At 39.7% G+C, this 124265-nt stretch overlaps 4 protein-coding genes across 7 annotated transcripts; all 4 read left to right on the forward strand.

The window, feature by feature from the left end:
* Positions 1-11131: 11131 nt before the first annotated feature.
* Positions 11132-21045, forward strand: skor1a (SKI family transcriptional corepressor 1a). Of its 4 annotated transcripts, none has more exons than XM_084349825.1 (9): positions 11132-11299; positions 12416-14183; positions 14772-14838; positions 14928-14999; positions 15144-15206; positions 17758-17832; positions 18007-18081; positions 18703-18768; positions 20849-21045. In XM_084349825.1, exons 1-9 carry the CDS (start codon positions 11289-11291, stop codon positions 20944-20946), a joined length of 2295 nt encoding a protein of 764 aa, XP_084205951.1. In that variant the 5' UTR covers positions 11132-11288; the 3' UTR covers positions 20947-21045. The 4 variants fall into 4 exon arrangements, with proteins under 4 accessions (XP_084205951.1, XP_084205952.1, XP_084205953.1 ...); XM_084349826.1 differs by having other exon boundaries at positions 20852-21045; XM_084349827.1 differs by lacking the exon at positions 18703-18768.
* A 12578-nt stretch (positions 21046-33623) lies between these two features.
* Positions 33624-101303, forward strand: LOC311249286 (E3 SUMO-protein ligase PIAS1-like). Its single transcript, XM_084340209.1, has 13 exons — positions 33624-33662; positions 64026-64521; positions 83156-83240; positions 83342-83480; positions 83581-83715; positions 86248-86353; positions 87022-87095; positions 87397-87557; positions 89459-89595; positions 89995-90226; positions 92097-92236; positions 92709-92749; positions 94766-101303. Exons 1-13 carry the CDS (start codon positions 33639-33641, stop codon positions 95126-95128), a joined length of 2133 nt encoding a protein of 710 aa, XP_084196335.1. The 5' UTR covers positions 33624-33638; the 3' UTR covers positions 95129-101303.
* Positions 101304-101770: 467 nt separating this feature from the next.
* Positions 101771-103540, forward strand: LOC311255815 (relaxin-3 receptor 1-like). Its single transcript, XM_084350465.1, has one exon. The coding sequence runs from the start codon at positions 101846-101848 to the stop codon at positions 102830-102832; it is 987 nt and encodes a 328-aa protein (XP_084206591.1). The 5' UTR covers positions 101771-101845; the 3' UTR covers positions 102833-103540.
* A 5403-nt stretch (positions 103541-108943) lies between these two features.
* LOC311261368 (mortality factor 4-like protein 1) lies at positions 108944-121485 on the forward strand. The gene is made up of 12 exons (XM_084359928.1): positions 108944-109141; positions 109584-109630; positions 109733-109800; positions 109916-110002; positions 110976-111056; positions 111273-111298; positions 112588-112676; positions 113614-113715; positions 113838-113926; positions 116282-116454; positions 119178-119262; positions 120950-121485. The coding sequence occupies exons 1-12, from the start codon at positions 109102-109104 to the stop codon at positions 121032-121034; spliced, it is 972 nt and encodes a 323-aa protein (XP_084216054.1). The 5' UTR covers positions 108944-109101; the 3' UTR covers positions 121035-121485.
* Positions 121486-124265: the final 2780 nt, after the last annotated feature.

A 124265-nucleotide genomic window follows, 5' to 3' on the forward strand; every position in this document is an offset into this window, starting at 1 on the left:
TCCTGAACCACCATGTAGCACTTGATTAATAGTATTTATAATGCAAAATGATTCATATTTTTTATAAAAACTACCAAATTAAGTCATAATTTTAGAGTAAATACATTCACTCAAGTATTTTAATGTTAACTTGTCTCTGTAAAGACAGAAGATCTTTCTTAATTTGTCCAAAAATATGGTTTGAAATAGAAGAAAGCCAGTCATACAACCCAGAGATTAAATTTTATGTAGAAATACACAAGTTAAATGTGGCTGGATGATGAGCAGGTTGGATTTATGCAAAAACTCTTTGAGTTCCTTCTCATGTAAAACTTTATTTCATACCTTTCTATTTCAGATAAAAGCTCAACCCCAACAATCAACAAGTGACATCAGCGTCCTAAATTGTTGCTGTTTTTAGCCACCCGAGCAGCACGGCTGTAGGGATGGAGATGTCAGTCAGTGCACACTTCGAACAACTTGAGACTCGAGGATGGTGTTGTAGCTGAGAGATAATTCTCAATTTAGGTAAATATGAATGCACTTATTTTTTCTAAAAAGCTAAACTGTAGTCAGATGACAGCCGATGAGATTGCATTTTGACTGATGATGATCTTGCTCTCCGCACGGACTCTTAACCTGCATGCAACCAAAGCCTGCTCAAACATAATCGCTTAATAGTAATCGGACTACAAATGGAAACCAGAAGGCTTTAAATACCAAGATCTTGGTCCCTCACCTACAAATTCTGCATTCATAATGCAGCCATCTTTTTACAGCGATTACTGTAGTCCAGACTGAAATATGTCAACAACTGTTGGATGGATTACAGTTAACTCCCCAGAGGATGAATCCTACCAACTCCTCTGAGTTTTCCTCAAGTACAACAATGAGGTTGACATTTTATTGTTATTGTTGTACAAAATAACTCGACAGCTGTCAGATTGTTTGCCATATTCATTTTGTTAACGCATTCATGTTCCCCTCAGGATAAATCGCAAACATTTTGGTGATCCTCTGTCTTTTCATATGCTGCCATCGTCAAGTCAAAATTTAAATTGTTCCAATACTTTTTTTTTTTTGCATTTGTTTGGCAAATTGCAGGATAAAGGAAAATAACTGCGTGAATCAAGAACAAACTAGAATGGCACTCAGTAGAGTGCATACCTCCACCAAGGCCCAACAGTCCACTTAGTTACTCACTCATAGATACCAGCCGCCTCAATACACCTGATTTTTTTCATCAAGATCCATCCATGCCCTGAGAAACTAAAAGAAAAATGTCAATAAACGCTCTTTCCCAGTATGTTAAAGAAAGTGAGAAAAACATTCCTGGATCCATCCCTTTATCCGGACCTGCACCAGAAGTTAATGGGGTCTATTCTGGGTTGAGATTCATCCTCCATCCACGTTTCGGGGACGTCTGTTCAGTAGTTTTGTTTAATCCTGCAAACCAACCAACCAGCAAACGAACACAGGTGGAATACAAACAGGTCTTACAAAACATGACATAAATCCATGCTAAGAAGAACTCAACAAAATCATTGAATTGAAAGTTGCAGTAATGCTGTTGTGCTGCTAATGACAGACCTTTACTGTGATAGTCTGTCAGCCATTACAGGGTTTGATTTACTCAGGTAAAACAGTCGGACTGGAGAGGAAGGGATAAATTACTACATTTTCTCAGATAAATCTCTCTTTTGTCTTGGACATTTGATGTTGTCTATCTGAGGAAAAGACAATAATGTCGAGATCACAACATACTTGTCTTTCTGTCACCACAAACTTAAATAAACAAATCTCACATTAACCCATGTCCTCTGTGGGCTTCCATAGAGATTAGTGGCCTTCACAGCTGTATTGTGTGACACATAATTTTGTAAAACTTTGTTCTTTAATCTGAGACCTTGTACGGTGTTATTTATACAAGTTTCTGTCTGAATGCCGCCACACATGTATTGACATGTTGATAATTAGGCCATAAAGACATTCCTGGACCCTTGACACACACCTAAACAGTGCGTCAGTCAGTCGGCTCTGTGTTGAATTGGGTGTATTATCAACTTTTTTAAAGGAGCCTTAGAGAGCAGAAGTCCAAACGGCGTGCTCGGTAATACTTATACGATCGCGCAGAAATTCATTTTCATTCATTCATCGCTTTATTCTGTCTTTAAATGAAGGCCGGGGTTCAGCAAAATGATTTTATGATTGAGGTTACTTTCAATGGTGCTGCTGCTGTGACAGATACGTTACCTGCTATTTGACCCCTTTTACTCTGCAATGTAAGCATCAATTATTCCTCTGAGCTAATTCAACAAATACTCGCTATGAGCCAGAATACTGCTCGTCCTTGTATTTCTTTTTTTACGACAAAATTCTCCAGTGGGAAGGAGAACTCTGTGCTGTGTGAACCTTGTGCCTCCAATGTCCCAGAAAAAGTGTTTTGTGTTTGAGAGAGCTGATTAGAGGTTGAAAAGTGTGGGGTCCATTCTGTAGTGCACACTGCAGCATCTGCCCACAGCCAGGCAGGAAATCAGTTTGCTTTTGTCACATTTACTGTAGTATTCTTTAAAAAACTGAGTTGGACACCTGCAGCCGGATCAATGAGAGAGTTGTCTTCAAGTATCGACCTCAAAGCTGCCGCGTGCCGACAGTGAAAGGCTCTTCAGAAGTCTGGATAGCACTGCAAAGTTCCTCATGATGGTCTGTTCAAGAGGAAGGGACATCTGAATGTTTTTGTATCTTTCTGAAAATGACAACATGGCCGGGCCTCCTTATTCTGAAGTGAGCAAGATTGTCTTCTCTCATCCACTCTACTAACACTTCAGCTTCTACACTTTTGGCACTTTGCCAGTGAACAAGTGGCACACTTTGCGAACGAGTACAGTCATTTCATTTGCAACAAAAACCTTCTAAACTGCCTTATTGCTCTCCCTGGAAAAAGTAACGTTGATCCAAACGAGGAGCAAAAGGAACAAAGCTGTTTTCATTAAACTAATGAAATTAGTTATAAATAAAAAAGTTACCATGTTTACCATAGTGTGTTAGCATGCTAGCCAGGGCTGCAACTAACAGTTATTTTCATTATAGATCAATCTGCAAATTATTTTAGCTGTTAATTGAGTCTTCGCTTTGTCTGTAAAATGTCAAAAGATTTTGAAAAATGCTCATAACAAGTTCCCAGAGACCAAAGTGACGCCTTCAGAATGCGTGGCTGTAGCTCAGGAGGTAGAGTAGAGTCGTCCACTAATCAGAAGGTCGCATGTTTGATCCTCAGCTGCATATTGAAGTATCCTTGAGCAAGATACTGACCCCCAAATTGCTCCTGATGAGCAGGTCGGCGCTGTGCATGGCGGCCTCCGCCATCCCTGTGTGAATGGGTGAATGTGACAAGTGTTGTAAAGCGCTTTGAGGGGGATTTATCATTCAAAATGCATCTTTTGTCATACCAGGAGTCCAAAACCTTTAGCTAAATAACATCTTTTCAAATTCTTGGAATCTTGGAGTTTGCAGAGATTATGCCGGATGGAGCCATTTTATATATTTCTTAATATTCTATTTATGAAATGTTCCTTTTTTTACAACACAAACCTTTGTACAAGAGGAAACAAAAAACAACAAGGATCAAAAACAAGTAAATAGACATAATAGAGTATTACAAAACAAAAACGGCTCGCCAGATCATATAAAAAGTGAACATGTCACCTACGCTGACTGATGGTCAGAGTTGAGTCTGGGTGACAAAACCAGGTTGAAGGTCCAAGACAAAAGCCCGAGAGCTGAAATCCAGACAGGCTGAAGAACAGTAGAATAAAATAATGCACAGTAAAATGTAGTCTGATACAATCAGTTCCCTTTTCTTCAGTCATTTAAAATGAATTCAAAAGTCAGTTTTGTATTCCAGTTTTTGAGATTAAATGTAATGTCATGGAATGTGATTGACTATTTAAGGAGACCTATTATGCTTTTTTGTTCTTTTTCTTTCCTTCAGTGTGTTATTAAGGTTCTTGTGCATGTAAAAGGTCCTGTAAGTTAAAAAGCCTGAAGCCACACCAGCTGGAGCTCCTTTCTCCCACAGAAAACACTGCTCCTCAAACGCCTCGTCAGCAGCCCCACCTGTAATCCTGTGACTTTGTGACATCACACTACATCACCATTTTGCATAATTTATGCCTATATACATGGTAGAAGTGAAGCTGACTGGAAGCTGACAATATGACAGAGCTGACCAGAGTGGTGCTGGCTCACCTGTGTGAGCTGACCAATCAGAGCAGACTGAGTATTCAGGAGGGGGGGTCCTTAAAGAGACAGGAGCTAAAACAGACAGAGGAGGATACAGTGCTGAAGCACTGGACAGTCTGAGAGACAATGTGTTTTTTGTGCATTAAAGCATGTTCACATAAAACATATACAACATATATTCAGCTTCCAGCGTTAAGTCACGACGTTGTGTTGCATTATAACATTATCATGATCAGGTTTGAGTTATGTCCCATAAGAAGGGATCTGAGCTCCCATGAAAGCATTAAAATAATACATTTGTGGGTCATTAATACATGATAATTTCACTTCAGCAAAGGAGGACGATGTTATTGAAGCCCATTTCTACAAGTTAAAGAAAAAAACGTTGATGGAGATTTAGCTTTGATTAAAAATTTAAAAAAGGATTAGGCATAATTATGAGATTAAAAGTCAGAATCATGAGTTTCTGACTTTTTATCTCATTATTTTGACTTGTTATCTCATAATTTTAACTTTTTATTTTATAATTTGGACTTTTTATCTCATCATTCTAATTTTGTATCTCATAATTATGACTTTATCTCATTATTATAACTTAAAATGGAAATATTTTTTCATCAAGCTTAGTTTTATCTTTTTTTTTCTAACTGGCAGAAATGAGCTTCCATAAAATGTGGTGGGGGCTTCCACGAGTCTCTGTTCGCTTATTTGTTTATTTATTTATTTATTTATGTATCCCCAGCCCTAACCTTAGTTATTATAGAGACCCCAACAAACTTGAAATCATAACTCTGCCCATGATGACTGCTCACACACAGCGATCAGATGAGTTGATTGGACTGAACTGGGAGCAGCAGCGTTGTGTCAGCTCTGCCTGCCACCACTGTTTGTGCTGCTCCACATGATGTATGGCGCTGCTCCATGTGACCTATAGTGATAATATGTCTGGATGAAAATCTAGATGCTCCATGATCTCATCTGGCGGGCCCCTCTGCGGGATATTGACCGCGCTTTGTTTGGAGATGCGTCTTCATTTCTGCCTTCATATTCCCAAATTCCCACCGAGCTGCGTCTCCGCTTTGTGTCGGCCGGTGACCTTTCTGCAGAGCGGTCCGGCTCGATTAGCACATGAGGCGGGACAATGAGCGGTACACAGCCATCACCCACATCCCTTTATCAATGTCCTGTAATTAAAATGTCACCGTTTAATTTTCGAGCCATCGCTTTCCTCTCGGCGGAATCTTTCCTCCAATAAAAAAAAAAAAGTGCAATCGAAATGCTCTTTTCACTGGAAACACAAAAAGGACACGGAGAAAGCGTTTAGGTGAGGCGAGCAGGCAGAGAGGGATCAATAGGCCGTTTAGTCCGAGAGGAGGATTGATTGGTCTCTAAAATGGGATTTATAGGGGTCATGGTTTTATAGGCTGCTGATACAACTGTTAATTATAAAACATTTGGCCTCAATTGCTGCTGTTATTAAAGCTGTCCTGATTGAGGCGAGCCTGATTTATCTTTTTACATCAGGTGACAAAATGCAAGAGTTTGGAAATAAAATGGTAAATATGATCAAGTTCCAGACTTTAGACTCAAATCAGTGAAGATCAGAGGCATCAAACACACACTCCTGTTTTATTTACGCCTCAAAGTCCTTTTTAATTTTACATTTACAGTTTTTAGACACATTTTTTGCTGCAGGGGACAAAAACCTGCAAACACACATTCTCCATTATGTGCAGGCTCATTTTTGCATTGATTAACTCATTGAGGTGACAGCCAATTAGATCAACCTGATCCATGTCAAGGACCCTAAACTGACACAAATTAGACCCTCATGTGATAAGATTCTTGCTTTTACAAGACGCAACCAACGATTATTTTCATTGTCGGTTGATCGGTTGATTGTTTTCTCAATTAATCGATTAGTTGTTTGACTCAAATCAGTGAGATCAGCAGCATTAAAGCACACACTCCTGTTTTAATTTGCACCTTAAAGTCCTTTTTGTTTTACATTTATGCAGTTTTAAGACACCTTTGTTTGCTTCAGTGGATAAAAGACTATGGACAGATGTTTTCCATTATTTATAGGCTGCGTTTATGGATTGAGTAACACAGTCAGTGAGGTGACAGCTGATTAGATCAGTGTTTTTTAAAGTTATTCACGTCAAGGACCTTAAACTGACACAAATTAGACTGCAGGGACCCCCATATGATGAGAATTTAGATTTTATGAAATAAAATAGGGCTGCAGCTAAAGATTCTTGATTAATCGATTTGTTGTTTGGTCTTTAAAATGTCGAAAAATGGTTAAAAATGTCCAAGATGACGTCCTCAAATGTCTTGTTTTGTCCACAACCCAAAGATATACAGTTTACTGTTGTAGAGTAGGAAAGAAACCTGAAAATATTCATATTTAAGAAGCTGGAATCAGAGAATCATAATCAAAATGCATGACCAAAGTTATCATACATTCCGTTATTGTGCTACTTATAGTTAAAATGAGGTCAGCAAGATAGGCAGAGGTATTTTAGGCACGTACCGAGGAGTTTATGGCCACCAGGGGGCGCAGACATTAGAAAAGAACAATGTTTAACATACATTTTAAAATATTTTTAAAACATAAAAATCTAAAAGAATCTCCTGTCTGAAACTTTATTTCAATGTCTATATCTTTATTCATTTTTAAAGACAAACAACACTAGCTATAGGCTACTTTTGCATCTGAATACAGAAATATAGACAGACAAGCTAAAATATTGTGTTTGTTTGTTTACCAAATATGAAAATATGCGAGTAGAGGGGGCTCCAAAAAATGCAGTCTGCCAGGTGTACTCTGTCCATTTTGAAGATGAGAAGAAAAGATGAGATGATGAAATCAGACATTTTTTACATTTTTCTTAAAATAAAATTACTCAAACTGATTAATCGTTCATCAAAATAGTTGGCGAGTAATTAAATAGTTGACAGCTGCCCCAGCTGGGCAGGATAGGTGGAGATATTCTAGGCACATGCCGAGGTCTTTATTGCCACTAGGGGGCGGAGACAGAAAAGAAAAGTATAATGTTTAACATACATTTTTAATTTTTTTTAAAACATAAAAATCTAAAAGAATCTCAAGTCTCAAACCTAATTACAATGTTTATATATTCAATTATTCACTTTTAAACACAAACGTTAGCTGTACTTTTCTTACGAGCACACAACGAGCCAAATTAAAATAGATAAACTAAAATATACGTAGTATAATAATAATCATGTGGCATTTAAGTACATTTGTTTGCATACAAAATATCAAAATCTGCAAGTACGGGGGCCCCTGAAATATCTGCCCAGAGTATTCTGTCCATTTTGATCCGGCCCTGGTGTCAGGATCACTGGATTACTTAACAGGATTGAACTTGATCTCAGATTGCTTATCAGGCAATCAATCAATCAATAAGTCAACATGTGAAGGGAAAGCAGTTATGGATTCTCATCCTGAAAGCTCCAAACTACATCTGCCATGTCTGATCACTGTTATAATCACAAAACACTAAGTTGTTTGTGTAAAAGATAAAGCAAGGTGAGTGCATGTTTATGACTTCAGATGCACAAGAACAACCAAAACAATGAAAAAGGAAAATAAAATGTGAGAGACAGGGCGAATATTCAACTTTGAGGTTTTTAAACTAAATTTAAGGGTTTTGTCTTCTTTTACAATAACTTTCATTGAGGTGTTTGAAACTGTTTTGGTATATTTACTTATTTATATAGGCCTATGTATTTATTGCCCAGACAGTCTGTGCGATAAAATCTTCGTCATTTGTGAATCAAACGTTATTTCCAAAGCACATCGACTGTCGCCTTCAATAAGCCATCAGGTCTGGGTTCACCTGCTGAGTTTGGACTCTTAATGACTTAAAGCTGAGGCGCATTAATGTTTCAGGTTAAAGGTTTGTTTAAACAATTGAGCGCATATCAATGAGGCCGCGGGTAATTTGTATCCACACTAATAATAAAGCGCTCGCCTAAAATTACCGCTGAAATGTCTAATTAAAAACTCCTCTCTGCCGCTGAGCCCGGCGCGTCAGCTCACGTTTCCCCCGGAATCAGCAGCGACAATGGGCCGCATTCAAGTCGGCGGTGTAAATAATTAAAAAGAGAGGAATAATTACAGTATAAAATTGTAATTATTGGCGGGGGCTGCAGGGGAAGCCTCTCCACACTGAAAGAGGAGAGGATGCGTTCAGGATCGGGTTCAGCATCAATATTGCAGGGAGGTAAAACAGGCGAGCTCAGGCTGCGCACTGGCTGATGGTGCTTCACACACACTTCACACACTCCCCTCACACACACTCACGTCCGCACGAGTGTACGGAGTGTGTCCTGGTAGTTTATCTGCTGTTCTGTCACGTTTTTGAGGATAAACTGTCCAAAAACGACCTGGATCTGATGTTTGGTCTCTCTTGGCTGCCTTCTTTTAACACTCTACATAATATTTGTTTGTTTGTTTATGTATTTAAAGTATAATTTACTCCACAACAGCTCTGTATCAGTTTGAAAGCAGGGCCGGTCTGAGGCTTTTTGAGGTCCATGTTGACATTTTGCACACTGGCCCCCTTAAAACCCCCCCTCATTAAATACCCTTACTTAAACCACCCAATTGTTATTTTCTGCCACTTGAGGTCTCTCAATTAAAACAAAATGAAAGATATATGTAGCATGGGATCATGGGAGTTGTTGTCTTAATTGCTAAACAACCATCATTGCCGAGGTAAAATCTGTCTGACCTGACTCATGTAGAAACCTACATGGATGAGGTCATTATCAATGTTTTATTCAAGTTATCTTATAACATTAGGCAACATTAGGGACAGTCCTGAATTACAAGCAGTCATCCCAAATCCTGAATCTTGTACTTGTTCCGAAAACTAGAGTTTTCATGAGTTATAGTCGAATAAAACATTAAATACTGATCGCTGCTAAACACTGTTTTGGTGTCACCATGCAGCCAGTGCACCGTTACCTCGAACTGAATTAGGATCTCTCTTCATTTGAACATTGTCAGAAACATTTTAGATAATTTATGTGCACCGCTTAACAAAAAAATCTATCGAAGGTTGTAGTTTTTAGGTCTTTAAATGCAGAAATCTAACATATTCCATCTTTAAAAGTCTGGTGTTACTCTACATTTTTGTTTCTGCCAACAAAACCCATGAAAAGACCATAAACCAACACTGCTGTAGTCCATCTCTCAGTGCTAACCTCTATTTCCCTACCTTCTCTGTGCCACTCAGCTACAAGCTGGCTCCTTTGTAAGATGTACATCTTTAGAAACAGGCCAAACATATAAAGTTTAATATTAAAAAAGTCATAAATAATATTCAAAAACAGCTGGGCGCTGTCATTTTATGCAAATATCACCCAAACATGAGGAAATGGTGCGTTTGTTGGGGACTATTTTCAGCAGCGGATGAATACACAAACATAAACTACAGTCAGTATCAATAAATAAACATGTCAGTGTGATGGAGCCTCAGGATTAAAAGTCGTGAAAATATCATTTTGAAATATAAAACAGCCTCGTCCTCTCTTCAATGCTGCAGCTCCTCAGAGTGAACACTTCCCGTCTGTTCACACCTTGAACACAGGTGTGTCGGGGAATGAAGTCTTACAGGAGAGGGCTGTGAACTCCAGCTCACTTCCAGCAGCAGGTTAATGGCAAAGTCACGACAAAGAGGTTCCTCTAAAACTCAAATAATTCTGGAGTTTTAAAATCGATCATAATCCTTCTTGACTTCTGATCAGCTGACACGATAAATCTGCAGCGAGCTAACATCGAGAATCTTTACTGATGAGGAACTTCTCATCAGTTTGAACTTTGACGCAACCTCTAGAATAGAAAGGGCCATCAGGGGGAGAGCTGGGTGAGGGTGTACAGATTATTGAACATCCCTTCTCTCTCTTTTTCTGCTTGTGTGTGTGTGTGTGTGTGTGTGTGTGTGTGTGCGTGTGTGTGTGTGTGTGAGAGAGAGAGAGAGAGAGTATGGCCGGAGGCGTCATCACATCTCATCCCAGATTCTTCTTTCCTTTTACAATCTGAACATAAAGCGCCTCCAAATCATGTTACGCACGAGCAAAAATCCTCCTAATCCACTCCAATCTTTCCTTATTTTCCTTTTTTTCTGCCCTTCATTTCTTCCTCTCTTGCTTGTCTTTCATCGCTCGGGCCTCACATTGATTTGGTGGCCGGTGTGGAAGCCTAACAGATGGCGGTGTAACTTGATAAATGAGCCCGGGCCTTTTGTCATTCTTGCTGCCCTCCACAGTGCCAGTCGCCCGCCGCCGCCGCCTCTGTTTCGTCAGCTCGCTCCCGCTGCGGTGGAAATAATACAGGATGTGAATGATTACAACTGAGCTGATGCTTAAAAACACACTGATCAGTGAGGCCGGCGGCGGGGTGCTATATGGGGTCCGGGGGCCCCCTAGAGGGTCCTTGACTGGGTCTATCGGTCCCACAATCACCAGTGTTTTAATTTCACTATTTTTATGATCGTTTCCAAGATTGTGTTGTCTTATTGTTTCCTTAATTGTGTGTAATAAGTGTATTCATAAACATGGGCTAAAATGTGTCTCCATTTGGGGTCAGCAGGGGCCTAATTGCGCGTGATATTTTTCTGTTTCTGATCATGTTTGTGCGTCAGAGCTGCAAAAGTGTGAATTATTAAAACTGGTGCAAGTCTTCAAGAGCGGGGGGGAGAGAGGGAGGGAGAGAGAGGGAGAGGGAGAGGGAGAGAGAGAGAGGGAGGGGGGGGAGAGAGAAGGAGAGAGAGAGAGGTGCCATGTGCTTCCTGTCCTCACGCCATTCACCTCCCCGGGATCCAGCGGGATGGAGGTCCTGTCTGCTGCTGCTGCTTCCTGCGCGCAAACAAACTGAAATAAAGCCTCCAGCTCAGAGTTTCTGCTCTCACACCGTCCTGTCTGTGGCAGCTTCTCTCTCTGGACTCACCTGGCCTGCATCTCCATCTATTTATTCGAATTAATCATCACTTTTTTCCGTCCCGGACCCTGTTGGAGTGTGTCGTCTTTTAATGAGAGAAAGGTATGTTTTTAAATTAATATTCTATCAGGGAAAAAATCGTGATAATTGTGCAGCTTCACTTTTATTATTTTTGCTCTTTTATTTGGCGTGAATTTATTTAATATTCATTGGATTATAACACGTTAAGTGCCGGTGAATCGGGCGCTCTGAAATAGTTTTATTAATTAAAATCATTAAAGCCGCCGCGGCCTCCGTGAGGACAATGACGTGATGCGAAAAGTAAGTACACGCAGGTGAACGTGAGATAGGCCCGCTTCAACCTAATTTCAAGCCACTGGCTGAGGCTAATCCGCGCAGCAGCTTTAATTATATATAGGGCTGGTCTTTTATTAACAATGCGAAGACGCGCGCTTGGATCTGTGTAATTACCAGGAAAGCAGCTTACAGTTGTTCTTTTCCTCTTTGCTAAGCGCATTGGCGCGTTTTACCTTCTGTCCTTATCCGCGCGTAAGGATCTTATGTGGTTCTTAAACAGTTGGGCCATACGCGCAGAGCCGATTTGAAGATAAGAGGAGCAGCAGATCCACTTCCAGCGACCCGGTTAACCCGAGAGAGCAGGCCGAGCCGCGGAGGAGCGAGCCGGGACCAGAAATGAGTCAGGAGACGTCCGGTCGATTTCACTTTTAATATAAACTCAGCAAATCCTCAAGTTAGTCTTAATTTATTATTATTATTATTATTATTATTATTATTATTATTATTATTATTATCATTATTATCATCATCATCATTATTATTATAATTATTTTATTATGTCCGATAAATAAATAGAAATATCAACATTAACAGGCCTCTACATCTACTATCATTATACTAATACTTCTCCTACCACTAATAATAATAATAATAATAATAATAATAATAATAATAATAAAATACCAGTAATAAAAATAATAATAATCCCTTTATCTGCCAGATTTAATGTGTACAGAAACATCATATTCTCCTTCAAATGACACTATTTTGTCTATTTCTCGAACTTATTCTGAGGGTTACTGTTTGTTTTTAAGCACCATTTTGTTTTCTCATTTTGCATCATGACGCTCTGTAAATGTTGATGCTTCACATGCTGTCACAACCCCCCCAGGTCACTCCCGTCTCCTCTTTGATTGACAGGCTTCCAGGGATGGAGTCGATGCCCGGACAGCTTCGAGACGCGGGACGAGACGCCAGCTCCTCCCCGAGTTCAAAGCAGGACGCACCGAGCTTCTCCAGCCCGAGCTCCCTCAAACCGAACCAAGTGAGCGAGACCTCCCTGTACGGGGTGCCCATCGTGTGTCTGGTCATAGACGGGAAGGAGAGGCTCTGCCTGGCGCAGATCTCCAACACCCTCCTGAAGAACTATAGCTACAACGAGATCCACAACCGCCGGGTGGCTCTGGGCATCACCTGCGTGCAGTGCACCCCCGTCCAGCTGGAGCTCCTGCGGCGCGCCGGAGCCATGCCCATCTCCTCCAGGCGATGCGGCATGATCACCAAGCGGGAGGCCGAGCGGCTCTGCAAGTCGTTCCTGGGAGCGCACAGCCCGCCGAAGCTGCCGGAGAATTTCGCTTTTGACGTGTTTCACGAGTGTGCGTGGGGCAGCCGGGGCAGCTTCATCCCCGCCAGGTACAACAGCTCCAGAGCGAAGTGCATCAAGTGCAGCTTCTGCAACATGTACTTCTCCCCGAATAAATTCATTTTCCACTCCCACCGCACCACAGAGTCAAAGTACCTGCAGCCGGACGCGGCCAACTTCAACTCGTGGAGGCGCCACCTGAAGCTGACGGACAAAAAGGCTGAGGACATTAACCACGCGTGGGAGGATGTAAAGGCCATGTTCAACGGCGGGAGCAGAAAGAGGACTCTGCCCATGAACGGGTCGGGGATGTCCTCGTCCATGAAGTCTCAGGCCTCGTCCAGCCTGGCTCCAACCAGCTCCCCTGAGATCCCTCACAAAACTTTACGCTGCGACGAGGATCAGGGGAGTAACAACCTGAGTTTGGCGGGCGGCGCTCGGACCTACCCAGTCATCCCAGTGCCCAGCAAGAGCTTTGGCATGCTTCAGAAAATCCCTCCACCTCTGTTCCCACACCACCCCTATGGCTTCCCGAGCTACGGCCTGTGTCAGAAGAAGAGCGACGGGGTTCCTGACGTGAGCAAAACCAACGTGTCTGGTGTGTTTTGGCCCGGCGCGAAGGACACCCTCTACCCTGCCTTCCCCATGTTCTGGCCCACAGCTGGCGGCCTACCAATGCCCCCCTACCCGGGCTCTCCACCCAAACCTCCTCCGGAGCTGCCAGGCATCCGGCAGGGCGAGCTGGACTTATCGGACCAAAGCGACCGCGGCGCAAACACACCCAAAGACTCCAACCACCACCCTCACCACCAGCAGGACGGCGGAGAGCGCTGCTCCAGCTCCCAGTCCTCCTCCACTAGGAACGACGACGACAAGTCAGGGGACGAGACCCCTCAGAGGAAAATCAGCTACATCTCGGCCTTCAGACCTGTGGTCAAAGACGCGGAGACCATCGCCAAACTCTACGGCAACCGGGACGGCTACGGCGTGCGCCCTGGCTACCTGTCCCCGGATTTTATCAGCGAGAGCTCCAGTTACAGATCGGTATCACCGGACAGGGACAGCGTGGTGGACGACGACGACGACGACCCCGACGTGGACGTGGAGTCCAACCGCGGACAAGACGACAACGAGCCGATCCAGATCTCGCCAGGACGGGACCACCATGACTCCCCTGTCCCAGACCGGGTCTCCTCTGGTGCTGAGGAGAGTCAGGAGCAGCCTGAGGTCTCCAGCCCGGCAGCAGCTGCATCACCGGAGGACTCCGCGCACACTGGGTCATCAGATGAGGACAGACGGATGCGTAATGGCTCCCCTCTTCATGAAGTAAGATTAGATTAAATGAAAGTTTAATGATCCCCGTGGGGGGAGGCTGAACTGTCGCAGTAGTGAGCGGAGAGTATGATCAGAGTTTAGGCCCATAAAAATGTAATCAGGATCAATTGGTGTGGAATTTAAAAAGAATCAGATGGAGACATTTGATGGGCACATTTTCTAAGTCATTTCGGCCGAGTGTTTGGAGATAATACCATTGAATCGTGCTGCTGAAGTGCCTTTGAGCAACTCTTAAATTAAAGGAGGAATAATTTCCTCCAGAAATAAGGAGCCCCTTTAATTTTTATTTATCTGTGGCTGATGTTAATCAGGATTATTAAAGTGCAAACCCTCATTTATCCTCGTCTGTTTTTCATTTATTCATATTAAAATGTTTCTTCAATTATGAGACATTTTCCCCCCAAAATTGGTGCTTTTAAGTCTGTTTTCTTTCAGGGTTTATCACAAACGTCTCCGCGAACAAATTGCAGTGCTTTGAAGAAGAAAAAAAGGCCTCAATTACGTGAAGAATCGCAGTAAATGACGCGTAATTGGCGCGCTGTTGTTCAACACGAGTGTGTGCTTCGTTTTTTTTTACAGGTGTACGCTCACGAGAAGGACGGCCACGTGCTCCTCAACGAGCCCAAACAATCGGGCAGATCCAACGGTAATTACTGGAGCAATTTACGATTTGGTTATTTCTGCCAACTGGGGTCGTTTTCAGCTGAAAATGTGTTTTCCTTTTTGTTGTTTTAGGCGTCCATCACGTGTCCGAAATGCAGAATCAACGCAATGCAACGTCTCATCAGGAGCTGAAGGACAGACAAGGTTGTTAATTCAGCTTTTTTAAATTCAAAATCCACACTTTGAGCTGCTTCCCCGTGTCTCTGCCGACGCGTTGTCAAAAAATATCGCAGTTATCGAAGGGATTTGTTCGTGTGTTAAATTGTGTGTTTGATTGTTTTTGTGCAGCCGATGGAGCTTTGCGCATCGACATCAGCGTGCATGAAAGAGACCTGGAGAACATGGCCAAAGGTAAGGAACCAAAGGAGGGAGACAGGTGTAGCAGGTGATTTTAATTATCATCAGCAATTATTCCTGTTTTGATTGTAATCTGGGTTCATGTGTCTCCAGCCAGCGAATACATGTTGACACAGCAGCTGAGCGGCTGACAGAGCCTGGTCACTTCATCCACACGGATATTTATATTTTTAAATGAAAGAAATTAAATTAAACTATATACAGCCAACATTTTGTTGATTAAATTGCATCTTTAACCCTAAATGTAACTGTTTAATTATCAAACATTAAAAAAAAAAAAAAAGGGTGCGTGTGATATGAATATTAAACATTGATTTGCGCCTCATTTAAATGCAGCTCAGCGCCCCCGGCCTGCTAAAGATGACGTGCCAAAATCTGAATGTGAATTTACATTTTCGGGCCTAAAGTGTTCCCGTAGTTGTTAAACCACTTAATCACGAGATGTGGGAGTTTTTGACTTATTATTGTAAGAGGAAATCGTTTAGAGGCTATTAATATTTTAACGAACAGAGCCATAACCCCGAGGCACGCCAGCTAATTATTTTACAACGCTTGGAAAAACCCTGGGACTCCATTATTATCGTCTCCACCTCCGGGCGATGCATGGCAATTATACCGAGGCAGCAGCGACAGGCAGCAGCGCTCACATGGATCTGATCGAGGATGGAAACGCACCTGAAGTCGGTTTTACTGAGCTGACATCAGTCTCCATGAGAGGAAAGTCAGAATATATCAGATCAAGTGGGATCAGATTGATGGGCAGTAGAGGAGGATGCAGAAGAATTTTTGTTTTTTCAAGATATTTGTGTTGAGATTGGTTTTCATTTGCATTACGGTGCATGATTTCTGTACAACACAGCCCTGCTTGTTATTCAGATGCCGTGTGTCAGATGAGCTTTGTTTCAGTGTATAAAGTGCCCAAAAAAAACACTAGATTATTTTATTTACGTTTTAAAATGCACTGTTTTTAACATATATACATCATCAGTGTTGTAAAGAGTACCCAAAAGTACTACGTATATGAGTAAAAGTAAATATATTGTGTCAGAAAAAATTCTGTAAAAAATGAGTCATTCATGAATCATACTTGAGTAAAAGTCTTTAAGCATCTGATATTAAATGGACTTCAGTACCAAAAGTGCAAGTAAATCTTCCACTGGATGATAGTGTTACAGTTTAAAATGTTCCTTTTCTTATCATGTTTGAGTAAAAGTAAAGATATCGTGTTAAAATATTACTTTGGTAAAAGTGAAAGTCACCCATATTAATAGTACTTGAGTAAAAGTCTTAGAGTATCAGATATTATGTGTACTAAAGTATCAAAAGTATGAGTAATGTATACAATTGCATATATACTGTATACTATGCGTCAACTGTTGACCTGAGTGGCCAATAATCTCAGCATTTTTCCACTTATGGGAATCAGTGTAAAATACATTAATACATTAATTAACTTACAAATGAGCTATTTTGCCTCTGTAATCAAATGCAAAGTAACTACTAACTTAATTTATCAAATACATTTAGTGGAGTAAAAAGTGCAATATTTGCCTCTAAATTGTGTTGAGTTGAAGTGTAAAGGCTAAATACTCATAGTTGAGTAAATGTACTTAGTTACATTCCATCACTGTGTATCATCATACACTGCCTGTCAATATATATCCTGCTCTGTGTACAAGATTTGTCACTAATCTCAGCATTTTTCCATTTATGGTAATCTGTGTTAAATTAAAATAAATCGGTTAGTTAATTAGTTTACAAATGTGCTACTTTGGCTCTGATGCAGTAATCTGCAGAGTAACTAATAACTTAATGTATCAAATAAATGTAGTGGAGTAAAAAGTGCTGTATCTGTTTCTAAAATGGGCTGAAGTGAAAGTATAGAGTATCAAACTGGAAAATACTGAAGTAAAGTCGAAGTACCTCAATATTGTACTTGAGTAAATGTACTTAATTACATTCCATCACTGAGTATCATCATACACTGTCAGTCAATATATATCCTCCTCAGTGCACATAATATGTCAATAATCTGTCAGTTTACTACACACTATTTATTAACAGTATTTATTAACCATTTAAAGTCTGATAAACATGAGCTGCGACTTTACAATAAACAATTTCTTAATAAATGGTTTATGAAGCATTTCTTTGTTGTTAACAGTGAAACAACTGTCAACTGAAGTTTAATTTACTATAAATCTAAAATGTATTGATGATGGATATTCTAAATTTAAACATTCACCACTCTTTGTTTTTTTTGTTTTATATAATTTTTTACCTATTTGTCCAGTTTTTTGTTGTTGTTTGTTTGTTTGTTTGTTTGTTGTCCTTGCTCCTAACAGTATTCCATTTTTAAAAAAGAGTCAGTAACCATAACCTTAAAAAAATGTAATAAAAGATGAACTCATAAACAAAAGATGCACAATGTCAAACATCTTTGCTGGATTATTCAAATGATGTTATCATATGTGTATTATAACATTTTTTATTGTGTGTATTGCGATACTTCGACACTAACACAATTTGGCTTTTGTCTTGGCAGAGGAGTTGCAGAAGCAGCTTGTGGAACAAGTGGAGCTGAGGAAAAAGCTGGAGAGAGAATTTCAGCATTTAAAAGGTAGGACACAAAGTGAGTCTGATGATGATTCTCCATCTTTGTTTGGATCTTTCACCTCCCGTGTTTGCAGCCTAGATGTTAGACGTTATGTTGTCCTTTGAATCCAGGAATGTGTCTTTAAATGTGCTCAATGTCAGAGCGTCTCCAACTGATGTGGCCTTCGGTACTCTTCAGATAATTTTCAGGATCAAATGAAGCGTGAGCTGTCCTACAGAGAGGAAATGGTCCAGCAGCTGCAGATTGTTCGAGGTTGGTCTCTCTCTGTACGTCGTGCCTCCATAGATTATGACTGTAAAGCGGATGTAGATCAATGCTCTTTAAGTTTATGGGGAGAAAAAATTGAGCCACAAAAGAGTAACACAAGCCGTATCAATCAATCGGAAAGCAAGCAGCCTTTAAACTGAAACAGAAAGGAAAAGTGACACTTGCATATTGAAACCATGTCAATTTGTGTCCAGCCTTTTTCCTGTAAACTCCGTATTTTTTCTCCTGCAGTTGAGTAAATTATTAAATATCGTAAAGGTGAAACTGAAACCACACTGTTTTGTTTGCAAAGGTTATTTTCTCCTAAATCATGCTCTGGAAAATTGAATAGACAGGCCATTATGTAGTGCTGTATCAGTTACATGAAGTAGACAGCAACTAATGCCGCCCGTTAAAGGATTGGTGTAAGGTTACAGTAGTTTAAATACAGGGTTCAAGTACACAGAGGGGTCACTCTAAATACCATAGGGGGCAGATGGCATACATTACACTCCTGCACTTCAGATGCTACACTCACATTTTCTTTTCTTTTTTTTTCCTTTTCAATCCTTTTTTGACCAATTCTTTTTTTTTTTTTTTTTTTTTATTCATTTTATTTTTGGATAGACACTTTGTGCAACGAGTTGGACCAAGAGAGAAAGGCTCGTTATGCAATACAGCAGAAGCTAAAAGGTAATTTATCTGGTCCAGAACAGGAACATGAATACATGTCAGTTTTGTACAAACATAAATATGCAAGTGCTACTTTTTTATTTACATCTCCTGTGATCAGTGTGATAGATATTTACTGTAGGACAGCTTTAAAGGATAAGTTCATATTTTTTCAAATCAGACTTAAAACAACACTCACATGCCCAAATTTACGTAATTAGTCGCTTTAATTGTTCTTCCTGTCCATTCTGGCTGCAAAGAGATCCTTTCTTAAAGCAATTACAATGTAAGTGATGAGAAAATCCACAATTTCAGCTGCAAAAAAGCTAATTCAGCTATTTTACGGCTTCAGCAATTTTCTTGTTGCAAACCCTCCACCACAGCTCAGGGATGAAACCTTTGAAGAAATATCACCCAAAAAGTCTGAAGCTGATGTGTGAAAGTCGGAGTACTGTATAATAGAGAAAAAGTGCAACAGAAACAATTGTTTTGAACCCCAAGTCATTTTGTTTGTATGTTTCCATTGCTTTGACTATTGGATGAAATTCCATATTGTGCATTTAATACACAAACCAAACATTAATGACACCATGTTTTTCCACTGTTTGAGGTTAGACTGGCGCTCTTTTGATGACGTCATGTCGCTGCGCCCTCTTGCTCTGCACTGGTTTAATGAATTGTGACTGGAGAATCAGCACCACCAGCTGTTTATCTCGTTGTTAAAATATTCAGTACCAGATGGACTGCACATTCTCATTTTCTTTCACCAAATTTCTGAAAACTTGGTTGAAATTTTAACTAAATTTATGTGGGAATCTGGACATTTTGTATAAAAATATGTGTAACTCATACGACTGAAGCTTTTGCAACACAATCGCTAAAACAAAATGTTGCATGGTAAGTTTCTGCAAACCACAGATATGTTACATTTGTACGTTCTGTACCTATCATCTAAACATACTTGTCGTAGGGCTGGTTGTTCTTGTCTTAACTTGATAAGCTGATTTACTTTCTGGTACGGGGACAACTTCTCCTCAGTAACTCTGTCACTTTAATGTCCACTTATTTTGTCGGACAACTGAACACACAGCAAGGTGAGACATCACTTCACTGATCTTAACCATCCTTAACACTAAAGGCAAAGTGCAACACACTACTGTGTGTAGTCCCTGATTTTCACTTAAAGAAGGGAAACAATAAAACTGGTAAAATCACCATTAATGAAATTCGGCCAAATGTCAAAATAAACCAGAGAATAAAATAAGGCGATCTACAGTACATAATGAAATAAATCTCTTCTTACACTATCATATGGTAATGTTGAAACTTTACATTGCTTCACCTTATGTTGTGACAGCACTGTAGTTATGTTCTGGTTAGGTTGAGGCCCAAAAAACACTTGGTTAGGGTTAGGAAAAGATCATGTTTTGGCTTGAAATACAAGCTTTTGTTGACTTTAAGACGGCTGGAAAATGTCCTGACATCTTGTTATAAAATATCCAGTGGTTTGAATTTGGAAACGCGTCTCAAACAGAGGCCTGTTGTTGAAAATATCCAGTTGTGTTCCGATTACAAATAGTGAAACATGGCCTCAAATAGTGGTCCCCCAATTTTTAAGCCGTCTTTCTGGGCTGTCACACGGCCACCATCCCCTGCTGAAGTCAGCTCATACACATGGTGTGAACATGATATGAGACCTATGGTATAAATCTTGAATTTGATACATATGAAACACTTAATTTATCTTGTCCGTGGGTTGCATAAGTGTACAATGACAACATTGTACTCTGTGACTGGGCTGAGCCTCCAAACTTAGGAAGTCATTTTTACACAGATGACGACTGTGGATTTTGACCTCCAGCACTTGCATTGAAATCATGTTAAGAACACATTTCTTTATGGACAATAGGAACAACAATCAAAACCTGTCTAAATGTAAATGTGGACATGTGAGAATTGTTCTAAGACAAACATGAAAAATGTGAACCAGTCCTTTAACAACAACATTAGGCAAACAACCAACCTCACACCTGTAAAGTGAACAATACTGTGAGCGAGTGTTTGTCTTCATGTTCTCACTGATGGACTCGTTCCTCCCCAGAAGCTCATGACGCCCTTCACCATTTCTCCTGCAAGATGCTCACCCCTCGTCAGTGTACCGGAGCCTGCACCTTCAAGCCCCCGCTGCTGCCTCCCTAGTGCCCGGCACGACCCGCACCCGACCCCAGCACAGCCAAAAATAAAACACCACCCATACACAGGTCCGCCTCCACAGCTCTCACCTGTAACCTGAGGACTACCCACCTGCTGTACAGACACACCACTGATTTTAGCACTTGAGTGAATAGACCCGGAGAAGGTCCTCCCAAAAACTGAACTCTTGAGTAAAAGACAGTCAGACGTCGAGTTCATTTTATGTTGTGAATCAAAGGATTGTCGATCTGAAGCTGCAGAGGAGTCTCTCTGAATCAAAGGCGTCTGCTCTTTAGCTACTCCGAGAAGAAAAAACAACACTATACACATAAACATATATATATCACGTGACGATGTGCAATGGCTTGTATAATTGTGATATTAAGTTCAAGATGAATCTCATTATTTAGCTTTTGTTGCTTGTTTGAATATCTTGAGTTTTTACATCTTTTTGTTATTTATCATTTATTGTCATTGGTTTTATTTATTTATTGTTTAGATGATTTATTTGCGACACTGTACATGTTGTTAAGCACTTTAAATGGGCAACATTTCTGAATTTGACCATGCCGTCCGATACCAAATTCTTTTATCCAGAATATGTCTAAAATAGAGCACACTATCATGAGCACTTACTTCAACAGCCGTTCAATAAAAGATTTCCTTTCACCGAGCTCGAAGTGATGATTAAAAAACAGTCCTGAGCCATTTATAGATGTACAGTTTAGACTATTTTAACACAAATCCAACAACATAATCTTCTCTGTTTCAGGGTTTTTTCTATCATCACACACATCTGTGGGTCACAAGAGACGAAACCAAAACTTTTTCCTATCATCTGATGATCTGATTTTATAAGAAGAAGACACTGTATGAAATGAAATATGTGTAATCTGCCATCTGCGTTTCATTCTCTGTCATTTGTTGAATTTGGTTTGTAAAAAACACAAAGAGCCGTTCTAAAAGAAACAAATCCTGATTTCTGACACTACTCATGAGTTTCCCATTTATGTATGTACCCATGTCAATATTAATAAAATGTGAAAGCCACTATCTGCTTCACGTCTTCACTTTTTTGTGTCTTTCCTGCCACCTACTGGCCTCCACGCAGAACAGCTCCTCCTGAGATGTATCATATTTCCTCTTATTGTATTTGAGTTCAACATGATCTCTTTCATTAGCCGGCTACATCAGAGCATGACATGTCCAGTCGACTTATAATGTTTGACGTGGAGTCGGGGGAGCAGGCTGATCTAATAGTGAAATCTAATTCTTCTGATGGGAGGGCTAATAGATATTGATTACGCGGCTCTTGCTCCCTGGATGCTTCATACTGAGACAGATACTCACATAATGTCACTGACACACAATGAATGTTAATTTTCTGTGAACGTAATTGCCCTCCGTGGTGAAGCCAGTTCCCTTTGAATACTAACGAGGCCCGTGAAGCTGAGCAGAGCTGAACTACTGATAGAATGATCGGCTGATTTACTGTACTTTCATTGAGCTGTTTAACATTAAGAAAACCCTGATTAAAGTCGATATGTAGTGACAATCATGGATGGATTATGTGACAATGAGGCTCTGGGCACAGATATGTTAGAGACCTCTCACTCCTCACACATAACAGGAAGATCCACAGATACAAGGGAAGTTTTGTGTCTCTTTTCAGTCACTTTGCACCTTTTTGTAGTCCTTTTAGACACTTTCTCTCTGTAATAATTTCGTGTCTCTCTCTGGTCATTTTGTGTGTCTTTGTGCTCATTTTGTCTCTCCTTTTAGTTCTTTTGTGCTGCTTTTTAGTCCCTTTGCTTCTCTATAGATGTTTTGTGTCTCTTTGTAGTTGATTTGTGTCTCTTTGTAGTTGATTTGCACCACCCTCTAGTTGCTTTGTACCTCCCTATATGGTTTTCATCTCTTTGTGGTTGTTCTGTTTTAATTTGTGGTTGTTTGGCATCTGTCTGTAGAGGTTTGGCATCTCTTTGTAGTAATGTTGTGTGTCTTCAAGCCATTTTGTGCCTCGTTTTTGTAGGTTTTTTTGTCTCTTTGTTGGCTCAAGGGTCCCATAACCCTCTTGGGCTCCAGAGCCTGTACCTGGTAGGTCTGTTCAGTAAACCATCCATGCTGACAAGAGAGAAAAAGTCTTGTGAACAGGGTGATTTCAGGCTTTTCTAAACCCTCCAAAGTTGAATGTAAACTGAGAGCTGCTCACTATTGTCATGATAAATCATTTAATGATAATTTAATCATAATTATGCCACTTTAAAATTTAAAGTAGGACTTTCATTCAAATTTGCCCAATGTTTCTCTGAATGATTTACACATTAGCACAACTTAATGATGTATTGTTGTTGTTGTTGTTGTTGTTGTTTTGCTTGACGAACATGTGTGAACATTATGAACATGATTTCATTAATTTAAGGAAAACAAAGGTAATTAACAAGATAATTAAGCTCTTTGAAAATAACAACCAAAGGACATTTTAAAGAGAAGGTGTTCAGGAAAATAATATTCTAAACAAGAAACACAAAGTTACAAACACAGTAAATTACACCGCTTATCATACACATTACTGGAATAGCCAGTAGTTGATGTTTTTGTATGTACATGTACATGGAAGTAAAAGGAGATAAGTATTGCCAACAAAATATAGCAGTACCAGTAATATTTCATTATAATTTCTGTCTTGTTATTATGGATCAATTAAAATGTAACCAGCATCCAATGTCGAGGCTGGTGAAGGTGGAGCTATTCATTTAATTATTAATTATTTTGTGTAATTTAATCATGTGTTTTGAATGCAAAGCTGTGATATGAAACGTGATTTTTCCTGTAAAATAAATGTTGTAGTGTAAGATTTCTCTATGAAATCTTGGCATGTTGCCATATAAAGTAGAAGAAAATAGAATTACACAATTGAAGTACAAGTACAGGAAAATGTATACTTCAGATGTGTACTCTTGGTTCCTTTGCACCTCTAAATTTAGCCACTTTTTCATCCCTGTATTTTATCCATGAACAGTTTCTCAAATGTTGTTTTAGATCATGACATATCTATATTGATATATATTATAGTTATATACGTATAGATTGCTATCAGCAGCATAAAATGGCAGATACAGTACTATAATATAGGATTGTATCCATATTTCTCCCTCCTGGTGTTGTGTTACATGTTCAGCAGCTCAGTTTCAGCTCTCAGTTTTCCTGCTGTCACTTTGTCCACAGTGAGTGCGTTTACACGAGCCAACATTAAATCCATACACTGTAATATCAAACATTTTAAAGAAGAATCATGTTTTATCTTCCTGTTGTCTGACAGTATTTGCAGTCTGTTCCACTGATTCATTATTTGCTTGTATAAACACATGTGGTCAGTGAACACCTGTCCTATTAACAATACAACAGATGGCAGCGATACATAATGATATAATAAAACCTCTGCATGAAACAAGCTGCACAACTAGTTTGTCAATAGATTCTTTGTGTGAATCTCGAGGGACAGAGCATTTTCTGATAATGGATTTGGGCCTGAAGCCTAATGTGTTTGGTGTAAGAGTGAATTTGTGTTCAGTATGGAAGCATAAAACCATAATACTGACAAAGATGGGATTGCTCAGGAACAAACAGGCTGTACAGGCCGAAGAGGACCTGAGAATTCACTTCATGTTATTTCAGACTCATCTTCATTTGAAATGAAAGGGCTCCACCTACTGGCTCCAACAGCACCAAACACTTTACCTTTGAGTTCCTCCTGTCACAGTCATGTTCAGCTGTCTTGTTCCTGGTTTAGACCTTTAATAATAATAATAATAATAATGATAATAATATTATGTATTTGTTGAGCACCTTTCAAAAACAAAGTTACCAACACAATATAATCCAGAATTTAAGATTTGAACGAGGTTAAAAACTTAATTTAAGAATAATAAATGACATCAGTTAAGAAAAAGTCATACAACAAAATTGAGTTTTAAGAACAGATTTAAAGGAAGGCATTGAGTTTACCTGCTGATTTAGACCTTTGTTGTGACTAGCATCAAATACACTAAATGAATATACAGCCAGTAGTGAACTTCATGCTATTAAAATAGTTTAACTAGCAGTAGTTTGCTGCTAGTTCATCTACATTCATATCTGCAAAGTGTAGTTACTTAAAGTAGATTCTTTTTTCTGCCATTTTTTGTGTAGTTCACAACTGAGACTACAAACATTTGTGGGCCCTAAAAAGAACAGAATTATTTCTTCTTTTTCTTCCTGTTTTCATTTCACCAGTGCTTCTCTGCAGTAATTCAAAGCTGAATATTGAATAGTGGGATATTTTTTGCTGGCATTAGTTTTTTGTGTCATAGTTTTGTATCACATGTCCTTGTTTACTTTATGTGTTCTCAAAATAGCTTAAACCACTTTTTCTAAGAAGCTTTATATTAGTGTCGTAGGACGCGAGATTGGTCTCAAGGTCTCAAGAAAAAAAGATATTGGATTTTATTTCAAGACCACAACTGCAGGAATATCACTGAATTGTTTGATACACACTGTATTTGATGAGGGTTTCTATGGGAAGACAAAAAACACCCTGAAAAACTGAACTTTGCACAAAAGATTTTTTTTTGTAAGGTCAATTGTAAAACATTGGAGCATAAGGAGTGGTAGATAAAAATGGTTAGTCTCTCTTTGTATTTGTTTGTAAGTAAAATTCCCACACAAAAATTCAAGTCTGTGATTATTCTTTAAATTAATTTCTCACAGTTACACTTACACACACAGACACACAGGAAATATAAGAGAAGAATGAAGATGCATTTTCATTTGTCTTGTGGGTGTTTCTATAGCTTGCAGGTTCCACATTTTCTTGTGTTTCATGCATTGTGGGACTGGTTTTGGTCTTGACTTTGTCTCAACCCCTCAAAGTCTTGTCTCGGTCTCAATACACTCTGGTCTTGGTTATGACTTGGTCTCGGTTTAGGTGGTCTTAACTACAACACTGGCTTTACTTAACTGAACTACATTTCTTCTCGATGTAGCTCTGCTGTAGTTTAACTTTTGAAGTAGCTTTCCCAAAACTGGGGATACATTATAAAGTGACAAATATAAATTTTTAAGTGTTTTATTGCCAGAATTTTGCTGCAGCCTCAGTCCCAATTCCCCCAACACATCACATGATATTCTACCCTTCAACAACAAAAAGAAAGATTTCACAATTTCCTAATGATTTGGAGTTTTCAGTCAAACGTTGAGATAAAGATTTTTTTCTTTACAAAAAAACCTTTCTCCTTGAAACAGAAGAGGAAAAGAGCAACACTTGAGAAAATGTGAAAATTGTGTTTCCAAACATGTTCATGTTTGAGGGTCAAAGGAACTCTTACTATAAACACTTTAGATTAAGTGTGTTGTATCTTATAAAACCTAAAAAAAGGATTATTCATTATCATATTCCTCTTCATGTTGTCCTCTTCATCTCTGAATACTCCACAAGGTTTCATACCACTTTGACCACATACATATAAAATTACATAACTAATAGAGAGCATAAATAATCGCAGGGATTTGAAAAATGATCCACTTCAAATAAATGATGAAAATGCACTGATAGACATCTGCATTTATTATTTATTTTTGAGGCTTTGGCAGATTTATGAGACTATGTTACTCAATACAGCTTTCAGATTAGCAATAACTGGTCCTGGTCTTCTTTCATGGTTTATGTAAAAGAAAGGAATGATGGTCACAGAACACCTTGTTTGCTTAAATGCATTTTAAGTAAAGATATTGTTTTACCATGTCCTCTATCGCTGTATGGGAGAAAAAGGAAAATTCAATAAATGTATTGTTGTTTTACCAATGACTTTGGTTAAAGTAAAAGTTACCTGTATGAATAGTACAAAAGTAAAGACTTAAAGTAGAGTAGTAGGGCTATATAAATCAAATTGATTTGGTTTGAAAAGTACAGGTAAAAGTAAACTAAACATATATTTACATGTATGTACAGTAGATACTGTAAACTAGGGGTCCATTGATGACTGTCCTAGCTGATTATCAGAATGAGAATTACATTAATAATTTAAAAATGCTCTATTCTGGCTCTGATGCAGCATGTAATCTGTAAAGTTACTAGTAACTGAAGTTATTCAATAAATATAGTCTAGTAAAAAGTAAAATATTTGCCTCCAAAATGTGGTGGAGTGGACGTAAAAAGGAGCAGAAGATGGAAATACTCAAGTAAAGTACAAGTGCCTTAAAATTGTGCTTAAGTACACTACTTGAGTAAATGTACTTAGTTACATTCCACCACTGTTAAATACATTACATCTTTTCCCAGTCTTAAGAAGTGGAGGGCAGCCTGGTTGCAGTGTAACAGGACTCGTTCTCTGAGGACTTTACAACAGAGTCGTTCACATTCTTATTACAACAGAAACATACAGGAATGTGGTGGAGCCAGTCTATTAAAGGGTCAGTTCACCCGAATCACAGAAAAGGTACTTAGTTTTGCTCCAATGGGATTTAGCCATGCAGATCATTTTGGTATTATCTGTCCACTTTTTCAGATATCTAAGAAATCTGCCTTCATCCAATATAATAGAGGTGATTGAAAATGTATTTATCGAGATCACAGCGCTGATAAACACATTGACAGTGAGTCAAATGTTTTCTTGCACGTTTCCTTGAGTAGAAAATATACCAGAGTAATCCAGACACAGTTTCTAAACAGAGAGCAGTAACTCAGGTACAGTGAAGGTTGAAGCTACAGGTTAGTGTTTACATCTAATAAGAAAAGTGTGCACATTTTTAAGACCACCTTAGACAAACATATTATTTATATGAATTATTAATTAAGGGCTTTTCTATTGCAATATGTCAGATCTATTCTAATCTTACAAACAGTAATGACTTTAGCTCACCAGCCTGAATGGTAGAATAGATTTAAATCGCTGTTGGTGAAGAATGGTTTAACCCACATAGCAGACAGATCTGGTTCAGATGTGTCTCAGCCCTGGCAGAGGGAATCTGAGCCGAGCATGTCGAGGTGTGGCACTGATGGCACTGTTTTTGAGATGGCAAACAAGATGTGGGCTATTGTTTGATATTTAAGACCGAGATAAGATCAAACTATTTGGTCCACATTGTTACAGCCAGAGATGAGCTGCAAGTTTAGAGTGATAATGTTTTACATTATAAACCGAGTGTAATAGAATCATTTCAGTACTAATGAAATACTTTTTTTTTAATTTGATTTATTTAGTCTTTACTTAGACTGGTTAGTCCCATTGAGATCACAGATCTCTTTAAAAGTAAGGAGTTACAACTCTGAAATAATCAGATTAAACATTTGCACACACCTGGACTCAATATATTTCACCATAGTTTTGGAATTGTTCAGTGGTACACTCTAAAAACCCAACTTAAACAAAATTAAGGTAGCAATTTGCATGGATCTTCAACTCAACCATTATTGAGTAAATCCCACAAGCATAAGTCTAGTACAACCAACATGACATGTTTTGTCCTCAACAAGATTAATCAAGTTGAACCAACTTCATTAGAATTAAAAAGTGTTGATGTTATTTAGAAGTCAAATTAGTCAATTTAAGTTATTCCTACTCATTTATTTTGCTTCTATTTTACTCATAAATGTCCATGCAAATTGTTACCTCCATTTATTTGTAGTACACACATCATTATTTTATTAGTAAAAGTCAAAAAATAAATTACATAAAGAAATTATGTTTTTACAATCAAACTGTTTATCACAAAACCAGTATTAACAAATGTCTTTTTAAACTGTAAATGATTTTCATCATCTCTGCACGAAATAGACATGCCCAGATGAATAATAAAACCACACCCAAATGAATGTTAACCAAAATTGTGTACACAAGCTCCAAATAAACTCTTTAAGTTAAACACATGTAGGCTTTTACCAGGAGGTTGCCCTTAAACAAGATACAACAACAACAACATATTCTCATTATTGCTGTGGGTTTTGGAGGATTGCTCCCCTCAACTGAATCTAGTGCTTCATTTCACAGTGACAGTGACTGTCATTTTGACACTGTATAGATCACGCTTTGTGCATGTTGTAAAACTGTTTCACATTTTCTGTTGTGCTTCTGTTCCGCCATTTCATTTAGTAAGGGGAGACAAACAATACAGTTCAACATCACAAAAAGCGGCCTTCAAAATGTAAAACCAGCCCCCACCCCTGTAAAACTGTCTAACATTTTCACATTCAAACTGTTATATTAAACTGCAATATTTTTCAACTAGGTGTATCTCATTAACTGCCAGCTAAACACAGTGTTATACTACCCAAATGCTGTGTGTTGCTCCAGAAAACTTTACAAACATGAACAGTGCAACCTCCTCCTCTTGAATTTGAGGACAGCTAAATTGTCCACATTTTAAAAAAAAAAGCAGTTTCTTTTTGAGAGACATTACCTTCGGACTGCTTTTCAGACCATCCAACTCAAGGAATATCTTTTGAAAGACTTCAAACGTGTTTTTCAGTTATTTTGGGTAGCTGAGGTTGGCACATGCTCTGGGTACGTCCAGGGGCCAAATGTATAAAACTGTGTATATTCAGGTGTAGAAATCTGTGTACACACAAAACTGCTAACATGCATACGCAGTCTTTCGTCAGGTGTATAAAGCCCCATAGGCTACGTCTGTTCCCACGCGTCTTTTTACGCACCAGCACGAGCAAGAGCAGGAGCTGTCTGACCATCCCCACAATTTACTATAAATGGCTCTAATCACACCCCCAATTACCTGGTTTGCATATAAAGGCCAAGGGTTTGGTTTCGTGTTGAGGAGAAATGTTAGAAGCAAAGAAGCAGTTGAAGAACAGGCGCGTAATTTTGCGGACCTTGAACTTGGAGTAATGAGATTATTATTTGGGGGCTTCAGTTCTTCAACGAAATGAAGCAAGTGAAACGGCAGAAAGTGACAGAAGCGGTGAAGCGAGAGGCCAAGAGACGCACCTCTGCGCACAGTGAGAGTGTGCGAGCTACTGTAGGAGGAGAGGGGATCCCCGTGCACTCTCCGCTTGATGAGCAGTTATCATCGTGGGCCATAATATCAGTACGGTACCTGAAAACTCGCTCTACCCTAAATTACGCATTGGCAATGTCCTCTCTCAACACCAAGGCAGCTACTGTATCATGTGGCACAGCCATTACGCACGTCTACAGCCCTTAAGTGCTGGTTACACCTGAAGGATTCTTACTCCCCAATTATACAGGAAAATAATCCTTATTTACGTATATAAAGACCATGTATTTATTTGTCTATTTTATTTACATAAGGATCATTATCATTATAATTATCATAATGCATACTGACAAACATATTTACAGAAGGCAGTAAAAACAAGGGTAATGTAATGTCAACCTAATTCACACTTTTCATATCATTTTTACCACCAACCACTAATCAGCACAATAATCAGACTGAAAAGACCGCAAGGGTGGTACGCATGGTGTTAGAGATATGCACCAGTACGCACATTCTCACGCTCTGTAGATTTTTATACACTTAGAAAGTGCAGTACACAGTACATTTTTCGTGTTTACGCATGGTTTATACATTTGGCCCCAGGTCTGCACTGTCTGGGTCAGATGTTGTGGCACCTCTGGTAACAACAATCTTCTTCACGCCATTGGTAGTATTTCCACCACCATCCTGGCATTAGGAGGTCAGAAACAATGTCAGTATTTGAAGCCACCATACTTAAAAATGGCAGTAAAACAAAGACTATTGTGTCTGTAATTAAAGGGATAGTTCAGGTTTTTTGACGTGGGGTTGTATGAGGTACTTATCCCTATAGTCAGTGTATTACCTGCAGTAGTATTTTAAACATTTTTGCTTGCTTGCTTTACATTGCAGACTTGTGCATGGCTAGTCCAGCTGCGCTCATGCGTAGGAATACAGTCGTTGTATGGCTGAGAGAACGTATTGCCAAAGTAAAAGTAACTAACTCTCAAGCTCAAACACCAACATGCATCACTGCAGTGTTACAATTAGGTCAAGATGACGCACTCTTAACTCTGCAGGGCATGAACTCACATTAACACTACACACGTTTAGTGCTAATTAACATCATTATCTAAAACAAAAAACAGAAATAAAGACTTAGCTAACAAGCACGAACAAACTTAAATTAAACCTTACAATACCTTAATTTGCTGAAAACCTGCTTTTAGTATTGTGTGAAAAAGTTTCCTTGCACTGTGTCAAAACAGTCATTAGGAGCTGCAAATTAAACAAAGCAAAAATAGCACTCAGGCTGACTACAAGTTGCATTAGCTTAATACTTTCTCTTGTTGAGTGGAGACAGAGGTGTCCATTCAAAACTGATACATCACTGAGTTAAGACATATTTCTATATTTTAGGTTTGACAAACTTCTTAAAAGAAGTTATCAACACTGTATGTAACAAACTAACCTCTTTATTAAGAAAAGGCTCTTGATTTCAAGCTTTACAAACTAACCCCATGAATACTGTTTTTCAGTGTACAAGTTAAAGTACAGTCTGTCGATTGTTCCATCGAGTGGGTGCCCAAAATCTAAAACCTGAAATTTAAAAAAGCTACAGTAGAGCATATATTTTGCTTGTCATGGGTGCAAACAGAGAAACAGGTAACAGGAAAAGAATCACCTTGTCGAGTTGTGCTGAGGAAACGGATAAAAAGTAATTTTCAGGAAATAAATGTACTTTAAACACCACTCATATCTTTATCTGTATGTGTATGCTATACACTATGGCTCGACTGATTATCGTATCTGATATGCAGTATTTTTCAGATTATCAGGAGCTTTTTTTAAATCTGATTTCCGATAAAATTAATTAATCTAAGAATGTACCACTTTGGCTCTGATGCAGCATGTAACCTACAAAGCAGCTAGTAACTAAAGTTATAAATAAATGTAGTAGAGTAAAAAGTACAATATTTGCCTTCAAAATGTAGTGGACTGGATGTGTAAAGTAGCAGAAAATCGAGATATTCAAGTAAAGTACAAGTACCTAAGAGGATTTAAGTAAATGTACTTCACTGGTTGGCTTGGCATACCAAACTCTGTCTAGAGCTGGACTATATGGCCTGAAAACAACATTGTGATATTTTAGACTGTATTGCGATGCACAATATTTCACAATATTTTGTAATCTCCTCAAAAGTGCTTCATGAATGCTTGGAGTTAGAGATGCACGATATATATATCGAGATCATTTATCAACCTGATATTGGGAAATTCATATTACTGGCTTTGTATCGGTATCTGTGAAATTATAGCCAATAAATAAATACAAAAATACGAAGACAAATTGTTTTGCAAATTGCAGGTTTGCAATCTGCCAATAAACACAGACAGGAAGAAAGAGGAGTAGAACAAACGCAGTACACGTCATGTTCCACAAGTGTTTAGAGAGGAAGAAAAACTCAGTTTCAACACAACAAATCTTATTAGAGCTGTGTAATATTAAATCACCCATCTTTGCTCACTACATCTTAGCCCTTCTTACCCTCAGTTGTGCATAAACTACAGGTTCTAAACTTGTATTCTAAAATACAAAAATGTTAAACGGGCATTTGTAGTTTTGAACAAGAAATTCAAACTTAGAATTTTAATATTTGTAATATTAATGAGGTAACAATACAAACTCAGAGACATTTATTTTTCCATAACTGATTAAACAAGTTGTTCTCAGAGGAAAATTACTCCAGGACACTGTTTGAAGCGAAAAAGGTGGCAGGGTCCGCCACATAGAAACAAAGTAGGATTATGAAACTGTGTTGTCCTTTAAGGTCAGTTTGTTTATTCAGCTCATTCAGTCATGAAAACAAAGAGAGTTTGTTTATCTGGTTTGTTTAGGCATAAAAAGAAATCAGTCTATGGAGATCTTTCCCTTCTGATTAAAATGTTTTCCCCAAAATGACATTATTTATACGCACTTTAAAATTATTGGTTGTCTTATTGGTATTGGGTGAAAAAAAAATCCATATCGTCCTCCCTACAAGGAGTGGGAGACAAAATAATATGTTGCATTGTTTTTTACCAAAGACCTCGATATCAATATTGCAACAACATTGCGTGGGATGACTATTTGTACTTTCACCAAATATGAATACAATGAGATTTTTGATAAATGATCATCAGTAATGTGGATATAATGACTCAGTGGGTAGAGACAAGTACTAGAACAAGTAGAACAGTCTGTTAAGTTTACTCTAATCCAGCCTTTGAAGTGTTATTTATAAGAAAAATTGATTTCTCTCACACCCAACTCTTCAAACAGTGAAGCTGTGGGATAGCAGCCGACCTGTCCTACAATCCCACAGCATCATTATTTGACGAGCTGGGAAAGAAACTCAAAAATGAACCTTTCTTAAACACAGCACCTTTAAAACCAGGAAAATACACACTTATGACATATCATGATGTAATGACATTCAAAATGTAAGACAATGTAAAGTCTCAAATCACGATAACGATATAAAATCGATTTATTGCCCAGCCTCATTTGTTGTTTATCTATTTTATTCTCTCACTCTGTAACATTCTCCAACACCCCACATCCGTTTTTTCCTCTCATCTTTTGTACCCCTGAACGCACCCCTGTCGCTGTGCGCGCGTTCACGCGGTGCTCTGCGCGTCCCAGTCATGTGACAACCCCTCAGCACGCCTGCGCAAAGAAATACAAGATGGCGGAGAGTGCGGAACTGAAGGTAAGGCGCAGCCTGAAATCATTATAAATTTACTCGGTTAGCGAGCGTTTGATTGTGAAGTGACACATCGTGTGAGTGCTGTAAAGCCCCGGGGCTCCGCTGAGCTCACATTTGAGCTTTTTCGCTCAAACGCAGCAGGAACTTTATTGAATCCGCGAGCGCCAAAGCTTGCGCGAGCATGTTTATGTTGATATTGAGCCGCGCTGTTTGGCTGAACGGACCGTTTTCTCCAGAGCACCAGCAGCTCCCGGCTGGGCGGGTTTCACTTTAAAACCATCCTCTGGCTCTGCTTTTAACACGGAGACAGCGGCTCACTTCATGGCACCAGAAGCGTCTCTGTGAGAGACATTTTCTGGATAAAATCGTTCGCTCTCGGACGTTTTGTCGCTTCGTCCAGACTGTCAGACAGTTTGAATGTGACAGCGGCTTCGTGCGGGCTGCTTCATGCTTGAAAACATGGACAGATCATCCTGCACGTTCATCATCATAAAGTTGATGTGGACACTTGACATCGTGTCCGAGCAGAGACTGAGTCCGTCTGCTGCTGAAGTAACGTTACCTGCCTCGTCGTTACTGGCCGTGACTCACTTTACCTGTTGATACCTGCATGATAAACATGTAACGGTACACTGACAGCTCACGAGCCGTTCATCACAAACGTGTCCAGGTGCTGAATTCCCAGATATTCCTCCTCGTTGATACGTCTTCTCTTTGCATTACTGTTTTTTCTGGCAGCGCCACTGAAACTCTGTTAAATTTTAACTTTGTAAAGCAGAGTTGGAGCATATCTAGCAGTTATTGATCTGTGAGTCTTGGGCTATTTTTAGACGTTTCCCCCTGTGTGTTTCCACTGCCTGCCCGGGGTCTGTGGATCTATACATGCTCCTCTGCGCCAGCTGCTGCACAGCACACTGTAATGAACAGGTTTTCAGCTGCACCCCCGCCTCTGCTGAAAAGCCAGATGTGGTCTGACTCAATAGGCTCCGGTGCCTTCTTATGATGGGCTTTCACTGAGTAATGAATAAAATGCAGTGACAGCTTCTAAAACCTAAACATTTGCTTGTCTTTTCTCATTTTTATAATGTAGGTTGAACACTTGGGGGGAGGGCTACAGTAGGGCTGGGAAATGCATGTGATTGAAATTCTTACCACGCTATAATAATATATATCGTTTTATATAGATTTTGGATATTTTTTATTCACGGCTGATATTCAGCATTTTTCTGATCATCGGTATCAGTGATTTTTCTGTCAACCAATTTAAAAATGTGCTGCTTTGGCTCCATGCAGCATCCTCTCACACAGTGTCCCACCCACAGCAATGTCTGATTGGTAACAAGTCACAATTAATAGCCTATAAACACTGAATAATCTGAGTCTGCAAAGTAGCTTGTAACTCAAGTTATTAAATAAATGCAGTGGAGAGGAAGTATAAAGTAGCAGAAAATGGAAATATTCAAGTAAAGTATGTGAAAATTATACTCAAGAACAGGACTTGAGTAAATTGTACTTTGGTTTATTCCATCGCTTGTTGTTTGAAATTTTGACACGCAGAGTTTAATTTTTATTAGTTTGTTTAGGCATAAAAAATCAGTCAATGAATCTTTCTCCTCTGATTAAAATGTATTCCCTAAAACTACATAGTGCACCTTTAACAATAAACTTCACTGTCATACAATATGCTGAAACAGTAAATGGCAGTGGAAATAATTAGAGATTATTCCCAAGCAGAGTTTTCATATTGGACAACATATATGCAGATACTGATATATCTAATATTGATCAACTGATGTATGGCTTAGGCTCTAATGATTATTTTCATTGTCAATTAATTTTCCATACCTATAAAATGTCAAAATATAGTAGTAAATGTCTACAGATCGCTTGTCTAGTCTGACCACCAGTCAGAAGTAGGGCTGCAACTGATGATAAATCAGCGATTTTCTTCATGACTACTCGAGGAATTCAGAGCCCAGAGCCCAAAGTGACGACTTCAAATTGCTTCTTTTGTCCAACCAACAGCCCAAAACCCAAAGACTCTTCATTTACTGTCATAAGTGACAAAGAAAAGCAGCAAACACACATTTCACATCTAAGAAGCTGAAACCAGCAAATGCTTGACAACTGAAAAATGACGGAAAATATTAACTGATCATTAAAGTCGGTCGACTAATCATCGCGGCTTTAGTCAGAAAGCCAAAGAGAGATTCACTTTACAATCACATAAGGATAAGGAAAGCAGCACATCCTCACAGCTGAGAAGCTTGGACTCTGTTGTGCACATTTGTGATTGGCTTAAAAAAGATAGATTATCAAAAGTAATAGATTTTCTGTCAGTCCATTAATAAACTAATAGTTTATTGTCTTCTTGTCTTTGGATTGTAGGTCAAATTAAAAAGTATAGTGTTTTGAGCTCTAGCAAGTTGTGACAAGGATTTGTTGTTCTGATTTTTATAGTTTAATAGATAATTAAAAAATAAAAAATAATAATCAGTAGCTTCATCATCAGTTGATTGAAGGTGGGTGTGTTTTTGCTTCATGCTGCTCTTGTTTAAATGAAAAAAAGAGGGAAAAGGAAGGAAGTCATTGAGCCGGTCTGCTTTCATGTTGTGTGCATGATTGTTCACCTCTGGCCCTGCTGTTGACTCTTCAGCAGTGATGGACCACTGATGATACTTCACAAACTCCCACTGTGAGGAAGCTGTTATAGATGCATAGATAGTTATTTTAATGTTATGTTTGCAGCATCAGATAAACACACCTAGAGGTACCGGGGCAGGATCAAACTGGTCTGAGGGCTTTGTTTAAAAATCCAAATAAGTGAGGTTTGGTTTGCTGGTGACTAATTTGGCCTCTGTGTTAAGTGTTACCACAGAGGTCAATTACTTATGAATTTCTGTGGACAAAATAGTTCCACTGACGATAGCAGACAAACTGACTGAGTCATTATCTGAACACCTCTTCATTCAGAAATGCAATTTCAAAGTCTGGGAATGAATGAAATGAGTCGATGAAAAAGATGACATGCTCGACCTCGTTGTTAATTTATTTTCTCTAAAATGATTATTTACAATGTAAGGTTCTGCTTTCTGCTCCACTGAGTTTATGTGTTAAACCTCGGCTGTCAGATCTACATAAATGAAGATGGGAAACATGTTTGAAATGCTGATTTGGACTTTTCAAATGGTAACACCTCTGAAAAGACCTTTTTTTATCTCCAACCTGAGCTTGACGCAACTATTCAACCAAAATGCTCAGAGATGATTCCCCCTTTAACAAGCCTTTTCCGTATTTAATGTTTTATCTCTAAGTGAACATAATAAGCCTGTGAACATAAATAAGAACATTCTCGTATGTTTTTTATCAGTTTGTAAAACTTTTTGAATAAATGACTGAAGTACCACAAAATCATTAGTTTGTTTACACCACCACAGGACGGGTAGTTTTTGTCTTATCTCAAATGTATTATATTTGCCATGGATGCCACTTTTTGTTCAGCAGCAGAGACTCTCTGTAGTGGTGGTATTTTTATATATAATGCACCAATATTACCTCTCAAACCACTCGTGACTCCTTGTTGTCCATCCTGTCTGTGAGCGCATTTAATGACGTTTTAAGTGTAATTGTTGCAGGTTGCTGATGAAACAGTGCACACACTCAGACATCACACGGATGTGAGACAACACAAACTAACGATACTGATGAGGCACGATTGACCGTATGTTGGTATTTTTAAGACAACTGGAGAAAAGAAGTCTAACATATTTTATTTGTCAGACTTAAAGTATATAAAGTATATATTTTATACTTTATTTTTTCTTCTTTGGATGTAAATATGTAGAGATGTTCGGCTACAAATTTTTCCTCCCCCCATTATTATTATTTTTCAACAGCTCTGTATGGATGTTATGTTACCAATGAGCTTGAAGTAACACTACCAGCTTACCATGTATGGATATTGGTTACCTGTGCAGTAAGAAGTCTGTTTAGTTGCATACAGGTGTAGGGCTGGGTATAATTTCGATACCGGTACTGATACCAAGACATTGGTTCCTGAACGATTTTTTGAAATCCACTTTTACAAAAGATTACATTACACATACACACGTTGAGCCTCATCTCTGGGCACAACATAGTGCTTTACCTGCATGCCTCGAGACGACCATCACCAGCACTATTAGATCTCGGCACAACAAGCGTGCTGTGTGCTTATTAGCTCACTGACACTGCTGAGATTAATTCCTTTTGTATCGAAATTTAGTATAAAATGACATTTGTTGATACACAACAATATCGAGGCAAATCGGTCAGTACCATCAAAGTATGGAAGTTCAATACCCGCCCTATAACGGTGGGAAGCATGCTGGGTCCCTGTTTAACTATATAGTATATGTGTTATTGGGACAGTGCAGAGACTCGTGTACGCGCTGATACCAATTTGAGCATTTTAGACAGTATTGGAGGTATTTCTGACACTGATATTAGTATCAGAAAAATGCTAAAACTATGCAAAAACTTTGTAGTCAAGTTCTCATTTTTAAAAATAGTTCAATTTATAGATTTCAGTGAAAAATGCAAGAATGTGCTTTTACAAGCCGATCTTTATCTACATAAAACTAAATTGAAGAATAAATTCTGTCTCTTGTCAGTTAAAGAGCAAACGTCTGAAATCGGTTGAATTCAGGTTGCCACAAAACCCCAATTGAAACCCTCACACAAACTATTTTTAGATTTCGAGAGTAGGACAAGGACATTTTTTAAGACTGTGAGCTTGTCACCTTTTTCATGCTGCAGTAGAGACCTCTTGACACTTCACAGTGCTGACGGATCATCTTTAATTACTTCTTTTTTTTTGCACTTAATATATTCAAGCAAAAATGTCATAACAGATCAGATTTAGCTAATTTTCATTTCCATTTTCCAGCCCTAAGTCTCACTGTCAGATTTCTGTACTGTGATACATTGCACCATACATGGTTACACCAGTAATACTGATGCGACAACAAGGGATTACTGCTCATAAAAACAGATTGGTTCATGTTGTAATGTTACAGTAATCATCATGATTTATCCCCCCTATGGTCTCCTTTGTTATGTGAATATACTCATTAGGACCTGAAGCATTAAATAATTAAATATGAGCCCCAGTAACTCTGGTACATCATGGCATTTTACTGCTGTTTCACACCTGAGTTGAAAATGTGTGTTTTAATGACTGCACCATGTGGTGTTTTTGTCAGCCACCATCGGAGCAGAGAGCACTAAACTGGCTGTGATGTTGTGCACTGGCCTGGTCTTACTCTTGCAAATATAAAAAACCGTGACAGAAAGAGACATCGGACCAGCAGAAAGAGACAGCTCAGAAGATGTGGATGCAGAGAATGTTAATGAAAAGGGAAGTTAAAAAATAGAGGAATTTCCAAAACATGGCTGTATTTAAACATACTTTAGTCTATATTTGCTCTGTTACATATCGGGAGGTGACTAATTATTATTTGCATTATTGACGAATCTGCTGTTTATTTTCTCACTGAATGATTTAATCGTTTTTTCCATGAATTGGAAATTTATAGTGACTAGTCGAAGGCAATAATAATGCTTTTTAATCAGGATCTTAATAGTCCACACCTGTCAGGTGGATGGATTATAATGGCAAAGGAGAAGTACTCACACAGGTTTTAACACATTTGTGCTCAAAATCTGGCAGGAAAAAGAAAGTCTTAGATTATTTAATTCAACTCACGAAAAAGGGGAGCAAAAAAAGAAGTGCTGAATTTTTATATCTTGTTGAGTGCAGCACGTTTTATAAAGATACCTTTAACTTTGTAGTAGAGTGTCAGCTTTGCAGGGCTGAGAATTATTTCATTATCAAAATGATGAATCTGACAATAATTCTTTAGTATGTCAGAAAATAGTGAAAAATACCCATTACAGTTACCTAAAGTCCTGAAATTGCTTGTTTGATTCAACAAAAATTAAAAAAACTAAAGATAGTCAGTTTACTGAAGAAAAGCATCAAATCTTCACAGTTGGTAACTTGAAAATGTGAAAACTTGAAGCAAATGATCATTTCAGTTAAAATATCCAATATACAGCAACTAATATACTCCAATCAGCCACAACATTACAACCACTGACAGGTCAAGTGAATAACATTGATCATCTGGTTCCAATGCAATGTTCTGCTGGGAATTCTTGGGTTCTGGAACTCATATGGATGCCACTTGACATGATTCACCCAAGCACTAACTACACCCCCTCATGGCAGGACAACACAGCGAAAACTGCTCAGGAATGATCCGAGGAACCTGGCATGGGGCTCAAGTTGTCAACCTGGTCCCCAGATTCCCCACATCCCAATGCGATTGATCATCTCTGGGATGAGTTGGATCAAGTCTGATCCATAGAGGCCCCACTGTGGATAAGACTTGCTCTGACCCAGTGAGGCCTGGACACAGGACCTCTTGGGGTGTCCTGTTGTGTCTGGCACCAGGGTGTTCGAGTCGATCCTTTGAGTCTTGTGGGTTGCGAGGTGAGGCTTCCATGAATTGGACTTGTTCCGGCATGTCCAACAGATGCTCGACCTGATTTAGATCTGGGGAATTTGGTGGCCAAATCACCACCTTGAGCTTTTTGTTGCTGTCTTTGGGTCATTCCTGAATGGTTTTCCCTGTGTGGTAGGGTGCATTGTCCTGCTGCTGTCATCAGCGTCTGCCGTTACCATGTGGGGGTGTTCTTGGTCTGCAACAGTGTTTGGACTAGTTGTGTGCGTCACAGTGGCATCAACATGAATACCATGAATACCACGACCCAAGGTTTCCCAGCAGAACATTTGGTTGTAAAGAGACGATAAATGTTATTCACTTCACCTGTCATTAGTTGAAGCTTTGTGGCTGATCGGTGTATACAAGTTTGCACTTCTGCACGTTTTGTTCTCACTTGCCTGAGGCTGTATACTATGACTGCTTACACAGTGAAGTGGTGCATAAATCTTTGGCGCAGACATCTTCGGTAAAATCTGTGCTTGTGAAAGCCTCTGATGTTTCCAGGCCCCCAAATGTGTCCTGTTGCATTGCATTTTGTTTCACAGGAGTCCCGATCCGCCTCAGCTTCTTTGAACTGTCTTCTCTCTTCTGTGGAGCTGCTGCAGCAGCAACCTGGCAATACAAATAACTGTCTGTGCGCTGGCGGCTTATAGGTGGAGACAGTCTATTTGTAGAGCCTGTGGCTAGGTTAATCCCTAATGATACAGGTCCTCTTCTCTGCTCCCCTACCTCCTTTCAACACCTGCCTATTTCTCTTATTGTCAGTGTCATTATCGCTGCAGTTAATTGTCAGTTAAAAGAGAATTAGACGTCTACATGGAGATCACTGGAGTGAATGATAACTGTTCTCATCTGTTGGTGTATTTAAGTCTTTCATGCATGTGCAGATGGTCGTGTGTGTTTCAAGCTCGACCAGCTTAATCTCAGTCATAAAAGTACTGGAAATGTAAATTCAGATTGGTGGTAGGTGGATTTAAGATGCATGGCAGTGAACAGCAGAATGTATAAAGCTCACAGTGTGAAACAGATGTTGCATGTCTCATCTGTTACAGAGATGTCAGAGGTGTTTAGTGTTGAGCTGGCTGGAACAAACTGCTGTAGAGTTTATTGCCTTTTTCCTTCTTTCTCAGCATTTAGTGCAGTTTATCAGTTGGGCTGCAGATAAAGATAACAAATGTGCTTTGTCACTTGCAGACCGCAGGACACGAACATGCTTTGTCACTTGCAGACCGCAGGACACGTGTTCTGCATGTTCAGTCAAACCAGCATTTTAGCTCTGCTATTGTCCGATATTTTAACCCATGAGAGCAGCCTTCGACTTCTGTGAGGCTCTGGCAAGATGGAGCGGTTCTTAAACTCCTGTGGTGATTTTGTTGTACAGTCTTGTTGCCATGGAAACATGTCACATTTGAGATAGAAATGGTAGCAATGGTGGTTCTAAGGAGCACAAGTAGGGGCCAGTGTCCCTGTAATCATAAGCCTAGACTCCCCTCTGGACCCTTGACTGTGGTGAATATTTTAGTAAGATGGAACAAAAATTAAATAAATGCAGAACAAATGTTTTGGTTCATGCTGTGTAGTCAGACCATTTTAGGTGTTTTGTCCAGTGTGAAAGGTTATAACATTGATGACTTGGGACATGAATTACATCAGCTCAAATAAATTCTTAGCAAGCCAAGTAAAGAATGGACTGTAGAGGCCAAAAAAATGTTCATCAAACCATACAAAGAAGTCTTTTTTGAGCTATTCAAACTGTGCAAAATTGCATTTGCAACACCAATAAGCACATGTGAAACAGTTTTTATGCTCTAAAGTTGGTCAAAGCTCATCTGTGGTTTACTGCAGCAAATTAGAGGTTGAGGTAGCATGAACTACTACAGAAGAGGTTTTGAGTACTTTGTCCTTGAAATTGCGTCTCAATCTTGGAAGATGCAGTCAGGAGACTGAGTTAAAGGTGGGTGGGGTCTGAGCAAAGGTGTCCGACATGGGGGGTAGGGAGTAGGAAACAGGGCCATTGGACCCCTGTGATGCCTCTGGCCCACATCTGTTTAAAGTGGTGTACCATTGTGTCCGAGTTTCAATCATTGCCACCCACTCCATCATATCAGGTAAACGATACCATCTTATGATGGGATCACCAGTTAAGATGCCAAATCAGTGCATATGTTGCAATAGGTCACATAACATAAGACAACTGAGTTTGCTCAAAATTGTAACATGTTTAATGTTGTACAGTTTTTGTACGAGGGAACATTTCAGGGAAATCTCACCTCTCTCATGTCACATGCTCCACTGCACCATACATAACAATTAGGCATTGTGGATGGTGTCCCAGCACAAGGTCGGCTTTAGTAAGTGTACTTCCTACATTTGAAGATAAATTAAAATTACATTTAATATCCGCTTATAAAGACACTTATGCTCAGGTGTTTCCTCCATCATATCAGTTTAACATCATATCATGACACCTGCAGCCCCACAGCATTTTGTCTCAGGTGAAGGGATTGTAAATCTTCGGAGCGCATGAAGCCACCTGATAAAGATGTTTCTCTTGAATCCTGAACAGTCAGCTTGAAGGGTTAATGGCTAATAATAGAAGTGAGCGCTTGCCGTAGCCTCTCCAGTGACCTGTAACATGAGGGACGGCAGCTTAAGACACTGATTCTTCAAACACTTTTCATTCTTTAGGAAGTAGCCCGCTGTGAGCGGAAAGTCCCCCTGCATTTTAAAGAAAACAGCTCTGTGTGCTTTGCTTGAAGGATGTAATTAAATAAAAAATGTTGTGATGATCCACTTCCCTGTGGAATAATGGCCATGGTGGTTGATTGTGTATTCAGTGTATTGTGTTTATTATGCATTAAACCCATTTCTGAGAAGTTATCAGCTCTGTGTGATACCAGCATGTTTCTGTCAGGAACCAAACTAAAAATGCTCATCAAAATGAATCCAGTAATCTCTGAGAGCCAAGGCTTGTTTTTTTCCACATTACGGTTAATTGATTTTCTCAGATTGTCTTTTTGTTTTCTGTTGATTGACTAATTGATTAGTTCAGCCTGTACAGAGAAAGTGGAGTGATGTAGGACCACGCAGTAAACAAGATGGTAACAACACCCAGCCCTAACTGACAGTTTATTTTGTTAAACGTTGGGATAATCGTGACTTACTATATTCATGAATATCCTCACACAAGTGACTTGAAAAAGCTGTCTAGCTTGATAAACTACGGTTCTGAATTGATTTTTTTTTTTTTTTAAATGCCCCAAGATGTAGGATCCATCTGATAGAATAAAAAACATTTGTTTATATACAACATATGTTATAATGCCATTTTAGTAATTTTTAGAGTTTTGAGCACATTGTTATGATTGTTGGGAAATTGTTATAAATGCCTACACCCAATAATACAGTTTAATTTCTTAACACACATTAGTTATTGTAAAATGGAATAAAGGTGCAAATACATGTTTTTCTTCATTTAAATTACAGGACACACAACGAGAAACTGCTAAATTTTAGTCCCACTTGACAGATTTTTGGTTGCATGTGCAACTGAAATAGTTGCACCCTGGAGCCCTGATTTTTTAACCAACAGATGTCTTCATTCTCCACCAGACAAACCTCCGAAAGATTCGATAAGGGATTTGAAAGAACTCAGATTTGCTGAAAATGCAATCAAACCCATCCCTATTCAGATTTCTTTGCAGTTCTAAGCGTTATCCAGAATCAGCTTATCATGGTGAAAGTGTCGAACTGTCCATCAGTTTAGCTTCAGAGTAAAGGTATTTCTAGAAATGACTTTTGCAGTTTTCAATCGAGGTGGCAAAACTATTTCCGGCTCTGTAGCAGCCTGTCATCTACCATGCAGTTAACATGTGTAATAATCAAGCAACAACAAATAGGTAAAATTAAATATTAAGTTCATATTTATTACAATGATAAGACAATGACAACATGAATACACAATTCAATACAGCTGATATTTAATTGCGAATACCTACAAATAAATGAAAATGGGTTTTCATATCTTTAGATTTTCAAATGTGACTTAAACAGGGATTAAAATGTGTCAAATTTGACACATTTTGTGTACAGGCTTCTATTTTTTCATTAAACCATCCTAAATTCGGCTCAGAACCAGCCTAACCAAGTACCAGATTTGTTGTGTTTTTAGCCATCTTCGGTAAATCAACAACAGGCATCATAGGTAACAATGATAGGTTCTTTGCCAGAGGCTGTAATTTTAATTTAACATCTTGGGGAATGTCTCTTAACACAGTATTGAGCATCTTTTTTCCCCTCTTTTTTATGGTTAAATTTAGAAAAGAGAAATTATATTGATTTCAGCGAAAACAAATTACAGTAGTGAGACATGAGACGGAGTAGAAATGGAATTGGGAGACTTAATGTAGCACACACCAGCCTGGTTTCCCCACCTTGGCTTCCTTCTTTCTCTGAATGAAGCTCAGGACTTAACCACAATAATGCAATTGCAGTTCCCAGGTGGTCATGAGCCAAACATCAGATAGGACGCTAATGATAAAAAGTCATCTATGCTCTCTACCAGCAGTCTCAGGCTCTCCACAGATGCCCTTCATCTCGGCGTCTGCAGACCTCCGCCAACTCTGCAGGATTAAAAGGGTGCAGAGGGCGAGTGCAGCTCATTGGTCCTCCTACTCTTCTTCATTTTCTCGCCAAGCCAGTGCAATGAGATTTTGGCGTCTAATGCCTTTGTTTTATGCCTTTAAGCTTCCGTTCCTTCTTTCGCCAAAACGGGGTGAGGTCAGTGATGATCTAACAGGTGTCTTGCCCTCGCTCACTTTTCCATCTGCTTTTCATTCCAGTCGTCTTTGTCCACATAGATTGCCGCAAAACTGTAGTGTTTGGTTGCTACCGGCAGCATTTTTTTTTTTGATAAGGATTACAAACCTCCCTGTCATTACAGCTTTGTGCCGTTCACCTCTAAAGGGGACGGGTTTCAGATTCACTATCAGCCTGTGGCAAGCTGGGACTAGACCTCTAGCCTCAGGTGTGGTGGCACAGCATTTAACGTGCTAATGATTAAAAGAGAGATCGCTCTGAACTCAGTCCAGCGGGGCTCCATGAACTGATCCTGCTTGGCGTGATCCATATTTGAGTCCCAAACTCTTTTGTTTCATCCACAATGCGCACTGTGATTTCGATACCACAGACGCAGGAGGGAGAGAAAACAACAGGCGGAGAGTTAAGCCTGAGTCAGAGTAGCTGGAAGGCTAAGAGGTGGGGGGATGGGAGGACAGAGAGGGGAGGAGGATCGGGAGGGAGCTGGCACTCAGTACAGAGACCTCTAGCCGAGAGTGGGAGCTTTATATAATGGCCAGGTAGTGTGCAAGCTCCCCCTCCATCCGCCTACACAACCTCCGCACACCCACACACAAACACACACATCCTGCAGAACCTTTGCAGAAACTGCTTGGCACAACATTATTAGCCTCACCATCTCCAAATCTCCCGAGACTCCAAAGAACTGCATTACTGTTCACCTCCTCAAAACCAAGTAAAGTGCAGCAGATTTTTAAATTAATTTTTTTTGCTCTGCTTACAAACGCGGGGCTCAAAGGGAAATGATGCCAGTTGCTTAAAGCCGCTATTTTGGTCTGATTAGATGTAACAACCAGCTCTGCCTCTAGGGGGCACTAGCCTGGACCTGGACTTGGACTTTTACTTTTCCCCATGACACAGATAAAACCCACAAGGGCATTTGGTCTGAATGGGTCAGAACTTGTCGCAAAACCTTTGTTTGTGGCTCTTTTTCCAACCGGGTTTGAACTCAGGTCAGTCACTGTCAGCCCTCTGTGAACAGAGCGTCTCTGTTGAGGATGTAAATGTAATTCAATAACATTAACCTTTAAACGTCCATTAACCAAATGCATAATGAGGAGAGAGCAAGACAGAAACAAGGTGCTCATGTGAGTCTTCTGTTTGTTGTTTTTTTTTTCTTTGGTTTGTCAACAGGATTACACAAAAACTAAAAACAGGTCTCCCAAAAATTTGGATGGAGGTTGGGTCTTGGCCCAGAATAGACCCCATGAACTCTTGGTATGGATCTGGATAAAGTGACACATTCAGAATTTTTTTCTCACTTTCTTTAACATTGCGAGATTTTGCACTTCTTTTTGACATTTTTGTAAATTTCTGAGGGTATAAAGCATGGATCTCGTTAAAAAAGAATCAGGGGTATTCACGTGGCTTGTATCCGAGTGAGTACAATTTGCAGATCCTAGATCTGGTGTGCTTCACTTATGGTATTTTAAAATTTAGAGAGATGCTGGATTAGGCTTGATTGAATAAAAGGGGACTGTTGGGACTTAACAGAAGTATGCCATTCTCGTTTTTCCCTGTGCATCCATGTCCAAGTCACCTGTTTTCAATAGGGTTTTTTTTTCCAGGGTCCTGGGTCAGTCTGCTTCTGCCAAGCTGTAATGACGTGCGTATCAACTACAGCCTCACAGCAGGGGGTACCCACACTGAGCTGCTGTGGTCCTGCTAGGGAGCACGGTCGACCGTGTGGTGGTCTACTTCCTGTCTGATTAGCTATGTGGCTGTAGCTAGAGAGAATGTTTTTTTTTCAGCTCCTACCTGAATCTCTTTGGTCTTGAGTTTCACTCACACGTTCCAGTTTGTTCTTGCACATCTCAGCATTATTTTACAGTTTACTGATCACTCTCATTCATATCAGAGGCATCCTAAGTCGCTGCATACCCATTTCCTGCTGTTGCTGTTCACCCTGTAACACCCCATATAGCAACCCTATAACACAGACCTATAAAAAAAAGACATCATAAAAATGTAAAACAGGCAACATTGGTAGTGTTTTGGGTTTGACCAAAAAAACACTCAGTGTTCACTATAAAAGCTATGAATAGGGCTTCAAACCTCAGTATGTTTTGGTTATGGCGGCTGTGGCTCTGGAGGTAGAATGTGTTGTCCACTGATCACAGGGTTGGTGGTTCAGTTCTCAGCTCCTCCTGTTGTGATGGTAAAGTGTCCTTGGGCACTGATATACTATACTACACTACATAAATGCAGCCATATACAATGTGTACCATCAAAATGTTCGTACTAGCATTTACAGTAGTATTGAAAACTGTCAGATGCATGTGTAAAATCAGCCAATCCATTCCTGATTTCGGTTTAGACAAATTTATTCAGGTAAAGCTCTTGAACCACTTGAGTCATCACTTAATATTTGAGACATTTGGCTTCTTTTTAAATGAAGAAAAGTTTTTTGTTTTTTTTCACAAATTAAGGTACCTCACATTAGCCTGGTTACATGGATGATATTTCTTCAATCTGATTAAAATCATTCTGATGATGGTTTGAAGTGATCCGCTAAGATATTCGTTCAGAAAATTTTGACATGCACAAAGTCATTCATTCATTCCTGGGAGCAATATTTGCGTTTCGGTTAAGTAGTTTCTGGCTTCTTACGTCTTTTCAAACACTTTCTTTTGTGTCTCGCCTTTTGACTGTCGGAGTGTTCAACAATCCTTCAGTCGTTTCAAATCGTCGCCAATAAAAAGCTTAATTGGCCACAGACGAGTTCTGCTTTGCTACCGCCATATATCTGTCCCAACTTCACCTAATTTTACACCTATGTGAGGTGAATATATTTGTTCCGTTACACATTTGTCATATTTGTCACAACCAAAAAGAAAAGATCAGGTTAAGCATCTACGTGGTTATTAGGCAGTAATATTTTCTCACTAAACAAATTAACGAAGGTATACACCCCTCTCAATATGATTGAAAATTTCTTCAGATCGAGCCGGATTGGATCAGTCTCTTCGGATTAGGGTGTTAACATGAGACAGTTTTATTGTGATTGGGCAATTATTGTAATTACTAGTGGAATATTAAGGGCTATGTTAAATGCATCTATTGTTGTGGTACCGCTTCCTTAACACGGGTTTCGTATCTGTATAGTATCAGAATCTTTCACCCATCAACCATTTCTACCTACTATGACCTACAGCACATACTTAGTATCATGTCATCCTGTGCATTCAGAACATATCTTTTACAGACAAACAACTTATTTCTTTAATGGATGATCTGTATTGTGCCTTCATTGAATTCCACATACATGCTTACAATAGGAACCTCGACCAACACTACCATCAGAAATTGCTTGTTGAGGATTCTACTAGCTGGGAGCTCTTAATCCCTGGAGATTGTCTCATGTTAGAGTTGGACTGTTTTTATAGAGTTGAAGGAAGCAGTTTAAATCCTAAAAAAACATCAGCATCCTCAATCAATAAATACAGGCAATGCAGTGATGAAAACATGGAGGTTTCCGAGCACCTTCAGATGAATTTGTGAAGAATTTAAGTGTAAAATAATGATATTGCTTCAGGTTGCAAGTTGGAGTTAAAATCAAGGTGTGGTCTAGAGACTCCTGTTTCACAGCATTACCTCTCAGTGTCGTCATGAGGAGAGAAACATTTATGCTGTACTGTGGCACCTCAGGCAATGGAAAAAACGCCACCCTAAATGTGTCTTTCTCTGCAGGCTGAATTTGTAACAGGCCATTTCAATCAGACACCAAGGATTTTTTCTAAGTATAGGTGAGGTAATCATCATTATCAGCTAGTTGCAGGTTTTCAGCTAGTTGCAGGTTTATTCACACACACACACACACATACAGACATTGTCATTGTGTGCATCTCATAGGATGATCATGTGACTGAGCCGTGCATTTAAAGGTTTTACACACACACACCAGCCATTTGGCCTGCACATGCGATCACTGCAAGCTTAACGATCTCTCGTGTGGAGTGTGGGTCCTGATGCATTGTGTGTGTGTGAACACGTTCCCCCTCGCATGCTAACTCTTTGTGTGCCAGATCTGTGGCATGTATTCTCAGTCATTGTGACTGCACTCTGTGTGTGAGCTCGGTTGTACTGAAGCACCTCGCATGATAATTGTAGATATTTGATAACATATGTGTGTGTGTGTTATACATTTAGGTTTGCATTTGTTTGTGGTCTTTTTCCCTTTTAAAGTTTTTTTGTGTCTTTGTTGATTGTGTGTGACATCAGGGAGAAAAAAACTGATTTAAAAAATTGTTTTCATAGAGACACAGACATTTTGACATGTCAAAGTGGGAAAAGCAGAGGTGTAAATAATTATAAAATAATTATTGTAAATAATTAATGATGGCTGAATTCCATTATGATGACATGTCTTAAGTAGATACAGTTATGATTATTATGGAGCCTTGAAAAATAACAGCAAATGGAACAGTGCATTCAAACACTAAACATTACTGGAAAATAATGTACGTTCAATACCAACTTTAAATACAACAGAAAAAATATATTAAAGTCAAGGAAAGAAAAATATGACTCAAATACTAAAAAAATGGCATCTTTAAATCTTAAAAAGTCTGAATTATAATAAACTATACTGAGCATTGAGCATATTTATTTACAGATGAAATGCAAATGTCTTTAGCATGTTTGTATTACTGTTTTTTATTGGTAGACATATAGGCCAGTACTGATTAAAACTCCAGCAATGAGTCAATCAATCTCAGTCTGTTGGTTAACTAAACTAATCTGTAAACTGTAATAAATTAATTCGTTTATAGCCATTATTTGAGAAAAAAATGACCAAATCCTTTGATTCCATCTTGTCAAATAAGTTTTCATAACCTTCTATGATAGTAAACTTAAGCTTGATTTATGCTTCTGTGTTGAATCTAACCTCTGCGTGGATGCATGCTCTATGTCGTAGCCTAAGCTGTAGCCTGATGTGCACCTCTCGAGATATTTTAACTGCATGTTGCAGCATGGCAGACTGTAACAACTATGACTTGTCCACTTGGTAGAATTGCATTTTCCGGCTTCTCCTCCGTTGCTTAGCGGTGGTGCTCATACCGGGGATTGTGACCTGTATTTTCCCCAGTAAACACACCACCCTCTTCGGCCGTTGCAGCCTTGCCAAAACCGCTCCGCCTCTCCACTCTGCATTGACCGGAGACACAGTTATGGGCTGAAAAGGTCGATGTATTTACCATTGGAAAGTCTAGTTGGTAATCCGCTCAACATCGCCAGCGACACAGTCACACCAGCGCACATGTAGAAAGCACAACATTTTTCACTGTTGTCTGACATTTTCTAAAATTGACTGATTACTCGTTCATGAAAATAATTCATGGTTGCATTGTTTACTCTGTGTTAAGCTAAAATTACCTGATTACCTTTGCTGAGCTGGTGTATTGTTTGGGCTCAAGCCAGAGATCTTTTTCGGGTGAGTTAAAAAAATAGAAACGCTAATATCATCAACAACAAGATGAGAAACAAAGAAACAACTGCAACAGAAAACATAAAGTAGATGACAGCAGAAAGATAGTGAAACATTGCTACTGTCCCTAAAATAATAAGGGAAATACGAGTTGAGTACTGGAAAATACACCATAATAGAACTGAGAGAGTGTGTGGAGCTGGTAACCTGTACCAATCAGCACCTTCTGAGAAACCAGAGCTCACAACCAGCCAGTCTGCAGCTGTGCAGGTCAGTGTTTCTCCTGACAGATAAAACAGTCCATTCAGGGCGGCTCGGCCACTGGCCAGTACCAACCTGTCTGTTCTCATCAAACAGGCCTCTGAGCTGCCTCTGTCCTTTCATTATATAGAGCTTTCTTGGTGTCACTCATTTAAAATGTCTATATAGCCAATCTCAAGACACAGTGGCTGTCATTAACCAGTTTTTGTTCATTTTTTTTAGACTGTGTAGTGATGAAATAATGATTTATTCTGCAGTGCAATACCTTGGTAATGTCTGCAGGTAAATGTTTTATTTATCAGGTTTCACACTACTTCTGACATCTGACACCACAACATCCTGTTCCTCTTTCTCTTGGACTCTCTAATCACAAACATGACAAACTGATTCTACTGTATATGTTTTTAGACAAAGTCTGTAACAAATTGAACGCATAATTAATACTATGGACTTTGGTGAGCAAACATATGAAAAACGGAGATGCAGGGTTTTGGTAGATTGCACAGTGCAGGCGTCATTGGCAGCTGGAGAAGGGATCGTATACAGGCTGCTTTAAATTACGGAGCGGACTTGCGGTGGTTAACAGTGATCATCGTCACAGTGTTCTGAAAGGCACCTCCACCTGAAACATAACATGTAAATGCTCAGTAGGATGCTCATGATATGTTTTATTTTCTGAGAACAGTTGAGTCCTTAATATCAGCTGGGAAAAAAACAATCAGTGATTGTCTCTTCAGTCAGAGTCGATCTGATGGCCGATCGGCACAAGCCCACAGAGCATGCATGAGTTGTTTTGCATTTTTCATTAAGCTGTGAGTGTATACATTGTTTTAATAACATCTTAGCCTCTGACAGATGCAGCAATGTCACTGTGAACCTCTCTCTATCTGTCTCTGATAACACACAGGCATGGAAATAAGTTATCTTCAGTATAGCTCTGGGTTTTAAAATGTTACTGTGATAAAGTGGAGAAGTGGTAGGCTTTATTTCAGGCATTCTGGGAGTAAAATTACTGTTAATTTTCTGCATAGATAAAGACATATGGCATTTGGGGCACTTCCGAGGTTTGGACACGCATAAACTCTCCCTGTTGGATCATCAGTTCAAAATATAAGCAACTCTTTCTGAGTTTATATGGTTTCTTGATGTAAAAAGTAAAACGCTACAAGCCTCTGTGCGTAAGATGTTGAAGAGAGAAGTTAACTATTGCTCCCAAAGTGCATCAATGTAAGAAAATTCAGTCACAAGGCTTAAAAATGTTGTTGCAGGTGCTGCTAATAACAAGTGAAAGCTAAAGATTACGATTTGTAGAAGTTAGAGCCGCAGCAATTAGTCGATTAATCAAGTCGGATCAACAGAAAAATAAAATCATTTTCTGATTACAGCGTCTGAGAAGTCAGTATTTGTTGCTTTTTTCGTTTTTATATAATTTTGTACTGAATATCTTTGAGGTTTTAGGCATATCATCCAACAAAGATCTAACATGGAGCTCTAGGAAACAGTGATGGGCTTTTTTTTTTTATCTTCTAAAATCTCAGTTTGGTCAGTTTAGTTTTAGGTTCTGCATCAATTTTGGCTGATTTCGCTAATACAGTGTGGTGTTTTGGTCCAAACTACAGTGAGGAAGCATTCAGGATTTGCCACAGCTCCAGTTTGTGCCCCTGACTGGGTCATTGGAATCTTATTTACAGTAATGTCACCAGCATTACCATACTGATAGAAAAACTGTATTTCTCAGAAATCCAGGACTTAAAACTGTCCATTACATAAAAATCTAATATATCTAAATAATCTAGCAGGCTCTTGTGTTTTAGTGTTGATATTACATTATTAAAAGAAAAACCGTAATGAGAATTTAAAGGGCTAAAAACTATTACCCTCCCTCCCTCCTGTGCTTTCATTGGGAGCTGTGGAGAATTTTATTTGGTTTGGAGGCTCAGCTGTTCGCTCTCACTCTCTCTCTCTTTCTCTCTCTCTCTCTCCCCCCCCCCCCCTCCCCCTCCGCCTCCCCCTCCTTCCCCTTCCCTTTATCCCTCCATCAGTCATTCCCACCAGTTCTAGACACAGCAAATTATTACCCTACAGCCCTCTCTCCAGTCTGACAAGAATCTACCAAACATACAGAGAGAGATGAAACCGTAGTTACCATCAATCAGGTCAAGCTTCAAAGTAAATAGTTAAGACAGTGTCTACAGCAAACCAGCTCAATATATAAAAAGGAAAGCTGTTTATTAGTGCCTAAACTACAGTTTCTGTTCCTTTTTTAAAAGATCTTTGTCCGCACTGAAATGCAGCTAAATATCTTCCTCCTCCTGCACACATCGTCTGATGAGGGGTAGAATAGCCAAGTCCCAGTTACTCTGCTGAGTCTCAGCTCCTTAAACCTTCATTCTCTCCGCTCTCGATAAATAGGCAATGCTGTAACACAATCTTGATTCATATTTGATTAGCACTGCCTTGTTTGACAGGCAGTTTGACCTTTAAAATGACTACTAACTTTATTGCCATGCAGACCTGATCGCATTCAAACAAGCTTACAATTAGCCATCTTTTTTGAAAGCCCCACAGAGAATACGCACCTAGTTTATTCTTCACACAAGCGGAAAGAAGCCTGATCAAGCTGCACAAAGCAGATCGAGCCAGACCGGAAGTCATACACAGGAATGGCATTAGAGCATCTGGTCGGTTTTCAAAATTCACCCTTTGCAAACAAAGTTGGAAATAATGGTGATAAGCACAATTAAAGTGGACCAAAAAAGAAATGTAACAATGTAGCCTACTTGGTTCTACCCATGATAGAAGCACACAATCAAGGAAAAAAGACAAAATAAAGACAATCTGAGGAAGTCAACAGTATCAGGCAGGCATGACATTGATCATACAAAGTGTTGTAATGCAGAATTTGGAAAAACGAAGCAACATGTCTCAGCAAGCCCCAGAGAGAAACGGCATGAGACAAAAACATGACAGCATCCATAAAACTTTGAACGACTTAGTCCAAAAATCCGATCAGACATCAGAATTTGTTATGAATGACTAATCTGGCAGCTACATTTCAGCATCAAGTTGACCAGAGACACGAGGAAGTTAAGTTAATGTTCTGTTAATGTCTTCTTTAAGTGTGTCTTTTGTCTTTATGTAAATGACACTTTGCAAGGACCAACCGCATGTTTTATGTTTATTGCTCTGCCAATGGAGTTGAACAGGGCTTTTATTTCCGTCCTGTTCCATCTGTTCATCCATCTGTCTGTTAACAGGATTTTTTCTAAACTTTTTGGAAAGGTTAGTTGTGTTGACTTCTATTAAAAATCCAACATTTGGAGCTGTCATACCCTCACAGCTGCATGCCATCAGCAGACATACCTAACCACAATCAGCTCATTTACAGGAGGGGTGTAGTACCAGTGAGCTTCTCTCTCCCTGTCTGCAAAGCCTGTGTGATAGACAGTAAGCAGGAAGGTAAGAACAAGGGTAGATCGTTGACTAGTTCGTTGATTGCAGATGGTGTGGTTCTTTTGGACAAATAAAAATGTGTAAGTATATTTATAAATATATATAATATTTAAGAATAATAAGAATATGGATCAGACCTGCTCCAGCACATCTTACAGATGCTCAATCAGATTGGGATCTGGGGAATTTGGAGGCCCGGTCAACACCTTAGGCCCTTTGTTGTGTTCCTCGAGCTGTTCCTGAGCAGTGTTTGTGGTGTGTCAGGGCACATTGTCCTGCTGGGGGGCCACTGCCATCTGGTAGTGTTGGTGTGATGAGGGTGTGTTTGGATGGGTGGTGCGTGTCAAGTGGCATTCACATGAATGCCAGCACCCAAGGTTTTCCAACAGAACACTGCATTGTGATGAGATGATCAATGTTATTCACGTCACCTGTCAGTGTTTTTAATGTTGTGGCTGATCCGTGTATACATGTCTACATGAAAAAACAAATCTGAATCCTTTTGAAACCCCTCAGGGGTTTCTGCTTGGTTTGAATCAGGCCAGGGATCTTTGATACTGGCCTAATATTCAAACTGGTGATGACAAGTGCTCAATTGCAGTCTGACGGACTGCTGCACAGAGCTTGTAGCAGCCATGAGGATCTAATTGAACCAAGCAGCAACCTGTCAAACACCTGGATGGCACCTGAGCCAATAGAAACTACGACCTCAGGAGGGACTTTTTTGAGAGCAAATACCACGTCCCAGAAACCAAAAAACTGAAACTTTGTTCTTGTGGTGGACAAGCAGATAAAATTCCTGAGTTCCTTATAGGAAAAGAATATTTTCTCTCTTTCTCTTTTGTTTCATTTTTAATTCTGAATTGAACCTTAATTTGATGAACTTTTTAATTAGAAACAATGCTGCTGAAGCCCAATAGTTGCCATTATCCAAAAAACTATATCTGTGATCCAATGTTAATATGAATGCTGACTGTAGTGATAAATAAATGTGCATCTTCGAATTGATTTCTAATCATGCAACTGTATTTTGTTTAAGCCTTGATTGAGCCAGTGTTATAAGGTGAAGAGATGTCCAATTAGTGTTTTTCTGAGTACAGTGAAATGACAACAGTTAGTCTTTCTTTGGACAGATCTGTTCTTTTCCCTAAATGAATTTTGGTGCAGTTGTTTACTTGCCTGTGGAAATTTCATCACCCTGGGTTTTTGTGGGTTTCAGTTTTAGTTTGATGTGCTGGTAAAAATGTTGTTTTCTGGGCCTTTCTGTTCTGACGAGAATCACGCTGGTGGACACAGTGAATCTTATCTTTGGCCCCCGAAACTGTCACATTTAGATTTACCGTTTATTGCCACAAAATGTCACAGGCTGGTGAATTTAAGGCCAAACCTTCCTCTTTAAAAAGCCACACTGGTCAGCGTGCTGTGTGTGTTTGTGTGTGTGAGGACTCCCTTGTTACCACCAGCTATTCTCTTTGTGTTGCATCCTCTGCCTCTTTCACTCTCCTTCCTTTGTTGCAGCTTCCCTTTTGCACCTACATGTCAAGTTGTTTCAGGAAAACAATACAACAGAGCACGTTCGCTCTCACACAAACATGCTTTGTCCACTCCTGGCTCTTCAGTGCAGTAGAATAGGTGGTGATGATTTTTGTGTTTCAGGATCGAGCAAAAGGGGTAACGATTTTGCTTTTTATGTCTTCAGGAGATCAGTAAGCAACATCTGCCTCACTGGCTTTTAACATTGTGACGCTGTGATGTCAGAATACCTCTTTGATGTTACTTTGAAGCATTTCATTGTTTTTCACTGGCTTTGATCAGTGGCATGACTAAAGCAGCCATTGATTCAGGCACAGGTTATTTGTTTCATCAGGGCAGTGCTTCAGTATGAGGTAGAGCTGCAACAATCAGTTGATTAGTTGTCACCTATTCAATCAATCTCCAAATATTTTGATAAGCCATTAATCAGTTTAAGTGATTTTTTTAAAAAGAAAAACAGTTTCAAAAAAATTCTCTAAATAAATGTCAATTAGAGACATGTGCAGCTTTTGGAGCCGATACTTATATAAGGGAGTAAAAAATTCCGATAGTTATATATTGGCCGATATATGCACACTTTTGCAATGATCCCTTAAATGTGGTCATCGCACACTTTTTTTGTCTAAAATGACATCAGAGAACTGAAACAGTGAACTGAATCTGTGTTCTTTAAAACCAAAACCTTTTGTTATTGGTCGATATCAACAACATATACGCCGATATCGTTATATCTGTGATAGGCCAATATCAGGCAACTGATGTTTTGGTCGGGGTCTAATGTCAATACTTTGTTTCTTTTCCTCTTCTATGACAGTAAACTTAATATCTTTGGGTTGTGAACAAAATAAGACATTTGAGGATGTAATCTTCGAATCAACATTTTTATTAATTAAAATGATTAATCAAGAAAATAATCAACAGATTATTGTTGATTGTTCTTGAAAACTATCATTAGTTGCAGCTCTTGTATGAAGTGCAGGAGGATTGGCTGTAGTAGCACGATATTTTTGACCCACATTTACAAGCAAATATTTCCCTGTTTCTAGCTGTTTGAGGCAAATATTTTAGTAATTTTATTAAAGGATAAAAAAATTTAAAAAATAAATAAAACATTTCAGTCATTATCTACTCACCCTCATGCTGATGGAAAGTTGGGTGAAGTTTCGTAGTCCACCAAACATTTCTGGAGCTTCACAGCAAATCAGCGTTGCAGCAGAGGTAGATGAGGACTTGCTTTAAAATGTAAAAAAACAACAACCCAAAAAACATAAAATGGCTCCACACAGCTCGTCTGGTGTAATCCCAGTCTCTGGAAGCCCCAAGATCCCAAATTTATTTGAAAAGACATTATCTACACCCTTGACAGTCAAGCTTGTGCACCTTCTTCAGGGGTGCGTTCCAACTCGTCAGCTCCAGAAATGTTTTGTGGAATACAATAACTTCACCCAATTTTCCATCATGGGAGTGAGTAGATAATGACTGAATTTTCATTTCTGGGTGAACTGATCCTTTAATCCATTGAGTATTTTTTAAGCAAAATGTTCACATATTTAAAACAACATTCCACCTTCTTAAATGTGAGGATTCGCAGCTTTTATTTATCTTATCTGAAACACTGAACACCTCCTGGTTTTGAGTCGCGAGTCAGAACTGCTTGACTGATGGTTGAATATCATCAGAAACATCAGAAACCTCCTCCCCTGTACTGACCGGGAAGATGGAGGAGTTTAGGGGCCACCTGTCCTGGGAAGGAGAATGATTGACTGATGGAGAGGAGGACAGGAAAGCGAAAGAGGAGATGTGAGCTGTTCATCCATCTCTCCTCCAACACCACCACCATCATCACCCGCTCCACTGTTTTCTCTCCTCTATTTGTTTTCCCTCTTTTTTTTTTTGGGAAGCCAGAGGAATGTTACACATCCGCAGTGTGGTGGAAGACTGTGTGTGTGTGTGTGCGCGTGTGTGTGTGTGTGCGCGTCTGTCTGTGTGTGTGTTTATGTGAGCCAGTTTGTGTCTTTGATGTGTGTTTGCTCTGTAGAGGGAGTGGGCGGGCGGGGGGCTTGGCGTGTGTGTTTGTGTTAAGGTGTGTGTGTGTGTGTGTGTGTGTGTGTGTGTGTGTGTGTGTGTGTGTGTGTGTGTGTGTGTGTGTGTGTGTGATGGTGGGCAGCCAGTGTCTTCATTTTTTCACACAGCCCTCTCCTCCACCACATGCATATTTCATGGAACTGGTCATTTATGTCGCCAGCAGGAGAGTTTCTTGGCCGAACCAAAGTGCTGTGAGAGTGAGTGTGTGTGTGTGTGTGTGTGTGTGTGTGTGTGTGTGTGTTTCTCTGTGTCCTGTCCAAGTTTAGAATTTCCTAACAGAATATTATTGAATTATTAAAATGATTGTTCTGTTAAAAAATATCTCAAAATGTTAAACCTCGGAGACGTGACAGCTGCTGTCTTCCTGCAGCACCTGTGATTGATCTTCTCGTCCTGCTCTAAGAGCCGACTGTTTGACTGATGTGTTTTTAGAACTGCAGTGTGGTTCAGACTGAAGGCACTGGAATTACATTCACAAATGTGTGTCTGCCTCCTGAATTTTGTTTTCCTCCATGAATGTGTCGTTACTGCATGTCTGGAGGACAGGTCTGTGTCCTGACTGGTAATTGTGTCTGAATGTTGCGTACATCGGTACATCAGGCACTTTTTTAGCATCTGTGTGTGTGTGTGTTTGTATCTGTGTGTGCGTGTGTGTGTGCATGCGCGCCTCTGCATATGTGACAGCAGTACACAAAATGCAGTGTTTGGTCTGCAAACAGCAGACTTGGTTCTGTCACTTTGAGCAGCGTGAAGCCCAGATTGTCTGAAATTATTCTCTCGATGCAGGAGGTAAAAACTTCTACTAAACATCTGAAAAGCCTGAGGTATAATAGGCAACATGTATTCATGTAAATAGTTATTGCAGAATGTTTGCAGTAATTAGATTAGTAACAATTTTTATATATTTTCAAAAATTAATATATTCGCTTTCTTGCAGCCAAATTGTGTGTGTGTGTAGTATTAATATAAACTGATCAGCCACAACATTAACATTACCTGCTTTATATTGTGCAGGTTCTTGAGTGTAAGTATCGGCTCCTTGTGCTGCCAAAACAGCTCGGACCTGTCAAGACATGGACACAAGAGGGACCCTTTGGTTCCTGTGGGTTTGGGGGTGGGGCCTCCATAGATCGGACTTGTTATGGCACGCCCTACAGATGCTTGTCAGATTGAGATCTGGGAAATCTGGGGGTCAGGTCAACACCTTGGGCTCTGTGTCTCGTTGCTCAAGCCGTTCCTGAGCAGGTTGGCACTGCCATCGAGGGGTGCTGCTGCTGTGGTTAACTGGAATGGTTGGAGGAGGGGGCGCCGCACTGCCCACTGGCCTGACACAGCTGGCGTACGAGGGTCACGCCGGGCACGGTGGAGCCCCATCGCCCGCTGCCTTGCTGCCCCTCTCGCTGCTGAGGTTATTTACTTGGTCTACAGTGGTGTTTGGGTAGGAAGAGAACGATCTTCATTCAGTGATTTTTTTATGCCTGAATAAACTGAATAAACAAACTGACCTTAAAGGACAACACAATTTCATACTGTTTTACTCTGTTTATATGTGGTGGACCCTGCCACCTTTCTAGCTACAAACAGTGTTCTGGGGACCTTATTTTCCTCCGAGAACAGCTTGTTTATTCAGTTATGAAAAAAATAAATATTTCTGAGTTTGTATTTCCTCTCAAAAACTACATAGTGGTTTTATTTCATAGGTAGATATTTGCAGTGTTGACTTCAAGGTTTTCTATCTTTTGCCCCTTTCATACTGGTCAAAAAACAACTAACAGTGTAACATCTGGCTTTTGTCTTTAATATTAGTGGGTACACGATCAGTTGCGATGGAAACACATGCCTGGGTGGACGCGCTAATTTTGCTATGACATGGATTGGAGTTAAGGATGCTAGCTTGGTAATACTCATCATTCAGTCAGCACAGTTTAAAAGAGAGACTAAAGTAAAAAGATATTAAGAAAAAGTAACCGTTTAAAGTCGTCTAAATGTAGTCTGATGAGGTATGTGATCTGCTACTTTCTACTGTTCCTTATTTTTCTGGTGCCTTTGTGTTGATGAATGTAACTCAAGAAAGAAAAACAGAAAGGCAAACTCATCTCCTGGCAATGGGAAAGGAGTAGATTGCCGCTTACCGGTTTTGCCGGTTAACCACGGTTCTAAAGAAAACACATGTATAGTACATGCTAATTTTGCTGTAAAAGTTGTATTTGTGTGATACTTATTGAGTCTGTTGCAAGTTACAGCTTGTAATAGCTTGGTTTGATTCATACCAGATGATATCATGTCGTTCCCATAATAACAATCTCTGTTCCTTAGCTCATTACACGTGTTATTTCACAATTTCCGACTTTTCCAAACTGATTTCTGACATGGAGTTGAATTGAATGACTCATAAGTCATAACCAAAACAAAAGCATTTGGAGTAGAGTTATGGGATTTTGCAAAGTCCCAATTAATTAATAGAAGTTTTCTCAAGAATTTCTCAAGAAAATCGATGACATGAGCAGGGAAGTCCAAAGTGACCTGGGATAGAATGACTCAATAGCTTCATGTTACATTAGCTGCACTGGGAAAGGGCGAAAAGACTAACAAGACTGTCACGTTTTTTTCCTCTGTTTTTCCATCTTTTATCACCACAGAACAGCATCTACCGCCTGAAATGTGCCTTCATTGTTTATGAAGCTCAAGACATTTGGTTGATGAAATGTTAGTAATGGTTCATCCCCAGAAAGAGAAACGATTATGATTTCTTTTGATCACGCCTGTTGGTTATTCCTCTCTCCCAGCCTCCACTTATGGATCTCTGAATTCACTATTTTATTTATGAAAAGGAATAAATATCGCCCAACATTTTACCAGAAAATGTTGTAGGTGGCTTTAAAATGTGACCCATGTTGGTTCGCTGCACTTGCAAGCACTGAAAGCCAAACATGCAAAAGTGGAGTCAGATTTACAGTAAACTGCAGCACTTTGAGGGTTTCAGTTCCTTTCAAAACTACCCTTAATACGTCGGTAATGTTGCAGTTCTGTGGTTGGACCAGAGTCAGAGGTGTTATCACACCTGGGCCACTGCTGTTGAAAATGAAAGTAGTTCATCCTGTGAGATGTTTTGGTTATTTGTTACTTTTCGATGGCAGTCGTAGCAAAGTAGGACAGCAATGAAGTTAAACAAAATGAGTGAGGTAAGGTGCTTATAAGGTGTTAATATGCATTCCTGTATAATTATGCATGATTTTTATTGCCTGAATTTTCCAGTTTAACGGTTGAGCTGGTATTAAAATAGATAAATTGGACTGTATGGGAGCTGTTAAACATAGTAAAGTTTTCATTAAATCTGTTCCAGTAATAAAAAGTGGTACTGGTGCATTGTTTTTGTGTTTTTCAAGCCTAAAATGTCTCTGCTGTGGTTGGGTCACACAACATGGCCCACAGCAGTCATATATGTCATTTTAAATGTCAACTAAATGCAGAACCTCGGCGTTACCCGAGATGAATCTGCTTCATTATAAGAAACAGAGATAAAATCTTGAAGGCTTTAAGGTTTAATACATTGTGCGGACACTGCAGCACACACAGACATAACATACACCACATAACAATAATGACTGTGTGTATATAATTCATTAGGAAACACACAACGGGCACCAACAGCTCTGTGTGCTTTGTCATCTAAATTGTGTGTGGGTGTGTGTGTGTGTGTGTGTGTGTTTTCCTGCTCTGTCATTAAAGGAGATGAAGGGAGGAAGTTTGTCCAAGACATTCCTGCAAGTCTGCCCACTAAGTGTGTGTGTTTACGTGTGTTACAAGAGAGACGGAGCAGATTCCAGCGTACATATGAAGTAAAAGTTCTTGTTTATAGCTTCTGTGATGCATTTAAGATAAGCTGTTTTTAGTGTCTGTCTCATAGCTATAATTTGCTGCATGCTGTCTATGTGGTTAATAGATGCTTGTGATGGATGATCGTTGATGAGCTGAGTTTTCATTAAAGCTGTTTTTCACCCACCTCCACCTTGAGACAAAGCACTTGGCTGTTCGTTTTTCTATTTTGCTCTGTTCTGTTTTCAGTTCTTCAGCTCTGTATCTTTGAAAACTCCCCTGTTTTGTTTCTTCCTTTAGTTGTACCATGCAATTTGAGAAAAAAACGCTACGTATACTTCCCATTCCTTCCAGGCCAGCTTAGTGTTTTAAATCAATGTTTTTTCAAGTGAGGTTTTGAGTGTATAATTCAACAGTGTCCTGCTTCAGAATGAAGCACTTAAATTCACAACTGGTATCTGCCCAGGGTCATCAGACATCAGGAGCAAACAATGAGACGTGCCTTGCTCAACGGCACCCTTTATTACGATATCAACGTGAAGTAACTATGTGCTGTTGTGTCTCTCTGGAATTTCTCTACATCTACACAAGGTCACTGAGGGTACACCTTGTTTTTCTTCAGTTTTATCTGAATTGAATCCTCATTTACATTTGGACACTTGGTCTAATGATGAGGAGCTGCTGCTTACTGTGGTGTGAGCCAACCTGAAGCTGAACCTGGAGCCATTGCAGGCAAGAGCAGCATTCATCAATCGATTAAATGTTTTAGGCATTTTTGATTTGCTGTGCTTCTTTGTCATTTATGATTGTTTGTGAAGAGTCTTGGGTTTTTGGACTGTTGGTCGGACAAAAGAAGCAATTTGAAGATGTCACATTGGGCTCTGGAAAATTGTGATGAGCTTTTTTCACAATTTTGCAGACTAAACAATTCATCGATGAATTGGGAAAATAATCAGCAAATAAATCGACGGTGAAAGTAATCAGTAGTTGCAGCCCTTCTGGTGCAGCAACACTTTATCCTGCACTCTTGCTGCAGCTGCTCAGCCCCACTACACCCTGGAAGGTACTGCCTCAGCCTCACGTTGAGCCAGTGCTGTGGAACAATTAATTAGTTTTCTGCAAGAGCAAAACTCTCACTACAGTGTCCCTAGTTTTAAAAAGAAAAAAAACCTCTGTGAGGAAAACAGCCAGATGTGGCGAGCTAAGGTATCTTAATATAGGAAGAGACTCAGAGAGGCAGTACACCAGCATCGAGTTAGATTAAGACACTGAATATTGATGCAAATCAATTATTTCTATTCATGTCCATTTATTTCCACACCTGGTCAGGTTGACAGTAGCAGAAGGGCTATCAGAGAAGCCTAATGTCTTCCACAGTAACTCCCCTCTGCTTGACCCTGGGTCACCACAAAGTGCTCCAAAGCAAACAGAGAGTGAGGTCACATTCACACAAAGCAGAAGCCATAGAAATAGATACAGATACTCTGCTCTGACGCACGCTAGCCGCCTACTACGTACAAGAAAGTTGTTGATTTCCTGTTGCACAGTTTGTGTACAGCATGCTTTTGTTTTAGTACAGTGACACCTGAGCAGTAAGAATGATCCTGTGTCTGAAACTGGAAGTGATCCTCCACTAGTGGAGCAGAGTAGAGAACAACTCTCTGCCTCTGTTTCTCTTTCAAAACAAGCTCTATTTGGTCTCGTCTGAATGTCACTCACATTCTGTCAGAGGACATTAGCATAAAATTGAACCCTTTTCTACTTTTTCCTGTAGTGCCGCTGGGCAACCTTTAAAACTCTGCAGGCTGCACTGGGCTGCAATGCCAGGTCCCATTCAGATCCCACATTTTGAGTCTAATCCAGGAAGGGTTATCAGCCATAAAAAGGCTGCACACTGGTTTATCATATAAGAGGATTTTGGGTTTTTTACCGATTGTCTGTTTCAGTGACTGTTGTTTGCCACTCAGGTTGGTACTTGAAGACACAATATGTAACATTTCTGGATTGAAATATCTAAAAACGACTAGATCACATTATATATTTTGTTGAGTTGTGTACTTTCATTATCCCAAATGTTCAAACTCAGACAGATCCATAATTCAGCTGTCGATGTCTTTCAGGAGAGAGTTAGAGAGTGAGGAGGGGGGCGTCAGCAGCAAACATGACGAGACGTAATGTGAATTAAATTTAAAACATTTCCTCTTCTGTGAACATTTCTGCCTGAGTCGCATAGATTTTTATCAGCAATAGTGGTTGTTTAACAATGAAGACAACAACTCCCATGATCCCACGCTACTCTTTTGTCTTTTTGTTTCAATAAGTTTGAAAGTTTTTGTTTAAAAGTTTGATCTCTCATCCTCTGTCTCATCTCCTCCCCCATCACAGCAAATGGTGATGAGCCTGCGGGTGTCGGAGCTGCAGGTGCTGCTGGGCTACGCTGGGCGCAACAAGCACGGACGCAAGCACGAGCTGCTGACCAAGGCGCTGCATCTGCTGAAAGCCGGCTGCAGCCCCGCTGTGCACATGAAGATCAAAGAGCTCTACCGACGACGCTTCCCTGCCAAAATGGTTTCCCACTCAGAGCTGGCCATGCCCGGGCCGCACCACCCGGCCTCAGCTGGAATGGTTGGAGGAGGAGGCGCCGCACTGCCCGCTGGCCTGACACAGCTGGCGTACGAGGGTCACGCCGGGCACGGTGGAGCCCCGTCGCCCGCTGCCTTACTGCCCCTCTCGCTGCTCGGCCCTGGGAAACACGAGCTGACTGGGCTGACGCACCACCTGTCCACCTCGGCCACGCTGCACCCTGTCCACCCAGATGTCAAGCTGCAGAGGCTGCCCTTCTACGACATGCTGGACGAGCTCATCAAGCCGACCAGTCTAGGTGAGAGCAGGTGTGAGTGTGTCCTGTGTGAGAGATGGGAACTACTTTGTTACTGTACTTTAGTAGATGTTCAGGTATCTGTACTTGAGTATTTATTTCTCTGACAACTCCCTACATTTGAACACAAATATCTGTACTTTCTACTACATTTTCAAAATAGGCTTGTTACTTTAGTTTTAATGCATTTAAGGGGAATTATGGATTATTTTTATTTTGCCTAATTGCACGCTGCCTTCCCAACATCACAAGACTGATTTCAACCTAATAGTGCTTATCACGCACGGCAGGCGTAGTGAGACAAAACGATGTAAAAGAGACGGAAACAGACAGAGAGGGAGACTGGAATGGGCAGAAAAGGCGTGTTAGTGTCTCGTACAGTATCTGCAGAGACCCTGCAGCCCTCTGCCTGGATTTTCTTATTTTCTCACTTTGTTGCTGCTCGCGACGCTTTACCAACACAAAATGTGGCTATGTGACGTCCTGGGAATGAGACTCAACAATCAGCTATCCTTGTGGTGTGTGTTTAGGAACAGGTATAATAAATGAGATTAAGAATTGGTAGAAGAGTGTCTGGTAGCAAGAAATTCCCGATGAGTAATCATTTATTGAGTCTTGATTCTTATCAGTTTGGAACAGAAGTGCACCATGTTTTATTTACAGTTTATTGGTAAAAAAACAAACTATGCGACTAAGATAAGTTTAGTTTTTTGAGGCTCACAAAACCAGATTTCAAACGGCTGCTTATTATATATAATTCCATGTCTACAAATGTAAGAATACACAATAAATGGAAGGTTGTGGAGCATCCTTTTGGCCTAGTGGTTAACAACAACACATACCAACCAACCGGGGAACTTTCATGGACGTCATCCCTCTCTCTCTCTCCATATGTTTCCTTCACCATCAGGCACAGTGAGTGTGAAGATGCCAGAAAAATAATCTGCGAGGTTGTGTTTATTTATATCAGTATATCATTGCTGTAATAACGATGGCAGCAGTCACAGAAAACATTGACATTTGTGTTTCCCTCCGCTGTGGCGAGGCTCCCTGCCAGTGCTGGTGTTGTGCTGCCTGCTAATGTGTTGACAGGGCACAGAAATGTTACTGCAAAAATATCATTTTCAGATTGCCCACGAGAGGCCACAGTTGGTTCCCAAGAGGTTTAAGTGGAAATATTAATCGTGTGCCTTCTCTCATACTCCTTGAAAGACCTTACCTAATAGTGGTAGTGTTTGCTCATGTGTTTATTTCCATTGACAAGCAGGGAGAGCAATTAGTTAAAGATAAATCATATAAATAGTTTTCTTTTATTTGGATCTGAAGGTAATTTTTGGAGCCGCATTCAGCCACTGGATAAGTTTCAGTCTGCATTATAGAAGAATAATGGCTCTTATTTTCAGATTTTGTTATGTATTGACTGCTATAATGGAATGTTTTGTTTAAGATGGGCCGAGCAATGCTGCCACATGATAAAGTGTCATTATATTTTCATTGTGCCATTATATATCTCGCTGTGAGACCAATTTTACATCAGTGTGGAGCCATTGAATATAAATGAATCGCTGCATGTAGACAATCAACAGCATATTCTGTTGATCTGCATTCATCTACACAAAGTCACGCGTGTCCTCGGATACCGCTTTATGTTAACAAAGACATTTATGAGTGCAGCGGTCGAGCCGTCGCTCTGCTGCGCACCATCATGTCTTAACATCAAGAGTCCAGACTAAAAAGATCTTTCCAAGAGAAGAGATGTAAGCTTCAATTTCACACAACACCTGATTCTGTAGATGAAAAAGTTAATGCTTAAAAACCTTTTTAACACTAACAGTGTATTTTTGTACATATAAACTGATGGCAGCTTTGTGTAATTACAGGCAAACCCATTAATTGTATTGTCAGTTAACAATTGTTAGAAGAACTTCTGGCACCTTAGCACCAGCTTTTTAGTCTTTGTCTCTGTACCATTCTCTATCCTCTATACCATTGAACATTATTTATTACATTTTATAATATTCTATATAATGTTTCAGTCAAAAACTTTGCTAAATTGCTCCATCAGCACTATGGTTGTTGTTTGATCAGATTTCACTGACGAGGACACCATAAACAAACACCCCACCAACTGTCATCAAACTTTGATTCAGGTTTTGCAAAATCCCAGTTGGTGCAGAAAAGGATAGGGGAAGGCCGTTTCTGCTCGATTTGTTGTGAAACACATTTAGAGCAAACCTGGCGTAATGGAGTTTTCTGCATGGGACTGTTCAGAACACCATCTGTGCATAAAACAGAAATTAGAGTTGAGGTTTGTCTGTGTTTGTGGAGCCAACTCTGTTCAGACACAGAGCTCAGCACAGGACTTATTTATTCGACTGTTTATTTGTGACAGACTTACTATTATTTTCATTGTTGATTAATGACTTGACTATTTTTATTGACTAATCAGCCGTTTTGTCTTTAAAATTTAAAAGAATTGTGAAAAGTGTCGATCAGTGGTTTCTAAAACAACGACATCGATCCTCAAATGTCTAAATTTCTCCACAGTCCAAAAGTATTTGGTTTACTGTCACAGAGGAGGAAAGAAACCAGTAACATCAAACCGATTGATCCATTATCAAAATAGTTGATGACTTATCGATAAATCGTTGCGGCTCTAGTAAACAAATGTTTGTCACATCTGATTTCCTTCTTCCTCCTTCAGACCAGTGAGACAAAATTTGCAAATCTTCCCTGTAAAATAACTGAAACTTAAACTAAAATAAGTTGATCGAGGAAATAGTTCTCACAGCTTTTAATAAGTCCAAGTATCAATAATGTTCTCGTGTCTAACTTCATGAAGGCCCAGAGTTTAAGCACCGTGTCTTCTCTCTAGTCTACCATTTAATTCACTCCTGAAGAGACTTTTAATCTTGACTTTATCTTGGTCAGATTTGTCGTTATATTAGGTGTGCATCCAACACCCAGCCTGCATTTAGCATAATAACACTCTTTGGGCTCTGGGATATATTGCAAATATATGGAAATGTCTAGATTTTCCTACATTAGCATTTTAATGGAGTGAGAGACCATCTCGTGATTAATTTGCCTGCAGATGCATGTACAAACACAGCGCCCGCAGCTCTGTCATCACACCATCTCTCTCCTCCTTCCTCTCCCTCTCCCTCTCTCACTCTATCCATTTCCTGCACATGTTCCGTCCCTCTCTGCCTCCCCTCTCCCTCCCCCACTCCGTCTTCCAGCCTCACTCCGTCTCCGCGGCCATCCCCGCTTAAAATTTGCATGCAAAGTGATGAAATCACACAGGCATACACCTGTGCCCGCAGAACACACCCTCCCCTCATTTGAATGTGAATCGTACATTCACATCATTCTCACACGCACGTCTGCGCCTACAGTACTTTGAAAACACAAGCATACTTTCAAATAAATAATGCATGTTGATCGTATTGTTCTCAGAGCGGCAGAGAGGAGGAAAAACCCAGAGGAAGATGGTGCACATTGTTTCACGAAGCTGGAAATATTCTGCAAAAATGAGACACAGCAGCAGCTCGGAGGTGATGACCCTCTTTATGCTCATAATAATGGAGGGCACTAATGAAGCCACTTGATTAATTGTAATTCTCCACTCAAAGGCAGACTGTGAGATTTTTTTTCTATTGTTTTAAAACAGCTGTAGTCTCCTCACTCCCTGATCACACTCTTCCACATCTCTCTTCTGTCTGCATGTTTACCTTTTCTAATCTTCTGACTACTGCTCAATCTCTCCCTCTCCCGCTCTCCCTCCCCCATTGTTGTTGCCTCTCCCGCCTTGCCTCCCATTTCTCTTCCTCTCTCTCATTTTTCTGACTCCCTTCCCCCACTTGCTTGCTCTCCAATTTTGCTATTTTTCCAATTTTGCTATTTTTTTTTTTTTTTGGGGGGCTGGAGAGAGCTGATTTGTCGCCCCTGTCTGTGCTTTAGCAGGACTCAAACAGGGTTTTTACAAGAGCGCATGTGCATGGCAGACTTCAGGCAGTGCAGTGAAAGGAGCAATTATAACTTGTTTGGTGCGTCCTTGCATCAAAGATTGGAATAAATAAGTCTGAGTGAGTCTGTTTCTACAGCTGATCCGCAGCTTGTTTGTAAAATTCAGACACATGTGAAATCCATGTTAAAGACAGATTATAACTTTACTAGATTGTAAAGGTGTAGGTTGATTCTATAGCTTATTGGACCAGAACCTATTTAATGTTGAAAATAAAAATTAGAGGACCGACCGATACATGTTTTTTGGAACTGATACTAAAATTGGGGATAAATCAGCCGATATACACACTTTTTTTGCAATGATCCCTCAAATGTGGTAGCCTGACAATTGTGACAAAGATATGTAACTGAGGTAGGTAGGTAGATCTTTTTCTGCATTATTTTCTGAAAAAACAAAATGAAAACAATATTCAGGATTTTTCCAATTATCTGTAGCAGTGATTTTTCTGTCGGATTGCAGAAAAACGTATTCAAAAATGTATCACTTTGGCTCTGATGCAGCATCCTCTCATACAATATTCCACAAACAATACTATCATATTGGTAACACTTCACAATTAACAGCCTATAAACACTGAAAAATCTCTTTACTGCAAATGAATATCCGTCCCAAATATCAGTTTTCAGTCTCCTTGATTTCTTATAATCAGTATCGGTATTGGCCCTGAACAAGCCGTATCGGTCGACCCCTGATATACACCAATACAGACATACTGTGATAGGCCAATATTGGCCAAATTAAGTTATTTTTAAAGATTGTCAAGGTTCCCACAGGTCCTCCAAATCCTTGAAGATTGTGAATTAGAAAATAAAAGCTTTTTAAAATAGATGTGATTCTTTTTTAAATTGAAAAAAAACAACCCCACTGCTGTTGCAAAGACAACAGCCAACAAATCAAGATTAAAGACGTGTGTTTATTTATTCATTCACACTATAATGGAGACATGAAAGCAGATAGAAATGGTGCCGGGCAGATACCTGACTGGAACGCTGGTCAGCCTTCACTCTCTGGGAAATTTTGTGAGCGGTAGCAGACATAGTGAAAGCGAGGTTATAGGGAACCAATCTTGATGCTGATGGGGTCATTATTCTACAGCCATTACATGGTGCAATCACCACTTACTCCATGATTAGTTAAAGCAAAAAACTGAAACGTTAGGAAATGTGCTACTTTTCGCTGTTTGCATTTCTCCCTGTGTTCTGCCGTCGCAGTAACACAGCAGAGCTGAGACGTGTTCTCACAGTCCAGCCTCCGTCTCTCTTTCTAATTGTTGTCTGTGAGCTTCTGTAAAGCTGCTCATGATAAAATTCTCAGCGTTGTAACAGTAGTTAACCTTGATCCATGTCTCAAACTATGCCGTGTTTGGTCTTTGAAGTTGGATTGGAGAACGTCCTTGAAAAGCCCTTGAATTTGAAGTTTAGGGAGGTGTGGGAACCCTGGATTGTTTCTCAAAGTGTGCTGCTCATTTTCAGTTCCTCACTGCAACTGGAACATAACACAATGATGTTTTTTTTTTAGCTCTGACCCTTTGTTTCTTCAGGCATATTCCTCTCATGTTGGCTTCATTTTGAACAACATTTGGACGCTTTCAGGCATTTTTTTCTTCATACACACTCTGTATTATTTGAAGACTTACCAAGTCAGTAAATTGTAGAGCCTTTAATTTAATCAGCAATGGTTTGTTTGTCTGTGTTAAGTAGTTTTGTTTGCTGTTCTCTTTTGAAAACTTTGGTTTGTTTTTGCTTTATATGCATTTCCCAGCACTTCACAGAGCAAATAATGAATGGAAGCATACTACGAGAACAGTATACGGTGTATAAATGTAAAAAACCTTTTTGCACACATGCACATTAAGAAGAGAACTGTGTGCTCTCTCACTGCAGAGCCGATCCTTCCACTGCGACATCATGCCGAATGCTAAAAACTCTTGAAGCCGCAGTGGCACACATCACCATCATGCACTTAAAATATGACAGCCTTCGTTCACAAATACGGTAATGGAGGTGAAAAGAGACGTGGTTTCTAGTCAGCTGCATTCATTTTCAGGTTTCACTAAAGTGTATCTAAATGTATTTTCAGTTTTCCCATCGTCGCCTGGTTTCTCGCAGTAACCTGGTTTCTTCTGTGCATGTAAACGTAGTTATTACCCCCCCACCCCCCATCATTATCTCCCCCTCCCTCCCATGCAGCCTTGTGCTCTCTGATGAGTCTTATCACTTTGTGGGATAAAGGTTAGTCAGCCCACAGTTTAGCCCTGCCAGTCTCAAACTGGTCGACAGTCTGGTCTGCTGCACCAGCTACTCCTCCATTACCATGGCGACCTCACTGGTTGAACTCCAGTCTCGTCTCCATCATTATCCGTCCTCTGCAGAGAACTATGGCTCTGTGCTCATTATGGATATCATTGTGCTGCACATGCATTATACATGATTTTAATCACCATATCTTCGGGAAAAGGATGCAAGCCCATTTCGCGTTTGATGAGAATTTTTGTGCATAATGTCTTGTTTCATGGGAAGATCGCTGTGATATTCATACAGAACTATGGAGGAAAATCATGAGGTAAATATGTCAGTCTAATCAAGAACCTTGCTTCCTTCAAAGATGAGTCAGTCCATGATTTTATTGTTGTAAACTGAATCTTGGAAACCTCTTCAAAAGCCAGACGGCTGGATTTCATTGTTACAAATTTTTACAGCCTATTCAGGCCAGTAGGTCGCAATCACGTTTACCTTCAGTTTGTTTTTAAAGGCCAGTGGAAAAATCCATCTTCAGCTCTCCAATACAGTTTGACAAAGAACAACACGTCTGCACTTTCTCCAGCTGTACAAAAATGAGGCAAAATGTCCTGGACACGGTCGTTGCCATCTCATGCTGGTGGTCTCATTTGGAACCAGCTATTTCGCAGTAATGATCCGGCGGTAGAGCCATGGTATCAAGGTCCCGCCCATACACCTGGCCAGCTGATAACATACCCCATTTTGAGACCATCACATAACCAAACTTATCAGGAAAATTAACACTCAAACATACATCAGTGTGATAAGAGCTACATAAAAGGACAGAAACCGTCTTTCCCTGAAAAATGTGTTTGACCTGTACTTTGAGTTTTTTTACTCCGGCCCATCCGCTAACATGAATGAGGCTAGATAAGCCTAGATAAATTAATAATCGATTATCAAAATACTTTGATTAGTGGACTAACTGTCCCTTATTATTCATACAATTTCTATGTAAGTGGAAGTTTCTTTAAGATTCTGTAACTCAACTCTTAGATACAAAGTTCAAATTCATACCACCTTCGTGTTATGCAAATGTTAAATACTGAGTGCTTCCTGTAAAATATTTCTAATTTACATAATCATTAGTCAAATTAATGGTGTTATTTGCATATACTTGTAATGTTGCATATATCATGTTGATTATAGCTGTACATTAGGCAGCTCAAGTGCCTGTAGAGCAGCCACAAACTGATTGACTGAATTGGTTCTGAAGTAAATTGATATTCGGCGTTTCTAAAAACTCCTCATCCTTAAAAGTTTGTGTTAATCCAACCGTTAGCTACTTTTTTAACATGCAGGTTGAGCACTGCTGGCTGTTTTTCTGAGCATTTGGTCTGTGATTTATGGTAATTGGGTGAGACAGATTCATAGAAGGATTGATTAACATAATATTTGTTAATTAGAGAATAATTATTAGGGACAGTATTCTATTTCTATGAATGTACAGGTACTTTTCCTCCTCCGTTCACATGAAACCAAACTCACTGACATACTGACTCACAACTGAAACACAAATGTCTCTGTCCTTGACAAAGTATGTTACATTTGTTAAATATATTATAATGTTGCCAATAAACAGGCCTTTATTAAAGATAGGCTGTCATTAGAGACAGGCCTTTATTTCTAATGAATTGCAGTGTCACGATTCTCCAATTCCATGATTCAGTTTGACAATTTGACTTTTCAGTTGTTTCAGCACTGATGACTGTACCATTGTTAGACTATTGTGACATGTACAGAGGCTTTGTCCTCACCGCAGCGGCCCAGGGGTCGAGTCCGACCTGCGGCACTTTGCTGTATGTCAACCCCTCTTTCCCTCATCCCGTTTCCTGTCATCTCTCAGGCGATCCTGTCAATAAAAATACTTATTTGGTTTCTCAAATCTGTCCCAAGTGGACCCTCTTCTCAAACAATAAGTGTCTGGAAGTGCAGCTACAGGCTGATGCTAAGCAAGCTGTGTTGTGTGTGTTTTTTTCCTTCAGATGCATGTAAGTAGGTGAGGGTGGAGGGAATAAATACTGGGAGAATCAGAAATCCTGCTTTTGATTTTGATTGAAAGCTAATTATGATCGATTTCTGATTCAAAATTTGATTTGTGACACCCCAACATATATTTAATATTTGTAGAACCCTTTCTGTTTCTTGATCTGTGCCCCTTCACTGTGTCACTCATTCACTTCACGTTACAACATTTTACTATGAAACATCTGTAGGAATTGCTGATTTATTAACAACAGCCTAATTAAGAAAGCAATGTCAAGCACAATCAGTGGTGAATCAATGAATCACTGAGTGAAAACTATTTGGCATCACGCCATTATGTGAGATTTAATGTAGGTTCAATGAATAGACGTAATCAGCTGTTCCATTCTTCCCCCAATCAAGAGTAGCTAGGCAACAGTAAAAGTTGGGCAAATCACTGACAAATATAACTTTCTCTATTTACACCAACACCTGCAGGATGTCAGAAATTCGCATCAGGGAGTGTTTTTCCATACAGTCATCCAGAAGTGTCCTGGCTTCAAGTCCTCAGTTATCAACCCTGCTTGAATGTCCTTGAGCAAGCACACTTAATCGGTGCAAATCAGTTGTTCTGTTCGTCTTGTTTCGCCCTTGGATTGTCAAGCAGATTTGTGTCTCTTCGGGGAATCAGTAAAGGTAGTATATCACACATATTATCAGCTATATACAACAAGTCATAGAGGAAATTTTCCCAAACGTCTACAGCACAGAAACCTATAAATCACCTCTTCACTCAGCATCAAAACACAAGCAGAGGTTCACCCGCTCACACTCCCCTGCACGATGAAGAATTCTTTATCTCACTGTAAACAACTCAGCCTTCTCACAACAAATGAACATCAACAAAGAAGGCTTGGCTGCTCTGAACTATAAACACGCTGCACACAACATGGCCTCCCCCTCTCACAGCCTGTAAAATCAGCATTTTTTTCTTCTCGAGATGGTGCATCACCCTCCTGATTAGAGGACCTGAACCCTGATTGTGACTCCTAACATTTGATGCTCCTTGAGCCCATCTCAAACATAAACAACACTCTTCTTTACACGGTTACGTTCAGTGTGTTTCACTACACACTGACTAGGGCATAGTGTCTATTATTATATCAACAAGCAAGATATTAGCTGCATTTACATAGACAAAGTAAAAAATGCCTCATGTAACCACCTCAGTTGGAAGAGACTGATCAGATCCGGCCTGATCTGAATGGATTTGCTATCAGATCGAGAGAGGAGAACCTTTGATGATCCTATTTCCAATACTGTTACCAAACTGACCTCAAAGAAGTAGCTTGCAACAAGGCCAACGGTTGGATCACCTCACATGCCCTGTGTCTCGTCCAAAAAGCTGCCCTTGAACACACCGCAAAGACTACAGCTGTCAGCCAACAAGCCTGAACGTTCTGCACCTGCCTGAAAGGAAACGCCTCAGCAGAGATACAAGCCGTCATTATGATTAAGATGCATTTCCTGACACCACTCTCGCTAATATAGCCCCATCTAGTCGGGAATATGAGATACAGAATATGGGATACGGGAGGACGCTGCGCCAAATGGGTCATATCAGAGAAGGTCTTTTCCAATTATTTTCTTGATTAATCATTTTTGCTTTCATGTTGCTTGTTTTATCCAAATAATAGTCTAAAACCAAAAGGTATTCAATTTAGTATTAGATATAACAAAGAAAAGCATCAAGTCCTCATGATTTTAGAGGTGGGAATCAGAATATCTGTTGTTTTTACTTGACACATTTCACTGATTATCAAAATAGCTGCAGATGGATTTTCTGTCCAGAAACCTTGCTACAGGAGTGAAATCATGGATGCTACAGGGATAGGCTCAAGGGTATTTCCCTTTCTTTTTCCGTGTCTCTTTCGTGCGCTGGACAGCTCAGCTGAGCAGCCAGACAGAGTGATGTCTCTCACTTAAAAGCCGTCAGTGATTCTACATGCTCAATTGGCCAACAAAACACAGACAAGGGCTTTCAAGTGCCGACTAGAGCCACTGACGCTCACTGACAGCAGACCTTTAGCCCGATGTGTCAGGGACCTTAAGGATTGTTGAAAGGTTCAAAATAACGAGTTGTTCAAACAAGTGTTGGAAAATATGAATGAAGTCCACCGAAGCAGAAACACAAATATTGAACCCAAGAAAAAGAATGGGTCCATCTTGAAAATTATCTTAACAGGCAGAATGAATGAATTAACGAATTAATTGATCATTTAAATTTCTCCATTAAGTTAAAATATATATATACATATACATATACATATACATATATATATATATATATATATATATATATATAAATTCCTCTTCTTCTGTTGTATTCCTGGCAGGTGGAAACTCTTTGTCAAAAAAGTTGCATTCTAATGAAATGTTTTCACTCAGATTATACACGTCCATGTAAACAGTTAAGTTGGAATCTTATCAGAATCTTTCGATCAGATTAAAGAAATATTGTCCATGTAACCACAGCTATTATGCTTGCTACAGTATAAATGCATTGATGGGGTAGCAGGGCTAGCTGCCAGGCTGAGAAAATGTAATGCCAGCCTGAGCAGTCCTGTCAGCACACTGGAATGCCTTAATGAGCCCTGTCAATATACAACTGTGCAACACCCTCATGCAGATAATAAAGGATAATCACTGCTGTTCGGGGGAGAGGAAGTAACACTTCTGGAAAAATGTTCTCAATTGTCTGTGTGTGTGTGTGTGTGTGTGTGTGTGTGTGTGTGTGTGTGTGTGTGTGTGTGTGTGTGTGTGTGTGTGTGTGTGTGTGTGTGAGTGAGAGTGTGGGTGCAACATCCAGATCTGACCTTTTGTTGTGGATCCTTCCAGCATCATAGTTCTGAATTTGAGTGACGCTGAAAAGGTTTTTTGTCTTTGTTCAGCCTGTGAATGTTGCAGTATGTTGTGTTTGTGCACGTCTGTGTGGCTCTATGTGTGTGTGTTCACGTGTGTGTGTTGTGTGTGTTGTTTTGTGTAAGTGTGCGTGTGTGTGTGTGTGTGTGTGTGTGTGTGTGTGTGTGTGTGTGTGTGTGTGTGTGTGTGTGTGTGTGTGTGTGTGTGTGTGTGTGTGTGTGTGTGTGTGTGTGTGTGTGTGTGTGCCTGCGGTGTACCAAACAGAGAAAAAGTAGCAAAGCCACTAACAAGTTAATAAACTCCAGCTGGGCTTTGTTGTGCTGAAGACGGGCTGCAGAGCCGAGCACATTCTCTGTAGCTTAGCTCACACGGCGTCTCCTCTAACCAGAGAGAAAGACCGAGGACCAAAAGTTTTCTACGTTTTTACTGACTCAAAGGTCAAAATCACATCGCAGTAATATTCCACACTTTCCAATCTAGTAGGCTCACAAGCCACAAATGAGCTTGTTAATAGTTTCCTCCATCTTGTCACTATGAGGTTCTGTAACTCAGTTCTTACAGCTGGGTTTCAGTTTAACTGCAGGACAAAATGTAGAAATATTTCACCGTGAGGTAACAAGTGCTTTGAGACCAGATGTGACCAAACTGGAACATAAATCTAGCTCATACTTAAAAGTGCAGCGTACAAAGTCTGTTTTACCTCACATGGGTTTTTTTACTGTTAGACCTCAAAGTGTAAATGAGAAGCGTTTAGTCAGCTCCCTCTCAGTGTGATCATTAACAGTAGTTAGTTACCTTCATTATCACTAGTATGATTATTTTTACAGTATATGTTTCCATGCTGTCTCTTGTGCTCATTGAGATGTGTACACAGTTTCCAAACAGTGATCATGCCTTTTCTACTTGAAGTAGGGCCGAAACTAACAATTATTTTCAGTATCGATGAATCTGCTAATCATTTTCATGATTAATTGATTGTTTAGTCTGTAAAATGACAACAAAAAATCATAAATGCTCATCACAATATCCCAGAGCCCAAGGTGACATCTTCAAATTACTTCTTTTGTCCAACCAACAGTCCAAAACCCAAAGATTCTTCATTTATGAATAAAAATCAGTAAATTACAAAAGCAGCAAATCCTCACATTTAAGAAGCTGGAACCAGCAAATCTTTATCTTGATGTGAGATAGGAACTCACTACCACTCTATATGTAAATAAACATGTCCATTTTTGCACAAAAAAGAAATAGGAAAATAATGTATAACATGCCAAATTTACAAGAAGGCCCAAATAATAGGAATTTGGCTGCTGTGGCTGCTTGTCCTGTAGTATGTTGGTGTTCAAGTTTACCGTCTGCTGTAGCGCAAACCTTCTCGAACTGTTGACAGCTATTTGCTTTGAGCTGTCCCAGCCATTCAAATGAACACAAAAAACATTAATGTTGCACAACATTTACGATGATCTCATTATAGCTGATTTCTCTGCACCCCCAACTGTGACTGACTTCCAGCGTCCCTGGTTGCATCTCTAGTGTAAAGGTGTGCAGATGTGCCTCAATTTCACTTACGCCACAAACGTTCACTCAGCTGCCAGTTCATCTAAAACAAATGCAGTCTGATGTAATCAATCACGCTGTCATGAAAGTTATAATCTTCAGTCTTTGTCCAAAACGGTTCAGAGAGGTGTTTATTGAACTTAATGATGATTTTAGATGCTGCAGTTTCTGTTGTTTTAACAATATCAATGAGTAGAAACACTTCTCAGTGTAACCCAATACAAAGTAGGTTGCAACAAGTGATTATTTTCATTATTGACTAATGAAATGATTATTTTCTCCAAAGGAGGTAGAGTCAAGCTGAGGTGATTAATCAATCAGTTGTCAACTATTAAATTAATCCCCAACTATTTTGATCACCGATTGATCATTTTATCGACCAAACAATTCATCATTTCATCGACAAAATAATCAACAGATTAATAAACAATGAAAATAATGTTTAGTAGCAGCCCTGTAGTTTGGTGTTATATTACCTAATAAAATGGCAGCTGACTGTATGTTTTGGGTTCTCCTGTTTATTTCCTCCTCACTGTAAACAGCAAACCATTGAAGGTCATTTTCCCATCTGTCACTCTTCCCACCATCTGTCTTTCAAACACATACATTTCACATTATAAGACAATGTCATGTGCAGCGTAGCCGGTACAGCAGAGGTCTCAAATCGTGGACCATGAAGGGCTGAGAGTCGGCAGGTTTTCATGCCGTGCAGTCTCTGCAGCAGGGCCGTTTCTCAGCTTGCACTCTTAACGTCCATGATAACACTTTTCACATGATTTCCTGTCGGTTGAAGCATGGCGTCAAAACAGCCGGATTGATTTTAAAGCTTGACGTCAAGCACACGGTCCATCACAGACTGCAGAGAAGCATCAAGTCTCTTCTCTTGAAGGCAGCTTAGAAAGATGTTTACAAAAACTCACCTGAGCGTCCTCCTCCTCTCCTCTGATGACCTCACCGTAAACCAGACAGCTGTGATGTTTAGTCAGAACAAACTCTTCTTCGTGTCACTGATAAACGCTCTTATTTGTTTATTGTAATTACACTCGAGTCACAAAATGAATATCTCATTGATTTATTAATGTTCACATCCTAATAAGCACCACTAAGCAGAAATAAGATTACAGGCAGTGACAGAAATGTGTTTAATAACAGTAATTACAATTCAGCTCATGGCGTCATTAATTTAGTGTCTTCTTTCAGTGAACTCAAATAGAGACATCATTTATTGAAATTACATTCTGTGATGGAGTCAGCTTCATTCTTTATAATGGCATAATTTCTCAACTCGTGAGTTTCTGCCTCGGCTACATGTGATGAAATCAGATTTAATATCCTTCACGTCAGTCTTTTCACACTTCTGTGTTTTCACGTGTTTGATATTTGATAAGGCCGCAGTCTCTATCAGGTCAAGGTTGTTTTAGAGTATAAAAAACATTCTGTAATTATATGATAAACATGATTATCTGTTAACTGTACATGCTTTGCTTGTCTTTATCTCTCAACTTTGCAAAGCTTATCACTCAGATTAGGCAGAAAATATTAAATGATCACAGTTTTGATAAAAATTGGCGAATACAAATAAAAAGAAAATAAATTGTGCCACATTTATAACATTGAAAGGAAAAATATTTAAACAAGGAGCAGCTGAATGATGTATTTAGTCTTAAATACCAGTTTTTATCCACCTAACATTTGGCTACCTGATACTAGTTAGCTACATTTATCTGACAATACATTTCCTTAAACATAATAAGGTGACTGGTTTCTTTTCTATTACCAGCTTTCTGTGTGCCCATGTGTCAGTGGAGTGGCATATACTCAATTAAAAACAACACAGAAACAATAAATGTAATGTTTTCGTGATTGTTTTTTATAAATGTGTGCTTATTCTGAATTTGGTTGAAGTTGGGACAGGAGGGACGACAGACTGTGAAAGTTGTGGAATGATCCAAAAACACCTGTTTGGATCATTCCACAGGTAAACGGGCTCATTGGTAACAGGTGACAGTATCATGATTTGGCGTCCTCAAAAGGCTCAGTCGTTCACAAGCATGGATGAGGCGAGGTTCACCACTTTGTGAAACACATGATTGTGTAAAAGATATGACTACATGGGCTCAGGAACACTTCATAAATCCTTTGTAAGCAAACACAGTTTGTTTTAACACAAGAAGCCAAACCACTCAAATGTTTATCCAGTAGTTTGACATTTTGGAAAAAATCTCACTTTCTTCTTGCTTGCTTTCTTTCTTTGTTGCTGCGAGTTAGTTGATATAGTTACCACTCTCATGTCTTGATGCTTCATATGTATCTGGACCCAGCAGTCGATTAGCTTAGCTTAGTGCTAAGACTGTAAACCAGGAAACAGCTCCACAAAGAGTACACATAAACCCCCTCCGTGAAATCACAACTCCATGTTTTTACACTTTGCTTTTTGTGTAAATTAAACAAACAAAATCTAACGTGTCAATATATTAATTCATGCTGGTAGACAGAATTTGTTACCTTTGGGCTCACTGTTTTTCCCTGTTTCCGGTCTTTATGATAAACTAAGCTAAACAGGTTCTGGCATATTTAATTTACAGATATGAGAATGTTATTCTTTTTCTCGTCTAACACTGCAAATCTCCACCACTGACCCAAATCAACCACATAAAGAGACCTTTAATACAACCATATTCATGGGATTTATTAACATGAAGACATATAAACAACTAAGACACAAAATAAAGTCTACCAGAAGGCACATAGTCAAAAGAGAGCAGCACAAAGTCCCAGGATGAGAGACAGAGAAACAATCAGTCCCACAGCAGAAGCCTCTCTGTGCTGATGCAGGAGCTTTTAAGCACTTTATTCCCAGAACAGGTGCACCTCATTGAGCAATCAGATGTAGCACATCTGGGCAGAGCTAGAGGAAAACGGGACAAACAGCACAGGAACACATACAAACGAAACACGTCAGAAAAGTATAACGGTCTGATATCCAGTCTTTGCTTCAGTATCATGATGTGTCGAACAATTAAAACCTCCTAAAGCCAATGTCGAAACACTTTGCTGCATCTTAAATCACTGGAGTTAAAGAGGCCACTGTGGGATCTTGTGTGTGTGTCGGGGTGAAAGTAAGTTAGTGTGTCTGAGGGAAAAAGAGGAAGACATCAATCAAAGCTCATTTCAACCCTTCTCATATCTCTCCCAACCACACACACTGAAACACCAGAAACAAATCCACTGCCAGAGAGAGAGAGAGAGAGAGAGGGTGAGTTATAGAGCGATGGAGACATGAGGGGGGGGGAGAGTGAGAGAGGACAGAGTGAGAGAGAGTGAGAGAGCACTTTCTATTTATAGCGCGTGTGCCCGGAGAGGAGGAAGACTGTTGTTCGAAAGCACACTTGGTGCCGATGATTTTGTTCTGCAGTACACAGGCTGCCGCTCCAAAGATGCGAGGACGAAAGCGTACAATAAATACACACCATACAAATTATACACCATGTGGGCGGTGAAATGGGTCGTTACTGTGAAAATGAATGGCTGTTTGAAAGCCTGATGAGAGGAGGAACATGATTGGTCCAGTAATCATCCACAGGAGCTGTGGAAGTCGTCCCCCTCAACGCCCCACATGGAGAGAAATAACCTCCACGTACTTTAACCTGCTGAGAGTGCATGTTGAAGTGCATGATCATGTGTTTGACACTTCCACATTATTTTCTGTAATTAAAGCAACATTCATGATTCCTGACAGGTAATCCTGTAACTCATCTTCCCCCTCGCTCACGCAGCCCTCGGGCCAGAAGATTCCCACTGAGATTCACAAAATATAACATGCACACGCAAAGAGGGTACTACAGTATTTTAACAGTGGTCTGTAATGCTCACTCACAGGTGTACAGAGCACTCTTGTGGTGAAGATTTTAGTTGGTGTGTTCAGAGTGTTCAGATTGAGCTTGGTTGTCTGTTCTTCTGAAAAAGAAATTTAAAAAAATACAGTTTTTATCATTATGATCCTTATGTTCATGATATGTAAAACTGTTTTTACTTGTGGTTTGTCTTTAGCTCATCAGTGATTCCACACTGTCAGCATGCTTTAATCTGCCGTTTAGCTAATTTATATTTCGGGATCGGACGATATAAGATTTCCCCCCTGATCACACTGAAAAAGACACTGAGGATAAGTTGATCGTGGTGAAATCCTGTTTATCAGTGACCTGTAAAAGCTGTCTAGCTGGACAAAGTACAGTCCTCTATGGTGATGAAGGTTCTCAGTCATCCAGGTCCTGGTAATTCTAAGTGCTGTATTGTAGGCAACTGGACTTCAGTTTCACCTCTCCTCCAAGAGGCTTCTTCACTTCTAACTAGTCCTCTATCGATTTCCTGATTTATTTATTGAACTGCCATCCAGCATCTGTCCAGTCATTTTAAGATTCTAAGCCCGTCCCATGGCTGAAAGCTCAGGTTGCTTATTGTGTCCCCCACGAGAAAGTTAAATTCGATGTGTGGATTCCAAATTAAAGAACGACAGTGACGTGCAGAACCTGCCAGAGGAACCTGTCTGTACTGCGAACTAGTGTTGTAAAAAATATCAATACTGAATATTTCAAACTGTTTCAGTAATCATTTTCCACAGTATCTCTACTGATAGCAGCTGTGCTTTCTTGATGTCTCTTCTCTCAGCGAGTCGACACACACATAGTCCCGCCTCCTCCCACTTGTCTGACTACGGTCAGAAATAAATTACCTTAAATTTGTTGTTGTTAACACACAGTACAAAAGCCCCATTGGCTGTTGTAGCATGATGGCAATGCAGTGACTCTCCCAGCACACACACAACTTTTAGATGATGAAAACAGTTAAAGTTAGATCATTTGCAGAACAGAATAACTGAACATAGTCTTGTTACTCCTACATGATATATCTTGCTAAAATGCAGTACAGAGTACTGTATGAACTGATATAGACCTAAAAAACAATTGAGTTTCGGGGTTCATGAGGCCTTTTCTTCTTAAAAGCATTCTTTAAACTCTTATTTTATTTGCTTGTTGATTATTTTTATTATTTATTTTTTAAACTGTTTTTAAATAATTAAATATTTGTCTACCATTTTAATTTTGTCTTTTAAAAACACTTTTTTTAACTGTGCTGTATAAATAATGTTCATTATTTTGTTATGGGCATTTTTTCAGACTATTAAATTGACCTTAATAGACCATTTTCTTATCTTTGGACTGAGCCAGACTTGCTGTTTCCCCTTGATTCTTGTATTTTTGCGAAGCTAAGATAATCACCTCTAGCTCCGTACTGAACACAGATCTGAGAGTGATATCGATCTTTTCATCTACCTCTCAGAGAGGTAAAACTGTTAAACTATTCCTGTAAGTAGAGATAAAAACCACAGTTGGGTTGGAGCTCCATCTTCTCACCATCTTCTGACGTATATACACAAACTTTTCGTGCCTTTGCAAACCTGCTGTCACTTTAATGAAGGTTGGGTTAGCAGCACCAGTTATTTCCAGCACCTCTCGGTGGGCCTATAAATAGAACACGCGCACACATTTTCTTCTTCTTCACCTCTGTGGGAGGTGATGTGGTTTGAAATCCAGTTGTTCTTTAGCTTTTGCTAATTTCATGTTTAGAAGGTCCTAATAATGCTGTTCATGCAGCCTCTGATACATTACTGTTCACACACCGTGTTTTACCTTCATCTGTAGATTAAAAGTGTACGCAGTCATGCTTTGTCTTTGCAGCGGTTTGGTCTTCTAAATCTCACTCTGTGTGGGTCACATTTTTTTAATAATTGGCCGACATTTTGTCACTGTGAGGAACTTGGTGGATGTATATATAATTTATGTAAATTTAAAATGTCTCCCCTCCTCTCTGTCCCTCTCTGCAGCATCAGACAACAGCCAGCGATTTCAGGAGACGTGTTTCGCCTTCGCATTAACGCCACAGCAAGTCCAGCAGATCAGCAGCTCGATGTAAGATGAACGCCGCTCTGTCAGTGCAGGATGCTGAATAATTAATAGTTGTACATGCTTTCTGCAGATGTGTGGTGATAAATTTGTTTCTGTGCTCAAAGGGACATCTCGGGGACCAAATGTGACTTCTCAGTTCAAGTTCAGTTGCGGTTTTGCCTGTCGGAGACGAGCTGTCCTCAGGAAGACCATTTCCCACCCAATCTGTGTGTGAAAGTCAACGGGAAGCCATGTAACCTGCCGGTGAGTAACCACAGGAACAAGAAGAGTGACAGGAATTTTTATTTGATGAGTGTTCGACTTTAACCTCATCATATTCACATTTCCTCTATTTCCTCACCAGGGTTATCTTCCTCCAACCAAAAACGGCGTAGAGCCCAAGCGGCCCAGCCGGCCCATCAACATTACCTCACTGGTCAGATTGTCCACCACAGTCCCCAATACCATTGTGGTGTCGTGGACCGCTGAGATCGGAAGGGTAAGGACCAAAGTGTCACAGTTTCTAAAAAGGGAGGTTTGAAAAGGCAAGTTTTATTAATGAAGCACATTTCATAAACAAAGGCAGCTGATTCAAGATGAAGCACATTCAGTTAATTCAATTAAATTTTATTTTTCACAATTATAAAGAGCAGAATAAAAGGGATGACATTTAAAGAATAAGATTAAAGAATAAAAATAAGTAGAAAGATTTAAAATATTCACGAAAATTAATATTGGTTATTAAATCTTTTAGTTAAAAGCAGTTGACAGCAATAAGGTTTCCAGTCTGCATTTAAAAACTGCCACGTTGAGGCTTTCCTAAGACCATCAGGCAGTCGGTTCCAGTGCTGTGCTGCATAATGATTAAAGGAGACATATGCTCATTTTCAGGTTCATAATTTTATTTTGGGTTACTATGAGAAGAGGTATACATGTTTTAATGCTCAAAAAACACATCAGTTTTCTCATACTGTCCAGTGCTGCAGCACTGTATTCCCCCTGTTTTAGCTCCTGTCTCTTTAAGGCTCCTTCTCTTGATCTGATTGGTCAGCTCACACATGTCTGTGCTAGCACCGCTTACAACAACAGAGCAGCTGTGCTAATTTTATTCTTATGTGCCAAACTAGCTGCTAGGCATAAATTATGCAAATGTGTGACACAGTGACGTAGTGTGATGTCACAAAGTCACAGAATTAAAGGCGGGATTCGAGGTGTTTCAGGCCCTACAGGGGAGCAGGGTTTTCTGTGGGAGAGAGGGGCTTCAGTTGAAGCAGAATTTGACCTTTTTTACTTTTTTTTTTTTTACTCTTTGAATCTTTTACATGCACAAGAACCTAAATAACACACTGAAGAAAGGGATAAAATCAAGCATAGTAGGTCTCCTTTAAAAAAACACTTTCTACGCGCTTACAGTAGATCTTGCCCCGAGGAACTACTAACAGTCGACTCCCCAGTGATCTCAGAGGTCTCGCAGGGTTTTACCTCATAAGCATACAAGATATATATTTTGGGCCAACTCCAATAAGTAACAAAACTTTAAAATCAACTCTGTGGCTGACTGGTTAGAGATTTAAGAACTGGGGTGATGTGGGCTGTCCTGTTCTGTCAGAACTATGAGGAAGTGTCTGAATTATGAGGAAGTTTCAGGTGCCTGCTGGCCTTTTCAGTCCAATGCATTAATCAAATTTGCTTAAGATTAAAGCATTGGAAATCTTGCTTTGTCATCAGGTCCCTGACTTCAGTTATGCTTTTAAGGTGATAAAATGCTGATAAATGATAAAGTCATTTATCAAGTACAATCATAAGATAAGACTTTATTGATCCCTCACCAGGGAAATTCACTTGTTTCAGCAGCTCGAGAGTCGTAAGCAGAGAGAAAATAGTGATCCGGTGATAGATAAAAGATAGTAAAATAAGTAAAAGTAAAATAGAATGAATACTACACACACAGATATGACACAGAAGGACAAGCCGCACATGATAATTCCACACTATAGTAACACACACATGGTGTGTAGTAATATATTAGACAAGTATAAAAAGGTATAAATATAACAGCACAGAGATATTGGGATTGTACTGGACAGGAATTTCATTAAATTTTCAGTTTGTTTCCGTTTCTTGTCCTTCTATAATGAACATGTTTGTGTTTTGGGGGCAGCATGATAACATCTACAGATGTCACTTCAGGGTTTGGTGACTTTTTTTATATATATACATTTCTGTCAGCACACTGTTTCTTATCTCAAAGAAGTTGTGGGAAAGCTCATTGAAATCCTTGTTAATCCTGATTAGGTTTCCAATATATTCATCAAGATGCTGTAAATAAGACTGGATCAGGAGCTGTCTGTGGAGAATCATCATGTTGTTCTGTTACAGTCTAGACAGACATTAATGCAGAGTCAAAGCAGACTTTTATTATTTATTATTGTGTGTGTGTGTGTGTGTGTGTGTGTGTGTGTGTGTGTGTGTGTGTGCGTCTAAGTAACATGTATTTGTATAGCCCTTTTTATAGACAAAATTAATGCGCTTCTTTACGTGGGCATTATGCAACATCCAGATAGAAGTCATAAAAGATAAAGTGACCACGTGAGCCACGTAGGCTTACATAATAAAAGATGTACGCATCACATGCATGTGTGTGGGCAGCAGTTTGAAGCTCAGAAAGCGGGATTTCTGCCCACCACTGTTCTGAGGTCTTACAGACAAAGACCTTTAATGGTGGAGCAGAGGAAGAAAGGATAAAACTGCTACTTCAGAAAGCACTTATGACCTCAGATGGGTAGACTGCATGTTGAATGGAGACTGATACTACAGTTATTGACAAAATCACCTTTTGATGAAACATTTCAAAGTTCATCGGGGCACAAGTTCTTCTTTACACATGGCTGAACAGCATTTGTGTCAGAGCAGTTGGATCAACCTTGATCAACACTGGGCAAGTACGGCCCAGAACTGTTCCTCCCTGAGGGATTTAAAGTGCCACTTTGCACATTATCACGTCACTGTCTGCATTGGTGTGTGTCCACAGAGTTACTCCATGGCAGTGTACTTGGTGAAGCAGCAGTCGTCCACAGTGCTGTTACAGAGACTACGGGCGAAAGGCATCAGAAACCCAGACCACTCCAGAGCACTCAGTAAGGACTTTCAACAGTGTTTTTTTTCAAAGATCAGATACACTGGATCGATATCAGGGCTGATGTTTATCTTATTAAACTGATGATTGATCTATATTTAATACAATTTTATTAGAAAATTGTGTTGTGTGTTGTGTCATGATACTATCACCTGTTACCAATGAACCTGTTTACCTGTGAATGTTGTAAACAGGTGTTTTTTGGATCAATCCACAACTTTCACAGTCTTTTGTTGCCCCTGACCCAACTTGTTTGAAACATGTTGCTGGCATCAAATTCTGAACAAGCATATATTTACAAAAATCAACATTAAATATGTTGACTTTGTACTATGTTCAATTGAGTATAAGTGAAAAAGGCCACGTTTTTTGTAATCAGGGTTGTAAGCTGGGGAGCCCTACACTTCCATTGCTCTTTTTTGATAAAAATGTACAAATGCTATCTATCTGTAAATATGTTTTGTTGTATGGGAAATGATATAAGAAGAATGAGGTGCAGAGTCTCGATCAGCCCCTCACATCTTGAGGTGAATTACAGAAAACTGCCTCATTCGTGACCTTGGTTTTATACAAGTAGTGAGAGAGGTGCAGACTAAAAAGGGAACAAGAAGAAATCTTTTTTTGTTCTCGCTCTCTCATGCACTTATGTGATTTACTTGTCTCCTGCAGTCAAAGAGAAGCTAACAGCAGACCCGGACAGTGAAATAGCCACGACCAGCCTTCGTGTATCGCTTCTCTGCCCGGTAAACATCCTCCCTGCTCCTCATGAATTTAAGGCAGTGTTTAGACATCCATTCATGCCGAGACGTGTCTGTCCTTTCTTTTTCCTGTTTTCTTGTCCTTCTGTGTGCCTCAACACGCCTTTAACTTTGACTTGTGTACGTGATCCACCTGTCAAATTGTCTTGTCTACCCCTATCATCCGCCTTTTCCATGTGGGTTCGGCGTGATGTGACATTTATACTTCTCGTATTCCCTCCATCTCATCCCTGCTGTTTGTGACTTCTATATGCCCTGACTGCATGTTTGTGCACACACTGTGCAGCTGGGGAAGATGCGGCTGATGATCCCATGCCGGGCGCTGACATGCTCCCACCTGCAGTGCTTTGACGCCACACTCTACATCCAGATGAACGAGAAGAAGCCGACCTGGGTGTGTCCTGTCTGTGACAAGAAGGCCCCCTATGAACACCTCATCATCGACGGGTAAGTCACCCAAACCCCCGCCGCCACATCCTAAAGATACAGTAACAAACCTTTAACCCAAAAACACAACTTGTCATTTTCACACTTTAAACAAACACTTGAATGATGGAGCTTTAGAGGCGTTGGTTGGTGGATTTTGTTTCCTTTGGACAGAGCCAGGCTAACTGCACATAGCAGATCAAGCCAAGCAGAAAATCAGATGCAGGAACGACAGAGAGCATCCATACATCACATCAAAACAGACAGAAAAGAAACTATTTGACTACGTAGTTTAATGACCCATTATAAAATCCCAAAAATCAAGGAAAATTGCCCAAAACAACAAAATCTGGGCACGTAAAATATTCCCGGTATGGTATGAAGCCATGTGGAGGACAAAACAAAATCAACACTGTTACAGGACAGGACACGGCTGTACCTGGAGGAATCAAAAGTTCATTTTTGACCTTGGAAAAAATAGCTTGCCAAAAAAGTGCTTGAAGTGGGCCGGTAATGACCAGTATACAGTCCCAGTGCGTTTACACTTTACTCTTTGGCGTACCCTGACTTTTTCTTGTGTAGCAGGACATTTAAATTTTACTCTTTGACGCACAGCGACTTTTTCTTGTGTACCCGCACGTTTATATTTTCCTCTTTGGTGCACTGTGATTTATTCTTGTGTATCGGCACGTCTCACAAGCTGGCAGCACTCTTTTCTGCCCTTCTCCATGTCCTGCTGGGGAGACACAGGAGGCAGAAGCACTGCAAAGCATCAAAAAATTGCTGCTCGCTTCCTTTCGGCACCCGTGTTAACCAATTGCGCTTTTCAGATCGAGCGTGCTGCAGCCGGCTCACAATTTGTAGCAATCGTTTCGAAGTCTGTTTTATTTTCTCTGCATGCAACTCTGGCAAGAAAACGCACCGATAATCTCTTAGAAACAGTGTCGATGCTGTTTATGATTGTGTTTTTATGTATTTATTCCTCAGAGACGAGCACACAAACACACAGACATACGAGCTGCGGGTGGGACACAAATGCCTCCCTGTAGATTAGGGAGACAAGTCTATGGTCCTTTTAACTACATTGTTGCAGAAGAAGCAACGTCCTGCTTATCCAGGACATATGAAAGTCTATTCATGAGAAGTATGAGGTTGTAATAATTATCAGCTCTAGGTGTGATTAAAAAAGGTGCAGAAGAGCAGAAATGACCGTGACCTGACTGACTGTACAGAGACATGCCTGCCAACATGTCAGTAAAGAGAGTACCGGCAGTCAGTCAGCTTTCTGCTGCATCTTGTGGTCGACCGCGGTACGTCTTCTGTGCAGTCTCAGTTATTTTGTCAAACTCAGCTGTGACACAGTGATTACTGTCTGGATGCCTGTCTTTGACTTTTAATGGCAAATTAAGAACATTTTCTAAAAGCTTTTTTCCATAATGACAAATTACAGTTAATGCAGATTTACTTCTGAGTGTCTGGAGAAAGTGTTGTCTTTTGAAAGGAGATACCACTCCTGACTGTAATGGATACACTGTGATTTATTAAATTTTTCATCTGAAAATGAAAGAAGAAGAAGAAAGAAAATTGGTCTCATCAGCATCCTGTGACTCGTAATGCAAAATGTTTGTTGCCTGCTCCTGTAGGCAGGACGGCAGCGACTGTCAGCTTAGATTCCCAGCAGAAACGACCTCCTACCTTTAAAGCCTGCAAGTGATCAGTGTATAAGATCAAAAGATAGACTGCCGGAGTGTTCCTTCAACTCACTGAAGTATTTTATGTGGAGAGAATGTTGATGTTAGAATTCCTTTAAAGTGTAGGATCTTTTCCACTCAGCGTTTGTTTAGAAAAAATACCAATTTCTCTGTGTGTTTGTGTACATTTCCTGGGATGTGTTTGTGTATGACGTGTATGTTTGTGCTCAGGCTTTTCGTGGAGATCCTCAACAGCTGCACGGACTGTGACGAGATCCAGTTCAAGGAAGACGGCAGCTGGGCCCCGATGAGGTCTAAGAAGGAAGTTCAGGAGGTCTCCTCTGCCTCATATAACAACGGGCTGGACGGTGAGACATGTCATGGGGGTGGACTGGGGGACAGAGTGGGGGGGAGGGGTAAGAAACAAAGGTTGCTGCGATATAAAAGCAGCGAGGGAAGGCTGGAAGTAATTAAATTAGGATTAAAGAGACGTGGTAAGAAGAGGGAGGACGTGCATCCCCTCCCCCTCTGTGTTTATGAAGTGTCAGTTTTAATTTGGTAAGGCATCAATCACAGCGGCACTGAGTAAACCGCCTGTCTCCATAGTAACATAGTGTATCTCACATGAGGGTAGAGGAAATTGTATACATGTGCATTTTTAGCATTCTGAAAGCGTTCAGTAGTGCTCTGCTTTTTACTTTGCCGCCGCAAAAAGTCATAAACACGAGCACAAAAACACAGACTAAAATAGCACTGCTGCTCTCCAGCCTCATGTCGAACGTCTGCAGGCTCAGATCAGCGGAGCTCCTCGTCGTCCAGCCACGGCGGCAGCAACGGCAGCAACAGCAAGAAGGTGGAGGTGATCGACTTGACGCTGGACAGCTCCTCAGAGGACGAAGGACAGGACTCACCGCCTCCGCCCCCGCCACCGCTGCCTCCTCCACCCAAAAGAGCGTGTCCCTCTATGTCCCCGACCTCGCCGCCCGTCATCAACAAAGGGTCAGCCACACTGCGACACTGTGATCTCATCTCCATACACAGTTTGCGTTTCATTTAATGTGGAAATGAGGCTCATTTTGGCTGTTCACATAATCATCTAGATGTTAAATGATTCATGAGTTTTTTGCAGTTGAAGTCTTGCAGTCTTTAACATTTCACATCAAAAGCACTCACAGTAGATAACCGAGAGAGCTGTCGGTAAAAGCCTTTTATCTCAACTTTTAAAAAGTGAAATTGGATGTATAGATCTAGAAATGAGTGACTTTCTGAAAGAAGAACACTAAATCTGTGTCATGAACAGAGGATTTAAGTTCAGCCAGGCATAATTCTACATGTATAAACTGTCAAGAATAGAGTTCAATGCTTGGTAAACTGCTCAGGATCAGTAAGGACTGGTCAACTTTCAGCCAAACACACCTTATAAAGTAGAAATAAAAGTTAATTTTGGATGCTATGTGACTCAAAGTTAGAGCTCTTCTACATCTTGAATCAGCATGAAACTCAGCTGGTTAAGTCGTCTGTCCAAAAATATTAACAACCGAGTTAAAAAAAATATCTTGTTCATCAAAACTAAAGTAGAAACAAGTGACTTGAGGACTTCAAAATGCTGTAGGAGCACAAAGTGCATTTCGGCAAGAAATATCCAATTACTGACTTCAATTATTCTGTTGTGTGTGCTGCTAATGACAGATGAAACCTAAAGATTGTGTAATTAATTAATCAACTAATTGTTGAAGCTTCAATTCACAATTTCATTAACTTGATTCTTTTGGCAGCTGAGGCTAAAAATAAAACACTAAATGTGTTTGTTTTTCTGCACATTAGTATCATGAACAGTATGAGCACCAGCCAGTCATAATTCCACGTGTATATAGAATATTAAGATAGAATGAAATGCTTGGTAAACGTCTCAGGATCAGGAAGGATTGGTTGACATTCGCATTACATACATAGCCAAGTCCCATTCCTTTCTCCTACAGATGATGCTGTGTCACTCACAGTTAAAGCTCTTCACCTTCAACATGAATCTCTCTCAGGTTAAATCACGAGTCTAAAATATTAACAGAGTGCATGAGAAAACTACGGAAGCCCTAAAGGGCCATGCATTCATATTAATTATATCGTTATCTCGGGAAAACAAAGTTTCGTTATCTCGAGATCTCGAGAAAAACTATCCCGTTATCTCGGGAAAACGGCAGTTGTTATTTCGAGATAATAACTCGAGATCTCGAGAAAACAAATGAAATTAACTCGTAATCACAGGAAAACAGAGGAAATAAAATAAATGAATGCACGGCCCTTCAGGTTCTTCCGTAGAAAACATCCTGTTCATTCAGTAAAAAAATGAAGGTACAAGCTGAGGCTCATGGGTATTGTAGTATGTGGCGCTGACAGATAAAATATGACCTCTCACAAACAAAGTAAAATAATTGAAACTGGTGGTTCTAATGTAGACCTGTATGATTGTTACATTAGCTGGGAGGCTCCTGTGCTTATTGGCTAATGGTTTCTATGTTAATGGTTTGTTATTGTTAAAAGAAAAAAACTGAAATGGGAATAGAGTAAAGTGACACACTTCTGGAGCCAGCGGCCTCTCCAACTTAGAAACTCTAATGAAGATTTGGAAGTCAGTTCCCTGAAACTTTTAACAGCGACATCTTCTGTCAAATTAAAATTCATTAAGTGCAGAAACTGCTGCTGTGCCATTTGACTTTAATGAACCCTGTGACTGTTATCGTTCTGACGTTTGTGTGTCGGGGTCGGTGCAGGAGACAACTCCCCTGTGACATGAAATAAGAACCTAATTATAAATGTAGTGTCCTCTTTAACTTCTTCTTCTCTGAAGCTCTTCCTCTGTATCTTCCTTCAGAGTGTTGAACCTGCACCACCAGGCGTCTCCTGTGAGCCGTACTCCCAGCATGCCAGCTGTGGACACCAGCTACATCCCTCCTGTCCCCCCACTCATCCAGGACTACAGACCCTACTATCACACCCCCAACGACCTGTCAGGTAAACACAGCCAGACTCGAGATGACTCAGGAGCAATGTTGGGTTACTTTTAAAAGTAACTTGTTGCGGTACAAGATTACTTTCATTAAAACGTAACTTGTTACATTACTGCGTTATCTACTGAGAGAAGTAACGCGTTTGAGTACTAGTATTAGGCACAGCTGTTTCACTGAAAACAATACAACAAGCACAAGCTGCATTTCACCGTGATGTTGTTCTTGTCTTTTTCACCCCCAAAAAATCTAAACAGTGGGAATATTTCTACAAAGTTAACGCTGCATGAATTATTGCCTGCATTTATTTTTTAATTTCTCTTGTGCATTGAATAGATTGTTTCTTTACCTTTTTTTTATTCTGGCAGTATCAGTCCTCCGCTCACAATACCTTAACTTTTAAACACATTCGTATTTGTGTCTGTGAAATTGTTTTCTGCTGATATTCTCCACTGACCCTGCGTGTGCTTGGTTTGCAGAGTTGAACTTCTTCTCTTTTCTTCAAGGCGACAATCATCAGGTACGTACATTATGTTATGTGGAGATGCCGAATCCACCAGAGCCTGCGAGCGTGGTTCATTTTGAAATAAAACAAGGGCTCTGACTCTGCGTGAAACCAAAAACTACCCAAAAAAAACAAAGCAAAAGTACTTGGTGTTCCTTCACTGACAGACGTCCTCTCTGCAGTAGAACAGTGATGAAAGCTCCCTCATGCAGAGTAAAACACTTCACAATTTAAAGAACATAGTTGAAACCTGACATTTAGTAAAAACTGTCTGTAAATTGCCCCTAAACCTGCTGGTACACAGTGTACCTGTTTCGATGTCTACCAGTGAGCACTAAATGTCATCATCCTTCCTGTGTGATTCTGTCTGTTCGAGCTATTTAAGGACTCATGAGAGCGAGACATTTAACAATCTTCACCCTACAGTTAACTGGTGGGTTGAATTCTCTGAGGAAGTCGAACATGAACACAGACGTCTCTTCACTCTTTCCTCTGTTCGGGTTCCCTTTATTTGAAATCAACATTTAAAGGGTTATTTCTCCCAAATTACAAAATAAAACAACATTTCTTTCACTTGCTTTGAGTGGTGGAGTATCCAGCTGTCCATATGGTTTTGAGATTTCCCCTGAGAGTGAGTGGAATTTCACATGTGGTTCACACAGTATTGAAAAATTGCATTTAAAAAATTCAGCAGCAGCTACGTTTCCAGAATAAATTCCCCCTGCTATTCTGGTGAGTCCACAGAAGTCACCGTGGACAGTTTTTATATGAGCCACTTCCTCCCGAGGAGATGGAAGACTGTCGGCAGTGTTTTCTGTGCATTAAAGGGACGACGCTCCCGGAAAGATGCTGCTGAGGAATCTTTTTTATACGTCATTTTTTATAATGCTGTGAGCACAGCACCGTTAAATTGTGGAGGCAGAAATCAAATTAAACCAAAACTACCTGCGCAGCTGGATACCACTAGAGATTAGTGAGTACATATTTTTGGGTTTCATCACATTTCTATGGATTACATCAATTTTCAGCAGTGAATTCGCTCACTGTAGCTCTATTCAGATTGGACTAGTTTCACCAGGGGATTTGATTCAGAAATTACCCTGCATGTCTTGAAGGGATAAGCAAAGTCTGTATTTTACCCAAATTTACTGACATTATCCCCCAGATGTGATGCCAGAGCCCCGCCAGACATCAACTTTCAGAAGCGTAGCATGTGTTACAAGTATAAATACACATTAGTGGCTCATTTAGATCTAGTAGCAGATGCTTTGTGGCTGTACTTTAAGCAACATTATGTAAGTTTTTCACCCAGCTTCAAAATCATTTTGATGAGGACACTGTGATTATTTTTTCCAGCTGAGTATTTTTACATATAGAATAAGTTTTAATCCAGAAAAGATTCATGCATTTTTCCTGTGTTCAGCCATCATGTTAAGATTTATTTGTGAGCTGAGTAGATTCTTATTAACTCTGCCATCATCACAATGTGCCTTTAAAAGTTCATTAATGTTGCATTTGTTACAAAACTCTGGTGCAGTCAGCCTCATTATTGATAGACTTTAATGACATTAGAGTACAGCTGACCTCTCCGAGACTTAGGAATTACTTTTGGTGCTCAGTTGCTTCATTTACTGCTCTTAAAAACACAAACACCCTATGATTTCCATTCTGTTCCATTCAGATCCATTGAGTCCAAATTGTCTGTGTTTTAATGTTTTTCTCTGATCATTTTAAAGGTCCTATTTATAAGAAAAAAATATTTTTGAGTCTCATTTCGAACTGGTCATAAACTGTTTTTTGTTTTTTAAATATTCTTTTAAAACTCTGTGTTGCTGCAGTCTTTGCTGGGTCTCCCTTGTAGAAACAATCAAAAAATCCTTAATCTGAATGGGACTAAAGTGGTCAAACAAAGGCTAAAAATAAATAAATGAAAAATTCTTCTTCTAGTACGAGGACCTCTCCGGGACCTCTGGTGACTTCAGCAGCCTCCAGCAGCAGCTCACTTCCAGCTGTCTTGTGTATCTCCCACAGCATTACAACATGGTGATGGCAGCAGCGGCCGCCGCTTCGGCCTCAGACGACCACGAGCTGCTCCTCAACCGCTTCCTGCCCTACAGCACCTCCTCCTCTTCCTCCTCTTCCTCCCAGCTGTTCCTCGACCAATCGGGCGCCTCCTCTGCCTCTTCGCTGACTGCGCCCACCAACGGGGCGAGCAACTCGGGCAGCGCCAGCAGCCTGGTCTCCTCCGGCAGCCTCCGCGACACACACTCGTCCTCACACTCGGGCTCACACTCCTCACACACACATCCCGGGGTGGTGGCCAGCCGGAGCAGCACTGAAGCGGCGGTGGCAGCTATTTACGGCGGGATACCTGACGTTATATCGTTGGACTGACTCAAGGCAGGTCAAGGCTACACTTTGGGCCCAGCTTTGATCTAGTAACAGACTTTTTGACTGCAGGGTAAAGTTTTGATCCAGAAACTAGACTGGCCCCAAGTCATCAAACTCAGTCGTAAAGACAAGAGCACCAATATTTAGACGGTTCCCTTCACTAGACTGACCTGAGAACAGTTGTGAGTCATCACTGAAAGGGTCAGCTGTGACACTGTGTTGGTAAACTGACTCAGTTCAGAAACCTGTCCAGCATGTGAACCCTGCGGCACAAACAGCAGAGATGCTACCTGAACAAAAACACAGCGGAGGACGGCTCTTTTTTACAAAAACGAGGAGCGGCACCATGTACAGAGAACAAAATCTATTTTCCTCTTTTACTTTTGTATGTTAAATCGGGACACTTTCAGTCTGGTGAGCCGCTTCGATCGCTGTTTTTAAGTGGACGACTGGAGGTTGTTTTTTTGTTTTTCTCACAGATGCTTATACATATGCCTGTCGCCATGTGGTTATCTTTTCTTCTCTTTTAGCTCGATCCTGCTTTTTTCCATTCTCACCTGCTCAGTAGAAACTTCTCCCTTTTTCTCTCTCTCTCTCCTGCTCGAGCTCATTTTTTAAATCATGGTGTATGATTTCTCTATCCAATGACAAGGACTTTTCAGACACTGAATTTACAGTTTATTCATGTACTAATAATTTTATTATGCTTTTTAAGTTATGTATGATATTTAAACAGTTAGAAATTATATATATGCATTCCCTTTGACCTTCAGGTTAATGCTGTGGGGAGTGTGCAGGTGGAAATTAGCCATTTCTGGTTTTTAATTTTCACTCTCTGATTTCCAACTCCTTACAAAGACTCAGACTCGGCGTACAGCATTTAGAAAAGGAGACTTTTAGACTATTTATACTTGCCAATTAAGAGTTTGGAGCTGGAAGAGTTTTGTTTTTATTTTTCGCGCAATGCCAAAAATAACATATGGTACCTATGAATTATCACAATAATCAGAGTGCAGTTGAATCTGTGTGCCACAGTGTTTTCAGTCTTGGTCTGAAAGTCAAACTGTGTCCTTTTGTCTCTCGTCTTCTCAGATTTGTGCTTGACCGTCGGAAGGGAATTATGGTAAAAAGTCAAGCTGTTGTAGCAGCGTCGGGCCTTTCAAAGAGACAGGCGACCACGACACGTGACCACGTTCAAACTAGTGCCTGTTTGTGAGCATGCTTAGCAGCGTGTTCGGGGCGGAGTTGTTAAACTCAAAAGAATGTCTTAAGTGGTCACACATAAACTTTATCTTTGGGAAACTGCTTGTGGAAAAGCGTAGAAGAGTGTAAGCAGACAGTTTAGTGCCACCATGAATGAGGGAGATTTCAAAATGCCAACTTAGACCGGGCACAAAGCCAGCTGGTTTAAAAATACACGACCTGTCTGTGACTTAAAAACCCTTCGCGCTAGTCAGCGTATGATGTGGAAGTGTCAAAACAAGTCGGAGGGTTGGATCTTGACGTTGTTGCCATTCAGCTGAAGTTTGCTCATGAATGTATCGTACAATTTAGAGTGGACACACGTTTGCTCTCTAACAGTTACATCCAGTAAACCTGGGACCCCCTCTGCCCCGTCAGACCCTCGTTTGTCCTTCAAACTGTCCCAGCGTCCCCTCTTATCAGCCTCTCCCCGATGTTCCACCACGATGAGATAATCACTTTGGACAGCCAACCCCATCACCTCACATCCCCCGCCCTGTTCTTCAGAAGCTAACTGGGAGATGTCCTAAAATGACCCCTCCTTCCCCCCTCTCATTCTGACAGCCGGAACAAATTTGATGTATTTCCTGTGTTGTGCAGTATTTTATTTATTTTGTATTCTTATTTCTATATATTATATTTTTACAAATGGTTTGATTTCCGTGGGTGAGCGTGTGAGAGTCACTGTCACTCGGGAGCTGTTGTGTTATGATTTTATTTAATATGCATTTTATAATTCTTTCTATTCTATTATATCTCCGAAAGGTACCAGTTAGTTATTCATCGTGGAGATACCTGTGTGTAGTTTCCTGGGAGCTGATGCACACTTTTTAAAAAGGGCACAACACACATGCTTAATTAATGCAGGCACGACTCATGATGATTTAACGTATGAGTTAATCACAGAGGTATTATGAATTCCTGTTGCTCGCTATGAAGAAACGCCTAATGGATCATTAATTATTGATTAACTCACAGCTAATTTCGTGGCGTGCTTGAATTTTTATGCCACCAAATTAGCTCCAACCCAGTCACATAAGAAGAGAGAAGTACGACGCTGTTTCCATCAAACTGGAAGTCATATGCAAAAGTTAACGTGTCGCAGCAAGACCGGCAGGAAAGTTGGCAGATCATCAGATTCCTGACTGAACATTAATGCTGAGCTTACAGCCACGTTAGTACGGAGGACTGAAAGTGCCAAAATAAAAAATGAGTCAATAATTTAATTTATATGCCATTAAAAGCACTAAAAAGCCATATTAAAAACAAATGTAGACATTAATTAATTTGTGAGATGTGACATAAATTGCTTGCTTTTGTAATAATTCTCCTATTTATTTGCTTCTAATTTAATCTTCCATTCTCTTCACTAGTTTCATTTTAAAATATTTTTGTATTGATGTATTGTTTCCCTTTGCATTTCCCCCCTATTTATTTCCCCAAACATATTAATTTCCTCGTTTTCCTTTTAGTTTTTCTTTATGCAATTCTGCGTCATTAAGCAGACGAGGGGCCGTCATTCAGAGTGGTTAACTTAATGAGGTTGACTTTCCTCCATCAGAGTGCAGAGATCGACTACTGCTCTCACATTCAGTGGCCATCTGAGAGTCTCAGACTCACCAGAAAATAAAAAATATATCAATTACTTTAAAGATGAATAAGTTAATAGATACAATGGTGAACAAAAATCCACTGGAAAGTAAAAAAAAAAATAGGGAATTAATACAAAGGTAAAGCATCAATTTACTGTATGTCACATTTTATAAATTAAAGTCTACTTTTATTTTTAATATTATCTTTGTTCATTTAATGGCACATTCATTTATCTATAGTTCTTATAGATAAAAGGTCTTCATTTTAGCTGTTTCGATCTTCCATAAGTGTGTTGGACAGATCTATCGTCATACCTGCAAAACTGTTCACATTCCTCTCAGTGATAATTAGCAACTGTTAGCATGTCGACATTTCAAACAGAATACCTGCCCAACATCTGCATGTTAGCATCCCAACGTTAGCAGTTAGTACAGCCTTACACAGCTGCTAGCATGGCTGTAGACATTATTCTTCTTCTGTCTTACTTCAGTATAAAATAATGACGTATGGTTAAGATGCTTGACCATTTATCCCCTTTTTATCTCCACAAAGACCACTGGCGTCACACAGCACCATGCAGATGTTTACATCTGACTGAGTTTGATAAAACATCTGATTAAATATATGAGTCAGCCTTTCTCTAAAGAAAACTATGTGTCCAAATTTGGTGGTTTCGAATTTCCCAGATACCTTTGTGAGTGGAGGAAAATCTCCTACTTCTTAAACTAAATAAACCACTTAAAAACTCTGTGGGGTAGCTAAAAATACTTGGTCACAGTGGAAATCAAGGTTGTTTTCTTAGCTGGTAAAGGGTGGAGGTTTTGGACACGCATACTTTTCATAGAACAGGGATCGTATATAACACATTACATTTGGTGACATATGAATTAAAGTATAAAGTAACTTGTGATCCATCCAAGTGTTAACTAATCAAACAAACCCACAGTGAGTTAATCAGGTCCACTCCTGACACATCATGGCTCGTGTATCACTCAAAGCATGTGTGTTTGAACCTTTATTACAAAGTGTTACCCCGCCTTTGTTTACTGATGAAGCCAGTCCTTTAGTTTCCATCCATGTTAGTTTGAATATTAATCACCAGTGTTCAGAGACTTGATGAGGTGGTCACAGTTAAGGAATGCACTCGATCAAGATTTAATTTATTTAAGCGACTTCTTCCTTCCGCATGTTTGTCACGAGACGTTGCAGCAGGTTACGATTTCACACATTAAGCGAGAGAGCAGACCGAGTTGAATGTGTTTTCTGTTGAAGTGCTGTACATGATGGGGGGGGGGTCTGTGTGGGATCACCAAAAAGTCAGATTCCCCTCCATGTTTCATGGCCACAGCTCCATCATGTGGTCCAAAATTGTTAGTTTTCTGAGGGAGAAGCAGTTATTATTGAGCTGTTTTTTTTCTTCCTGTCACTCTCCACTGATCGGCTTCTTTTTGTGTGAGAAATCAGATTCCATGCAGGGAGGGAGACGCTCACCTCACTCTCAAGTTACAGTCACGGGTGTGAACACGCTCGCAGTGTATTTACAGCATTTTTGCAGCAGATTATATGTTTCAACTCTGCACAGGATGACGTGAATAGAATTAGGCCACTATGATCAGTAGTCACTCTTAACTGTGTTTTCAAAATCTGCACCGGCAACCTGGACAAAGCAGCTCAACTCTTTGGTTGTTAGTGATGAGAAAACCTGTTCTTTTAAAGGAACAGTTCACCCAAAAATGAAGATTCTGTCATTATTTACTCACCTTCATGCTGATGAAAAGTCAGGTGAAGTTTCATAGTTCACCAAACATTTCTGGAGCTTCACAGCAAAACAGTGTTACAGCATTGTCCTGAACAACTGAAGTAGATGAGGACTTGTTTTAGCGCCAGGCTTTAGTGGCCGAACCATGTAATTACGGCGTCAAAAAATCTTTCCCCCAGACGCTTACATGTTTGAGTGTCACAAGCTCTGCCGACTGACTCGTGTCACTGTGACATTTGATCCTTTCGGTCCGATAACATTTGCAAAGTTTAGAAGAGCCACACAGTTAAATCATTTCATCCCCATTCAAGTTAGCCGCGGGCTAAACCGAAGGTTTCAGCTTTATGCACCACTGAGCAGCTTTCTTGGAAATGAACGTGACTCCACGGATATGACAAGATTTTCTTTGTTAGATTCATGAGAGTAATCTAATCGTTGGACGCCCTAGGTCGCAAATTGATTTGAAAAGAAGTTATTAATGGCGCGGACATGTGGTCAAACTTGTGCACCAACTTCAGACGGTGTGTGCGCTGACGCTTTTAGCTTAGCAGCTAAGGTGAAGATTTTGGCTCTGAGACAGGGTTTAAATAAAGTCTTTTCAAATCAGTTTGGGATCTCAGGCCTCCTGCAGACTTTCGTATCGTATCGAGCCATTTTATGAACTGAAGTCCTCATCGACTTCAGTTCTTTAGCAGAATGCTGCAACGCTGTTTTACTGTGAAGCTCACAAAATGTTTTGTGAACTCCCCATCAGCATGTGGTCAGCAGATAATGACTGAATTTTCATTTTTGTGTGAACTTTTCCTTTAGGTTAACTGGTTTGTTTTGTTCCGTCGACACTAGCGAACCAACTCTGAACGAGTCTTTTGGTTCTGTATTGTTTAACACAGCCCAGTGTGGGTTTGTACTCATGAACGACTCGTTCTTCAGCTCGGTGGCTGCAAACCAATAAGTTAACGTGGCTCTTTATGCACAACTGCACCAAACAGAAGGATTTGGGATTCACTTCTGCGAATTGAGTTAACTCGTTCAAAAAGAACGCTTCGTTCACAAATCTAACATCATCACTAGTTGTCATGATGTCTCAAAAGGGAAAAGTCAACAGTGTGTATATTATGTCTGTATGGAAACCTGAACCTTCAGATCCAAACGTGGGTGTTTGATGTCCGTTTGTATGCTTTTTGTGTGTCAGTTCAGAGCGAGAGAATAAATTAATTTATATATTTTTTAGAAAATGAAAGCTTGTACTATTATTAAAAAAATAAATAAAATAAAAAGGACTGTGGCCAATAAAGAGTCTTACACAACTGAAATAATCTCCAAGTCAGACTCAAGTCGACGTGTGCACTCACTGCCTTAAAACATTCACAGGTTCTGTTTCACAGCTCCAACCCGAGAAAAATCATAAAAGGCTTTTCAAGGAGGGCGAGGAGAAGACAGTGTACAGTAGACCCCTGTCAGTTTGTACAAATATACTAAGTGAAAAAAAATATTTATTACCTGCATTGGAAGAAATTGTTTACTTATTGAATGTTACCTGTTTATGTAGAAAAGTTTAGATGTAATAAAATGCATTCTGTTACATCTCTCTTGTGTTTTCTTTTTTTTAAAAGATGAGGTTTAACATGTTGACACCAGGTGGCAGCAGAGGGACGTTCTCATCAGCTCATCCCTCACTGTGATGGCACAAAACCAATTACGCACGTCTTTGTCAGCTCCACACGGTGCCTTCCTGGCAGTGACACAAACTCTGCTTAACGTGTTCATCTGAAATCATTAATTAGGGGTTTATCTTTAGATTCAAAGTGATGGAGACGGGGATGGGGAAGCCGCGCGCTCCGTGGAGCCTCCATTACGCGCAAGACGGATGGACGCATCAAACCTAATATAAGCCAATGAACACCTCAACCCCACCATTCCTTTCATCCTGTCACAGCTGAGAGCGGTGGTGTTGGATGATTATGAGTAGGGAGGAGGGGAGACGGCAAGAGGGAGGGGTGGATTCAGACGGAGGAGCTGGAGGCATCGTGCGCCTTTCACTAATGTGGCACTCCAAGATCCAGCTGCGTGTAGACATGTTTTCACTGATCAGATTGTCTTGATTTATCCGTGAAGCTGCTGGAATCATGAATGAAGAGAATGAAAGTCTTTGTTTGAACAGGTCACTGGCGGGGATGGACTGCTTCAGCAAGCTGGAGGACATCGACGTGTCAGCTGACGGGAGTCCGATCCTGAGATTCCTCATCTGCCTGGTTTACTCTGTAGTGTGCGCTGCGGGACTCGTGGGCAACCTGCTGGTGCTCTTCTTCATCAGGGTCAAAAAAGAGAGGAAGAAGTCCAAGATGAACTTCTACGTGCTCAACTTGGCGGTGACCGACCTGCAGTTCGTGCTCACCCTGCCCTTCTGGGCCGTGGACACCGCGCTGGACTTCAGCTGGCCGTTTGGAGACGCCATGTGCAAAATCATCCTGTCGGTCACCGTGATGAACATGTACGCCAGCGTGTTTTTCCTCACTGCCATGAGTGTGACCCGCTACTGCTCGGTGGCCTCGTCTCTGAAGAACAGTACCGCGCACCGGTCCTGCTCCACCAAGTGGATCTGCGCGATTATTTGGACACTGGCGACTGCGGCGACTGCGCCCACGTCGATTTTCTCAACTCTCAGCAACGTAACCGGAGAGAAACTCTGTCTGCTGAGGTTTCCCGGTGGTCAGTACTGGCTGGCACTTTATCACATACAGAAAATAGTTGTAGGTTTCGTGTTGCCGATGTCCATCGTGTCCATCAGCTACATCATGCTGCTGCGTTTCGTCCGCAACCGGAGTATGAAAACAAGCAACCCCAAACGGAGATCCCAAGTTACAAAATCCATCACTATTGTCGTGCTGTCCTTCTTCGTGTGCTGGATGCCGAACCACGCCATCACTTTGTGGAGCGTGCTGGTCAAACTGAACGCTGTAAACTGGGACAAAGCGTACTACATAGTGCACACATACGTGTTCCCGCTGACCGTGTGTCTGGCGCACACCAACAGCTGCCTGAACCCGATTATTTACTGCCTCATGAGGAAGGAGTTCAGGAGCAAACTGAAGGATCTGATACACAGAGGATAGAGTATGTTTTTGGAGTTTATTGATGATCCGACAGAGCGCGAAATGTTTTCACAAACTATAACCAAGACGCACCGAGTGCGCACGACAAATAAGGGACGAAGCAAGAGAGGAGAAGAGTCAGAGAGCAAAATAAGGACAAACAACATCTTGTCAAGACTGTTTACTCGATTCTGCTTTTGGAAAATGTGACTTTCAGTTGCACTTTTTGTCTTTAAACGCGTGCGTAAAGTGGCAAATTTTCTTTAAAGAAACCATAGCTAGTTCAGGGATTTACACACAGGAATCGGTTATTTTGTGAAAGATTATTACACGTGTGACCACTGTGGCATTACATGTTAAATATCCATTAGGAGTGATATATCTCTAGTCCATACTCTCAGTGATTGCGTGCGTAATTGCGCATTACAGTGAACCGCGCATTAGTGTGCTCGCCTTACAGCTGAGAGCGCTTCTGTGAACGTCTAAGCTAAAAATGTACAAAGTGTCTGATAAATGTGATTATAAGACAATCATGGACCTCATCATCGGCTGTGGAAAAGGGGGGAAGTTAAAGGTCACGTTTCTACGATGTGAATATTGACCTCAGTGTGCCAAAACCAAGAGTTGGGGTAAAAAACCAACAACAAAGTGTATGACATAAGATTGCTGTAAATACGAAAAAAAAAACTGTGTCTTTAATGTGTCATAATAAAAACATACTCAAGCTGTCACATGGGTTAGTTTTCCTCATAATTAAAGGCACAATATGTAGAACTGGCCACCTGTTGAATTCATACAAAGAGGGGGCAGCATGTCTGACGCACACGAGTTCAATCCTCACAGGTGATAACATTTGATGGTAGGTCTGAATTATGAGTCATCTGGCTGCTTCAGGTCTCACTGACAAGCACATAAACTTTATGAGCTAAGCAGTCATCAACATGTGAGGCAGGTGGATAGAACAGACATAATGGATTTTATGCTCAACACAGAGCTGTCTGATAGAGAACGGTGGCTGCATGCATGAACGAGCAGCACATTAAGGCCTGACTGAATGGGTCTGGGAGCTGCAGCACACGTGAACACACAGCCGGATGTTGTGTGAGCACATTCATATGAGAAACTAGGATTCATTTATGTCTAATAGAAAGGAAACTGTCTGCAGATGTAGACTGAATTGAACAGAACAGAAGATGAACAATTTCTGTTTTATGGACAAAAGACTTTAAAGGACCCATCGATCTGTTTTCTTTGATTTAGGTTTACTGACGTGATCATTTTGGTGAAGTTGCACTGATTTAATTTAGAAATTTAAAGGTGCATTATGTAGTTTTGGGGAACACGTTTTAATCAGAAGAGAAGAATCTTCATCGCCTGATTTTTATATGCCTAGACAAACTAAATAAACAAACTCTCTTTGTTCTCATGACTGAATAAATGAATGAACAAACTGACCTTAAAGGACAACACAATTTCATATTGTTTTACTCTGTTTATATGTGGCGGACCCTGCCACTTTTCTAGCTTCAAACAGTGTTCTTGGGACCTTATTTTCCTCTGAGAACAGCTTGTTTATTCAGTTATGGAAAAAATAAATACCTCTGAGTTTATATTATTACCTCGTTAATATTGTAATTGTTAAAAATTCTCTTCTCCAAAACAACATAGTGCCTCTTTAAGATTGTGTTCAGGACAACTCATAGCTGAAACCTCTCTCTCACACACATAGAGAACATATACCATAATGTACACACAAGGCACGTGGGCAGCAGTGTGCATAAAAAAGTGAACTCTGAACATCCATAACACTCACCATTAGTGATTGTACTGTCATGAAAGGAACACTTTACCTTCACTGGTCTCATACAGGCAGGCAGAGGTAGAAAGTATAGACATACATTTGGGTCACTTACTCATAAGGAAAGTAATACCAGTGACACTATCCATGAAAAATGCATTTTATAAAATATCTGCTACAGGCCATCAAACCACATCATGTCGGTCATGTAAACTCAGTAAATCATGTAGTTCAATCCATTTGTATTCTACTTTTTTTTTTACAGTTCCCTACTCATAAAGTCAGTCACACCAGTGACGTCTACGGAAAGCTTCACATGAAATCTGGAGATAAATGTGTAAATGTCTTAAAAATGAAAAGAGACAGTGGACTGAACCATGTCATTTCTTCATAGCTCCTCAGGAAATAGGTCGAAGGAAGTAAAGTGATGTCATCAGTGGGATTTTTATTAGAAGATAATAGACTTTTGTCACACAGTAACACCAATGACGCGACTACTTTCATTACATATTTTATAATATTTATTTTTAATTTTAATTTTTTATGTCATTTCTATCATATATTGATACACAGATAGTTACTTATACATTGTTGCATTTTAAATGGTAGAAAAACTCAAAATGAGGCACTTTCCTTCTATACATGACTGTGCTGCTTGGAATGTTAAATAACTGATTAAAAAACAAATATTCCCAAATTGACGGCCAAACAGGCAGTCACTGTTGTTTGACTATAAAATATGAAAAAATCTCACTCGAGTACATATAAGACTCTCCACTTCCTGTCTTTGTCTTTTTTCCCGCCCTTTTGTCAGCGTACACCTGTACTACTTGTCAGTTCATCTGTTTTCATCCTTTGTCTCCTGCATACCTGTTTCTGTTCCTTGGTCTTCTTGTTCGCTGTGTTCCTGATTTGTTCCCCGTGGCTTTATGGTTTGTCCTCTGTTTTTGTATTGCTCTTTAGTTTTCTTAGATTTTCCTCGTTCCCTTTTTGTTGCCAGCTTTTGTTTGTCTGCCTTTTGTTGCTCGCACTTTGGATAGCAGCTTATAAGCTAACTTTTTGTCCTTTTGCCTTCCTTCAGTAAGGTCAAGTACGGTTTGAACTCACATGGAGGAATTTAGTTTCAATAACCCTGGGAAGTCTGTTTAACTTGTGGAGAAAAGTAATGTAATCAAATTTAAAGATAAAATTGTGTTTTGTGTTTTATTGCAACTCTTATGTTCTTAATGTTTAAAGGAGACATATTATGCTCACTTTCAGGTTCCCAATTTTATTTTGGGTCAGTTTGAGAGTAAGTTTACATGCTTTAATGCTCAAAAAACACATCAGTTTTCTCGTACCCTCCTGTATACCCAGTCTGCTCTGATTGATCAGCTCACACGCCTGACCCAGCACCGCTAACAACAACAGAGCAGTTGTGCTAAATCAATTCTTATGAGCCAAACTAGTCACTAGGCATAAATTATGCAAATGTATGACATAGTGTGATGTCACAAAGTCACAGAATTAAAGGCGGGACTACTGAAAGGTGTTTCAGGAGGTCAGTGTTTTCTGTGGGAGAGAGGAGCTTCTGTTGGTGCAGACTTTGACCTTTTCAGCTTTAAAGATCTTTTACATGTACATGAACCTTTATAACACACTGAAGGACAATAAACAAAAATGCATAATAGGTCTCCTTTGATTTTCAAAAAACCTTTTAAATTAAACTTTTTATTTGATTAATATTTTGCTGCTATTGATAATTATTTTTACTTTGAGAATCACTTATAATTTGTGTAAATGTATTTAGTGTTTGTTTTTGTACTATTTTTTTGCTCAGTAGTTTTCCGTGTATGTAGCTGCTGAGAAAAAAAAGTCTATATTTGTTGATTTTGTTCAAATTAAAATATTGGTAAGATTGAAAAATGCACTCGATTTGTAGACTATGTAGTCTCAACAAGGGCTTGAAAGAGGCAGAAAAGAGGTTTTAAACAGCCAGTAAAATACTTTTTAAAGTCATTTACATGGGGTCATTGGTTTCTCATTGGCTTTATTTGACAGTTGTACCAGTATAAAAAAATGCCTCGAAGATATTTGTTCCACCTCCCTTGAGTCTGTTTGACATTGTCTAATGATTCGTTCGTGTTTTTCTCATGCAGTCACTCATCAATAATGTCTAATCTTTCCATTTTAGCTTGACCTCCACAGGATCAGATAAACATTATTTGAGGGTTGAGAAGCTGTTTACTCTTGGAAGGGTAATTAGGATGATGTAGTCTGTCTGTGGGGACAGCTGGTAGGAATTCAGCGGATTTTTCAGTCTACAACAAACACAGTCCCTCACAGGAGACTGAACCTGCAGTCTATCTCTTAGTTAATGCAGTGGTCCTCACATATCTCTGTTTTTCCAAGTCATTCCTGCTTGTCTTTATGTCAAAACATGGAGAAAAAAAGGAAAAAGACATTAATGCTTGGATCTTAATTTGTCATTATATAGAGCTGTGACTCTCATGTGGTGTTTACTTCACTGACAGGCAGATGAGTTGATGAAGGAAAACTGATATAACCTACTGAATAACAATCATTTGATTGATGAATGTCATGTTCAAATTCACATGACAATGTGACAACTCAGAGTTCATGAGAAGTTTGTGACCCAACAGGTCACAGGCCTGACAAGGCTGAGAAACACTGGTGTGGTGACTCCACAAAAATGTCATTTTCAGTCTTTTGCCCGGCAACCCATCTAAGTTTACTGAAGTCACTGAAACTTCTGGAAGTAGGTAATCTTACGCTCACACACACTACTTTATATTGAGACCAGTTTAATTTTTGTCAAGACAGATCAAGGGTCATAATTCATGCACCAAAATGTTTCTCTACAATCACCGCCACCAGCACAGCTCTGGTTGCAACAGCACAGGCGGAGCTGATGTGAAAATATGGTGGGTGGTGCCTGCTCAGGCCTGTGAAAGCTGACCAATCAGAGCAGAGTGGGAGTGCCGGGAGAAGGGCCTTAAAGAGACAGAGAATGGAGTGTTCGACAGAGGGTGAATAGAGGTGCTGCATGATGGGGGGTTTATATTGGATGTATACGTTTTCTAGGAGACACCAAAAATACAAGTATGAATGTGAAAAAAGACATAATATAGGAAAGTTAAGACATATAAGTAGAACATTAGAAGCAAAATCATGTAAAACAGCATACAAGTGTTATTGATGAGTTGAATTCAGGTAATCTGGGACATTTTTTGCAATTTTGACTTCTGTGACCTATTACAATATCTAGCCAACACTCTACACACATAGATTACACCTTTCTGAAATCCCTAAGATGTTTTCTAACCACACCAGGAGACAGAGTGTAGATATCATACCCGGAGGAGACATGCCACACCTATTAGTGCTCTTTGTACCAAAATTTGATAATCTGGGACAGGTCATTTTGTGATCTGGGACACTTGTATAAGGCTTTAAAAAAGGCCAAATCACCCTATTTTATGCATGCCAAGATCAATATCACAATTAAAAGACAAGGACAATGACAAGGACAGAAAGCTGAAGAAGAAAATGTAAAACTTGTGAAACTTAATGAATTCACATAAACATCTCATCTCATCTTATATCATTAAAAATACTATTTCTAAAGTTGACATATTATCAGGTTCATTCATTTAAATGCATTTGAAGCATTCATTTAAGATGTCATGGCATTTCAAAAAAAATCTATTAAAAATCAGCCAAGCAACAATTAGATGAACCGATTATTAATTTGATTATTCTGAACATCCCAGATTACCCCAACCATGCTGTCCCACAGTCTTAACAGTTTTATAAAAAAGACTAAAACACATTTTCAACATTTGAATGAATATTTTGTTGCCTTAACAAATCACAAACATAATTTGATCAAATATGATCATTAATCTGATCAGAATCCTTTGTCGCTGATTTTATCATGCAATTCTCAGGGATGCTTTGTGACTGAAAAGTGCCCTGCCCCTTTCTATGTGATTTCATAGTAAAAGTTCTCTTATAGTAAAAGAAGAGAAAATAATAACACTTGAGTTTAGGTGTCCCACATCACCCAGATTACCCGAATTCGCCCTGTGTGAACCATGGGTTACTCTCTGCTAATGATACCACTTTGAACAAGCAAAAAATAACATGAATACAACAGAGTAAATTTAAATTAAAAAGTGCATATTAAAAAAGCGTCACCGAAGGCGTCAATATACAAACTGTGCTGGAGAAACTACCATCTAAGTCTGTGAGATCTTTGTCCTGCCTTTGCTCAACATCAATCATTGTTTTTCCGAGCTTCAGGAGGAGCCCCTGAACGCAGCGCCGCTCCGGGTCTCGGCGGCGGTCAGGTGACCCAGCGGCAGACAGGCCATTCTCGGCTTCTTCCTTCGCTTTGGCTCCAATGTCGGAGGTGTTTGCGCCTGGAAGAAATGGACTCTGGCAATGCACGAATTTGATCCCTCAGAGATCCGATCAGCTGAGTCTGTGAATGGCGCCAAAACAGGACCCTAAACCTAAATTTCAAGAAGGTTTGTTGAGAAAAAGAGCGCGACTGGAGGGGGGCGGGTTTGTTGTTGTTGATGCTGCTGCTCCAGCTCGACAATAGTGGTCTCCAGGGAGGGAGACAGAGCCACACAGCCTTTATTACTGCTCATATATGTGAGGAAATCAGTTGAAACATGCCAAAAATCAACATATATTAAAGCTATTAACTTAAAATGAAGCTAAATGTGTGAAACAGACGTTAACGTTAGGCTAACAGCTAGCTAGCTTGTTATTTATGCTATGTATGAGCTAAAGCTTTATTTACTAGACAGTCATTGGCACACAAAGAGCTGCTGAAACCCCGTCAGACCAAATTATATCAGCTCAAAACCTTCATGGCAGCCTAACGAGTTACTACAGTAAAATGTATTGTGGTTATTCTGTGTGTTTTTCCCTCAGTGCTAACATTTGTTTTGCTCCTCGCAGGTGAAAGAGTCCTGTGCTTTCATGGGCCATTGCTCTATGAGGCAAAGGTTTGTTTCAATACTAGTCCATGTTATCAGTTGATTATTAACTGCAACACAAATGTCAGCCAACATTGTCAACATTCATCTGTGTGTCTCCTGTTTTTACAGTGCGTAAAGATCAACATAAAGGATAAGCAGATTAAATACTTCATTCATTACAGCGGATGGAACAAAAAGTGAGCAGCCTGGATACAGTTTGACTTCCTGTCTGTGTTAATCGTCAGCTGTGTTTGATCTGAGTAAAATCACTGACTGTCATCATGTTTATGACATTGTTTTTCTCTCCTCCAGCTGGGATGAATGGGTTCCTGAAAGCAGAGTTCTCAAATATGTGGACAGCAACCTTGCGAAACAAAAAGAGCTTCAAAAGGCCAATCAGTAAGTTTCTCTAAAAAGCACAACAAAACTCCAAGGCACTTCTTTATAAACAATTAAACTGCCTGATTATTAACTCCCAGACGAAGGCTTGATGCATATTCACATCAGAGTTTGTTGTCAAGGTCTAACATGACCATCCCACGACAATGAAGGCATTCTAATTGTTTAAAAAGAGAGTGCCTTCGAGTTTTCTGGTGATGTTTATGACCACATGCATCTACACCCAAAAAGTACCTCTAACAAATGTACCGAGTCCAGGAAATGCAAGTGAGTTTTTCTTTGTTTGTGCTGTGATGATGATGAATCAGAGCATCATTTTTACCCACATAGCTTCAACATAAACAAAAGTAACACAATTTTCACATTGCCAATGACATTTTTACCATAAATGTATTATTAGTTGCTTTGTGAGTTGAAACACAGTGCTCCTGACAGTTCAGTACATCGGCAAATCTAAGTTACATGTTTTAAAGGCTCATTTATGCTCCCTTTAGGTACGCAAATAGATTAATCTGTTTTCAAACAATATAACCGCCACTGCCCACATACATCCATACGTCCCTCATGTTGTCATGGGTGTTAAGCAGTACAACCATTAGAAGTCATCGCTTGGACTCAAATTGGTCTTGTACAGATCTCCACTTTTCTCCTCCAAGCTGTTATGTAGTAACCGTTTGTCTCTGTGCCCGACTCACATAACCTCTCCTAAAAAGTTCTGCCATTTTTAAAACTGCTTCGTCATGTCTCGTGATAGTGTCTTGCTTGAACTATTAGCTACACTGCTACACTGTCTGCCACAACTACTGGAGGTTCTGCTCTGATGGCCGTATCTGTAAGCTTTTAGAAAACATGCAGAAAAACAGATGTAATAAACTCAGACTTCGTCCATATCCGTATGTGTATCTAACGTTGAGCATAAATGATTCTTAAGTTGATGTATGTAATGATCCTGACTCTTTTTCTTCTTCTTCAGGGACCATTATGTTGAGGGAAAGATGAGGGGTTTAGCACCAAGCAAGAAGATTGCTGCTGTGCAGCAGAAAAATGTTGATCTGTAAGTGTCTACCTTGTTTTCTCCCCTCTAATAATCAAACATACTATAAACACATCATATAAATTGACATAATGTTGGCCTATTGAATAGAGTATTGAATAGAGTAACGTATGTACAGTATGTACTGAATGTGGTAACTGTGTTGGATTACCTCACAGGGTAAATGTATAACATCATATTGTCGCTTATAAGAGCTTTCTTTTTTTTTCATCCTAGGAAAGTGAAAAAGGCAAAACAGAAGAGTAAGTAAAATGTTTCTACATGACATGTTAGTAGTAGCTTTAACTTAAGAAAATTGTGTTTTTATAACCTAAAATCAAAGATATTGATCCATCCAGGTCATGGTAGTTGTAAGTGCTGTATCGTAGGCAACTGGTGTTGTTTCAGTTTCTTGAAGACGTTAGTCCAGTTGTCTACGATACAGCACTTAGAACTGAAATCAAAGAACAGTTTGTTTCATCACCAATAACATTTAAGAAAATATTTTTCCTCTTACCTGCAGTGCTAATTATCCTTGTAGATTGTTTTGGGTTTGAGTTGGCGAGCTAACGAAGCAAGCTAAACTTACAGCTCAGCCGAGGTTCCTAAGTGTCTCGTCCATGAGTAGGTGCACACTTCCTTCTGTGCGGTGATACAGAAAGCAAATAGTTCCTACATTAAAACTGCTCACAACAAGGTAAGTGGATTATCCTGACTAAACGGGTCATGATTCCTGGAAAGACACATTGCTGTCAAGTCATTCAAATGCATTATTTTGCCGTTTTGAACACCACAAGCTGAGTGCCATCTAGTTCCATTAAAATCAAGAGAAGGCAGACATCTCCAAAACACTGCAGCTCTCACCAAAAAAATCTAGCTGGATAAGTAGCACTACAAGTTGGAGGAAAAATATGTATTATTGATTTTGGGGTGAACCGTCCCTTTAAATATTACAGTGAAATGTCAAAAAATATCAAAGAAATGAAATTTGTCCCGTCATTATATGATTTGTGCTTCTTGTTTTGGCCATTCGGGCATTTAAAGTGAGCCGTGTGTATTAGTACTGTTTTTTCTGGAAGTGCAGACGAGGAGCTTCTTACTTATAATGTTTTATTCATATCCGAAAGAAATGTACAAAAACAGCCTTTTACATTTGGTAATCTCAGGTAATATGTTCATGAATTAGTCACTGTAATGTGTGTCATATTATGTGTATTTTTTTATTTTCTTTTTAGCTTTTTATCAAACATGTTCATGTTGGAAGGCCCACTGAATCTGTTAGGAAAAAAGATATCAGGAGTTTGCAGTAGTAGATAGAACTGGCTAAAGTGATCTTACATGTCCTTTTACTTTTTTGGCAGATAAAAAAAACAGACTACATAACACGTTGTTTACCTGCTCATCCATTACACCCTAAAAGCGCTGTCCTCTTTAGGGAGCTTTTTACGGGACTGTTCAGTACAAGACATTCACAACCTGCCAGACGTTTTCACTAAAACCTCAAACCTTCATTTCTACATAATTTATAAGCTGTAATGTGTGTCTTGTTTAGCCCCAGGGCCGGGTGAAGGCACCAGCAGCGGAGAAACACCCCAGGGACCCCGGAAGAAGAGGGCTCGGGTTGATCCAACTGTGGAGAGTGTAAGTGTCATCAATTATTGGTCACACCATGGACTCACATGAAAACATTCCCACCTGATTATTATACAACTATTTTGATGAACAATTAATCAGTTTGAGTTCACACACAAAAAAGTAAAAATTCTCAGATTCAAACTTCTTAAATGTGGATATTTTCTGGTTTCTGAAAATCTTTGGGTTGTGGGAAAACAAGACATTGTAGGACGTCATCTTGGGCTTTGGGAAACACTGATTTGAAAAAGATTTTTCCCCATTTTCTGACATTTGATGGACAAAACAACCAATCAGTTAATAGAGAAAACAATCAAAAGAGACATTTTGATCACAAGTCTTCTGTACAGTCATAGATTGAAACCATAGTTGATTATTTGACCCGACAGATTCTTTCATAGAAACTGCAGACTGACCTTCCTTCCTGGGAAATATGGAGATGTCAGTCTAAAAATAACCTTAAAGTGTCCAAATTACTGTGTGAAATTTAAGCGAAGGGCTGTAAAAGGACAAAAAGACCCTGTCCTTTCTGATTTCATCCGGCTCACATAGCTGTTTGTGGAATCAGTTATTCATGCATGAATGTGACCACTACCCTGTGAGCCACAGTAAGTGATTGTTGATCGCAGATTGAGTTCTTTCTGGTGTGTACACCGGGGAGAAAAATGGTTTAGTTCGCTTTAGAAAGCAAGAAGCGTCAGAAAATGTTGGCACCGTGCAGCCAGCAATAAATGTAATTTTGACCTGCACACACAGCAGCGTGTCAACAGAAGATAAGAGCACTTAAGTCATTAAAAACCTGAACATTTACTGGTGAAGGGTACAGTCGACCTGTAGCAACAGGAAAGATGTGTTGGGTTAAAAATAAACACTTAAGAAGTGAAAGAGAGGCAGTGTTGCTCACATTGAACATAACACACATTGAAATACACACATTTGTGTTCAGGAGGAGATGTTCACCAACCGTGTGGAGGTGAAAGTAAAGATCCCTGAGGAGCTGAAACCCTGGTTGGTGGACGACTGGGACCTCATCACCCGACAGAAACAGGTGAACAAAACACAAAACATGTTCCTGTGTTTGCTGTAGATTTCCTTCCGCTACAATGAAAAAATCTCTATATCAAAAATTAATGTCGTCCTGCTACTTCTTTTGCATTTGGCTTCTTACAGTTGTTTCATCTGCCTGCGAAGAAGAACGTAGAGACCGTTTTGGAGGACTATGCAAACTATAAGAAATCGAAAGGAAACTTGGACAATAAGTAAGAATAAAAACACTATGTTCATGCATTCTTCCACATCCATGTCTGTAACCTCTTATATGAGATGAATTACAGGCAGTTTCACCACAATCGTGTGTAATTTATGAAATGTATTTAAATGAGCATAAGTAATGTGTTTCCTTGTTCAGCCCATTTATATAAAATCGTAAATGCTGCTTGCCATTTTTCCAGACATGCCACATTTTAACGCCTCCGGAGGCTTCGTCCATCTGCCTGTACGTACGATAGAACAAGAGGGCAATGACATGTTATATACAAAAGGTTAAAGGTCATCTCCCCTGTGACATCGTAATCTTTTCTGGTCATTATTCACTGCAGTAACTCAGGAAGAGAAGAGGAGATTGTTACCATATTTCACATTTGTTCAGATTCTGAATTGGTGACACTAATCTTGGGTTCCCACCTTGAAGCCGTGCTGATCTTCTGTGCTGCCAAGTTGAACATGTGTGAGAAGCATCTACATTTTATTTATGTGTGATTTATTAATTTCAGTTAGGGTTGCAGGATATATCTGTCATACACAACATAACACACACTACTTTGTCACAAAAACCATTTCCTTAACCATTCCTTTACCACTTTTGATGTGTGTTTGGGATCATTGTCCTGTTGGAACACCCAACTGCACCTAAGAACAAATCTTCTGGCTGACGAGTTTAGGTTTACCTGAAGAATGTGAAGATAATCTTCATTAACCCATATACTTTCTTTAGAGCATCAGATCCACTGGCAGCAAAACAGCCCCACAACATAATAAACTTTATTTTATATCGCCCCTTTAAAAAAAGAGTTTACAAAGTGCATTGACAATCAAGCAAAAGCAGGAAACTCAGGAAGACAATATTACAGAATAAACACTCAACAGTCAAGCCAAACACAAGGAAGTCTAGTGGAAGTGAGTGAAAACAAGAGGGCAGAACAGAAAATGTAAAAACTCTTAAAATACCACAATCGCTAAATGTGGAACACTTAAAAGAGCAAGATAAAAGTAAAGTAAAAAAGAAATCAGTAAAGAGTAGCTTTCAAAAACAATAAAATAGTATAGTTAATAACTGGGTTTTTAGGCCAAACAGAGGAGAGTGATTCTGTCCAAAGGCCTGCCCTTCTCACCTCCAAACATATTGCTCGTCATTGTGGCCAAACAAAGAATGCACTTTATACTTACAAACAGTTGTTTGCACAGTTGATCTTGGGACCTGTAACTGCTTTGAAAATGGCTCCAGGTGACTTTCCTGACCAGATCAATGCTGAGCTCCTTAGACTTTCCCATTGTAGTGTTTGTGGCGGAGTCTTGTGGGTGTATCAAACAAGCCCTATTAAAATGGGCCCAGAAAAGTCATCAGCCATTATCAATCATAATCACTCAGAAGAAGTTAAGAGGCCACGCTACAAAGCAAATTTGTTTCACAAAACTTACTATGATCATCAAAATTGATTGTTCAAGTTACTGTTAGTGTGATATTTTTGAGCCAGCGGATTTGGTCACATTTTCAGAAGACTTGTAATAAACTGAATATTGAACCAAACTTAATAAATGTTTTTGAAGTGTGTGTTCCTCTCTTTCTATCACAGAAAATGAGAGTAGTAGAAATAATTGGAACTCAATACTGCCATGATATACATGTTCTGGGGTTCACAGAGGGAAAATAATCTTGTCCTGGGCACGAGCAAGACTATCATTAGCCCTGATCAGTATCAGCCTTGTTGACTGGTATCGACTGCTAGCTATTTCATGTGAAAGAAGGTTATTTTAAAAATGTGTTTTATGAATTTCTATGATTGAATCAGTGCTCTTTTTTGTGCCAGTGCTCTCCCCTGGCACAAAACAGGGAATAAATAACAACAAAAACAAAATGAACAACAAGAAAAAACATCCCGAATCAAACCATATGGTTATTTTAAATATCAATTTCAGCCAATAATTTCATAATCTGTGCAGCAAGACTGGTGTGTAAGATAAACAGTTTGGATTCTTGTAGGTTAATAGGACTAACGGATTACTTAATTTGATCACTGATTACTTATTGTTTTTCTTCTTGGTCTGATTTCTGTCGTCATAGTTTGTAACTTTACCACTTTCCATCAGCAGAGTCTCAAGTTTTACATTTCCAATTTTCTTTCTGTTAGAAGGTGAACACACCAGACGGTCTAAACTGCATCTCATCACATTGTAAACTTAACTTTGACATAAATAAACTCCAAGCATGTTGTATTTCCGGTCTCAATCAAGTTTTTAAACCTGAACAATTCAGGGTTCTTTTAAACTGCGACCTCTAAAATTTCTGAGGACGTTCCCTCCAGAGAAACATGCGACTCTTCTCTCTTCCTCCACAGGGAGTATGCAGTTAACGAAGTGGTGGCGGGGATTCGGGAGTACTTCAACGTCATGCTGGGCACGCAGCTGCTTTACAAGTTCGAGAGGCCGCAGTATGCTGAGATCCTGTCTGAACACCCAGATATGGCGATGTCTCAGGTGTACGGAGCTCCACACCTGCTGCGCCTGTTTGGTAGGGACCCTAAAACACACATATATTACTTATATATTACACACACTTTGAAGTGGGTGGTTGGATGGAGGGTTTTAACATGGTACAAAAAATAAAGTGCCTCTTTGTACTAATAGAAGTGCTTTCAAATGATTGATGTGATTCCTAGGACATTTTTTTCATGCAGGTAAAGAGGATGCAGGAGGAAATTGAATGTTGTAGTTTTATAGTTCCAGTGTCTAGGTTAAGGAAATGTGAAATGTTCTCCACTTTAACTCTGTGAGGTTAAAGAGAGGCATTGCTGTCTCCAACCATTCATTTGAGTTGACATCTTGCTTTCTTTGTTGAATGTTCTAAGGAGAGGCTTAAGCAGTTCAAGTTCACATTTGAACGTAAGCTTCAGCCTTCGGTGTTTTCACTTTTTTGTCCCTTACTAATTTTTTTTTTTCAAAAGTAAGTTCCCCTGAGGAAGCAGCAAATTAATATGAGACCAAGTTATCGCAGTATTGTTGTGCTATTAGAGATTACACCAGTGTTGGGTATTGTTACTTTTGAAAAACCCCAATTCCTTGCTCGTGTTGCTGCTTATATTGTCCAGAGGCTGCACATCTTCCTTTAAATGTATTGACTCTACTTACATTGAATAGCATGTTCTACGACCCAGAGTTTGTAACTGCAAGCTGATAGTAACAGGAACGATGAAGCAATATGCCCTTCACAGCTCTTGAATCATCTTTTATCTTTGATTACAAAACATAAAATGGAGTGGATATAGGGCGCATATTAGAGCCCGAACGATACATCGATTGGGGGACATGATTGCCAACATTAGCCAATCATAGATGTATTGGTATTGCCATAGATTAGGTGATATGAAAACTTTTTTATACAGAACATAATGCAGAAAAAGCTTCTTGTGGTAATTTATATGCATCAATTTACCCGTGAGTATTGTTTCAAAATATCCTGCCTCCATTACATGCACACCTTTGTCACAAGTATTTGATAAACACATCTGAGGGATTATTGCAAAAAAAAAAAGTATGTATATATATTCCGCGAATATAAGAATATTGGCCAGTATATTGATATCGGAATTTCTCCACTTGCTAGTATCTGTGTTGGCATCTCCCCCAAAAATCAAGTATTGGTCGGGCTGTATTTTGACAAAATTACAATTTTGCAATTTAACTGCAATGAAAAAAGTTTAATTATTTGAAGTATGTGAAAGTAAACAGACACAGAGGGAACTTGACTGGTAGCAGCTGCACAGCATTTTGGCTGCTAACAATAAGACCACTGAATTAGTTGAAGCTAGGGCTGTTACAATATCAGATTTACACTACACGATTATTGTGGCCACGTGAATTCACGATAACTATATCTATAGAAATCTGGGGAGAAAACTCTTTTTTTTTGGCAAAAAAGTTACCCTCAAAATATACAAGTGTATGGAGAGGGAGTTTGTAACCATAACTGTAAGAGTGTACAGAAAAAACAGTTCAACTAACTTACTAGTGAAAAGATGCACAAGGCCAAACACCTTTGCTGGATTATTCACACAGTATTATCATATGTATAATTAATAACACGATATCGGTATATACGTTTTTTAATATCAGGGTTATTGTGTTTATCGTGACACCCCCAGTTGAAACAAACATTTTTAGCAGCTGCCTCTCAGAAAACAAGAAAACACAGGTTTGTAAAGTCTGTAGCACCTCATGTTTCAACAGGTGACTAATGAACCAGAGGCTGCCCTCTCTGCTCTGACCATCTTGCTACTTTAGTTAAACCTGTAATTGCCCTTAATTAAATTCATGCTGTGACACAACACAATCACACTTACATATCTGAAGGTGGCTGTGTACTGCCTGTGGAGAAGTAAGAGAGAAACAGAAACAGTGCAGAATGATTTTCTTTTTTTTCTGTCTGTTTTTTTGTGGAAACAAATGGAACAGGTACTTAATTGGAAACATACTAAATAATTACTTTAATTGCGAAACTAACATGTTTTGTTACTCGTGACAACAAAAAAAGTAATCTGAGTATTCCAATGACCCCCAACACTGGATTTTACCGCACAGTTCAGAATGATTTAAAACAACAACTAACATGTATAACTAACACTATATAACATAAATAATGGATATGCACACAAATAAGAATAAGGATACCCAGAGTCCCTGGAGTTATAATCTAGTCAGTGAGTCATTAACTGAGACATTGTGTTCCGATGTTAACATTGTTTTTTTAATGAGGGGAAATTGAATTTAAAGATGACTCAGCTGGCTTCCTAAGACAACTAATCAGATTTGATTACTGATCTTAATGAACACCTCTGATTTCACAAACATTCCAGGTACCAACAGTAGTCAAGCATTACATAACAGTCATCCATACAGTACATAATTAAGATTTAACCTTTTAACTTGCATGTAAAGTAAATAGGTTTGGTTATAACGACTGCTTTTTAGCTGTTTTTTGTATTAAGTGATGTAATTTTCTGAACTTACCAGACTGTTCTACTTTACCCACTCAGTCATTATATCCACATTACTGATAATTATTTATCAAAAATCTCATTGTGTTAATATTTTAAATAGTTATGTCCTGTAGAAAACCTGAATTCTGTTTAGATTAGATTAAAAGAGTCTTTAAAAAGACATCAGATCTGATCACCTTCAGCCTGCTGTCTCTGTGTACATCGTCCCTCACATATATGTTGCCCCCTCCCCTGACAGTTCGTATTGGAGCCATGCTGGCCTACACTCCACTGGACGAGAAGAGTCTGGCTTTGCTGCTCAGTTACCTCCAAGATTTCCTCAAGTAAGTAAGGTTTAAGTCACACCACCCACCACTAGAGACTCAATGTCATGTCTGGTTGATTCTCAAATGTCATCCATCATATTCATATTAGTGCAGCCAGGCTTGTTGCAAAACCTCAATTGACTTTCTGCTCTGGAAAATAAATATAAAAAAAATATTTTTGCTAAGATTGTCTGCACCGAACAGATAGATCATAAAGTATGAGTAATTTGGGTTAAGTGCATATTGAAAATGGTTTTACAGATGACCCGAGGGGTGTTTGATACATGATGTAACATCTAAATCCTAACAAACTAGGGGTGCTTATTTTAAAGGGGCACTATATAGTTTGGGAGAGGAAATTCAATCTCAGAATTTTAATATTTACAATAATGATTAATACAATTAATGAGGTATTAACACAAACTCAGAAATATTTATTTTTTCCATAACTGAATAGACAAGTGTTTCTCAGAGGAAAATAAGGTCCCCAGAACACTGTTTGAAGCTAGAAAGGTGGCAGGGTCTGCATTCCAGGTGGGTGATAGGTAGTGTTGTAGGCCACCTCCTCTGTTCAAAGATGGTCATTCCAGTTTGACATAGATGGACTGTTTTACTCACGTCTGAAACAAGTCCAGTTGCCTACGATATAGCACTTACCAAGACCTGGATGACTGAGAACCTTCATCATCATATACACCGATCAGGCATAACATTATGACCACCTGCCTAATATTATGAAGGTTCCCCTTGTGCAGCCAAAACAGCTCTGACCTGTCAAGACATGGACTTAAGACCTCTGAGGGTGTCCTGTGGTGTCTGGCACCAGGGCGTTTTATAGTGGATCCTCTGGGTCCTGTCTGTTGCGGGGTGGGGCCTCCATGGATCAGACATGCTCCAGCACATCTTACAGATGCTCGATCAGATCGGGATCTGGGGAATTTGGAGGCCCGGTCAACACCTTAGGCCCTTTATTGTGTTCCTCGAGCTGTTCCTGATCAGTGTTTGTGGTGTGTCAGGGCACATTGTCCTGTTGGGGGGCCACTGCCATCAGGTAGTGTTGTTGTGATGAGGGGGTGTACTTGGTCCACAACAGTGTTTGGATGGGTGGTGCGTGTCAAGTGGCATTCACATGAATGCCAGCACCCAAGGTTTCCCATCGCATTGTGATGAGATGATCAATGTTATTCACGTCACCTTTAAGCAATTTCTGTAATTGATAGTTGGCCGCCTTTACAATCAATTATTGGCTAATCATTAATGATATCAATGAAATATGTTGGACGTTTTTCCATTTGAAATAAATTTTAACCGCTGACTTGATCTTATCTGTGTTTGACACAAAATCAGAGTTAAAAGAACAAATAAAGTAAGCAACAACTTGAATGTTACCAAATAACTACTAAACTAAACTAACTAACAAAAAATTATGACTATATTTTAAAAGACTCATATCAAATCACTCAATCCACAGGAACATGCACACAGCATGTAGGGTGGGGTGAATAGAGGTGCTACAGCATTGGACAGTATGAGAAGAACAATGTGTTTTTTGAACATTAAAGCATGTAAACATTTTCTAGTAGACAGCCCACTTGAAAATGAGCATTATATGAGACCTTTAATGTTCAAGTGGACAAGACTTCTATTGGTCATGGTATTGCAAGCAGGACATGACAACTGTTTCTACATTCTACATTGTCTACAGGTACCTGGTAAAGAATTCATCCACCCTCTTCAGTGCCACTGACTACGAGGTTGCTCCTCCAGAGTACCACCGCAAGGCTGTGTGAGAGCTCTCAGCACACAAGACTCCGTCTCCCAGACCACATGTGAAATAGCCATTGTTGCAGACTTGGATGAGATTTTTCACTTCAATTGATTCACTTCCTCCACAAAGGTCTCAGGAGCTTGTCACAGTTAAGAAAAACAAATCACAAAACCTTTTTTTTTAGCTGAATCTCTCCCTTTGTTTGTTTTTTCTCTCACTTCTTTAAAAAGATAGAGGAAATTTGTTTTTCTGTTGACAAGTTACTGTTTCCACAAGCAGCTCTTTGGTGTTTTTTGTGCATTCCATCTGATAGATATTTGTTACTGTTGCATGTGTGTATTTATTAGTGCTTCTTCTGCCACATGAGGTGCAATTGAATGCTGGCTCACACGGTCAGCGCTCAGCTGTTTTTGTATCTGTATCTTGTGTATTTGTATGAATTTGTAAAAAAAAATGTTTCTACACAATCTCTACATTGTTTACCGTGTGTATTATTTGGTTGTCGTTGTTCTTTGAAAATGTATTCTGCAAGATGTATTTTGAATAGTGTCACTCGCTGATGAAACAGGCTGAAATATAGTGGACAGGCTCGCAGTGACTTCAAGACACGACATTACACATCAAAGATTCACACTGTAGAATATGACTTAATATTCATCCAACAAGAGAGCGTGTAAAGACATCCACCTGCATGCAAGTGTTCAGTTCATGAATAATCAGAAATTGTGCAGGTGCAACAGGAGTGCAATGAGCAGTAATTGAGACAGTAATCAATAATGTTGCAATGAAAATAAAACAAATGCTTTATAGATCCCTGAGGGAGGAATTGGGATACATTACAGTTGCTCCTTCTGGAATATAATAGAAATGTCAAGAGTATAGAGAAGAAATTATGGAATAGACAAAAGGAACTAGTAATTAAAAAATAAATAAATGTGAAAAAAAGATGTGCACTGAACTATATGGCTACTTTAAACACCGATCAGCCACAACAATAAAACCACCTTATTTATATTCTGCAAGTTCAACTTCTGCCACCAGAACAGCTCAGACCAATCAAGGCATGGACACAAGGCCTCTGAAGGTGTCCTGTGGTGTCTGGCGTTGGGATGTTGGCAGTGGAACTTTTGGGTCCTGTGGGTTTGGGGGTGGGGCCTCCAAGGATCCGACTTGTTTCGGCACGTCCCACAGATGCTCGATCAGATTGGGATCTGGGTAATGTTGGGGCCAAGTCGACACATTGTTCTCTCTCTCACATTCCTCAGGTCATTCCTGAGCAGTTTTATGGTGTGTCAGGGCAAGCTGCATGCTGGGGGGGGCCACTGCCATCAGGGGGTGCCATAGCCATGAGGGGGTGTATTTAGCTCACAATGGTGTTTAGATGGGTGGTGCGTGTCAAGTGGCATCCACATGAATGGTAGGACCCAGAGTTTCCCAGCAGAACATTGTGTTGTAACGAGATTATCATCATTCACATCACCTGTGGTTTTAATCTTGTGGCTGATCAGTGTATATTGTACGGAAGAGGATTGGTGCCACTGTAAAAAAAAATGGAGTTCTGACTTTTTTTTCACAATTCAGACTTGAATCTCAGAATTCTGCGTTTAAAGTCCAAATTCTCAGATTAAGTAGGCCTACTTTAACTTGAGTAAAAGACCAGAATACTTCACCACTGATTGTTTGGACCCTGACAGAAACCTCTGGTCTCTAGAGCCTCTGATTCACAGTCCCGCCGGGTCAGTGAGTCAAATTACGCCTCCAGCTGAGATGGACAGCAGCCATGTCTCCATGGTTACGCTGTTGCTGTGGAGACAGAGACAAAGAGACAGAACTGACAGTAGCATGAGGTTAAATTTTCCCTCAAAGTGAAGAAAGTCAACAAAAGAATGAGGGCAGCGGGAAAATGAAAAACAATACCCGTCTTTGCTCTGTATCCAGACTTTTGATACTGACTGAGGCATGATGTTAAATCTGTTGACAGTCGGTCAGCAGCAAGTTTGAGCTCTAGCCCACCTGGGATGATTAGAGCCCACAAGGGTGCAGCATTTCCCCCTTTTCTTCAGATTGATGCCTCCAAAAGCTCCATGTCCATCTGTTTGTTTAACATTTTCAATGCAGGATAATGCAGTATTTTTATAGTTTTAAGTAAAGGATCTGAGTAGGCTACATCCTCCTCCACTGACTGTGTGAATTAAATATATTAGTTAAACTGTGTCACCTAAATCCTACAGTGACATTGATCCTCAACAGGAAACTCGCTTCATGAGGTTAAGTATAAGCAAGTAAGTATGACGTATGACTGTTATTGATACTGTTATAGCAATAGATTATTATTACTCATGCATTAATTAACTGAGTAACTGAGAAATTTTCCCACAGATGAATATCTTTGTATCCAACATGTTTATTGAGGATAACGGGTGTTTGTACTTGGAGGTACTGTAGATAGTTTAGATAAGATATTTCCGATTTTTATTTAAAGTAGCAAATGTAGATAAATAACTTATATTCCAAGTAATGGATGACTTACAATACTGTTTGTATTGTTAAGTAAATATGTTTAATCCCTGGTGTTTATATTTGGACACGGACAGATATGTTTATATTAGGTAATAAATGCAGATAGGAAAGACAGTTCATTTATTCTTGGGGTTTATTCAAGGTTGTAAAGAAGTTAAACTGTCTGTTCCAAGTAGCACTGGTGAATAAATATTTTAGCTGCTTCACTGAGATAAAAGTAGAAATAATGATAGGTGTCAGTTACACTGTTGATGCTACGGACATGTCCTCATTACTTGTTAAAAATGGTCAATAGTTTATATATAAGCTAAGCCTACAACACATACAGGAAATCAGTTATCGTTTAATGGAAAATAGATCAGTGATCATTATACTGTACACTAATATTCACATATGTAACATTATGAATTGATACTGTACTCATCTACTTTGACCACATAGATCTCCCCATTACAGTGCCTTCAATTATAATATAAACTGTTTAAGAATGTTTTTGGCATCTGCGTTTTTATATCCCCAATTATTTTCAACACAAATTGATGCTATTGGAAGTAACTGTCCTCAATTAAACTTAAGAGTTATAGAAAGTGTCCCAAAAAGACATTATTAAAACATTTATAGATGCTAATGATACATTTTATTTTGAATTAACAGACTAAATTACATATCTAGGCCTTATTTTAGATGAGGATCTCATTCTTCTTACGTCATTTTAAACAACGTTTAATGTCCC

Source organism: Pagrus pagrus (assembly GCF_965226575.1).
Source record: "Pagrus pagrus genome assembly, chromosome: 1".
NCBI classification, from domain to species: Eukaryota; Metazoa; Chordata; class Actinopteri; order Spariformes; family Sparidae; genus Pagrus; species Pagrus pagrus.

Bases quoted from the DNA above. Each gene is read 5' to 3' on its own strand.
- skor1a (XM_084349825.1), top strand. The intron at 14,184-14,771 runs GTAAGATTAGAT...TTTTTTTTACAG, and splicing joins ATGGCTCCCCTCTTCATGAA to GTGTACGCTCACGAGAAGGA. The intron at 18,769-20,848 runs GTAATTTATCTG...GTTCCTCCCCAG, and splicing joins AATACAGCAGAAGCTAAAAG to AAGCTCATGACGCCCTTCAC.
- LOC311249286 (XM_084340209.1), top strand. From the start codon at position 33,639: ATGGCGGAGAGTGCGGAACTGAAG. The intron at 92,237-92,708 runs GTAAACACAGCC...CTTGGTTTGCAG, and splicing joins CACCCCCAACGACCTGTCAG to AGTTGAACTTCTTCTCTTTT. The intron at 92,750-94,765 runs GTACGTACATTA...TATCTCCCACAG, and splicing joins TTCAAGGCGACAATCATCAG to CATTACAACATGGTGATGGC.
- LOC311255815 (XM_084350465.1), top strand. From the start codon at position 101,846: ATGAATGAAGAGAATGAAAGTCTTTGTTTGAACAGGTCACTGGCGGGG.
- LOC311261368 (XM_084359928.1), top strand. From the start codon at position 109,102: ATGGCGCCAAAACAGGACCCTAAACCTAAATTTCAAGAAG. The intron at 109,142-109,583 runs GTTTGTTGAGAA...TGCTCCTCGCAG, and splicing joins TAAACCTAAATTTCAAGAAG to GTGAAAGAGTCCTGTGCTTT. The intron at 119,263-120,949 runs GTAAGTAAGGTT...CATTGTCTACAG, and splicing joins TACCTCCAAGATTTCCTCAA to GTACCTGGTAAAGAATTCAT.